Source organism: Salvelinus alpinus, chromosome 23, assembly GCF_045679555.1.
Source record: "Salvelinus alpinus chromosome 23, SLU_Salpinus.1, whole genome shotgun sequence".
Classification (NCBI taxonomy): Eukaryota; Metazoa; Chordata; class Actinopteri; order Salmoniformes; family Salmonidae; genus Salvelinus; species Salvelinus alpinus.
Window position 1 is genome coordinate 30,855,133 of NC_092108.1, and position 144,179 is coordinate 30,999,311.

General features: G+C 43.4%; 3 protein-coding genes across 4 annotated transcripts; 1 reads left to right on the forward strand and 2 right to left on the reverse strand.

The window, feature by feature from the left end:
- Positions 1 to 10,166: 10,166 nt before the first annotated feature.
- LOC139550788 (kinesin-like protein KIF2C) lies at positions 10,167 to 29,975 on the forward strand. 2 transcript variants are annotated; one of them, XM_071361942.1, is made up of 22 exons: positions 10,167 to 10,376; positions 13,513 to 13,607; positions 15,543 to 15,626; positions 15,736 to 15,784; positions 15,877 to 15,909; positions 17,774 to 17,905; positions 18,146 to 18,259; positions 18,468 to 18,568; positions 19,301 to 19,396; positions 19,482 to 19,536; positions 19,637 to 19,799; positions 20,010 to 20,100; positions 20,216 to 20,279; positions 21,891 to 21,982; positions 22,140 to 22,282; positions 24,703 to 24,907; positions 26,133 to 26,243; positions 26,533 to 26,600; positions 26,673 to 26,769; positions 27,658 to 27,741; positions 29,374 to 29,467; positions 29,618 to 29,975. In XM_071361942.1, exons 1-22 carry the CDS (start codon positions 10,316 to 10,318, stop codon positions 29,692 to 29,694), a joined length of 2,109 nt encoding a protein of 702 aa, XP_071218043.1. In that variant the 5' UTR covers positions 10,167 to 10,315; the 3' UTR covers positions 29,695 to 29,975. The 2 variants fall into 2 exon arrangements, with proteins under 2 accessions (XP_071218043.1, XP_071218044.1); XM_071361943.1 differs by lacking the exon at positions 15,877 to 15,909 and having other exon boundaries at positions 10,175 to 10,376.
- Positions 29,976 to 39,935: 9,960 nt separating this feature from the next.
- Positions 39,936 to 70,742, reverse strand: LOC139550789 (protein patched homolog 1). Its single transcript, XM_071361944.1, has 20 exons — positions 70,207 to 70,742; positions 68,119 to 68,311; positions 58,791 to 58,980; positions 58,622 to 58,691; positions 58,394 to 58,485; positions 55,155 to 55,350; positions 54,913 to 55,034; positions 53,576 to 53,723; positions 52,479 to 52,610; positions 52,099 to 52,347; positions 51,695 to 51,820; positions 50,062 to 50,944; positions 48,980 to 49,122; positions 48,597 to 48,777; positions 48,204 to 48,484; positions 46,831 to 46,968; positions 46,423 to 46,565; positions 42,769 to 43,138; positions 42,110 to 42,635; positions 39,936 to 41,906 (listed from the first exon to the last, which is right to left on the reverse strand). Exons 1-20 carry the CDS (start codon positions 70,351 to 70,353, stop codon positions 41,872 to 41,874), a joined length of 4,365 nt encoding a protein of 1,454 aa, XP_071218045.1. The 5' UTR covers positions 70,354 to 70,742; the 3' UTR covers positions 39,936 to 41,871.
- A 7,224-nt stretch (positions 70,743 to 77,966) lies between these two features.
- On the reverse strand, positions 77,967 to 132,870 carry LOC139550790 (translation initiation factor eIF2B subunit gamma-like). The gene is made up of 12 exons (XM_071361946.1): positions 132,532 to 132,870; positions 132,117 to 132,267; positions 125,819 to 125,976; positions 120,817 to 120,976; positions 120,350 to 120,461; positions 104,556 to 104,645; positions 102,321 to 102,454; positions 102,010 to 102,200; positions 101,681 to 101,743; positions 98,695 to 98,843; positions 95,532 to 95,635; positions 77,967 to 78,158 (listed from the first exon to the last, which is right to left on the reverse strand). The coding sequence occupies exons 2-12, from the start codon at positions 132,262 to 132,264 to the stop codon at positions 78,106 to 78,108; spliced, it is 1,362 nt and encodes a 453-aa protein (XP_071218047.1). The 5' UTR covers positions 132,265 to 132,267; positions 132,532 to 132,870; the 3' UTR covers positions 77,967 to 78,105.
- Between the last annotated feature and the right edge of the window lie 11,309 nt (positions 132,871 to 144,179).

The following is a 144,179-nucleotide window of genomic DNA, read 5'->3' on the forward strand; positions in this document are numbered from 1 at the left end:
TTGCGTGTGATTGGATCATCGTTTCCTAATCTTCTTCTCACGCTCTGAGAAAAACCAGGGACAGTTGCCTCTTTGTTGTCATGATATGCAAGATGGGGGCTAGTTTTTATGTCTTAAAGTAGAGTGTTAAAAAGCAACCAAGTACTGTACACATACAGTATGCACTGTATGACTGCTTTGAGATAACAGTTAATATAGCTTACTGTGACAAGACTGTGAACCATGTTAAATTCAAAGCTATTACCTCATGTCCGATACATGATGGATTTCTCACCAAGTAGTACAGTAGTGTAGGAGACCGGCCATGATGAACAGCTAATATACACTGAGGGTAGCTGGGGTGGTTCTTTGAAACTCATCTGAAGATTGAGGGCAGTTTAATTTTATCTCTTGATCTCAGTGACAACACCAGCCATTTCTGTATAATAATAATATAGCTAGCGTAACGTTACTGTATTTTAGATAGCAATGATAACATACATCTATCAAGTTTCCTTGAAGGTTCCTCGGATGATCTGATGAGAATTTGAGGAAGATATGTAACTTGTTGTAACTTGTCCCTTTGATCTTAAAAGTGCATCTCGGCAGACATTTAAAAAATATATATTATATATATATATATATATATATATATATATATATATATATATACAGTTGAAGTCGGAAGTTTACATACACTTAGTTTGGAGTCATTAAAACTCGTTTTTCAACCATTCCACAAATGTCATGTTATAAAACTATAGTTTTGACAAGTCGGTTAGAACATCTACTTTGTGCATGACACAAGTAATTTTTCCAACAATTGTTTACAGACAGATTATTTCACTTATAATTCACTGTATCAGTGGGTCAGAAGTTTACATACACTAAGTTGACAGTGCCTTTAAACAGCTTGGAAAATTCCAGAAAATTATGTCATGGCTTTAGAAGCTTCTGATAGGCTAATTGACATCATTTGAGTCAATTGGAGGTGTACCTGTGGAAGTGTACCTGTGGAAGTATGCTTAAAACTCAGTGCCTCTTTACTTGAAATCAAAAGAAATCAGCCAAGACCTCAGAAAGAAAATTATAGACCTCCACAAGTCTCGTTCATCCTTGGGAGCAATTTCCAAACGCATGAAGGTACCACATTCATCTGTACAAACAATAGTACGCAAGTATAAACACCATGGGACCACACAGCCGTTATACCGCTCAGGGAGGAGATGCGTTCTGTCTCCTAGAGATGAATGTACTTTGGTGCGAAAAGTGCAAATCAATCCCAGAACAACAGCAAAGGACGTTGTGAAGATGCTGGAGGAAACAGGTACAAAAGTATCGATATCCACAGTAAAACGAATCCTATATCGAAATAACCGGGAAGGCCCCTCAGCAAGGAAGAAGCCACTGCTCCAAAACCACCATATAAATGCCAGACTACAGTTTGCAACTGCACATGGGGACAAAGATCATAATTTGGAGAGAAATGTCCTCTGGTCTGATGAAACAAAAATAGAAATGTTTGGCCATAAGGACCATTGTTATGTTTGGAGGAAAAAGGGGAAGCTTGCATACCAAAGAACACCATCCCAACCGTGAAGCACGGGGGTGGCCGCATCATGTTGTGGGGGTGCTTTGCTGCAGGAAGGACTGGTGCACTTCACAAAATAGATGGCATCATGAGGTAGGAAAATTATGTGGATATATTGAAGCAACATCTCATGACATCAGTCAGGAAGTTAAAGCTTGGTCGCAAATGGGTCTTCCAAATGGACAATGACCCCAAGCATACTTCCAAAGTTGTGGCAAAATGGCTGAAGGACAAGAAAGTTAAGGTATTGGAGTGGCCATCACAAAGCCCTGACCCTATAGAGAATTTGTGGGCAGAACTGAAAAAGCGTGTGTGAGCAAGGAGACCTTCAAACCTGACTCAGTTACACCAGCTCTGTCAGGAGGAATGGGCCAAAATTCACCCAACTTATTGTGGGAAGCTTGTGGAAGGCTACCCGAAATGTTTGACCCAAGTTAAACAATTTAAAGGCAATGCTACCAAATACTAATTGAGTGTATGTAAACTTCTGACCCACTGGGAATGTGATGAAAGAAATAAAGCTGAAATAAATCATTCTCTCTACTATTGTTCTGACATTTCACATTCTTAAAATAAAGTGGTGATCCTAACTGACCTAAGACAGGGAATTTTTACTCTGATTAAATGTCAGGAATTGTGAAAAACTGAGTTCAAATGTTTTAGCGGCTGTACGCCACTGCTAAATTAATATTGGAGAAACACTGTGTCCGAGGCTACCATAGACCATATGTTTTACAGTGTATCTTGTGTAACAGTATTTTGCACATTTACATCAAAATAAAGTAAATATGAATGGCAACATAATGTATGTAGCAACAACTCAATGTACTGTGTCTCTATTTCTAATAGTTATCCTCACTCACTAGGCAACCACATCTAGTCAGATTTTAAAGTGCCTTTAAAACCTCTTATGGCTGCAGTCCCGATATCGGGACCAATATGACAACAGCCAGTCCAAGTGCAGGGCGCCAAATTCAATAACCAGAAATCTCATAATTAAAATTCCTCAAACATACATGTGTCTTATATCATTTTAAAGGTAATCTTGTTGTTAAGTGTCCGATTTCAAATAGTGCTTTCGCTGAAAAGCCTACAAACGATTATGTTAGGTCACCACAAAACCAAAAATAATCACAGCCATTTTTCCCAGCTAAATACAGCTTCACAAAAAACAGAATAGAGATAAAATGAATCACTAACCTTCGATTATTTTCATCAGATGACACTCATAGGACTTCATGTTACACAATACATGCATGTTTTGTTTGATTAAATTCATATTTATATAAAAAAATCTGAGTTTACATTGAGGCTACAAGATTCACTAAATGCAAAAACATCAAGTGACTTTGCATAGCCCATCGTTTCAACATGAATACTCATCATAAATATAGATGATAATACAAGTTATACACATTGAATTATAGATATACCTCTCCTTAATGCAACCGCTGTCAGATTTCAAAAAAACTTTAAGGAAAAATAATTGCACGCTATAATCTGAGACGGCCCTCAAAGTAGCATACCACAGCTGCAAAGATAGCGTCACTATAAACAATAAAATACATGATAAATATTCCATTACCTTTGTTGATTAGGATCAGAAAGCACACCAGGAATCCCAGGTCCACAATAAATGTTTGTTTTGTTCGAAAAAATCTGTTATTTATGTCCAAATACCTTATTTTGTTAGCGCGTCTGGTTTACATATCCAAACGCTAATTCTGGTCAGCGTTATATCGAACAAAAACTTCAAAATGTGATATTACCGGTCGAAGAAACATTTCAAACTAAGTACTGAATCAATCATTAGGATGTTTTTAACATATAGCTTCAATAAAGTTCCAACCGGAGTATTCCTTCTTGTCTGCGTGAGCAATGGAACTTCAGTGCCTTGCATGAGGAAAAGGCATGATCAGCTCATGGCTGCTTGATGGACACCTGACTGATTCTGCTCTAATTCTCTCCCACAACATCATAGAAGTCTCATTGGAATTTCTATTGATTGCTGACATCTAGTGGAACCCCTAGGCAGTGCAACATCAGTCATAACTCAATTGGATTTCTTAAAGGACTCTGGTGAATACAGACAAGCTCAGATTTCTGACTTCCTGTTTTGATTTCAACTCAGGATTTTGCCTGCCAATATGAGTTCTGTTAATCTCACAGACATAATTCAAACAGTTTTAGAAACTTTGGAGTGTTTTCTATCCAATACTAATAATAATATGCAAATATTAGGAACTATAACTGAGGAGCAGGCCGTTTGAAATGGGCACCTTTCATCCAAGCTACTCAATACTGCCCCTGCAGCCATAAAAAGTTAAAGAGGCAGTTGATAATCTTTAAAAGCCATACATTTAATGTAGGACATGCACACACACACTTGCATTGAAAAATCTTCCTTTCAGATTCACTCCCAAAAAATGTTGTTCTCCGTTTTCTTCCTTTTCGTCTGTGAAATAGCCTAGTGTCCAACTGCTGCTCATAAACCTCAGCCAGTCAGTCATTATGGCAGTCCATAAAAATATAACATATATTCTCATACTATGTCTATGAGTCATCTGAGATAAAGCACCAGAGTTGGATCTGGGCCTGTATCCACAAAGCATCTCAGTGTAGGAGAGCTGATCTACGATCAGGACCCCACCTGTCCAGATAATCTTATCAATTATGATCTGAAAGGCCAAACTGATCCTAGATCAGCACTCCTATTCTGAGACGCTTTATGGATACGGACCCTGGCCTCGCTCTTGCCTTTGTCAGTCATCAACCACCAGCACATGGGTTAGTCAGCATTAAAGAAGCAATCTGTCTTTGTCTTTAGGGGTTGGAAGGAATCAATCGAACTGTGGAGAAATCCAATAAAAAGGAAACAGGAAAGAAAAACTCATATTTTCTGTTAAATGATCAAGTTTGTCTTCAGTCTCATCTTCCGATGGAGTCAGAGAAAAATGTGTACAAGGGATGTGTACAAGAGAGGGTGGTTGGAGGAACTTTCTCTTTTAAAACGTTTCTTTACATAAACATGATCTTGGTACTTGACAGATGCGATTCTCATCTCTAATGCTCTCTTTTTTTGTGTTGATATGTTTGTCACAAGCTTCAAGGCATAGTCCAATGTTTCGTTTATGGATTTCTTGAGCCTAAGTCTTCTTAAAATATTTGATACGATTGAGGTTTGATAGAATTGACAGCAAAAACTTATAGGGATAGAATTTCTCTTGCTTTTTAACTGTAGTACTTCCCCTTTCACTGACTTGAATCTTGTCATTCTCCTCAAGGATATTGTGTTTTACTGATTTTCTCAACCATGTGTGCAACTTTGGTTTTAAAAGTGGGGAGGACAGAATTATTATTATTATATATCATTTTTTCTATCCAGTCGGATAAGCACTCTAAACAGCCTACCCGACCACTCGTGAGGCGTCCGTATGGTCCTAAAGAACACCGTTGCCTAATTTTGTAAATGCAATTTCAGAATGTGTGTCTGTGGGGGGGGGGGGGGGGGCATGTCCCCCCTGTCCCCAGTGAAAGTTGTGCTCCTGTTCTCAACCATCGACTGAAAAATCAGCGAACAATAAGTAAATAAAGAATTGCCACTTTGCCAGTACATGGTGTGTTTTAGTGAGTTGGCCCAACTAATCACTGAAGCCACCATTACTTTATGCTTCGTTGTCTGGCTGCTATATAGGCCTCATGCACATTTAGTAAACACAGGACCTCTTTTGATCTATCAGCCCAGCTCCCTCCTCAGTCCTCACACAAGACAGTATTGTAATAAAAGAACAACTGTCGTCTTTCATGGTCACAAAATCCACTAAAAAGATGAGATTAAGATTCATGACATCACAGGCTCTGCTAAAGGCTCTGCTTCGGCAATCATAAGAATCTACCTCTTGTGTGTATTTATGTCAGTGAAAGAACCCTGAGTAGAATCCCTTGAGTTTTTACTGTATTGTGTGCAGAATATTTTATTTGGCTTAATTTTGTCATAGGAAGCTGGTTTAGCATTCTGGGCCTAAACCAGTTATAAGACACAGAAGTAAGTACTCAGGTCACACTGGCTGGTTTTGTTCACAGGGTTTTGTAAGGTTCATTCACACCACTTCAGGCATCAGGGTGTCCGATATGGCACCATGTTCCCTATGAAGTGCACTACTTTTGACCAGGGCATGAGCCATAGTCAAAAGTAGTGCACTACATAGGGAATAGAGTGCCATTTGGGACATATCCTTTCTCTCCTCATAGGCTCTTCCCAAGAAAACCTATTCCTACCTCAGCATGAGTGGTGAATCATAAACCCCTGGTCAATATCTTTGCACAACACTTTTTACACTTATAGCCATTCAATGCTACCTCACAGAATAGGCCTACATCACTTGAAGTGGGATAAGGAACTTCCTCACACACTCTTCACCCCAAACAACAATATTTATTTTCTAGCAGTCATTCGAGTATCTGTCATTCTTCTAAGACTGGAATTTAATGTATTTTTTTATTTACTTGAAGTACTATTAGAGGAAGTGAAGGGGTCATACAGTATAACTACTGTAGCTTGAAGATTTGAAGGTGACATTTCAATGGGTGTGGTCATTTCTACGGATATCATCCATCTCTGGACTATAAGCTTGACTCAACGGGAGAGTGACTCACACAAACAACACCCCGCCAAGGCCAACGTAGACGCCTACTTCCCATGGCATGATGGGAACAACAGATCCTGCATGTGGCCACACATCACTGCTGTTACTGAGGCTTTCTTTCCGTACTTCACTGAAGTCCTGGCACATCCTGTCAGACTCCATGTGCTTTAAACACAGAAGCAGTGTAAATATTTGCCTGTGACTGAGTAACAGATCACACACGTCTACAGCTCAGACGTAATCTATACACTAATCTACTGTAACGTAAATGCAACCTACCTTATTTAGAGTCATATTCATTAGTTTTATGAACGTCGAGGAGTAAAACAGGGCTTCTTTTGTTGATTATTAGATCCATCCTCGTCATGTTATTTCTTTGTGTATTCATTACATTTGGTTTGCAGGAGAGAGCATGTGCTTCAATGATCAGAGCAGTTGAGCATCATGCTGAGCTATACTATCCATAAATACATTGCATAAAGTTAATGTTATATGAGCATCATAGGCTGTCTGGGTGCAGCTGCAGACATGGCATTCTGTGGTTTCTGACAATAAAAGTAATGCATTAATAAGTTGGGAGGTTGAATGCAATGTTTTTATTAGACACATTTGCAATCACCTTTGCAATCTCCAGATTCATTCAAAAAAGTATTGTTCTCCGTTTTTGTCCTTTTAGTCTGTGAAATAGCCTAGTGTCCCACTGCTACTAATAAACCTCAGCGAATCAGTCATTATGGCAGTCCATAAAAATATGACATATATTATCATACTACATCTATGAGTCATCTGGGATGAAGCACCAGAGTTGGATCTGGGCCTGTATCCACAAAGCATCTCAGAGTAGGAGAGCTGATCAAGGATCAGGACCCACCTGTCCAGATAATCTTATCAATTATGATCTGAAAGGCCAAACTGATCCTAGATCAGCACTCCTATTCTGAGACGCTTTATGGATACGGACCCTGGCCTCGCTCTTGCCTTTGTCAGTCATCAACCACCAGCACATGGGTTAGTCAGCAATAAAGAAGCAATCTGTCTTTGTCTTTAGGGGTTGGAAGGAATCAATCGAACTGTGGAGAAATCCAATAAAACGGAAACAGGAAAGAAAAACTAATATTTTCTGTTGAGTGATCAGGTTTGTCTTCAATGTCTCATCTTCCGATGGTGTCAGAGAAAAATGTGTACAAGAGAGGGTGGTTGGGGGAACTTTGTCTTATAGGCCTCATGTAGATTTAGTAGAAACATAACCTATTTTGGTCTATCAATACATCTCCCTTCTCAGTTCTCACGCAAGACCGAACTGTAATGAAAGAACAACTGTCGTCTTTCATGGTCACAAAATCCACTAAAAAGACGAGTTTAAGATTCATGACATCACAGGCTCTGCTACTGGCTCTGCTTCGGCAATCATAAGAATCTACCTCTTGTGTGTATTTATGTCAGTGAAAGAACCCTGAGTAGAATCCCTTGAGTTTTTACTGTATTGTGTGCAGAATATTTTATATGGCTTAATTTTGTCATAGAAAGCTGGTTTAGCATTCTGGGCCTAAACCAGTTATAAGACACAGAAGTAAGTACTCAGGTCACACTGGCTGGTTTTGTTCACAGGGTTTTGTAAGGTTCATTCACACCACTTCAGGCATCAGGGTGTCCCAAATGTTACCCTGTTCCCTATAAAGTACACTACTTTTGACCAGGGCATGAGCTATAGTCAAAAGTAGTGCACTACATAGGGATTAGGGTGCCATTTGGGACATAACCTTTCTCCTCATAGACTCTTCCCAAAACAAACCTATTCCCACCTCAGCAGGAGTGGTGAATCATAAACCCCTGGTCAATATCGTTGCACAACACTTTTTACACTTACAGCCATTCAATGCTACCTCACAGAATAGGCCTACAGCACTTGAAGTGGGAAAAGGAACTTCCTCACACACTCTTCACCCCAAACAACAATATTTATTTTCTAGCAGTCATTCGAGTATCTGTCATTCTTCTAAGACTGGAATTTAATATATTTTTTGATCAACTTGAAGTACTATTAGAGGAAGTGAAGGGGTCATACCGTATAACTACTGTAGCTTGAAGATTTGAAGGTGACATTTCAATGGGTGTGGTAATTTCTACGGATATCATCCATCATACAAGGGCTCCTGAGTGGTGCAGCGGTCTAAGGCACTGCATCTCAGTGCTTGAGGTGTCACTACAGACACCCTGGTTCAATTACAGGTTGTATCACAACCGGCCATGATTGGGAGTCCCATAGGGTGGTGCACAATTGGCCCAGCATTGTCCAGGTTTGGCTGGTGTAGGCCGCCATTGTAAATAAGAATTTGTTCTTAACTGACTTGCCTAGCTAAATAAAGGTTAAATACATTTAAAAAACAAATCAAGAGAGTGACTCACACACACAACACCCCACCAAGGCCAATGTAGATGGCTACTTCCCATGGCATGATGGGAATAACAGATCATGCATGTGGCCACACATCACTGCTGTTACTGTACTTCACTGAAGTCCTTGCACATCCTGTCAGACTCCCTGTGCACTCACACACAGAAGCAGTGTAAATATTTGTCTGTGACTGAGTTATAGATCACACACGTCTACAGCTCAGACTTAATTTATTGACTAATCAATCCACTAACTAACTGTAATATAATGCAACCTATTTCATTTAGAGTCATAATCATTAGTTTTATGAACGTCGAGGAGTAAAACAGGGCTTCTTTTGTTGATTATTAGATCCATCCTCGTCATGTTATTTCTTTGTGTATTCATTACATTTGGTTTGCAGGAGAGAGCATGTGCTTCAATGATCAGAGCAGTTGAGCATCATGCTGAGCTATACTATCCATAAATACATTGCATAAAGTTAATGCTATATGAGCATCATAGGCTGTCTGGGTGCAGCTGCAGACATGGAATTCTGTGGTTTCTGACAATAAAAGCAATGCATTAATAAGTTGGGAGGTTGAATGCAATTAGACACTTATTAGACACATTTGCAATCACTAACTCTGTTTACAATATCATCACAGCTCATTGAGCTCAATGAAGTAAACACCCCCCCCCCCCCCCCCCCCCCCCAATACTGTAACTCATGTCAGTGAGGGTTTGACAGGGAAAACGCAGTCCATCTGTTCCCAATCTTAGCTACAATATGTCTACTCTGGCCAGGTTCGGTTTTGATAGAGTCTAATCTACCTCTAATCTAGACTCATAAGGTTATCATCCACAGTTAGTTGATCTCAGGGGAAATATGTTTTCATGGTTTGTAACCTGGCCATTCTGTATTGGTAAATCGTTTTTTATAACCACTTTTAAGTATGGATTAGGCTAGTTATTTTTTCAAACCCACCCACAAATAAAGGAGAGAACAAACTGTAGCACTTTAGTTTGCCCATATTGCCCAACAAAATGACTGTATTATCCCAAACAACTGGATAAAATGGCAGATAAAGTAACTACCCTCAATTCACACTGAAAAAGGTAATGATGTCCTCATAAGGCAAATCCCAAAAACATTTGGGGGGTCAGGCAGGGCTGGGAGTATCAAGCTCAAGACTGTAGGCCGATGCACTTATTACACTAACATAATAAGCAAATAATGAGTGTCTTTGCAATGAGTCAAAGTAACAAATTGTTGATTATTGAGGTTCCAAACAAACATGCCAATTGGTAGCTACAGAGGTTCCAAATTGTATAGTAGCTAGCTACTGCCACACTGTGGTTATGTATGACATTGCATCATATACCTGTATTTAAAATAGGAAATGCAAACAATGTTTCACAATGTCCAAACTATATTCGTTCAAATGTATCGTTATTGGTTATACTCACTGAGCTTAATAAAAAAAAATGCAATAATACCACATAGCTATATGGCTACCGAGCTACTTTTTCCTGATAGACAATCTTTGAGAACGCCCTTGCTTCAATCAGCATCGCCCTTTTCTACTTTATCCGCTGACGAGACACGGATTTCAAACATTTGGCGGTTGATTGGGATTTGTTTGGTGCTTGACTGTAGCCAGCTAACGTTAGGTTGTATGTAAATAACTTTGACAAACTCGGCAAGTGAGCTTACGCATTAACATGGATTCAGCTATGGCGAACCATCTTGTTGGGGTTTCAGTCAACATCCAAAGAAGCGATGGTAAGCTAATTTGGCTAGGTTAAGGAATTGTGAGCTAGGTTTGTTTATTTCGCTTGTTAGTGTTGCAGTTAGCCAGATTTACCTCCCAAATGATAACGTTACCTAGCTAATATGAACAACATTATTTGTTGTAATACACTTTAACGCATGTCAGTAAATTATACGTGAATAATTTACAAAACTCGACGAATTGAATTAGGTACTTGAATGCCACTCAAGTTAATCGAAAAACGTATTGGTGCATGTGCGGTTAACGTTACTTGTGTGGTTAAGTTAGCTGCTAGTAGACACAGCTAGCTATAGGATAATAAAGCAATTATTTAAAAAGTTTTTACTAGTTATGGCCGGTGTAGTGATAAAGTTAGGTGACCTAACGTTACACTGAACAACATGTAAAGTGTTGGTTTCATGAACTGAAATAAAATATCAGATATTTTCCATATGCACAAAAAGCGTTTTTCTCTTTACATCCCTGTTGGTGGGCATTTCTCCATAGCCAAGATAATCCATCCACCTGGCAGGTGTGGCATATCAAGAAGCTGATTAAAAAGCATGATCATTACACAGGTGAACCTTGTGCTGGGGACAAAAGGTTCAGCGTCATAACTGACTTCAGTGGGCAAATGCTCACCTTTGATGGCCACTGGCACGCTGGAGAAGTGTGCTCTACAGGATGAATCCAGGTTTCAACTGTACCGGGCAGACTGTGTATGGCGTTGTGTGGGCGAGCGGTTTACTGATGTTGACATCAAATCAAATTTTATTTGTCACATACACATGGTTAGCAGATGTTAATGCGAGTGTAGCGAAATGCTTGTGCTTCTAGTTCCGACAACGCTGTCTGTGTGGGTGGACCAATTCAGTTTGTCCGTGATGTGTACGCCAAGGAACTTAACTTTCTACCCTCTCCACTACTGTCCCGTCGATGTGGATAGGGGGCTGCTCTCTCTGCTGTTTCCTGAAGTCCACGATCATCTCCTTTGTTGAGTGTGAGGTTATTTTCCTGACACCACACTCCGAGGGCCCTCACCACCTCCCTGTAGGCCGTCTCGTCGTTGTTGGTAATCAAGCCTACCACTGTAGTGTCGTCTGCAAACTTGATGATTGAGTTGGAGGCGTGCATGGCCACGCAGTCGTGGGTGAACAGGGAGTACAGGAGAGGGCTCAGAACGCACCCTTGTCGGGCCCCAGTGTTGAGGATCAGCGGGGTGGGGATGTTGTTACCTACCCTCACCACCTGGGGGCGGCCCGTCAGGAAGTCCAGTAGCCAGTTGCACAGGGCGGGGTCGATCCAGGGTCTCGAGCTTGATGACGAGTTTGGAGGGTACTATGGTGTTAAATGCTGAGCTGTAGTCGATAAACAGCATTCTCGCATAGGTATTCCTCTTGTCCAGATGGGTTAGGGTAGTGTGGTTGCGATTGCGTCGTCTGTGGACCTATTGGGGCGGTAAGCAAATTGGAGTGGGTCTAGGGTGTCAGGTAGGGTGGAGGTGATATGGTCCTTGACTAGTCTCTCAAAGCACTTCATGATGACGGAAGTGAGTGCTACGGGGCGGTAGTCGTTTAGCTCAGTTACCTTAGCTTTCTTGGGAACAGGAACAATGGTGGCCCTCTTGAAGCATGTGGGAACAGCAGACTGGGATACGGATTGATTGAATGTGTCCGTAAACACACCAGCCAGCTGGTCTGCGCATGCTCTGAGGACGCGGCTGGGGATGCCGTCTGGGCCTGCAGTCTTGCGAGGGTTAACACGTTTAAATGTTTTACTCACGTCGGCTGCAGTGAAGGAGAGCCCACAGGTTTTGATAGCGGGCCTTGTCAGTGGCACTGTATTGTCCTCAAAGCGAGCAAAGAAGTTGTTTAGTCTGTCTGAGAGCAAGACATCCTGGTCTGCGACGGGGAGTGGCTCATGGTGGGGTTATGGTTTGGGAAGGCATAAGCTCGGGACAACAAACACAATAGCATTTTATTCGTTGGTAATTTGATTGCACATGGATACCGTGACAAGATCCTGAGGCCCATTGTCATGCCATTCATCCGCCGCCATCACCTCATGTTTCAGCATGATAATGCACTGCTCCATGTCGCAAGGATCTATACACAATTCCTGGAAGGTGAAAATGTCCCATATCTTCCATGGCCTGCATTCTCTACAGATGTCACTCATTGAGCATGTTTGGGATGCTCTGGATCGATGTGTACTACAGCGTGTTCCAGTTCCCACCAATATCCAGCAACTTTACACAGCCATTGAAGAGGAGTGGGACGATATTCCACAGGCCACAATCAACAGCCTGATCAACTCTATAACGGAGATGTGTCATGCTGCATGAGGCAAATGGTGGTCACATCAGATACGGACTCATCCCAAACAATCTCGATTGTGGAGGCCAGGTCATCTGATGCAGCACCATCACTCTCCTTGGTCAAATGGCCCTAAAATATACACAAGTATAAATAATTTCAAATTCCTTATTAATCAAATCAGACGGCACTATTTTATTTTTTTAATTTACGGATAGCCAGGGGCACGCTCCAACACTCAGACATAATTTACAAAGCATGCGTTTAGTGAGTCCGCCAGATCAGAGCAGTAGGGATGACCAGGGATGTTCTCTTGATAAGTGTGTGAATTAAACCATTTTCCTGTCCTGCTAAGCATTCAAAATGTAACGAGTACTTTTGGGTGTCAGGGAAAATGTATGGAGTAAAAAGTATATCATTTTCTTTAGGAATGTAGTGAAGTAAAAGTTGTCAAATGTAAATGCCACAAACTACTTAAGTAAAAATACTTGAAACTACTACTTAAATACTTTACACCTTTGTTAAACACTACACACAGTGAGTCCATGCAACTTATGTGACTTGTTAAGCACTTATTTACTTATTGACTTGAAGTTTAAGCTTTATTTTTGTATTAATTTGTAAAACATAATTACACTTTGACATTATGGGGTATTTTGTGTAGGCCAGTGACAACATATCAATTTAAAATTATTTCTGTAACACATGTAGAAAACGGCAATGGGTGTGAATACTTTCTGAAAGAACTGTAGCTCTGGTCTAGGGTGTTGGTGTGGCCTAGCAAACGGGGTGTAATTTACATGATATTACTACTTCTAAATGTGTTTTACAGGGCGAGTGCATCCTGCAAATGTCAAATCTGTGGATTCCACAAAGCGTACTGTAATGGTTGAATGGTTTGAGAAATCTGTATGCAGGGGAAAAGAGGTAAGTGGCTCGAGAGCGTGACAAGTGCCTTATCTATGTTACAGATTCAGGGATGCAAACTAGTCACCTTTTGGCGAAATTCACCGTTTTGAATCGGAAATAGGTGACCTACGTCATTTGCTAGCCAGAAAAATGTTGAGCGAGAGCCAACTTTACTGATCAAATAATTGAGTTCATGGTGTGAAAATTAGCTGGTTAATGAAGTCAGACAGCTAACGTTAGTAACCTAAACAATTCGCTATTATATTAACTGGTAACGTTATACGACTCCTTGCGGTTGTGCCGAAACCCCCCGTTTGCAGAATGCGCACACTCAATTCTTCATTTGATTAATTTGATGATTTCGTCAGGCAAGAAAATGACCTTGCCGAAACCCCCCCCTTCTAATTTCCTTATTTTTGTCATGACAAACTTCATGTCAGGATAGGCAACCAAAATGAATAATTGTGTGTTGTATTAAACATAGAGGGAGTAAAATGTAGGCAGGCAATAAACATTTCAATTTGGCAAAGAGATTTATTTATAGACTAATAGCCAAACCGAAAACTGCAGACCTTACTAGTGCCTCCCCCGCGATCAAACCGGCATATAAAATGAAACGCAGCCTAACGTGATCATTGACGGCTGCATTGAAGGACACAAAAAAAAGGTTTCTGCTACTAAGATAAGTGAAATGTTGGCTAAACTGACAACAGAGTGAAGGGCAGAAATCTCAACTAGCAAGCAAGTCGCAACAAGGAATTGAGTGTGCGCTTTCACGTGAAAGTGGGGAGAATTCTGGCAGAGGGGAGATTTTCGGCACAACGCCGTTCCTCAAATTATAACGTGTTAGTTGCTTACTGGACCCTGGCAATCTGTGACGTGTTCATTAGCTAACAAAGTAATGTTTTCCCTTTACAGAATGTGGTTACTTTTCAGAATGAGAGAATTAGGTGAAAATATGATGTTGCTTTTTAAACAAGTGGAGCTGGGCCTGGCTTAAACTGGATGCCACTAGATGAAAGGAACTCCACACACTTTCCCTCTTTCTCACGTTTTCAATACAGTGGATTAAAATAGTTGTGCCAGGTGTACTCTCTGCCTGAAAGAGATCAATTATGCCAACAAAGGGTATCATGCTCTGCTTGCACATTGTAGAACAGATCTCCACAGGCAGAAAGTGTGCAATGCAGTGTAGCCCAAAGATATTGCTTTTGTTGGGTTGAACTTGACAGTAACACACGTGTGAGGGGGGATTATTAAATGTTTTTACTCTGTGAATGATATTTTTGCACACATGTAGCCTTGTGCACTTGATCAATTTCTACTTCAGATGTTTTTTCCCCAAGTGCCACAAGCGTTCTATTATAAAGGCTGTCATGGCTAACAGCAATTTTAGTGTATTGTTTTTTTCTCACGGCTTGAGTGTCATTTGCAATGAAGGCTAGGCAACAAATAACATTGGATTGCTTTCTCTACATTTGTTTAGTTGTGAGTTAGGTTCACATTAACCACTTATTTTACACACATACTGATCATGTATATCATTTTCTTTGTTTAATTAGTTAACCTGTATTTACCCCTAGCAGGGATTTCTTTTACATGTTTCAGTGCAAAAAAAAGTGTCACCTTTTTGGGCCCTCACCAGTTTGCATCCCTGTACAGATATTGGACTAAACTCCACTCTGTGGTGAACTTCCTTCACTGTGGAGATTAGCCCGTTATGTTAGAGTACAATTAAGCAAGTGTCATGATTATGCATTTTGCATCGTCACACTTCTTGCTTTGTACTGAAAATGTTCCATCTTGAAAACTTTACTGCTGACATATCAACAGTGCAATAATTATCAAAATACTAACAGACGTTAGCATATCTAGATCAATGAAAGATACTATGTGCTGTAAGTCTTGTCAACTGAAACTGATTGTTGACATACTACTATTCCTGCTCTTTAGCTTGAAATGAATGAATTATGGTCCCTGAACGAAGAGCTTTTTGAGCACATGAAACCAACTAGTATACCTGCGCCTCCAGAGAAGGTAAGCGTACTCTAGGGATGGACCTAGGAACTTAAGGTTCAAAGTGCATTCATTTGAAAGTTTGTGGTCCTAACGTCAGGAGCAATGTTTGCCTGTGATTTTTCTCCAGAAATTTGAACGCCGTCTTCGTTCATCCGGGGTCCCTGCTCCTTCCAGTCGTAAGTGATTATTGCCTAGTTCTAGTATGTCTTAAGTGTGGATTTCATCGTTGTGTGTATGATGGTTTAATTATGGATATTTCCTTCATAAGCTTCTACTCCAGCGGGTCCTCCTGAGGAGACAGGTTTGCATGCAATGCATGTTCTTCTCTAAGCAAATCATATGCTAAATCACTTTATATGAGATGGAATCACATCATATCGGCCTATTTCCACACACACTTAGGCTGTTTACACAGGCAACCAAATTCTGATCTTCTGACACTAATTGGTCTTTTGACCAATCAGATTTTTGGCTAATAATTGGGCAAAATATCGGAATGGGGCTCCCTGTGGGCAGCCTGATACCTTGATTTGAAGATACAGGCCATTATGTGGTTCTATCTTCAGGTGCACAATTTTACTCTTGTCTTTACTTACTAGTGGGGTTGAGTGGACATGCCCTTGTTTCAAAAGTATGTATGTTTTCTGTACATAACTTATTAACTAATGTAGAGTATAATCATGTGGCGTGTACCGTTTCCAACTAGAATGCAAAACACTAAATTATGGTATTTCTCGTGGAAGAATTGTGTTGCATTTATCCAATATAGTTCCAGACACTTATAGAACCTATGCCAAGGGGCATTGAAGCTGTTCTGGCTCGTGGTGGCCCAACGTCTCTAAGACACTATGTTGGTGTTTCATTTATTTTGGCAGTTACCTGTAAACTATACTGAACAAAAATATAAATGCAACGATTTTACTGAGTTACAGTTCATATAAGGAAATCAGTCAATTGACATTCATTAGGCCCTAATCTATGGATTTCACATGTCTGGGCAGGGGCACAGCCATGGCCCACCCATTGGGGAGCCAGGCCCAGCCAATCGGAATGTTTTCCCCCACAAAAGGGCTTTATTACAGACAGAAATACTCAGTTTCATGAGCTGTCCGGGTGGCTGGTCTCAGACAATCCCCGCAGGCGAAGAAGCCGAATGTGGAGGTCCTAGGCTGGCATGGTTACACGTGGTCTACAGTTGTGACGCCGGTTGGACGTACTACCAAATTCTCTAAAATGCTGTTGGAGGCAGTTTATGGTAGATAAGTTAACATTACAATTCTCTGGCAACCACTCTGGTAGACATTCCTGCAGTCAGCATGCCTAATGCATGCTCCCTCAACTTGAGACATTGGTGGTATTGTGTTGTGTGACATAACTGCAAATTTTAGTGGCCTTTTATTGCCCCCAGCACAAGGTGCACCTGTGTAATGATCAAATGCTGTTTAATTTGCTTCTTGATATGCCACACCTGTCAAGTAGATGGATTATCTTGGCAAATGATAAATGCTCACTAACAGGTATGTAAACACATTTCTGCACAAAATTGTGCATGTGACAAATGTATGGGATATTTTATTTCAGCTCATGAAACATGGGACCAACACTTGTGTTTTTATTTTTGTTCAGTATAGAATGCCATTTTGTGACAAAGGTTCCTTATGTGATGGGTTCCAAAAGACCGTGTAAATATGTCTATAATTCGAATAGTGACCCTAAGCAGTTTGCGTAAGTGTACTATCACTCTTCCTAGTGAAATGCAGACTCAGTGATTTGGATCTTATTTCTTAGCATACTATTGTTCTTTGTTTCCACAAACTCGCCACAATTTTTTCTAATAAGCACTGAAGTCGTTCCCAAAGCTACTGTCTGCTTTTCTCTTTTTAACACGGCACTGTTTCTGCTTCATCTCTGTTTTACAGCTTATATTGAAATCAAAAGTAATGCATTTGCTGCAATTCTCATTTGATTATGGCATGCCAGATTCACCCAACTAAAATTGAACCCACTTATTAGTGGTGGTATGAAGGTGGCCATCTGTTTAGTAGGACTACATATAAATCATAATTTTGATGGTTTGGTGTCTAGTGTTGGGATCAGTAGGATGATGAACAGGAGTTATTAATCTACTTCATTTAACTGTAGTTAAATTACTAATTTCCTCTCAGTTCCACTTCCAAGAAAGTCTACACGGCAGACATGCTTGTTCCGGACCCTTGCTCCTGTCTCTGAGCTTGCTGCTAAGACTAAGCATGACTCCCTGTCTTCAGAGTATCCACCCTCTGTCCTCAAAGCTTCAGGTGGGGGGTGCCTCAATGATTTCTGACTTATTGCCTTTCCCCTATAGCCTGGTCCCAGATCTGTTTGTGCTCTTGCCAACTCCATTGCAGTCATTATCAAACCTTTGTTTGGTTTGACAAGGAGTTGGCATGAAGGCACAAACATACTGGCATAATTTATCCCATTACCCTCTGAATGCTTCACTCAGTGACTTGGAGACCTCTTGATATTCACCTTTGTCATCATGCTTCATTTTCCAGGTGTGCCCAACCGAGAGAGGAAAAGGAACAGTCAGAGACCGACTGCTGTCCTGCCCCCAGTCAACGAGGCCCTGAAGGAGAATGAGGCCAAGAGTGTTTCCTCAGTCACCTCAAGTGAGCTTTGAGTCACACACATCACTGTTTATTTCCCTGGGCCTGTATTTTTATATTGCATCAGAAGAGGAGTGATGATCTAGGATCAGTTTTGCCTTGTAGATCACAATGAATAAGATTAAATAGACCGGGGGACCTGATCCTAGTATGAGACGCCCTGCTATCTTTTGTGAGCATCTTCATCACATTAGATACTTCACTCTTTCAGGCAGACGGAGATCAGTGCTACCCCAAGACATGAGCAAACCAGTGAACAAAAGATTGTCCCATGCAGTCAAGAGCTTGGACATGGTGCCCAAGAAAGGAAAAGTAAGAGAATTGGTCACATGAGACAGTGGCCATGTCCGAATACCCATATTAGTAAAATCAAATTTTATTTTTCACATGCGCCGAATACAACAGTGTAGACCTTACCGTGAAATGTTACTTAAAAGCCCTTAACCAACAATGCAGGTCAAGAAATAGAGTTTAAAAAATATTTGCAAAATAGAAAGTAACACAATAAAAGTACATAACAATAACGAGGCTATATACAGGGGCTACCGGTACCAAGTCAATGTTCGGGTACAGGTTAGTCGAGGTCATGACTAAATGGTATGCGAGAAAAGAAAATGTTATACTATGTGAAATTTTGAAAATGGTACTCCTAATGTGCACTTGCTATGACTTCGTAAATTGACACGCCGTACCAAATTAACAAATTATCTGATTATCAGCTGTTGCCAAACACATGAGTTGGAAAAGACAAGTCGGTTCTACTAGATCAAACACCGAAATGAGTTTGCAGTTTGAGTATGTAGTACTCTAATATGGGTATTCAGACACGGCCACTGTTTGTCTGTTTACCTGGTACTATTGGCCCATGTCCTGTGTTCATTATTTTTGTAGATGCATACCAGTAGGTAGATCGGACTTACTGTCAATTTCCTCTTATTTTCATTTGACGTTGTGGACACATTAAAAGCCTTTACTAATGTATTGGCAATATTAAATACTACTACCCATCACTTTCTCCGTTACATGTATTTCTGCTCGCTGTAGTTTGAAGACACAAACCGACCGAACAAGCAGTTTTACCAGATGATTGAAGAGTTCAGAGAGACCTTGGAAGTACTTCCTTTATCTCTGTCTGATTTGGTAAGATGTAGGAGAAGAGTTAAAATGTGGGAGGCCTTTCTTAACTAGTGTTTATCAGCTATGTAATTTTCTTCTTGATTCACAGGTTGAAGCTCATAGAATTTGTGTGTGTGTTCGCAAGCGTCCTCTCAACAATAAAGGTTACTTACTTTTAATTGACCAAACTAAAACTTTTATCTGACTGACCCTTTATCCACCAAGCTGCTTCTCATGTTGACTTTCTATGTGTGGTTGTCTTAGAGGTGACTAAGAACGATATTGATGTGGTTTCTATCCCTGGTAATGGAACGCTGCTCCTTCATGAGCCCAAGCAGAAAGTGGACCTGACAAAGTACCTTGACAACCAGGTCTTCCATTTTGACTACTCCTTTGACGAGTCATCCACCAATGACTTAGTGTACAGGTATTCACATTTATTGGTTTCTAAACAATGGTGTTCTGTTTTTCTCTATCAGGATTATTTTACAATTTGCTGATTTAAAAAAAAAAATATATATATATACAATTTATTTTTTTTCAAATACCCTTTGCAAGCATGTTCTCTTGTATGAAGTTTGTATCATCATTACTTGTTTTCGCAAGATGGTTATATACCAATATTTTTCACTGGTAGGTTCACTGCCAAGCCTCTTGTCCAGACCATCTTCGACGGTGGGATGGCAACTTGTTTTGCTTACGGACAAACTGGAAGTGGTAAAACTCATGTAAGTCTTACCGTTTACCTGATAGGCTGACACTAGAGCAGTTTTGTCTCAAAGTCCACCAGATTTTTTTTTAACATGTCATGTAAAATTTGTACCTATCTTTTACCCTATCCAGACAATGGGAGGAGATTTTTCAGGGAAAAGCCAGAACAGCGCGAAAGGGATCTATGCCATGGCAGGTAATTCATTATGTCTCCCTGCTATTGGCTTCAACGTTACATTTTTGGCTTAGTTATTAGGGATGTAACAATTCACCGTTACGCATCGGTCCCTGGTTCAAATGTTTAAGACATGAGAGCAGTGATCCGGCTGGGACTCCTAACCAATCCAAATGTAGCATGCAACGGTTAGAAAATAGATTCAAATTTTACGAACCACGGGTTCGCATAATTGTTTTGCTTAAATTTCTTTCTTACTACTTTCTGTGACAACTAAGCATGTAATTATGTTGACAGTCATTGATCTTCAAGCATAGCTGTGGGATGTAGGGGTGTTGAGGGTGCTGCATCACACCATTAAAAAAATATATGTATATTGTTCACAAAAGTAGCGCACTGGGACTTTAATAGTACTATATGAGCAGACCTATATAGCCATCTGCCGCAGGATACTTTTGCCACCCGTACTGCATGGTCCAACCGAGAGAACAAGATGAGCTCTCTCCGAATCTGTCAACTTCCAAAAGGTTTAAACCATTCGATTTTGAGACTGTGAAATCCAAAGTTGTGCTATACACTGAGTGTACAAAACATTAGGAACACCTGCTCTTTACATGACTGACCAGGTGAAAGCTATGATCCGTTATTGATGTCACCTGTTAAATCCACTTCAATCAGTGTAGATTAAGGTGAAGAGACAGGTTAAAGAAGGATTTGAGACAATTAATACATGGATTGTGTACAAAACATTAAGAACACCTTCCTAATAAACCCAGCAGCATTTCCGTTCTTGACACAAACCGGTGCGCCTTGCACCGACTACCGTACCCTGTTCAAAGGGACTTAAATCTTTTGTCTTTCCCATTCACTCTTGATGGTACACACACACAATCCATGTCTCAATTGTCTCGAGGCTTAAAAATCCCTTTAATCTACGCTGATTTCAAGTGGATTTAACAAGTGACATCAATAAGAGATCATGGCATTCAGCTGGTCAGTCTCTTGGAAAGAGTGAACGGGCAAGACAGAGGTTTGAGTGTTAAGAACTGCAACGCTGCTGGCTAGATACCCAGTTTCCCTTATGGCTCAGCTCCGGTGCCTACATGCACCATAGACGTATAAATAATTTCCAGACACGGTCAGTTCAGAGGCCTAGCTCATGGGCTCCATCAGGAGCAGATTTGAATGTAGAATGGAAAATGGAAGTTTATGCAACATGTTATTGTATCGAACCGAGTCTTTTTTAAAAAACTGAAACGTCTTTAAAGGGCAAGATGCACATCCCTATGAGGTATCCTTTGATTCTTTCTTTTTTTAATGTAGATTTTGGTACTTGTCTTACATTTTTACTGCACTGTTAGGAGCTAGAACCACAAGCGTTTTGCTGCACCCGCTATAACATCTGCTAACCTGTTTACGTGAGCAATTAACTTATTTGATTAGGAAATATTTTGATAGTCCTAGATATTTCTGAGATCAGTACTAAGGAATAGATCTGTCCACCTCACATTTTAGATACAAAGAAAAAGGTTTTGTACATGAAGGTTATATGTGAGTAGCCTTTACTTAGGACATACTTCAATGTGTCTTTCAGTGTCCTGTAACTCCTTGTTCCTCTTATTTGTTCTTCAGCTCAGGATGTGTTCTCCCTCCTGAAGCAGAGGAGATATTCCAGTCTGGACCTGTGTCCCTACGTGACCTTCTTTGAGATCTACAACAGCAAGGTGAGAAGGAAAAGCTCAGTGCTCCTCAAGCAGCTTGGTGGTTTGGATGGTTGACATTATTATAATATTTTTGGGTGGTGGAGGTTCCATGATAATAGGACAAAAGTGTAGAGAAGACTCATTTGACATTTTGCTAACACACTTGCTTACTCCTCAGGTATTTGATCTGCTGAACAAGAAGGCCAAGCTGAGAGTGCTAGAGGATGAGAAACAACAGGTCCAGGTGGTCGGCCTGCAGGAGATGTACATTTCGTGTGCTGAAGACGTCATCAAGATGATTGAGATGGGCAGTGCATGCAGGTACACACTAGTTTTTTTTTACTCCACCCAGGGTGTATTCAGTGAGGTGAAACACTCAGAACTTTACATATAGAAGCGTAATGAATGTTTTTTTTAACTAGGCAAGTCAGTTAAGAACATTCTTATGGTTGACATGATTACCTATTCTGATAGACGATTATATCTGTTCTACATTATACTTTTCTATCTTAACGTTCTGTTACATTGCGCCCTCCTGAACAGGCCCCTTTATCTTTCTCTCTTGACTTTGTCACCCGTGTGTGTTGTGTTTTTGGTTGTTTTTTGACATATGGCACCAATATCTTTCTCAGAAGAGGAAAGAATTGCATCGGAGCACTGCTTATCTTTTCTCTAAGTGTTCTACTCCGTCTACACAGGTGTGCATGTTCCTGTCTCCATTCATTTCTTCTCAGTACGGAACCTCCTGTGTGTGCACTGTTAAAAAATTAAAATAATAATAAATCTGCGGCATTACGGCCCTGTATGCTCTGCCGCCCTAGAAGAGACAAAATTGCCCACCTCCTATCCCTGCTAAATTAGAGTAGTGTAGGATACAGCAGGGGCTGGCAGTAGGTTTGGTCTTGGGCCAATTGTTTTCTCACCTAATAGGCAGCAGAGCAACATAACAGCAACCCAATTCATATGCCTGTGCTACAAATTTAAACTACTTTTGACACATCTGGTTAGTAGGCTATTTAAATCACTTCAATATCCATAACATATCCTAATATTTTCATTCTGATTTACATTGATGATTTTCTCAATTATTAAGCATCTTCTCTTTTTAGAAAGTGAAGATCAATTAATGGGGACAAAAGAGCCAAGTACATTTAGTCTCCTAAAATATTGAAGGCTGCTTCATAAAGTCATAGAAACTAATCAATATATCCCCATATCCATCAGTCACATATCTTGTGGCCATTTTAAAGCTTGTTTCTATCATAAGGCATCATGGAGTTAAGCATTGTTATAAAACACTTTTTTATTATCTGGATATTTTATTTCAAAATATAAAGTCCCTTTTGCCCTTTTAAGAAAGGGTATGGCATATCCTCACTCAATTTAGAGTCCTGGTATTAACCAAACACCAAGTCCTCAGTCTATACTGAGTGCATGGTGATAGTATTGGAGGATTTGGCTATACTGACAAATCTATGTATAGCTAAATTGAGTCTGTCAAACAGATAGACCAACTTTATTTTTATTTTTTTTATAGGAAGAAATAAGCTCCAACAAAGCCCTCTTGTTAGTGGAGTCGAAATTAAAGTGAAGACTATTGTTTAAATTATTATTTTCTGCACTGTTTGCTGTCCACTTCTGATTATGCCACATCCTCTCCAAAGCTGATGTTTGCCTTTTTAGTTGACCTTCTCCTGCACACTCTCCTCATAAGTTAATGATTAAAAAAATGTCTCTAGTGACATGGTAATATATTTGGTCTCCAGTCTATGGGCTACAGAAAAACCACATACGGTAATACTATTTCTACTGTAGGCTACATAATTTAGCCTATGTTAAATGAATTTGCTGGAGTACCGCAGGGCTGCGTCTCTCCAACAACCCATTGGAGAGGCGTACTGGGCATGGACAAGCTAAATATTTGCACCCTGCCTTTGGCAAAGTGGGCACTGCATATCATGGGGCGGCATCAGCGCTCATCTATATAGCCCTAATGCCACTGGGTGAGAAGTTGTCATTGTTTTTGGGCAGAATAATGTGATGTGTTGGTCAGTTTTTAGGTCGGAAAATGCCTCCCACATCAAACTGCCACCCTAATGGGTGGGCCTGATGTGGGACCTAATCATAGGTCCTATTTAAAATCCATATTCATTCAATAGCAGCTCTGTGGGCCTGGTCATCAAGATTTGACTTTTAAAAATGTATTACCAGTCACATTGTTTTAATCTCAGTCACTTCAAAGGGCTCCTTTTACTAGACTACCCGCGCATGTTCCTTCACTCGCAACATATTTCAAGCCTCCAAACAATAGGTGAATGGAAAGAGACATGTTACACAAGTGTAAAGACATTTGGCGATTGTCATTAGGACAGAATTAATGCCTCCACTGCTGTCCCCTTTCGGTTTCGGCCACTCATCTCTGCCTTGGCAAAATGTCAATGTTCTCGTCAAACCACATCGCATGTTGGAGCGTAAACTATACCACCCGTTCAAGTCTATTCACACATTTTTAATGCCTCTGACATGTGGTAATGATAAATAATGGTTTATTAACCTACAGTTTTCTTGACATTTTGTGTTCATTATTGTGACAGGCTTATGTTTTACAGGTACGGTGTACCCCCACTATTTATTTTTGCCGGATTGACGGACCGCACCACTTTACTTTCACCCCTGCCAGTATATTAACTTTAGCGTAGTGAATAACTTGGGAATAATGATCTGACACACCTCTTTCTCAGGACGTCCGGCCAGACGTCAGCCAATGCCAACTCGTCTCGCTCCCACGCTGTCCTGCAGGTGATCCTGCGAAGGAGGAACCAGGTGCACGGGAAGTTCTCCCTGGTGGACCTGGCAGGGAACGAGAGGGGCATTGACGTTCGCAGTAGCGACAGACAGACCCTCGTAGAGACGGCCGAGATCAACCGCAGCCTGCTGGCTCTCAAGGTGAATACAACTACTAGCCTACTGTCCTTTCATTCTCACTCTTTAGACATCCCTTTTACCTGAGTCCTATTCATTAGTGCACACGCGGTAGCAAAACGTTCTGCAACGGAAAATGGAAACTGACCATTTTTGGGGGGGGACATGTTCAGGTAGTCCCTCTACCGTTTTGTTCCTAGTGAATATGATCATATAGCAGGCATGCACTACCTGTATGTACAGCAAAACCCTTCAGAAATGTGTTGGCAATGTCACCAGTGGTATCAATGTGTTTATAAAAATAAAATAAAAAATCTTAACCCAAAATGAGAGTTTAGATGTGTATGATTTGAGAATATTCAGTGAGGAGCTAATTCGGTGGAGGGTTTCTTTCTAAATGTTACCATGCTGTGAGCTGCAGCTCCTTACTCTAAACCAGGGGTGGCAAACTCATTTAGCCTTGCAGGCTGCATTCGATCTTCCCCGAGGTCCGGAGTAGAGCCTGACCAATATTTTTGGTGTCCGGATTTTGGGGGTTAAAACTTACCAATATGATACGTCTGCCGATATACTGTTTTATGCCGAGAAAACTAAAAGTTAATTACACTGAATTGTCATAAATTGCCATCCAAAAGAGCAAATGTTGATTTCTTACTTTGTGAAATTAATGACATGCATCGTGATAATGGCCACAAGTATTCAGATAAGCATGAGATTCCTTTTTCTGTCATTTATTGAATATCGATTGAATTATAGATTCAAACGTTACAAGTCTTCTATTCAAATGTTTTGGTGGTAATGGGCTCGGATTAGGTGCCTACATAGAGTAGTATACGCCATAGACATGCATCATTTATGCGCGCAGAGAAGTCAGCTTGGACAGATCCAGCTCAGGAGGGCCAGCAGCAGATTTGGAATGGAAAATGAATTAGATGTTAGTGCATCGAACCAAATCGCATCGATTCATTCTCTAATCAAACCAAATCGCACTGAATCGTTTCAAACCAAAACGTTCATCGTATTGGAGCCTATGTACCTAGATGCGTATCGAGTTGTCTTGAATGGGAAAGATGCTCACCCCTAGGTTTTAGTCATTTCGGTGTCAATTGAGATCGTTTATTTTTTTTTATAAAAAGAGAAAAACAATTACTTTTTTTTGTGCACAAAGCACCCACGTGCTGGATTTAATATGATCTTTATGTTTGACACCCCTAGTCTAAACCCTGCTTGCTCCTTCCTCTCCTTGTAGGAATGCATTCGCTCCTTGGGGATGGACAGCCACCACATCCCCTTCAGGATGAGCAAGCTGACACAGGTACTCCGAGACTCCTTCATCGGCGAGAACTCCAGGACATGCATGGTAAGGCTTGTCTCCTTTCTTTGGGCTTTAGCTCTAGATGCACATGTGCTTGATAATGACAGCAATGGAGTTGTCACGAGAACCAACAGATCTGGGACCAGGCTAAGCTGTGATGGTCCCCCCTCTTTTCCTTCTTGAAAAGGAAAATGTGCTCACCATTTTTTTTTTAAAGACATTGTTTTATTTAAGCAAAGTTAAGATTGGCCTTCCCTCTCCCTACATTACTAGACGGAATACCTAATATTGGCCATGATGTTATTGTTTGTTTATTGGATTTCTTATTTTCCAGATTGCAATGGTGTCTCCTGGAATGTCCTCATGCGATTCCACTGTGAACACACTACGCTATGCAGACAGGTACTGTCAAAACAATTGATCGATCGATATTTCCAGTTGTAGGTCTAAATGTAACTTTTAATTAATTGTTAGAGTGAAGGAACTGAATGGGACGTTAAAGATGAATGATGCGGATCTTCCCAAGAAGATTGATGAGATGGAAGTGGAGGACAGCTCCTCATCAGAAGAGGTGAGCTCAAAAGACCCTGGGCCGCTCATGGTCCCTGGTTGAAATTAGAGCGCTATATAGGGAATAAGATGCAACCCATGTTTAGTTGCTTACCCCTGATTGCTCCTCAGGGGACAGACTGTGCTAATGAGGTTTTTAAAAAGAGATCATACCAGATACTTCCTGTTCTTCAGTGTGTTATAGCAGGGGTTCCCAAACTTTTTCACTGTAGGGGGGGCTCTTCCAGTGTTGGGGAACATCCCGCGCCCACCCCCTGCACATGCCATGTCTATTTCTAAAAGCACAAGCACTGTTCATGACACAAACTGTTCACGCCCTGAGTGGCGCAGTGGTCTAAGTCACTGCATCTCAGTGCTAGAGGCTTCACTACAGACCCTGGTTCGATTCCAGGCTGTATCACAACCAGCCATGATTGGGAGTCCCATAGGGCAGCGCACAATTGGCCCAGCGTCGTTAGGGTTTGGCCGGGGTAGGTAGTCGTTGTAAATAAGAATTTGTTCTTAACTGACTTGTGTAGTAAAATTTAAAAACACCCCTCTTGTTGTTGGAGAGAACTTTGCAGGTTTAAAGCTAACTTTTTATTGCAAGTTATATACATTTTGCTATGTCTAATGTGTATTCATGTGATATTTTGGTGACAAAAACATTACAACACTAAATAAAAAAAACGTTAGCTGACATGGCTACTTGATCTGGACATTTCTGACCGGTTATAAATAACGGCTGACATGACAAGAGGAGCTGATGCACTACCCAATTTCGAAATTGCACCTTGTGCGTTCTACTATTACTACTTTCAAGAGTAAGTTTAAAGCCGGTCTGAGTTCCTTTAAAAAATATATATATTAGTACTAAACTGAGCATGTTATTAACTTATGGTCTTTGCAGGACTCCATTGTACCCATGACCGACGTGTATGAAGCCATATCCCAGGTTTCTGAGCTGGAGGAGAGGGTGCACGAGGAGTTGACGGTATACCTATATCCCTGTCCAAAAGACTCCTTGTTTGACACATCCTGGACCTAGAATTGCAATATAATTTGATGCAACTGCAGGGCTTGACATTAATGCTTGTCCGGGGCAAGTAAAACAAATTGTTGGACAAGCAGATTATAGATTTAAGTTGTCTGAGCGAACATGTAAAAAAACATTTAGGCTACTCCGATCATATTTAGATCAGTGTCCTGCAGATGTGATGTTTTACTCACTGTCCTCCCAATCTCTGCAGAATGCATCGGAGTATATTTATTGTAGGCCTGCATTGACAGGCACAAGCTGTCTTTCAATCATGCAGTTGCCAGATGTGTTTGAGGTCAAAATGAGCCTAGCTGCATTTGCACATTTGTTGATAATTGCTAGTGAGTTATTTGCCCAGTTATAGCAAAGTTTTGGTTAGCAATGAAACTCCTGGAAAAGTCATAGTGTGTGCATCACCTGCGTTTGAGTCGGTGCGCAGTTGCCAGAGGAGAGCGAGCAAGACATTTGTGCAGCAGGTAAAATAATGACATACAACAGACTAACTAAATGATAACCAGCCAACCTACACTATGTTTTGAATTGGTTATCTCACTAATTAACTATTTAGCTGTTAGCATGCATTAATGTCATTGTCATGTCCCATGTCATAAAAAAACTTTTCACTGGCACTATTGTTTAACTGCAACTGGCCAAAACACAGTTGATGAAACCAATGCTGCATACTCCGGTTCTAAAACCGTCTCTCAAGCACTCAAAATTGGCTAGGATTCTCAACTATTCAATACTAGCCATGTAATTCTGACAAAATATTATTAGAATAGCCTAATTGACAAGTAACTCCTATGCTGTCAAGATCTCCCATGAACACCGAAAAATGTAACCTAACCAATAGATAAACGTTTTTTGTTAGCTACCTCGTCCACCTTAGCCATTTGATCTCTAGTTCGTTGAATGAGGGAATTATTTTATAAAGACTAAAAGTACTTGATTGTAAAATAATGTTGCAGTGTGACCAACCCTCCTGGAGAATCCACGAGAGATACTGGGGGTGCAGGCTTTTGCTCCAGGTCTGATTGAACAATCAGCTGCTCAACAGATAAGCTGAGTCTGGTGTGTTTAAGCAGGGTTGGATCAAAAGCCTGCACCCCCAGTAGCTCTCCAGATAAAGGGTTGATGGACTCAATGTGTTTTATACAGTAGCCTGTCAGTGCTGTTTTTTAGTTTGTGGGGGGTTAAGTGCCTTGCTCAAGGCCTCAACGGCAGGAGATATATAATACTTCGGATCAGAGACCAGCAGCCTACCATTGTCAATACCAGTGATCATAATGAAGGTTATTCTGTGTAGTGGTTCTTGCATCATACAACATCATTTTCAATCACCTTTTTGGTCCATGGTGTTAGACCTTTTTTTGGGTGAGGGAGCAAGTGACTTGAGCTTTTGGACAAGTAAAAAATCTGTCCTACTTGTCCAAAGGACAAGTGGCTGAAAAGTTCATGTCAATCACTATAACTGGACTTGAAATAACAAATAACTGTAGTGTTAAAAAATGTGAATGATACTGTGTAATGACTTTATTTTATTTTAAGAAATGTATCACTCAGTTCACTGTCTTATCTGTTGTACAGGGAGCAAGTAACATTATCAAGCTAATGGAGATGCCATCATATGACATTGAGGCTGGGGCGACCGATATTGTGGACTACGCAAGAAAATTACTGGGTGTGTGGATGTGTTAATAAACCAGCTACATTTGTAATTCCATCAACACATTCTCAGCCTAACCTGAGGTCTGAAGCCAAGGTTGATCCCAAGTATCATCTAGCTTTTATAAAACTGGCCTTGGCTGATTTTTATTTATTTATTTCACAGACACAGTCCTGGCATTGCAGTCTGCCATTGATGGAGAGCGACTGGCAAGGATGTCGCCCAAATCAGGTTATTGCTGAGAGGGACATCCCTCAACTTGTTCACTTGGGAATAATGTTCTAATAAGTTTTATCATGCAGTAACTATTCATTGTTCAATTGGGCATAAATTCCCTTCCACTAACTTTCATTTAATTGTACATGAAAGAACCTTACCTCTAACTTGTAAAGCATCTCACTACATACCATAGGTTTCTGTGAAAGTATGTTAACAGTTCATGTTTTAAATGGATTTGTATTCAAACTGGAGATTTGTCCAGCATTTATATGATTTGTGAATATAATAAAGGTCTTTACCAATATGTTATTTTGTAGCATTTATCAACCAACCAGCCATTTGGCTAATGCTCTTTAATTTCCTTCAAGAAGTTTAAATGTGTTTCCCTGTGTTTGTATACATGCCATACCACGGAGCTGCGTTCTAGCCCCATGACATCAACCGAGACCGCTGGTGGATGACCCATGCACATCTGCCTAGCACTCTGTGTGGGGGCTTTGTTTCTACCTCCCTTTTTTTCCTCCTTCCTTTCTGCTTCTCGACCCCAACCTCCACTATACACAAGTCCAGCTTGTGTATACACATACCCTGCAAGCAAAAGCTGACACATGACATATCAAAGCTCTAATAAACATCTCACACTGAACAATTTTCCCCAAAGAATAAAAATAAACAAATTCTGCTGGCGACTGGGTGGCCCCACAGCATGGTGTGAGGCCTTGCATGCAGCACAACTGTTTCCTATGAGCACAACCCCCACCCCCATCTCACTGGGTGGTACTCCCCTCCCTTCTCCCGAACCAACCCTCCCCCAACCAGCAGTCTTGTCTGCCCGTTCTCACAGGCAAGTGCTAAGCGAAACACTTTGTAATGGCCTAGTATAACACATTAACTTTATTTTATTTTTAACTCGATGTCTCAATAATGGTTAACGAGCAGTGTTTTTATTATTTGGGGTGATATGTAGCTCTGCTTTAAAAAAATAAATAAAATTAATTGATCGCCTAGAAAACAATTTCAAAACGAACCGCATGTAGCCACATCAAGTTGAAAGTTCTATAGCTTCTTGATGTCCATGTTGTGTTGACAAAATTATTTAGGGTTTCAGAATTTATTTGAAATGTTTCGCTCCCCCTCAGCTGTGTGCTTCAGTTGTCTGGTAGCATACTGTTCACTTATGTAAAATACAGCGATATCAGGAACCGCTCTGATCTCTATAGTGATGTTGAGTATAATTGGTTTTATAAAGGCACATTTATTCAGTTGTATAGTGGATTAACAGAACCTTAACCTACTGCATTTTCTTCACAATCAGTTATGAGACTAGCAGTTGCAGTACATCGTTTAATATTTCATTTGTTAAAGGTGGTCATAGGCTCATGATTCAGACCTTAATTCACCCTTATCTACTATTTCACAACACTGATAATTTCTGGTTTGAATTGTTTATTACTTTGCCAAATCCCCTTATGTCTCCTTTCAAATTCCTGATTTTTTTGGGAGGGTGTAAAAAAAAAAGCCTCAGATGCTGAGATTTGAATGGAGAGCTGTGTTTCATGTGAGCTGGGGCCTGTATCTCTTGGCTCTGAGACTCTTTGGATGCATCCCAAATAGAACTCCATTCCCTTTATAGTGCACTACCTTTTGACCAGTGCCCCATTTTTGACTGCTCCCTGGATTCCAGCTGTCCACATGAATATTTTCTCTGTGCAAAGAAAATTGGCAGTGGCTGCTGCTCGGTTCCCATCACCTCTACAGACTAAATAAACAGACAAACCACCCAGTGAGTTAGTCCATCAGAGGAGAGCGGAGCGCCGGCCAGCCCTTGTTTTTCTTTTCTTCCTGCCTCCTTCCCTTGTTCCCTCTGATTATCTCTTCTTGTAATCCTCTCAGGACTGCTGTCTGTCTCTATGGTGTTTGTTATCTGAACAAGAGCGTGTATGTGTCTGTCAACATTAGTCCTGTCTGTCTGCAACACCAAGCTGATCCTTTTAATGGACCCAGTTATGGATACATAAGCCAAACATGGGACTGAAAGCATAATTTTAATTCCTATATATGTATTGTCTACCTATGATGCAATTAAATAATGTTTTATTTGGTTGATTAACACAAGATTGTTTACCTTAGTCACATTCTCTTGACACTTTTAGTAAAACAAATCTGTAGAACTTTTTGTTCTGTTATTGCAATTGCCTGGCTGGAAATATTGTCTCTGTTTTTGATAAATGAGTGCTGAGTTTCATAATGCATTCTGCAGTTTAACCAGCAGAGGTCAGTCACTGCAACCAGGGGAGACATACAGGGGCTGCTATGAAGTAGGCCACTCATACAATCTTTCAGTGGGATTAAATAAAGAGAACTGCATGCTAGAAAATCTGTATATACTTCTAAATTGTGGCCTATCCAGAAATGTCCTCTGTTTCTTTACACAATGTCCAACCTGTCGCCTTTGTAGAATTTTGCCCGAAACTCTTTGAATACATAGATGTTCTTTTCGTTTGATTTATATGTCAGTTATCAAGAATGATGCACTGTATGCACATATTACTGAATTTACTGCCTCCATCCATCCACATTTGCTCAACCACACCCCATTTTAGTGTAGTTTGCGCAGCTGGCTGCTAAAAAAAAAATTGTCAGCTTGGTACACATAGGTGCAACCACATACTATTTGTTTGACCAGTAGTTACAAGCATTGCCAAAGATTTCACATTTCAAACACACATTGAATTAGGCCTACACTACTTAATTCAGGAGATATATTTTCCCTACGTACAACAAATTGAAAGGGATTTCCCTCCATGAATCTTAAATATGGTTAATAGCAAATACATAAACTCAGCAAAAAAAGAAACGTCCTCACTGTCAACTGCATTTGTTTTCAGCAAACTTAACACGTGTAAATATTTGTATGAACATAAGATCCAAACAACTGAGACATAACTGAACAAGTTCCACAGACATGTGACTAAGAGAAATGGAATAATGTGTCCCTGAACAAAGGGGGGGTCAAAATCAAAAGTAACAGTCAGTATCTGGTGTAGCCACCAGCTGCATTAAGTACTGCAGTGCATCTCCTCCTCATGGACTGCACCATATTTGCTAGTTCTTGCTGTGAGATGTTAGCCCACTCTTCCACCAAGGCACCTGCAAGTTCCCGGACATTTCTGTGGGGAATGGCCCTAGCCCTCACCCTCCGATCCAACAGGTCCCAGACATGCTCAATGGGATTGAGATCCGGGATCTTCGCTGGCCATGGCAGAACACTGACATTCCTGTCTTGCAGGAAATCACACAGAACGAGCAGTATGGCTGGTGACATTGTCATGCTCGTGGGTCATGTCAGGATGAGCTTGCAGGAAGGATATCACATGAGGGAGGAGGATGTCTTCCCTGTAACACACAGCTTTGAGATTCCCTGCAATGACAACAAGCTCAGTCCAATGATGCTGTGACACACCGCCCCAGACCATGACGGACCCTCCACCTCCAAATCGATCCTGCTCCAGATTACAGGCCTCGGTGTAACGCTCATTGCTTCGACGATAAACGCGAATCCGACCATCACCCCTGGTTTGACAAAACCCTGACTCATCAGTGAAGAGCACTTTTTGCCAGTCCTGTTTGGTCCAGTGACGGTGGGTTTGTGCCCATAGGCGACATTGTTGCCTGTGATGTCTGGTGAGGACCTGCCTTACAACAGACCTACAAGCCCTCAGTCCAGCCTACTCTCAGCCTATTGCGGACAGTCTGAGCACAGATGGAGGGATTGTGTGTTCCTGCTGTAACTCGGACAGTTGTTGTTGCCATCCTATACCTGTCCCGCAGATGTGATTTTCGGATGTACCGATCCTGTGCAGGTGTTGATACACGTGGTCTGCCACTGCGAGGATGATCAGCTGTCCGTCCTGTCTCCTTGTAGCGCTTTCTTAGGCTTCTCACAGTACGGACATGGCCACATCTGCAGTCCTCATGCCTCCTTGCAGCATGCCTAAGGCACGTTCACGCAGATGAGCAGGGACCCTGGGCATCTTTCTTTTGGTGTTTTTCAGAGTCAGTAGAAAGGCCTTTTAGTGTCCTAAGTTTTCATAACTGTGACCTTAATTGCCTATCAAGGACCTCAGCCACCTGTTAGTGTCTTAACGACCGTTCCACAGGTGCATTAATTGTTTATGGTTCATTGAACAAGCATGGGAAACAGTGTTTAAACCCTTTACAATGAAGATCTGTGAAGTTATTTGGATTTTTACAAATTATCTTTGAAAGATAGGGTCCTGAAAAAGGGACATTTCTTTTTTTGCTGAGTTTATGTGTCTTTGTGAACAGGCCATTGGCCTAGACCCCATGTTTCATGGATTTAGGTGATGAAAGTCATTTGGTTAAGGATTTGTAGCCTCCTCTAGCATGACATACTCATCAACCTAAGACCTAAAACAATGTCAGCCTTTAGAAATTATGTTTACAGCTTCCAACATGATTTCCTATGCACTGTAGTGTAGAGTTAAGTATAACAGTCATATAACGTGACCTAATCTAATAACTACAGTTGTAAGACGTAGCTTTGATGACCTTCAGTGCTCCACTCAGTATTAGAGTTAGAAGTGTAGGTCCCCACTTGAACAGTCTTTCTCCAGAGGTCTTTCCTGGAGCTGCTGTTATGCTTGAGAAGAGTTTCTCTCCTTTCTACATGTGGTAAGTAGTCCGTAGGGCCACTCTGTCTTTCTCAATTTCCCTATTGGTCCTCAGTCTTATTGAAGAGGGTGGTACGGTCAGCTCAACACATCATCAGGCACACTGCCTGTCCTCCAGGACATCTACAGCACCTGGTATCACAGGAAGGCCAAGAAGATCATCACGGACCTCAGCCACCTGAGCCACTGTCTGTTCACCCCACTGCCATCTAGAAGTAGGAGACTGTACAGGTGCATCAAAGATGGGACCGAGAGACCTGATAAACAAATTCTGTCTCCAGGCCATCAGACGGTTAAATAGTCACCACTAGCCACCCAGTACCCTGCCCTGAACCATAATCACTGTTCCAGCCAGCTACCACCCGGTACTCTAACCTGCACATTAGAGACTGCTGCCCTATGTACATAGTCATTGAACACTTCATTTTAATAATGTTTACATACTGTTTTCTAGTCAAAGCTCATCCTATATACTGTAACTACTGCTGTACACACCTTTTCTATTCATATACTGACCATACTATCTATACACACCATTTTATACATTATAGAGTACATATATACTCCGGACGCTGACATTGCTCGTTCTGATATTTATAAATGTCTTTCTTTTTGGTTTGTGTGCTATTGTTTTTTATTGCTAGGTATTATTACTGCACTATTGCAGCTAGAAACACAAGCATTTCACTCCACGTGCGATAACATCTGCAAATCTGTGTACGCGACCAATAAACTTTGATTTGATACTCCACCCTGTGTAGGACTTCAGTGTAGAGCTGAGAGCAGACGGGCTTCTGGTTTGGAATAGAACAGAACAGCAGGCCAAAGCTCTGGCCTGAAAGCCAAATGGCACCCGATTCCCTATTTAGTGCACTACTTTCGACCAGTGCCCATAGGAGTCTGGTCAAAAGTAGTGCACTATATAGGGAATAGGGTGGCATTTGAGACGTATTCCTCAAAATGATTAGTCAAGGTAGTTTTTAGACTATAGAAATCATGGTTAGGATAAAGATATAACATATGCTGTTTTGGCTAATAACATATCCTATTCTATTCACTTGGGATTCAGAACAGAGAAAGAGAGGTATGTTAGCCTAGGGAGAACATAAAAAGGAACATAAATAGCTAGTGCAGAAACATATCAGTGTGCTGTTAGCATTGGTTTCAAGCATCTTTTTTTATGGACAGAACTGAGATGTTTGCGCAGAGCGAGGGACATATGGTGCAGCTCCCACAGCTATACGCCATGTTGAGCTGGCCACATTAAATGCCTGCCAGTCTGCACTATTCATTAGCTTTTACTGCCACTTGCATGTGTTTAATTATAATCCTCTGCTTCTCTCCCTCTCCAGATCACTGTACAATGCTATGCCACCTTATGATTATTCATTCCAATTTAGAATTTAGAACCCAGTCTTATGTTATTTCACAGTCACACTGAGATGTGGTGTGTAATTTGTAAAAGAGTAGCCAGCAGGGATTCGCTAGTCTGTCATCCCAAAATGGAGGCCCAGCCATGGAAACACAATGCAATCAACCCCGATGTGGCTGGCATTCAAATTGTTATTGTTTTAACCAAACAAACCACTTCTAAACACTAGGTTTGCATTACCAGCTCATATTTAGGCCCTTCTGTAAACATGGCGGGCCAGAATGAATCAATTAAAAGGGCATTACGTTGGTTCCTGTTTATTTAAAACATGTTTACACTGCAGGGGCCGGCCTGGAAATTCATATTGTTCATCCAGTCAGAGAGAATGTATAAATTGCAAACACATTTGTTAGCTTGTCGTACATTTTGTAAATATTGATCTCTGCGTGATGGAGTGTAGTCAGACGACTGATTAGAAGAAACGAAATGGAGGAACATTCTATAGGAGCAACATTCCATAGGTGCCTGCCTGCACAAACACAATGCAAATTGCATCAAGTTTTATATTGTGCTAATTTGCCACTACTATTAAGTTAGTAATAAAATATGTAACATACTCTATTTAACATAGTGATTGCCAGTGAAAACTATAGCATTAGTAATTTGTGTTGTACCTCTTTAGAGCGATGTTATTCACTCGGTTAAAAATGTTTCACAATGCTTTAGGGGTATTACTCCAATTGAAGACTTCCTAGAAGGAATGAGATTTGGGAGATATGTTTCAACTAGTACATTTTTTCCTTTCTTCATTGGTCATTCTATTCATCCTACTTTTTTCCACTGTTGCTGCAAATTTGTAAACACAGAACCCCCTCACACACTCAAACAAGTATTCCAGTGCATGTAGACACACACACACACACACACGCACACACATACACTTCTTACTAATCAGCCCTATTGAATTCTAACAACAATGGCCGCTCATCCTCAGGCCACCCAAGATGCACAAGCAGATCATGTTAGCTCTTTTGTTCCCCATATGTTTTTTCTCCTCAGCCAATTCTTTACAGAGACTGGTTGGTCCTAATTTTTGCCTTCAAGATCTAGTTATCTGTTGTTAAAGATGTCAGCTGTTATCTCACCCACATATTGCTGGCTATTTAAGGGGGATAAGTTCTTTCAGCTAGTGCCAGCTGCTGTCCCCTGCCTCCACACATCCCCACCTAATGGACACACATACGCACAGCTTCACTCCCCCTCTCCCCACACACACACACATGCTTCTCCCCCACGCTATCCTTCCCTTCCACCCCCTTTTCAAACTTCAACACTAATCTGTCTTGATAAAGTTCATAGAAGCGGGAGGGATAAAGAGAGAGAACTGTTCACAGAATAGAGCTCCCCCATGATTCTGCTGCTGCCCAAAGTGCCACTCAGTCTGATTCTTGGCTTCAGTGCCCATGCAGTCAGAGCTGTGCCAGGCAGGGAGCAGGCATGAATGAGCAGTGCCATATCAACCCCCACCATCAGCCTGATGCTTACTGTTGAAACCATACATTACGTCACGGAGGTCCACAGGAAGAAGCAGTTAAAACTATGTCAGGACCAAACTCTGTGGGCTTCCCAACGGAAGCTGTGAAACGTGTCCCTTAGACCTCCAGTGCCATCACCCCCCCCCCCCCCCCCCCCCAAAACGTGGCTTTCTAGTTGTTTGGTTAAACGTATCTAAATTAACTTGACTGAACCAATGCCATCGAAAACTGGAAAAATCTAAACGCTTTGCTTTTATCCCCTAGTATGGAGTGGTACTGCTTCATTCTAAGTGCATCCAGCCATGCATATTGTAAGCATTGTCTCAATTAACTTCTCATGCTTTATTTACCCGTAAGGAAAAACATAATTTTCAACTACCGTGTTTAAAACTGTCGTCACAAACACAGTTACAATATAATCATTCCTGTGGAAAACTCCAGGTTCCCCCATCAACCATTTAGGTGTAAACTACATTTGTGAGGGTGAGAGAGAGTGAATCCTGGGTTGGAGACAGAAGAGCCCTGTAGGTTACAGACTGTCTGGACACTGTTTGGAGGAGAATTGTAAACCACAATTTGAGGTTAACCAGATGGTGCGGTGCAGTCGCACAGTCCTAAGCACTCCATGGAGTTCAGCAAACACAACGCTGACCAATAGAGGTCAGCAAGCAACATCTTCTCCCACTTCATGGTCGACAGCACCTCTGTGCAGCTGTAAATAGTGACTGCTACTTTTTCAACTACTTTTTTAAATAGAAAGTATTATGGGAAATAGAAAGTAGACAATACACGTTCTTTGAATAACCACTTTCACATTGATTCGTCTATTTGAAATGATGACTATAACGTATTGGTAATACATATGCTTTTACGTAGACGTTGTAAGAATTTTGGACTTTCCTCTGGAAAAGATTGTGCTTATTATATCCTTCATTTTGACTAAATCCTAGCATTTTGAAGCTCCTTTCACAGTATAATATGTTGAGGAAGTTAATGCACGGTGTGCTAATACTGAAGGAGCCTTCCTCTCACCCACCTTCCCTCTCCCAAGGCTCTAGGGGCACGACAGTAACTTCAGAAGTCCCAGACATATCAGATTCAGACAGGCCCAAGGTAGCTGACAACTGAGATGTTGTTGTGGGAAGTACAGGAATTTACAGCATAGAGCTTTCATCTACACAGGTGGGCCTGTGGGAGACAGTGGTGTTGGAGTCGTAACAATGAAGCAGGAAGTCAGAGAGGCCTCTAGTCTTCTCTACTCACTAACATGGTTATTGTTTTCCTCCAAACAATAGCTAGCTAGCTTTATTTATTATTTTTCCTTTATTTAACTAGGCAAGTCAGTTAAGAACAAATTCTTATTTTCAATGACGGCCTAGGAACAGTGGGTTAACTGCCTTGTTCAGGGGCAGAACGACAGATTCTGGGATTCAATCTTGCAACCTTTCGTTACTAGTCCAACGCTCTAACCACTTGGCTACCTGCCGCCCCAAGCTTGCAGCAAAGATGGCTCGTTGTAGTTTCAACATTTGTTAGTACTACAGAAGGGGGAAATAGTGTTACTACATGACCAAATCATTATTTGTATGTAAGATGTGTTATATTGGCTTCTATTGAGAGAGTCCTTAAGTGGACTGTTAAGGAGTTCTGGAAAGAGAATGATTGTCTAAAGATAAGACAGCAGGTCAGGATTGTGTCTACTGCTTCACAATAAGGTTGATGGAATGAGTTTCCTAGACACAATCTTAAATAATCTCTAAATATCCCAAGTCATGTTGTTAAGTTCAAAAGAATACAATATAAAAATTGCTGACACCATTCAAACCAATGAGGGTTCCAACCTTTAGGCCCTGGAGAACTTGACGTGGTCAGCAGGGCTATTAAAATGGGCTATTAAAATGTATTTACCCAACAAACAGATCTGTCACTAACAAATTGTAAGATGATCTAGGGAGGTATTAAGTTGTTGACTGTGCTAATAGAAGCTAACAGAAAAACCATAACAGACTAAGTTGATTGAGAAAAGACACATTGAAACAGACAGGATTTTTTTTTCATTTGAATTTATTTTGTTAGTTAAATTCCTATAGAAGGTGAGGGAAAATAATGGTCACACAAGGGTTTTCTTGAGCATAGTTTTCGGAAGTCACAGTGTTTTAGACATCGACAAAAAGAGTACAACTTCAAATCATTAAATGAAGAAGGAAAGGTAAGGAAACTTAACATGGTGGACAGTGTCTGCCACACCTCTCCTTCATTTTCCAAGTGTACCCTTCTCTCCAAAAAACAAAAACAAAACAGGGTCTGTCTGAAACCCCCTCTACTCATTGTGGACAACTCCCTCCCACTCCCCCCCGCTCTCCCACCCCTCACAAAAATAATAGCAACCAAACAAACAAAAACAACAAAAAACAAATCTGTAACAATAGATATAATTATATATAATATATATTTACTCTTTAAAAATAGAACTTCAGTCTAGTGACTAACATCTGTACAAACTACAAAAATAAATTTTATATAAATAATTTATATGGCATGACACACATTTGAACGAACCCCCACCCTACCACTCATATAACTTACACACTCAGGTATTTCTGTATTGAAGCAGTGAATGAATGTAGGTTGTTCTCTTATTATTTTGTTGTTTACTTCCAGAATGCACAGTAGCTACTTTATTTTTCTTTCATAACTCTATGTACAAAAGAAACCCAAGCTGCCACTTAAATCTATTACATTTCCCTGCATTTAAATTGGCAGTGATGTGACCAATACTGAACGACTGAACTTTGTCCATAATACAAACGTACAAATTAAACAAAAACAAAATCACAGAAATGTTGGCTTGCATGTGAGCTACAACGACGAGAGAGAGAGAAAGAGAGAGAGAAACAGAAAGAGAGAGAAAGAGAGAAACAGAGAGAGAGAGAGAGAGAGAGAGAGAGAGAGAGAGAGAGAGAGAGAGAGAGAGAGAGAGAGACAGAAAGAGAGAGAGAGAGAGAGAGAGAGAGAGAGAGAGAGAGAGAGAGAGAGAGACAGAAAGAGAGAGAGAGAGAGAGAGAGAGAGAGAGAGAGAGAGAGAGAGAGAGAGAGAGAGAGAGAGACTGCACTAAAGCACAGATTTCCTCCATGACACAGTAAGTGGTTCATTGAGTAGTTCTCTGCTCAAAATGCACTACCTAGTCAACAATTGCACAGGGTTGAAATAATGTCTACCACAAACCTAAAGCAGCCAAAACATTTAAAAGAAAACAAAAACCTCCCTTTGCATTTGATATAAATTCCCTTTCAGAATAAAATTGGGTAAACAACCAGCATTAGTCAGATATTACCCCTTAGACCCCAGTTGAGTTGGAGGACAAGGGGGATGACAAAGTTAGCCTTACCCAATGTACAGCTTAGATAACCCCAGGAAAGAAATAAAACTCTTCTCATAGCTCATTCAAGTAATAAAACATGTAGACTGCAAAATAACAACGAGACAACGATCATAATGCAACATGCCAGTGAGCTGGGACACAATGAACGTAATGCAACATGCCAGTGAGCTGGGACACAATGAACGACACTCAAGAAACTTCAACCCAAAGTGACACCAAGTCAAGTTGCTGACTGCATACAGACATACAGAGCATTACAGAGCTACAGGTGATTGAAATGGACCAATACATGGTAATATATTAATTTACTGTCTGAACACGGGCTTTATTCTGGATGAGCAGCCTGTGTATTATGGAAGAAACCAAAGGAGAATATGCTATTGTTTTGCTAATAGTATTTGCATCATATCACACCAGTAAATGAAGACACGTCTTGTACATATCAGGGGATTCTAAACGTGGGGGGAAAAAGGTATGAAATGATGCTCTCAAACAAACAGGACAGATATCATATTTACATCCAACTTTGAATATATATACTGTGCTTATGAATTCCAAGAGGGAAGGTGTTGTGAAGGCACAATGGTTGTTATTGGTGGAAGAGGAAGAAAAGATTTACTGAGCTTGTTTGTATTTGTACAGTGCAATCAATGACCAACAATGGATCATCTGAATAGATCATAGTGTGTGTGTGTGTGTGCGTGTGTTACGGAGCTTAATCAATAAGGCACCCTCCACTCTCAGTGTAAGAACATCGAGAATATCTCAAGTTAATTCTCAGCTTAGATCGGGGGAGGGGGGTACTGCAAATCATTTCCATTTTTTGAAGTGTAGCAGCAAAAAAACAAACACTGACCTTGTATTTTCAATAACCTAATATCTTAATAACCCCTCACTCTGAACTGTTTTACATATAGTATCTTCTAGATCTATACAAAGGGAGGAACCCCCCAATCATCTTATATATCTGACTCTACACAAGAGAATAGCCAAGTTATACAGTACTCTTTTAAATAGTTGTTTCCCTCTTTTTAGTATTAAAATATATACTCATATATTTATATATTCTTAAAACAAGACCTTTTTTTTAATATCTTTACAAATAAATCCTCTTGTCTGTGTGAGGTCTATGTACAGATCAAAGAGAACGGGCTGGGTATCGGAGGCAGCCAGAGAAGGATTCCAGACATAGGGGCAGGGTGGGGTAGCAGGGTGTCTAGCAATCTTTGGCTGCCTGGATCCATGGGCCACCTGGAACACAAGAGCAAGGAAGAAAGAGAACTGTGAGAACCATTGTTGAACACCAGTCATAGCTGCACACACAGACATATTCACAGACAGCCTACGTACAGAATGTTAATGTGAAAATATTCTAATATAGCCTAATGTTGATCTACCATAAAATGAAAGTCCAAGTATGTAAAAGTGTGTTTAAGTTTCAGTGTTAGACTCACCTTGTGCCTGGTTTGCCTGAAAGTGGTTCTGTACAGATTCCAGGTCTTGAAGCTCCAAGGATTCACGCTTGGAAGATTGGGGAGCTTTCCCACAAGATTGTGAAGTCCTCTTAGTGTGCTCAAAACAGTCTGATTCACTGTCCTCGTAGCCCTCATGCATGTAACCCTGGTAGGCCCCCGGCAAGCTGGGGTGCACCGCCACAGTCACCGAGGCCGTGGCCGTAACCATGGTAGTAACAGCACTACCGGACACGGTACCGCCATTATAGCCCGGCATCTTAGTCCTGTTCTGATGAGGCCCTTTGTGTGTCTGAGACCTGGGACCACAGAGATTAGTCCTCCCAGGACCTTGGGTCCTGTCAATGGGTAAATGTTGCCTCCTGGGTCCCTGGTCAGAATTGTAATCATGTTTGTTATCCCACTGCTTGAGTTGAGAGCTGACCGAGTTAACCGCATTCGGAGAAGATTCATTTAAGAGTTCTTTCTGAGGAGTTACAGATTGGTTCCCTTGGAACGGTTTCACCACCTGGAAGAGCAGAACAATAACAGACATGATTAGAATCATGATATTCATTGTTAATAACAATGTATTGCACATCATACTGTATTTGGGATGTATTATGTATGAAGTAGCAACTAATACTGGGGTGCTTTCATACCGTGAGCTTGGGGAAGCTGGGGTTCTTGCTGGCCTCCAGCAGTATGTGGGAGGTAGGAGGGGTGATGTAAGGACTGCGGTCACAGTACTTGTACTCCTCCCCTATCCCTGATGTGGTAGTCGTCTCAGAGTAGCACTCTGACTCGGAGGACTCTGAGAAGGCCTGTTGTCGCGGGCTGAGTGGGCCATGTCCCGCGTAATAGCCGTGGTGGGTCATGGGAGGGGAGAGGGGCTCCGGCGACAGACAGCTGCCGTTGTCGGACGGGGTGACCTCCGGGGGTGGGCCCATGAGGGAGAGCAGCACGGGCAGCAGCACCAGTCCATTCAGGATCCCCAGCACGGTCAGGATAGCCAGCACCGCAAAGAAGTACCTGGAACACAACCAACACAGAGAGAACATTTAGTCACCAAGGCTCCTTCTGAATGGGAATAAGCTGGGCCACCAGCACTCAGCCACATTAGTAAACAGGCGACACGAGGACACACTGGAAGGGAGGACACTGCAGAGCTGGGGGGGTAGAATCAGACCACCCTCTCTCAAGCCCTATGTTTGGCCCCATTTCCTTCTCTTTCCCTCCCTTCCCCTGCATTTCCTCTCTCCCTCTGTCCGTCCCTCTCTACTACTGGCAACTTGACAAGTTGGAAGAAAATTCCTGGGCTCCATCTTCTCCGTCTGGGAGCCCTCATCTATCACCACAGCACTGCCACTTCCTGAAAATATGTGTTTACATTAGCCAGCAGATCCTACACGTCAGAAACGCCAGGGCCCTCCCTCCCCTCCCTGTCTCACTGCAGGCTAGGGGAGAAGAAGTGTCCCCCTTCTGGCCTCTGAGCCGCTGCTGCCGCTAATGTAATTTTCCCTTCAACAACTTAATATCTGAAGTCAATGAGCTCCAATTTCACCGTGGCGAGGGCAAGGCACCTCTGTGTTTATACTGGGCTGGCCAGTGGAGCCTGCCTGCTCTTCCTGCCTGCCTATGTCAGCCACATCACATCACACCTCACAGACACTACATGAGAGAGATAAACAAAGGACTGTTGGGTGGATGAGTCTCACTCAGCGCTACTACTACTACTACTACTACTACTATCTTGTTTTGTATTGAACATTACTACTGTTGGTCAGTGTGTGGAGTGGGCCACAATTGGTAGTAGAGATACATGTAGTGTATATACACTCAGTGTCCCTTTGTGATGAGAACAGAGAGGAAACTGTATACTCTGTCTAGTATCTGAAGGGAACCAGAGTGGATGGGAAGCTGCTCTGGAAAAAAATGTGTGTTTGTGTGTTAAGGGCAGGGGGTAAATCAGACTCTCAACATGCTCCAAGTAAAACATCCTTTGATGCTCGTAGTACTGTTAAGCGCCTTCTCTTTGTCTCTCTTGGAGTTGTATGGAGCTGTTGTGGTTCCTAGCTCTGCTCTAAATGATTGCGTGGTGAAGGGTGCTCTGTAATGGGCCACAGAGCTGTGAGGTTGCCTGGGTCTCTGTGAGCCTCTCTGTGCTCTGAGGAAGGGCTGAGGTTGCCACAAGAAAGAGTGTATGAGAAAATTAGAGAGGACTCCACTTAAACGCTAACAGAAAACAGAGGGCTCAGCTCTTTTAACTGCGGTCCAGACTTAAGTAAGAAAAATAGAGTGGATTATGAAAAACAAGAACAAGGATAATAGCATTCTGGAACTTTCATTCATCCCCGCCTGAATCTACCACTCCGGCTTTGTTGGTGTCACACCTCAGAAGGGAAGGTCACTTTTAAGTTTGGTATCGAGCGTATCTTTATTTTCTCTGCACCTCATGCTCCCCTTGTGCCTTCCCATTTACTCTTCCACTCTCCCTGTGTCTGTCTCTTTAACAAAGCCAATGGAGTTCGCTCTGTTTTACTCTGGGAAGTCAACTTAACTTGCTATGACAAAATACTTCACCAAACATTTCAGTTCAGTCTTCTCAGCCATGACCATGCCTCACTTCAAAAAGACACACAAATGTGACTGGTCACTTCTTATGCCCTTGAAAGTAGTTTCAAATGAAAACACACATGCCCTAAGGAAGAGTAGAAAACCAGATGAAGCAGAAACCACCATCAGTATTCACCTCTAGTTACCGTTCAACTCGTTAGATACAGCCACTCACTATGACTATCCTGCGTCTGTGAAAAGTCAAGAAAAAAAGTACCGTGTTTATTTTACTACGTCAACATTCCGAAAGTGGCGCTTGATTTATTTAAGGGTTAAAAAAGAGACCCTTAACTATCCACGTTCCCTCCAAAGAAGACAGTGTTAGGAATTCTGTTGTTTATAGAAACTGTAATCTTTTCCATTTGGAGTCGGGGGTTGGAAGGGGTGGCTTCTTTGGAGAGGGGCAGCTGAGCTTGCTGGGCTATTTATTCAGCGTACCACCGCCAGGAGATGTTTACAACAACGTATTTATGCTACTCCCCAGTGAGAGGGACGGCTCTGCTCTGCTACATCTAAACAGGACCTCCTAGTGTGAATGCTCTCCTCGTGCTGTCTGCTAGCCCACCGCCACAACGCACACAGTTAGCTCTCCAACCAACCTCCCAAGCTCCACCACTCTCCTAGAACCACCTACCCTCCTCCTCCTAACAACTCTCTATTCCCAACCCCTCTTTCTTTCCCACCCTGTTGTTCTTGTCCTTCCTCCTCTCCTCTTTTTTTTCCTTCTCTCCCTTTTTGGTGGAAAAACGATCCTTTCCAGTTCCTCCATGTCGCTTGACAAAAACAGAATGAGAATGCTTGGAGCGTTTCTGCCAAAAAGCCACCCTGAACGTATTAATATTTTCAATGTGCTGCCCTGCTTTCTCAGTAAGCATTTTTTATGTCATGGGCCTGTTTGAGGCTGCTCTCAAGGCTGTGGTTTGGTTCCAGCTGAGGCCAGATTCAGCTGAAAAACATTGCTATTTGCTTTTTTCCACTGAAGCATTTTAGCAGTGAAAAAAGAACCCTCCAACAGAAGCCAGAAGCCTTGGTTGGGGGTGAGGGTGGTGATGGAGGGTGGTTGGAGGTGGTGGTGGTGACTACTGGTAGGGGTACCACTGACCAGCTCAAACCCAGGCTTTTTTTATTGTGGTGCCTTATTTGGGCAGAAATGTTTTCAGCCGGATGATTGGAAAGTTTACAGATTCCTTATGAGAATGGTATGTGTGTGTATGTTTGCGCTCATGTTTGCATGCATGTGTATGTGTGTGTGTGTGTGTGTGTGTGTCTGTGCTCATATGTGTGGTGTGTGCGAGTCACCACCACTCAGTGAGTAGTAGAACATGTCCATGTTTATGAGCAGCTGTTCCACACCCTTGATGTTTTCTCCATTTGTTGTGCTGGGGCCAGTAGGCCGCTGGGCGCTGGGCGGTGGGCGCTGGGCGGTGGGCGCTGGCCGCTGGGCGGTGAGCGAGGCCTGCAGGCAGCAGCACGAAGGACTGACAGACAGTGCCAGGTGGGGGGGAGCGCATTCCCACCTGCATGCACCGCTGTGGCCCCCCACCCACCCTGGCTCCCTCCCCCAGAGGAAAACAGACAACTGTCTCCATGCATCCGCCCCCTCAGCAGCATAAACACAACACTAGCACTTCCTCCATAAGGCGACATATGGAATACTGGAGGGAATCTGCCCAGGAGGAATTGGAGTCTCTCACACTCACCTCAGGATGAAGTCAAACTCGGAGCCAGCCAGCATTAGGACCCCCAGCAAAGTAGAGATGGCCCCGTCAATCACAGGGGCAAACATGTGCTCCAGGGCCACCGCAGAACGCCTGTTCCTATTCCCTACGGCCGTCAGAAAGGCCTGGGGACAAGAGAGAGGACAGAGGCAGAGGGTTAGGGTCAAGCTGTCCAGAACAGACTCATGGGGGAAAAGTAGTGGCTCGTGGCGACATTATCATTCCATCCATGGTAGTAGTGTATCTCTACTTCTTATCTTCATTGACTTTCTCCTAGTTTGTCCATAGAGTGAGGGAGGAAAAATCCTTACCAAAATCAAATCAAATCCATGTTTATTGGTCACATACACACATTTGCAGATGTTATCACAGGTGCAGCGAAATGCTTACCAGTGCAATGTGGACGGTGAATTCGACGCCGATGCCTACAGAGGCGATGAGGATGACCACTGGGATCGCACTGAGTTTGATGCCGATCAGGCCCATGATACCGAAGAGCTCCACCGTCATCATAGCCAGGATGAAGACCTGAGTAGAGGAACACGGGTTGGTTAGACACTGCCTAAATCTCTGGAGTCACAATGAAACACATCCATTAAAGAGTAGGTAAAAATGTTAGAGAGACAGAGAGAAAGTTATCATTTTCACAGCATGTCTTGCACCCACAACCTCCAGTGCCTATTTCCACGATTCTATTAGGTAAGAGTTAAGTCTTACCCAACAGAATATTTGACCCTACATTTTCGAGGATCTCACTGTCATCTGCATGACATCGAATTACACTCAGGCCCTAGTCTCACTCTCCCTAGCCCTCTTCCTCACCCTCCCGGGCTGCTCCCTCTCTCGGGGTTATATTCCCCTATTTTTTAACAAGATAGAGAGAGAGGACTTTGAAAATCCTTAGCCTCGTGAACCTTTGATGTTGGCAGGGGTCCCAATTTGGTCACGGTTAAATTGGAAATGATAAAACTCTGTTTTATTGCACGGCCACATATAGGCAGTGAAACTATAGAGGCTCCAGCTTAAAGAGAGACAATGTGACTGTGCACATGTAGGCCTGAAAGGACCTCTCTCTCTCTCTCTCTCTCTCTCTCTCTCTCTCTCTCTCTCTCTCTCTCTCTCTCTCTCTCTCTCTCTCTCTCTCTCTCTCTCTCTCTCTCTCTCTCTCTCTCTCTATGTCTGTCTGTCTGTCTGTCTTTCAGTAGGACTGACTACTTAAATAGAGAAGTTAAATACATTCCAATTCCAACTGAAACTTGTGCCACACTGACTGAATTGTGCCACTACAGCCCCAATGGTCGGTCACGAGAGTCACCCTTCAGTGCGGTCTGACCAGGCGGGCGGCCCAGGGACCCTCCCCTCACCACCAGGCTTTGTGAAATGTTTCCCAGCCGCTGAGTTGACAGGCCGTCTCCCTCCCAGGCCTGATGGATGGGTTTAGCAGGCCAAGGTCGCGACTGGGCAGATCCGTCCTGTCCCCAATTTTTGACAAAGGGAGCTGGAGGTAAAGTCTTCAGGAGAGCTCCTTTGCATTTCCTTTTCTAAACCCAGCCAGAACAGATTAGAATGACAAAGGCCTGGGGGGTGTGAGCAGCACCCTCTGGCCAACACGCCAAGGGCCCTCCCCAGAGATGGGGCCTCCGCTCCCTCTGTGGCAGGGTTATTGAGCTGTGCTGAGGGAGGGAGGCCTGGGAGGAGGAGGAGGAGTAGGAGGAGGAAGAGGAGAAAGAGAAGGAGAGGGGGGCTGAGCTGATGGGACTTACAATGATGCCAGCGGTCCAGGGGTTGAGCAGGAGGATGGCACAGACCAGGAAGGTGCAGGCTAGCACCACGCTGACCGCCAGGAGGAACCAGTGTCGCAGGCCGATGTACTGCTCCCAGAACAGGAAGGGGTACCCGTTGGGGTAGTTGAGCACGCCTTTACGGGTGAACTCCTCGCAGATGGTGCGCACGCTCTCAATACCCTCGACGAAGTCGGATGCCTGCCTCAGGCCGTTTAGGTAGAAGGGGAACTGGGCAAACTCCAGGGGCTCTGCGGCAGGGACTGCAATACACCACGAGAGGTTAGACCATATGACCTTGGCTCATGGTAGAAACTTCATTAAAAAATGTGCATTTTCATGTGAATTTAAAGAGAGGCCTAGTGGGAGACTTACTGCGCAGGTTCTCTCCGGTGGTATCGTACTTGTCGTGGATCCACTCACGGGGGTGAGGGTAGAAGTTACCCTGAGAGGCGGCATAGCCCAGAGGGTCGTTGCTCACCCACACAGTCAGGTAGATATAGAAGACATCTGGGTGAATTAGACCGTCGTCATCCATCAGACGACGCGAAGTCAGCTTTTAGACATATAGAGAGGGACTGGGGTTAGCATTCTCAGTAGCCGGACTGGGACTATACCATCAAATATATTCAAGCTACATTTAAACTTTACTTAAACAGGAAGTCCCATTGAGGTCAGAAGACCTTTTTCCCAAGGGAGACCTGGGGAACAGAGTTCTATCGAAGGCAGTAGGAGCATGGTACTGTGACTATACACACCTGGTTGTAGTTGAAGGGGTCCTTCTTGGACCCGGTCTGGATGAGCAGCTTGTAGGCCAGAACACCATCCTCGGTGCCGTTACGGTAGTTATCCCAGGTGATCCTGCCTGCCTCCCAGTCTGCATCGAAGGCAGCCTGCAGTCCTAGAGGAGAGAGAACACAGGAGAGCACAGAGTTAGACCGATCTGATCCACCACCACATTCTCATGTTTATTATATTATACAGCTGACAGGGCCACAACATAAGCTGAGATGTTTGGAGCACTATGCCAGGAGTTATACTTTAGAGTAGTGAAAACATGATGGTACGTTTAGAATGAGTCATCTAAGTAAAATAAGACGTTTTACAGAGTGTTCTGAACATTAACCTCCTACAAAACCACACACAAACACATCCAAAAACACGCATCTCTGTTCCTAATATGTCTGTGGGCTGAATAAACTAACCAGCAAAGCATTTCGTGTTTTCTAAATGACAAAGTCTGGCGGCAGTTAAAAACCAGTTTCGACAGCCTTTCTCTAATTACAGGGAGAACCTGACTAGAAAGGAAATAGCATGGAGGGAGGGGTGGAGAGAGAGAGAGTCTTTTATGTCACTCCAGTTCTCAATCGATTGAAGAGTTCTGTTTCTCATGTTTTGGATTGTCGAGCCTGGTTACCCGCGGCCCACCCTCGATTCGCCTCATAGCTTAATACTTCCTCATGACTAGTCTAGGACCTCCAATATATTTTAGCCAGAGGGAAGAGGCCAAAAGGTGAGGGAGATAACCTCTGGCCTTTCTTCTACATCATCTAGCCTCCAGCCCTGCTGGATGGTGGTGAACTTTCACCGCCCCAGGCTTTCGCTCACCTCCTATTCACCTCCCATCCTCCACCCTCATCCTTACACTGAAGGTAAACATCAAAAACCAACCTCTCCCTCTAAAGACCCTGACATCACTAAAACGCTATACCGCCAGGTCAAGAATCCACAAACAGAGCTCCTTTTCAAACACACTGACTGACTAGGCCTAATAACAGAATCACTATGGGGCTTCTGGAATGAAATAAAACAAGGTCTCCTTTAGGCAACCTGTATTTACCTCTTAGCCAGTCCTGAAAATAGTGCAGCCACATCCGGGGTAGCTGCTGGTCGCTGTCCCTCACCACGTACTTGACCGAGGTGAAGGAGTTGTGCAGCTGGATGAGGAGACGCTGGGAGCGGGCGTAGTCAAAGCCGTCCATGGTCACCAGGTACATGTTGTAGAAAGAGAAGTACTTGAACTGGGCGTTGATGAAGTCGTACTCCTTGGTGTCGCGGGGCACAATGTCGGTCAGGTAGAGTCCGTCATGAACCATGGTGGTTCCGTACAAGCTGAGCCCCAGCAGAGTCACGAAGAGGACCACGACCACCACCTTGCTCTCTGGCTTTAGGAGGAGAGGAGCGTACTTGTCCCGGGCGAAGCTTGACAGGTTCCAGCGGAAGAAGGGGAGAGGAACACACTCCCTGGCCTCCTTGGACTCATCCATCTGGGCCAGGAGGTCCCGGGTGGAGCTGGAGGGGGTGAAGAGCTGGGAGCCGTAGGGGTCGGTGGGGGTAGGGGGAGCGGGGGAGGTGGCCACCACCACAGATGGAGGGCTGGTGGAGATCTGGGAGGTGGGGGGCAGGATGGTGACTATGTGCTGGCCCGCAGCGTCACACTGGGTGAAGGCCTGGACGGTGGTGGTGATCTGGGTGCTGGTGGTGATGGTGGAGCCTGTGTAGGTCGTTGTAGTCTGGGCGCCAGGCGCGTGGCTATGGGTGGTGTTGTCGTTGGCATCGGAGAACTCCTGGGGTTGGATCTGGATGACCCGGGAAGAGCAGGGGCTGTAGAAACAACACAGGATGTCCAGACGTTTGACCTCCCGACGGTGCAGGTCCAAACTCAGGATGGCCGGGAAGATAAGAAGCACCATGGCGAAGTTGAACACCACAATAATGGCCGCCTAGGGAGAGAGATAGAAAGAGAGGGGGAAGGAGGGGGAGAAAGAAAGGAGAGAGAGAAATAATGTTTAGGAGAGGGGCCAACCCTGTTCATGACATCGCTCCACGCCGCCACCCGACTCCACAGCTGCCGCTTGAGCTCCACAAAAAAGGGCTCTACATTCAAGCTCCCTTGCTGTTTTAGTGCCTCGGATTCAGTCCCAGAAAGAAAAAAAAAGCGATCCCTAAATCACCAGCGAAAATAGTCAACAAGCCAGGGAACTGAGGTAAAGGAAAGGGGACTCGCAGGGCTGCTGCTGCTGCTCTCTCTGCGAGTCTGTGCAGGACCCCTCCTACCTCCCTACTCTACCGCCCTGGGGCTGACATTATAGTCGGTATGGTTTCAAGGAACCACGGACCACCCAGAGGGTGGCGGGAAGATCACAGAGCTAGAGGCTGACGGCCCAGTGATATACTGATCCACTCCTCCTCTGATTATTTCCCTGCCCTCCCCACTTGAGAGGTAGAAGGGGGGGGGCTGTCCTGGCACTGTAGGTGCAGTGAGCAATAAAAAGAGGAAGAGAAAAGAACAAAGATCCCCCTCTGAATAAATGTCTCTTCTGAAAAGTTTTTCTTTCTCTTTGTGGCAGAGGCCTGCGGCCCACTTTTCTTGGTGTGTGTGTGTTTCCCTTGGTGTGTGTGCCTGGCACTACTGGTTCCATGGCAGAGCTAGGCAGTGTAAACACAGTGGGGCATACAGCACAGTCTAGTACCTGCAGAGAGAAGGCGCGCAGTGCTGGGATGGGGACCAGGGCTGCCATGAAGAAGGCGATCATGTTGTTGATGGAGGTGAGCGCCACGCTGGTGCCAGTCCTCCTTAGGCAGTCCCCCGTTCTCTCCTGCAGGGACAAAACACAGCCAACAGTTAATACCAGACAAGCCAGAGAATATAAGTAACTGTTGTTGTTCTAACTAACATAACTAAGCATGCATCACAGATGGCACCCTATTCCCTATATACCGCACTACATTTGACCAGAGCCCTGGCTGGTCAAAAGTAGTACACTATATAGGGAATAGGGTGTCTCTCTTTTGGGACAGAGACTAAGTACAAGGTTACAGTGGGTCAACAGGTGATTGAACTAGGGGGCTTGGGGAGGGGAGGTAGCTAGCTTACCTTAAAGGGGATGTTGATGCCAGTCTCAGTGAAGGAGTGGGCCAGAAGGAACATGTCATCCACACCGATCCCCAGAGCCAGGAAGGGAAGAACCTGTGTGGTGGCAGCGTTAAAGGACAGGCCCAGCAGAGAGCACAACCCCAGGCCAGCTGCCACAGACAGAGCCACCAGGAGCACGCCAGCCAGCCCCACGGCCCCCTGGGACTTGGCACAGTCCCAACGGAGCATGGTCGCACAGGCGTAGGCCAGCTAGATTGAGACAAGAGAGAAGAGAGAGGGTGAGAGTTTGAACTTTGAACTCAGCACAGGCAAAAAGGAATCAGTAAAGAACCACTGACATCTATGATGAACAGTAGCGAGAATAGGTTACTACTACTTACCATGAGCAGGTAGCCTCCAGCCACACGAATGACACTGACATCAGAGAAGGACTTCATGATGTCGTTGAGGGTGGTGGTGGAGAAGGCGTGGATCTCTGAAGTGGAGTTCTGGGGGATACTGCCATGAGCCACCTGGAGGGTAAATAAAATAACTTTATTTAAATACAGGTTAGGGGTCAAAAAGAGAATGTACAGTTGATTTTTTATTTTAGTTACGTACGCCAGTAGTAGTGACCTAGTTTGGGTTGTGGCTCGTGAGGTCATGTCAGTTAGCACTTAAATTCCTCTTGACATTCTTCTCCGATACAAACAATGTATTCTTCAAAGATGACTTCATATTTTAAATCAACAACACACAAACAAGATATGGCTGAGCCCCTGTGAAGCTTGACAACTGAGGAATAATGACCACAGATGCCAGAGAGCAAGGGTCAAGGGGATCAAATGAGATCACATGGTCTCTCAAGCTACTCCATCAGCAACATGAATGGCCGACAACCTTAGGGGAACCCAACACCCTGCACTTTGTTTTTACAGTGACCATCCCCCTCTCCTCATCTCCCAATCTCTCTCTCCTTTCTCTCTCTCTCTCCTCTCCCTCTTTCTTCCTCTCCTGCGAGCTGGTATTGCTGGAGGCATGACCCCCCAGCCATTCAGTCAGCATGTTGGGTGTCAGCTATCACAAAAACAGCTTGTTCCTATAACTGGGAGTCTGTCAGTGGCCTCCTCGGAGGACTCCGTTTACTAGGCAGCTGAGGATTGATGGAATTCAGGCAGACGTTGCAGTCCCTGGGCCAAAGCCCCTCCTCTATGCATGTGGCAGGTAAACTGGATGACTCATACTTAACAGGGTAGGGGAAAAACAAGCCAACCCGAGGCCAACTTTAAGGACGCACTATGATTTGCTCTCTGATTTCATATTTGCCGGTATATTACTCAAATGGGTCGAGACAGGTTGGTGAAAGGTGCAGGTGGCAGAGGAGCTAGGGGCCAGAAACATAGGCTCCGTACCAAATGGAACCCTATGCCCTTGATGTCCACTACTATTGAACAGGTATAGTGCGCTACTTAGTGCACTACTTTTGACCCATACATACCTCCACGAACTTCCTCTGCCAGGACTCCAGGATGGCGGTGGCCTTGTCCTCGTTCCAGTTGATGTCATGGATCTCATAGTCGTCCTTAAAGTGTTCGTAGAGCTGCTTGGGGCTCATCAGGAGAAACATGGTCTGGAGGGCCTCCGCACTGCAGGAGACAGAGAGAGAGACACAGTCAGACGCCTGCGGCCAAGTGAGCTCAAGCCACACACAGGAGTCATGTTCCCCCCATTCAAGACCCCCCCAAATACTACAGAGGAACCTTAGGAGTCCTCTTGTCAAGAGACTCCTGTCGTGGCTGTCATAGATATTACATACTCTGATCTGTGGCATATAAACCAAAAGGTGGTTGTATACAGTGTAAGTGGGGAGAAGTCAGCTGTTGGCTAGTGTTCTCAGGCTCTAACGCCTGAACGGGGGAAAGCAGGTGTCCTGCTGCCTTTCCACAGCGAGCACAGATGGCCCTGAAGGCGACTTGGCACCGATGTGGGAGTTCTGGGGTAAAAATGTGATTGAGATTACCGTAAATCAAATCATGGAATAAAGTCTGTGGCTTTAAAGGACTGTATCCCTTCCCTCCAGATTTGCCAGGGTCGTGATCCGGGCAGTGGCCCAACACTGTCACTCCATTCATACTTGTGCTGTGGTTTTAAATTCAATTGAAATGAAAGAAAGTATTCAGAATACTCAAAAGAGCCCAGGAATCATGTCTCACACATACGGCAGTATATCAAGATGTTTTACAAATCCTTAGCACTGGAAATGTGTACTAGTACACCCCTGTAAATTATTGTTGGTGTCCCCTTTTCCTTTCTCTGACTTAAAAGGACAGGCTACCTTTCTTCCACTTTCCTCCACAACAAATCTGTCCTTAGTTTATGTGGCTGTCCATCATGTTTAATTGGTCTGTCCTATGCAGGGGTCAGAGGAGGAAACTGATCCTGCTTCATGTGAGGCATTCCTCAGATGTGTGAGGTTATTAGGAGTCAGAGGCATTCCTCAGATGTGTGAGGTTATTAGGAGTCAGAGGCATTCCTCAGATGTGTGAGGTTATTAGGAGTCAGAGGCATTCCTCAGATGTGTGAGGTTATTAGGAGTCAGAGGCATTCCTCAGATGTGTGAGGTTATTAGGAGTCAGAGACATTCCTCAGATGTGTGAGGTTATTAGGAGTCAGAGGCATTCCTCAGATGTGTGAGGTTATTAGGAGTCAGAGGCATTCCTCAGATGTGTGAGGTTATTAGGAGTCAGAGGCATTCCTCAGTGCTAGCTAGACCCTCACTACCCTCGCCCTCAATCTCCCCCTGTCCCCGGTGTACACCCCCCCCCCCGCTCTCACCTCTGCAAAGCATTCTGGGTGTCCTTGACCCGACCGCCCAGGATCAGCTCCTCCTGCCAGTGCATGAACTTTTTGGAGAAGCCGTGGCAACCGCCTTGGAGCTGCCCAGCAATGTCAGGACTCTGTGGAGGGAGGGAGACAGACAGGCAGAGCTAACAGTTAGCTTATTTAACAACCAGGCACATCAGGCTCACAAAAATACCCTCCTCTTTAAAAGGAGGGGAGGGGTGGAACTAGCCTACCTCTCTCAGGTCCTTGTTGGGTGCGCTGGGGGGGCAGTCGGAGTCATTGGGGTCCAGGCAGGGGCGGTTCATGTAGGCGTGGCCCACCTGGGCCTTGTCCAGCATCTCCCTGAAGCCCTCCAGACTGGTGAACTGGCTGAGCTCCTCCATCAGCTTCAAAGGGTCCAGGTTCATCCACTGGATGTCCGGCATCCCCCTGTAGAGGAACACAACAACATACAGGCTCAGTGGGAGTCGCAGGGCACAGCAGAGCGATGCCATGGCTATAGCAATCTACGTCACTTTATATACAGTCCTGTTAAGTCCAGTTCAGCTGTGCTCTTTCTGCAGCACGTTCTGCCCCTCCCTTTTTCTTTCCTTTCCTCCTCCAGCTGCACCCATGCCACCGTACCTACACCTCCCCATCTCCCTTCCTGTATGCTTCTGGCTGGTTCTGATCTTGCCCTGCCTCTGCTGGGCTCTCCCTGGTGACGAGGAGCTGCAGATACTGCGTTTATAAAGTAGCGTTTATTATCCTGTTACACGGGGCCACAATGCAGAGGGAAAAACACGGCGGCAGGCTGCTCGCGCCTATTTCTTAACTTTGTGCATCGAGTCATAACAATTACCTCTGCCTCTAAACATCTTGATAAGGCTGCAGTGGAGCAGTGAGAGGGCTGGCTGGTGGGAGAGCTGAGCAGGGAGTCTGTCTGTGTGCTCTCTCTGTTGGGTTGATTGCCTGCCTGCCTCTCACGCTGTTTAGTGGTGTGATGTTCACAGAGCCTTTCAAAATGCCTAATCCTAAGGCTTTTCGCTGCTGCTGCCTCTGGGTCCTCCTCCATGCTACATTTATAATTTTCTCCAAAGAGCAGGCAATTATGTGGCCTGAGGGATAACGCTTTGGTGTCAGTTGACAGCTTTTGCTGTACCAAGTAAACTTAGTACAGTGCGCTAACTCAGTGGCTCCCACCAGTACAAAGAGAGTACTTGTCAAGAGGAAGCATCCTCTGCTTTACAGGATTGCCCTTGCAACATCTGTATTCTACCACATTACCCATAATACACCACACAACCAGAAATGGCCTCAGCTCCGTAAGGTCGTAATGTCTCCCGGCTCTCCCGGCTCGTAATGTTTTTTTACTTTTCCCTCCTTCCTGTGTTAAAATTGTACCATTTATTTTTATACATATAACCCACTTGGTCGATTGAATTATTTTATTTTTAATTTACATTCTCACATCTCCAAAAAATCCAATAATCAAACTATCAACAACAAAAAATGTACAAGAAACAAGAACTCAGACCATTACAAGTCATAATTTAATGCTGTACCAATCATATAAAAAGTAAATGCTGTAAAGAAATAAATAAAAGAATCTAAAAACTTTGATGCCATTTACTTTAGTTGGTATAGAGAGAAAAAAGAATCCCCAAAGTGTCCTAACTCTGGGCCCAACCTCACTCCAATGATTCATGAAGAGAGTGGCTTCAAATAAAGCTGCTACTCTCCCATTCCCACATACCAAGCGCCTTTGCTCCTGCTTGCAAAGAGAGGCTCCTTTATCTGCTATTTTTTGCTTGAGTGAACCGGCCTAGGCCCTTTTGTTTTTCCATAGATTGCTGCTCTTTGTTCTCTCAAGTTTTTTTCTCTCTCCCTCTCCCTCTCTCCCTCTTTTTGCATTAAAAAACTCGGCTGAACTGAAGCGGAAGCTAGAGGGGACATTAGCCTCAGTGGCCAGGCCACCCCCAGCTCTCTTCAGCACAGCAAAAAGAAATGGCAAATAAATAACAACACAGACATTTTTTAAGAAAATATTTCAACACTGTGATTTAGGGGAATACTTGTGGATCTGTGATCATCAAAGGCCCTTCCCCTCTCTCTCCTCTCACACTACATGAGGAGAAGTAAATACAACCCATATTTATGTTTATTTAATTTCCCTTTTGTACTTCAACTATGTGCACATTTTGACAATACCGTACATAGCCATAATGTACTGTATGTCTCTATTCTTGTGAGTGTAATGTTCACTGTTCATTTCTATTTAACATCTATTTCACTTGCTTGGCAATGTAAACATATGCCAATAAAGCCCTTAGAATTGAATTGAGAGAGAGAGAGTCAGAGAGAGAGCTCCCTGCCAGGTGAATGGAGAAAACACTGTTTGTTGTTCAATGTGCACGCCTGTGGCTGCAAAAAACTATTTTCAAAACCCTCAAACTGAACTATTGGTTTTACCTGAATTTATAATCAATATATTTGATATGCGGAAAGTGAAAACAATTGGAGTTATTGAAATATCAATTTAGAGTGTGATACTTATCTTTTAGGATTTTTTTCCCTGCAAGGAATATGGTAAAAAGCATCTTAAAATAACCAAACTCCACTGTTCATTTCTTGTACGCTCTTTGGGGACCAAGACTTGCATAATGCCCATTTTATTTGTTGGACAACTTACAGCTCGGAGCCCGGGCGATTACCATGAGAATGCACAGTGTTACCCATTGCTGACAAAGCTGAGCCCCCCTCCAGGGCCCCCTCACTGATGGACACTCACTCGTAAACTGAAAGAATGCTTACCATTGTCTGACCCAAAGGTTCCCCTCCCCCCCTTTACCAACCCACCCAGTAGCAGCCATCTCCTCCCTCCATCTCTCCCTCCCTCCCTCTCCCTGTCCCCTTTCCATGAGGGCCTTCCCCTGCTCGGCTGGGGGACTGTGTGTGTGTGTGTGTGTGTGTGTGTGTGTGTGTGTGTGTGTGTGTGTGTGTGTGTGTGTGTGTGTGTGTGTGTGTGTGTGTGTGTGTGTGTGTGTGTGTGTGTGTGTGTGTGTGTTAGCCCACTCAGAGCTACGACGACAGGAAAAGCATAGGTGACAACTGAAGTAGGCCTCTTCCTAACAACAGGGCTAACCGGCTCTTTAGTCACAGCTTGATGTTAGGTTATTACTGCCACCATTGTAGGTTATTACTGCTGCCACTGTATTGGATCCAAACTAAAGCCTCTTGTTAAGAAGAGTGTGTGAGAACCAGGAGGTCAATTGAGATTTTGTAGCCAAGCCACATTCCCTGGCCTCTGCCAAACCCAACGTATAAATAAGGTGAAAGGGGCCAAGCTAGCTGGACATGGGCCCTAACGTAACTCTAATACTGGGATTCAAGATAGCTGATTTGTGAAAACACTAAAAAACATTCTGTATTTCCAAGTAATATGGAAGAAAATAATTTGCACCATTTGAAGGACAAATATTATGGAACTTACGGTAAGTATGCTGACCCCCCCTGGAGCTTTGCACCTTCCCAGAAACAGTCCAGTGGGGTAACAATCATACATGGGAACAGCTTGTCAATCATCTGCAAAACATGGATACAGTCATCAGTTATTATCCATTATCAAAAGTACATAAAACAGATCCATAACCAAAACCATGCATGGTGATAGCAATGGACAAAAAATAACAGGGTAGGATATTTCATTTTTTCAACTTACCCTTTCAATCATGACATTTTCTATGATAGGGACTCCAGATTTGTAGCATATTTTATTAAGATCCCATGATCTGAGGAGAGAAGACATACAGAACGTCAGATACGTGACCACAGACAACCCCCTTTCTTTAGTTGTAGGGTAATCCCCAGTGACCCATGGGTCTACTTACTTTCCAAACAGAGACACTTGGACTTTGCTGGCCGAGAGCGCTGCCTCCAGGTGAAGCAGCAAAGAATCCTGGGTCAGAATGTTAGTTCCTTCCTGTTTGGGGGTTTGTATGAGCATCTGCGATGTGAACACAGACTCCTCTCCCTGCTTCTCCTTGGTGTAGCGCAGCTCCCGACTCACTCGGCTACCGGCTAGAAGAGAGAAGAAGAAGAAGAGAGATGGAGAGGGGGGATTGGGTTAAAGACTAATCTCATCTCCCACATATATAAGAGCTATTGGGTTATTTCTCTTCGTTGTGCTGCGATTATACAAGACAACTGACCCTCATTACCACTGCAGAGGAAGCATGATGCAAGCTAAAACGTCAATCAACAGAGTGAATGAAGCACAGAAAGGTCCACAGAGTGTACAGTTCTGGGGGCTTTGGGATTCACAGTTTAATTTAATTGCAGCCAGGGTAGTGGGAAAAAAGCCACTAATTAGGCTGCTTTTCTAATTTTCACATTTCTGTCCAACCCTCCTCCTCCTCCGACTCCCCAAGACTTGGATTCTAAATAGCTGTGTAGTTGAAACCAGAGTCCTTGGCACAGGTCCAAAGGATACAGAGACCCACAGCAGAGAGGGGGGGGGGGGGCGAGATATACAGGGAGAGAAATCTGCTGGATATGACTATGCACAGCTCATATTATAATCACACTAGTGCAACAAGCATTGCAGACACGCAAACACACACACACACACAAGTTCCGAGTTGGATCGCTGTATTGAAACGACTGTGGCGTGAGTATAGTGAGTGTAGTATACATATGCACTGCACATACACATGAACACAGATCGGCCAACGCCCTTGCCAGTGTTGGTTTTGAAGGCACTTCAGACACAAAACGTCTAGCCAAGAGAAATTGGTCAAAGCTTCTCATTGGCTCCCTCTGTGAAACAGATGTGTCCTGTTAGGGAATTCCTCCTCACTGTGCCCTGGTGCCCAAAACCCAAACCCCATCACTAACAACACGGCACGCAATGGCAGCCCCACCATCCCTAGTTTCACAGTCTATTTCACCTGGGACCTGATCATGTAAGACACTGACAACAGTCAAAAACACAGCCTCTAGCCTAGTCAGACTGTTTCAGTACAAAACAAAGGCACAACATACCATCGATTTTTTACAGCAGACTTTCACCATGCCAGAACTAACCCATCAGAGAAGGAGAGGGAGATTCTAGTAGAGAGAGAGAGAGAGATAAAGGTGGTAGCAGGGTTGGATGGGAGAGAACAACGAGGCAGAAATGCTGTTGATCTGGTATGCAGAGCCGGGATGAAAGCATCAAAGCCCTGAGAGGAAACTCTGGAGTCCAGCCCCGTAATTACCAGAGGCTGCCCTGAAAAGAGTGAGCAGGGTATCTGCGGCAATGCCAAGGGCACATGAAACGCACCGCTCTGGATCAGAGTGGGCCCGTCTGCCCCTCCGTGTTCCACTACATGACAATCCTGCAGAGGCTGGCTCTCACTGTAGCCACCTCGCCTCTCAGCTTCTCTCCCTGGCTTTCTCTCTTCCACTCTTTCCCTCTGTCTCCCCTCTCCCTCTCTTCCTGGCACCACCTTACCCAATCCAGACGCAGCTCCTCTAATTGAGGGAGAAGAAAAAAATGATCCTCTCCCGGCTCTCGAAGTGTAAGATTAGATTATAACCGGGTTGGAAAATCTTTCTGGGCTTTCTTCTAGCCTTCATAGCCTACGTTGACTTTGTGAATTCACAGAATCAAACCACGCTTAAGAACAGACACTTTTGTTTCCCTTGAGACATTCTGCTCATATTTAATACATTGGGGGTATCTACAGGAACTGATTTTCAATCTTTGGGCCTGTAATTACAGGGCTCCTGAAGTAAATTATAGCTATTTGTGTCTTGTTCCGCCCATCTGGACCACCCAACTAGAGCCACGGCTGGGCCCCGGCCTCGCCACTCAGTCACTGTTCTGCTCCGAGAGAGAGAGCTCCGCCACTCACCAGATGGAGGCTGCTCCGCTCTGCTCCTATCCGCTCGGCCTGCAACCAACAGCCCTTAAAGAGACAGTCGCCCAAATACTTCTCACCAAGCAGTCAGAAAAGTTTGAGGAAAGTGTATGGATTTTGGGGCCTGTGATTCTCTGATGTATTGACATTAAAAGTGGAGCGAAATCACATGTGAAGGGTCATGTGAAGCATTAGGCCCAAATCATTGTTCATGAAGAGACAAAACGTAACACGTAGTTATCCTTCAACAATCCCATATTGGACGGGGAAATAAGATAACTGTAAATAATATCAACATAACATGGTAGAAGAGATCAGGAAGCTCATACTTCTTCACAAAGCCACTCAGGATGCTGCGCTCCAAACAAAGCACCTCCATTTGTTCTCCCTCTCTTCCATTTTTCACATCAACCCCCGGAGGTGACATCCCCATACAGCCCAATTATCCACAATTATGGTCCATCTCATCTTCTAAGCATATGCAGGGACACGATCCATCAATCAACCCATTTTATAGCGTAGGCATTTTGGAGTGAGGACTGCCTGCAATAGCCATTCCTATGCTAAAGCTAATCTCCATCCAGATGGGGTTCTCACTGCTTTTCAGTGGGACTAGGCTGGGGCTGGCCAGAGAGACAGACAGGCAATGGTAGCAGGCATGAGGGAGAAGGCCTCCCGCCCAAAGCCCGGACACAGGGCCAGACAGGCCTATCAGGCTGGTGTGGATGTGTGTGTATGTGCGAGTGCTAGTTCCCCTCTCCGTGGGCAGTATAGAAAGTGGCATGTAATTAACCAAGGAGATGGAGCCCCCTGCTCCTTGGTGTCAGACCACTGTTGGACCCTGTCAGCTCTAATCTCCCTCATGTCCAGCCCACCACCACCCAGCCTAGCCCAGCCCCACAGACCTCAGGAGACCACAGGAGACACCAGTACGTTGGGCCAGAAACCGAAAGGTTGCTGGATCAAATCCCCAAGCTGACAAGGTAAAAATCTGACGTTCTGCCCCTGAGCAAGGCAGTTAACCCACTGTTCCCCAGGTGCCAAAGACGTCAATGTCGATTAAAGAAGCCCCCAGCACCTCTCTGATTCAGAGGGGTTGGGTTAAATGTGGAAGACACATTTCAGTTGAATGCATTCAGTTGTACAACTGACTAGGTATCCCCTTTTCCCACCCTTACCATACTGCAGTGATTCCCAACCTGTCATCGAAAATTAATAACAGGTGGAGGTATTAATGGTATTATAAGCAATTTAACATTACTTTTCATAACGCTAAATGTTTAGACTAATAATAGGCCTTTAATTTGTTACATTCACTGCTAAAATTGACAAAATTTTACCACAAAGATATTTTATGTTAAAAGAAAATCTCAAACTCTGTGAATGGTGGTCCTCAAGAGCTTTTGTCTGTGTATGGGATCCGTTGCCATACTGTACTGTATCAATGTATTTTCTCTCCATGTCTGCCTGTATGCTATGTTGTCTGCCTATACTAGTGCACAGGTTTAGTGATTGTAAACATTTGCCATCAAACTCAAACAGTATCTTCCAAAAGTGTTGGTCACAGACAGCACAATGTATCCAATCAAATGTGGAAGAAGTCCCACACAAGTAGCCTAGCTATTTCTCCAGCTTGGCTCAGAGGCTGTTAGGCGCCGTCACTAAAATACAACTGTTGAAACAATTAACAAATAGGATTGAACCAGCAGCAACACCATTCACATGTTAGCTCTAGGTACAAATCCACTCTCCATTAGCAGAGACCACCTTCAAAGTGTTGTGGGCCAGATTAGCTGGATTATGTAGCCACTGAAAGGATCCATGCTGCTTTGGAGGAAGTCCCACAAGGAAGAAACATGCTGAAAGAGACATGCTTTACCATGCTTTAACTGTAATGTAGCACAGATTATAGTACACAAAATCACAAATGTATAAACTCAAATGCACACATAGCCTCGCCACTCACCCACTCCCTCACGTATACATTCACATAGAAAATAGACTTTGCTGGACTGGTTCTGCTTAGGAACTGTCAGTCCCTCATCTTGCCCATTCCCTGCACTTTGTTATCCATTTAACATGGTTTTAAAAAGCATGCAGTATAAAAGCAGAGGGATAGATTTGGTCCTGACTGGCATAGTGAAACAAGTCTTTATTGAAATCAAGCTTCAGTTCTACTGCCATGTCCTTCAATAGGCCATCCTTTACCAAGTGCTGCAGCACCTCCCCATCCCAGTCCAATGTGTTACTTAGCAGATGGAGAAGCTCCTTACACAGAGAAAATCCAGGCAGGGCAGAAGAGATTGAATACAGGCTTTTGTCACTTCCCTCCTGAATTTCTTTCAGATGTTTCCCAACAAACAGGAAAAAATAAAGAGGGAAATTTCACAACAAAAGCAAATGGACCAAGACTTTTTCCCAGCAAATAAAACAATGCGGGAGTGGGGGGCTTGGCTTTCTACCTTACCTATAGAAATACAGTGTGTCTGTGCGTCCGTGTTTGAGGGGGAGAGTGTGTGAATTGGACAGGGTGGGAAAAGGACATTTTGAGGTATTCCTTCAAAAAAAAGTGAGAGGATGACAAATTAAGTTCAATTTGAGAGGGAAAACTGTAAAAATGCCATCAAAAGTAAAAGGCAAAAGAAATCAGCTTCAGTTACAATCTATTCAGATCTTGATACTTCTGTCAGCATTGACATACATTTCCACTGGTGTTGGCAGTTAGGCACTTGCTATTTCCATATGTATAGCCTTGCCTGTACTAATTATGCTAATCATCCCTAGTGTTGGCTGCTGTGAAAAATGGTCACATTAGGCACTCCACTGGCTGCTAATGCAGCTTAATGTGTGGTTGAAACATACATTCATCCAATGGTGAAAGGCAAAAATTTTCCACATTGCTGGTCTCATTCAGCCTAGAAATGAATTTATTGAGCCCAAGCACCATTTATTTCCCCCCAAATACCAAGAAAATGTTTTTCTCCCTTCTTCTTTTTCCAGAGGGGGCAAATGGTGTGAGAGGAAAATAGGCAAACTCTACCCAAAATGGTGACTGGTGTAACTTTATTTACAGTGGACCAAGGAGAACAATCTCCTTTGGCATGATATAAAAACTGTCAAAGTGCAAGAAACACAGAGAGTGTAAAGGAGATGTGTGAGACAGTGCTTCCTATAACAGAGATAGTCCTTCAGCACTCCCAAAAAATGGACCCAGTGTCTACAGTGACTTTCAAGCAACATCAAATACAGGACGCTGAACAGGTATACGGTTACGTATAGTGCTGAAATGTAATGCACTACTGTAAATGTAAAAAAGCCAAGTACCATAAAATCTTGTCTCTATTATATACCTTGGAATACTAAACACCACATAACATGGGAAAACGTACACCGCTATATGAGTCACTGCTTTAATACTGTAAATATCCAAAAAGGATATTAGCACTGTGTATTAATTCAGTACACAGTGGACGGTTAATGGCGACTTCAGTAATGGAGGGATCTGGTGAAGTTTAGTATTCAGCTCATGTGTTTGCTCCTTGAGGAGAGGACTGAGGCTGGAGGACTGCAGATTGGTGGGAGGTGGTGGGGGGGATGAATGGAGGGATGGAGAGGGTGGGGAGGGGGGTTGAAATAAACATTTTCAACTGACCCAGGTTGACTCTGGCCTTGTTTGTTCTTTCTACTGGTGAGGTCTGAGGCTCAGCAGTTGGAGTTTATTTATCTAGCTGGGGCACTGTGGCGTTCCATTCACCTCCAATAATGCCTCATAGAGCTTTCTTTCTCTTTTAGCAGGCCCTGAACTAGAAGACTGTATTTTCTGATGAATTATAGCATTTACCTTGCATTTTTGTTTAGATAACTGTTCCAAACATTGAAATGTCCACATGTTCCCCTCCGAAAGGCCTGGCTTGTGCTGCTAGGGCTCTGGAAGGTACCTACTGCTCGCCATGTGGAGTAGCTCATTCATGCTGTGTATATGTTCTTTTCCCCCATTCTACACAGTCTCTTTTTAAAACATATGGCGGCCTGGCACTTTGCAATATTTGCACAGCTTGTCTGTGTGTACATGTCTGTCAAGATCACCAAAACTGTGTCAAGAAGGATGGGTTTAGTTAATGTGGGCTAGCCTACAAGTACATATTGTAAACCTTTATTTCCCACTCTAAATGCACTATTCAAAACCGTGTGGTGCTCTTTGGTGGTATTAATTCTACCCACTACCAAATATCAAACCTTTTGGGAAATCTACATGACTGTTGCAATAGTAATAACGCTAGCTAAGCTTATATTACTTCCAGAAAAAACAACTCCCTACCCAGCAAATATACATTTTCTTCTACGTCCTGCTTGAACTGGTGAAAGAAATGTGTCCTGAGAAAGAGGCCACACTGTTGTTTTTAGGGAATGGGAAAATGTTAAAGTGTATACCCCTAAAACCTTCGCCCCTAATGCTCCCCCACCCCCATCCTCATCTGCCTGCACTTCACCTCTTTATTACCCCCCTTTCTTCCTCGAGACAATACACTCTAGGTCACATTCTCCCCCTGGTCCCACCCATGAATGCCAGGACATTTTCCTGTGTTATTTCTTGCTCTGCATTGCTTCTGCATTAGAAAACTTAGTGTGAATTTAGTGTGTTTTATCACTCTGCACTCTGTCTGTATTAGCCAACCAGTCTAATGAGTCTACCTACCTAGAGACGGAACAGTTGAACTAGTATCGGTTATAACTACATACAGTATGAACTCCTTTCACAACAGGTACCTTGTTTTTAACTACTACACCTTCTCCCATATGTTTCTGACTGGCACCAACTACTGGTTTAACTACCACCAATATCCTATCAACATTCAGAACAGACAAGCTAGTCCCAGCTAAGGCTGTAGTGACACAGAGTACAGGAGGGTTTGCATCAGGTTGAGAAAACAAATACTCTCCAAAACATTATTTTCCACAGTCCTATGGCCCAAGTGTTAGCACATTATCCTTGGCTAGGGTAGGGCAAACTAGGCTAGGGTGGGATGGGGTAAGCTAGGTAGAGTAGGGTATAGGGTAGGCTAGGTTAGGCGAGAGGAAACAATTAAAAAGAGCCTGGTGGTCTGACATCACACACAGCAGGTCATCTACCCTAGCTAGGTGGCAAACATGACATTTGGGTGGGGGTGGGAGACAGATATGGCCTGTGGATATATGATGGGAAGCATATGCTCCCAGGCACTCCCAGCTGGCCAAGTGTGAGCCCAGGAGGCCTCATATCAGCACTCTCATCCTTCATATGTGGTCAGAATACACCTCCGCATGTGTTGACAAGAAGACCACATAGACTTACGTTCTCTATTGAGAAAATACTAAGCCTGCAACACCTGTTATTTTGAAAGTTTGAGTCCCAACTGTAAGCTGTTGATTTATAAAGTAGCTTTAAACATGCCTGTCTTCAAAATACAAATATACTGCTCTGACTGCCACTAATAAAAAATTATGCTGTCTGGACACTCATCTCATCTTTTCTTAGAGAGCAATAAACTTCTCTGTCCTATTAGGAAATATATCACCTCTGTGTTGTGAAAGAGTTTATGTGTGCATGTGTATGTGTTTGAGTGCGAGTGTGTGTGAGAGGGAGAGAGAGCGATGTGTGCATGTGTTTCTCTGTGTGTGTGTGTGTGTGTGTGTGTGTGTGTGTGTGTGTGTGTGTGTGTGTGTGTGTGTGTGTGTGTGTGTGTGTGTGTGTGTGTGTGTGTGTGTGTGTGTGTGTGTGTGAGAACCAACCTCTCCTTGTTACCAAACCACTTACTCTCCATTGAGCTCTGAGCAGCTTTGTCAATGGGCTATTGGGGAAACAACGCAGGCAGAAACTTTAGAAACATGGCCACTGCCTCTTAAAGGAACAGCATTCCTTTTCAGCATTTGGGTATTTCACTCTCAGAATGACTCCATGATTAGGCACAACAAACCCTATCTAGCAACCTCCTTTCAGAAGACCAACGGTTAGCTTCTTTAATGTGTATGAAATACACACCAGTACATGAACAAAATACTATGATTATGACAAATTACACTGCGATAATTTCATATCTTGTTTGTGAGTCAGACTCCACTCATCTACAATCTGACAAGTGAATGAGTCAAATCTGAAAATCTTTGGCTTCACCAATTTTACCAAAACTCAAACACAGTGTGTCAGACCACAAGCATTTAATTGACAACATCTAAGCCCTTCCCAGCAAAAGTCTTGGGAAGGAATAAAGGGAGTGGTTATACACTCTTAGAGAAAAGGGTGCTATCTAGAACCCAAAAGGGTTCTTCTGCTGTCTCCATAGGAGAACCCTTTGAAGAACCCCTTTTGGTTCCAGGTTGAACCCGTTAGGTTCTAGGTAGAAACCTTTTGGGTTCCATGTAGAACCCTATCCACAAAGAGTTCTACCTGGAACCAAAAAGGGTTATCCTATGTGGACAGCCGCAGAACCCTTTTTTTCTAAGAGTGTACTACAACCGTTGTGACTCTTTTTAGAGTGTGCAAAACAGGTGGGTAAACTTCAGCTGTATTCACTTATTTTTTGTAGGAAAGGGGGTGCCTTTATTGTTGAATGGAATCCAAGAATAGTTAAGGACCACACAGGGAGCTAGGGGGGAGGGTCAGCGCCTCAAAGATGGCTAACGATTCACACAGCCCATCTGCTCTTGGGATCAGGAGTGCGGCAAAAGCCTAGAGGGCTTAAAAGGAATTTGGCAGTGTGAAAACCAAATAAAGCTCCCCAAATATGCACAGATAACCCAGCCTACACACTTTAGAAAGGACGTCAAATAAAAAATGGAACATGGAACCACCATGGCAAACAATACAAGGCTGATGAGAAGAACAAGAGAAGGCTTGCATGTGTAAGGAACAACAACACTAGCTTCTTGTATGCAATAAAGTTGGAATTTCTTGAACTACTCTCCATTCCCATTGCAAAGCAACTTCGCCATCATCAAACAGCACACACAAAGGTGCAGAGTTTAGAATACATTAAAATAACTTTCAATACAAAAATTACTAAGTTATGGTCAAATTCAAGAAAAACAACAAATTCTTTGTATCCACCACCCAATCATGAATAACAACTAAAGAGCAGCACCCCCAAAAAACTAGAGTAAAGATACTGACGCAACAAGTCAGTCAGACAGCACCCATACAGTTTATTGTGCCCCCCTCCAGTAGCCTGGATGGCAAAATGTCTACAACAAGTTAATTTGGGCAAAAGAATACCCCTCTCTCTCTCCCCTTCCCAGACAACACCTCAAACCATACCGCGAAACTGAACGCCTGACTTACCTTCCACCCATAGTTGCTCAATGTCCGTCTCAATGGCAGCAACCCGCAAACCCACAGACAAGGCACCGAACACAAGCAGTCCAATGAAAAGGACTTTTCCACAATGTCGCTGGATGTGACAGCCCAAAGAAAAGAGAAGAGCCTGGAACCGCGCCCGAATCCACAACGGGGCTTTCTGACCCACAGCCTTCCCCTAAAGAGACAGGAGGACATGGAGAGAGAAAACATTTTTATTACATTGTTATTACACATTAATAACAACATATTGCTATACATGGACTGCATGGATATGGCATAGACAAGTACAACTATTCACTAATGGAAGACGACAGTGTATCTAACTGCTCGCAGCGGCGCAGCGGTCTAAGGCACTGCATCTCAGTGCTTGAGGCGTCACTACAGACACCCTGGTTCGAATCCAGGTTGTATCACAACCGGACGTGATTGGGCGGAGCACAATTGGCCCAGTGTCGTCCGGGTTTGGCCGGTGTAGGCCGTCACTGTAAATAAGAATTTGTTCTCAACTGACTTGCCTTGTTAAATAAAGGTTACATAAAAATTCTATAAAAGTAATATAAACTATCAATACAGTGGTCTTTCAAGTATTACTAAGAATGACCTACTAGGGCAGAGAATGCTAATAAAATAGATAACCTGAGTATGATTGTGATAGCGTGGCATACTTAAGGGCATGTTCAACATTACCGTATCTACTGTATTAGATTGATACGTGAGTGATATGTCTTCATGCCAGATGTCCTGTAAGCAAATCATATATATGTGAATTGGATCACCTGATGTCATATATAGATACCACGAGAATATCAGAATACAACCAGTCAGAAGATACCCTAATTGATGGTAGGTAATTGAGGGCCCAACACCAAAGAGAGTAAAGCAATGACCAACCAGTCTTTGGATTGGGCCCTCACAGTTGGCACAAGCCAGGTGAGTCTAACCACTCATCACCAGAGGCATGGGGGTTTGCTATGGAGTCAAAACACAAGACTTCACAGTTATGGTTACATGGGTTCAGATAAAAAAATAAAAAAATAAAAACTGCATTCTTGTCAAATGGGATATAAAGTAATCTATGCTGTTCTGGTGTAGCCTATTACACACATATATAATACACTAATAACAACTAGGATTAAATCAGTATCTATGGTCTACTAGGGACTATATATTTGAAAACACTTTTGTGCATTTGGACTAGGACTAACATTTATCCTATATTTAATGTTTAATGCTCAGCCAGCTGCCCTAACAACCTCGTGGTAAAAACTATGAAACTTAATGCTGTTGGGCACTAATGCATCTCCTAGTTTTAAGTGGAAGTTGAAAGATTACAAGATTGCACACATTTGAGTCAGGAGTTATGTAGCCTCCCATACTTTCTTTAATAAGCTACATAGCTTCTAAAAGGCTATGCAGGGATTTGACAATAAGCAGTTCCTATATCAAAAAGCCCTACTCCTACAATTAAAAATTCAAACACTGGCTGAAGACCGTCTACTATACCCATTCAAACTTTACAAACAATGTCACCGGTCTAGTACAGACACACTGGACAGATGTTTTGGTTTCACTTAGGAGTTTTGACACATATCCAACCGTTCATGCGGTCCAGTGATGCTTTGTCAGATCAAACTTAATCAGTGAATTCCTCTAAAACCCACCGCATTTTCAAACAAACTAGCCTTAAACAAACGAACCTAGAACGGGGACCCTGAGTCTAACTTCTTACTAATAGAGTTGAACAGATCCCACACACGTAGAAATACTATTATGAGTTGTGTTGCTTCTAAAATTAATGGAGAAAGTTATTTTCATTCATAGTGGGATCGGATCGAAGGTTAAAATCTGTGCGTGCCAGTGATTCGTAAATGTTACAATGTAACATCGAAATATTATGTCAAAACGGCAGCATATCACATTGTACCACATTTGGACATAAAACTCCCTAAAATATTCCTCGTTTCGAGTGGTAGTAACACCCGTTTCTTCAGAAGTACCAAAACATAGCACTTATTCACAGAGACGATGAATGAAACAGCAAAGTATATTCCATAGAAAGCATTTTGTCACCTTAGAAATCTGTTTTAATGCGAAAGCAGCGTGGCAGTAACTGGGTCTCCGGAGAAGATCTGAGTTTACTTGCGGCGGAGAACGCGTATAACTTGGGGGTAAATCTCCAAAAACACCGGCCCCTGGGACTCTGGGATCCGAGGCCATAGTCCAAACAAGAAAAACAAAGCACAGAGCGAAGCAAGAGAGAAACAGTGCGAGTTCAGCAAACGCGACAATAATCCAAGATAGAATACTAGCGCATCCACCGGGTAAAAATTAGGAGAATATATACTAGTCTTTCCTTGAGCCAAAGTCTTGCAACTCCATCCCAACATTATGTGCCCAAATCCGTATAGATCCTTGAGTCTTCATCCGTCCTGATAGCTTATAAAACAACGTTTCGAAGTAAAGTCTCGAGCAGATATTTAAGTCTGCCTCTGATCCCGTAGCAGTGACATTTGGAGAAACTAGCCCCTCTGCAAATCGTGAAAAGGGTGGTTTGGTGGAAAAGTGATCTGGTTCTCATTGGCCAAGGAAGAGGCAAATTACTTAGCAAACATCTCCTATTATTAGCTGCTAAGCAACAGCTCACCAAAGTGGAGAGAGAGGGAGACCACCCAGGCAGCCCTTCAAATCGTTGGGAGGGGGGAGAACGAAGGGGCGTCAGAGAGAGGAACTCTTTCAATAAACTCAGCACACTGTTGCCGGCTCTGCTCTGCACATTCCCAATTGCCTTAGCTCGGTTATAAGAAGCAATCACACATGCCATATATTGATACAACAGACAGAGTTTTATATTCAATCCAGTCTGACATAAACAAAATTATAAATGAATCCAGAATGGTTTCTCACACAAATAAAAGGGGGGGGGGAAAAGACTGAATAGTCTAAATTGTATACTAAACTAGCTTTATTCATTGGCAAGAACTTCACAAACAAACGCAGTATTATTAACTGTACTACAATCAAGGTTAATTTTAAAGTAGCTAATCATTCACACTTTCAACGTTAATTAATTTGCTTGACTTTGCTCATTGATTGGACTAATTTATACCAATCTCACTATTTCATTAAACAATGTAATCCCTTTGTTACTGTATTATCTGTGTAGTTGTCTTGTCTATTTATACTTAATTGCTAAGGACTTACTGACACATGTTTAATTCCACTGTGCAGTTTGCCAAACAGCTGTGATGAGTGTGTGTGGCGTGGGTCTTTAACATTGACAGCTGTAGGTCTACTAGCCCTGGTGTAAGGCATTAAACCAGGTAGTTATTTGTTTCCTCTCTGTCACAGCCTATTGTCAAGTACTTTATTTTGTTTACCTGAGTCTCAAGGCAATATCGTTTATTAAAGAGTGAACAACAGACATCTATACACCAGCTTGGTGCAGGCCTACACAAAAAACAATAAACAGTATAGCTTTGTGCATCAAATACATATTTGTGCTCTACTGTATTTAGATTCACCTTTTTCAAATGTTTGATATTTGAGAAGCATATATGTGCAATAGCAACAATATCATTTACCTACGTGCCTAGTCTAGAATACTGTGTGAGCGTGGACAAAGATGAGTGGGAAAGGACACACTCAGCCCAATATTCATTTCATATCATGGTGGCAGGCAGGGGTGGTACTAATGATCAGCTAGTTTCTCAATTTGTTGAATTGGATGAGGGGAAAAGGCAGCTGGAAATTGGAGCTAATGTGGAATGTGAGGAATTGCCCTGTGTGGCCCCTTGAAGCCTAACAAACTGAGGGAGGTCTGCTCCAAGGTCTAGAGGCCTTGGATAAATAAACCCCAGAGATGACCATGCGCTGTCCAGATATCTGCCATCACAAGGCCTCCCAACATAAACCGCTTTCTCTCTGGCCCTGGCCATGCCTGCATAGCCCTGGTTCTGTATGTGCAATTGCAAAGTCCAGAACCACTCTCACACTTACGCATCACATGACAGCTGAGCTGTGCTGCAGTCGACCATGTGTTTATTTATCGTAAACCTAGGCGTGCTTGCATTTCTTTTTCATATGGCCCAGTGGAGACGGGCACACATTTTACTAGGTTAGAGTTCACATGAACTAACAGGGTTAAATCATTTGCAGTTGAAGTTAACGCATACAAAGTGGGAAACAATTTTGAGAAATAGTATATGCAGAGAAGTTCAAGTTTTAAACCCTAAGAAGAGCTGATTTTCTGGACACAGATTAAGCCTAGTCCTGGACTAAAAAGCATGCTCAATGGAAATTCTCCCTGAAAATAGGTTTTTATTCCAGGATTAGGATTAAAGACATGCTCCGAAACTTTGGCGACTACATTCTTTTTAAACCTACCACTTTGGGCTGGATATGATAATGTGTAGTTCATACATGCATAATCTATGAGCAGAATTACTATTTTACCTTAATTAGACATGATCCCTAGTTTGAAAATTACGGTTTTTCTGGAAGCTGTGCTGTGCCATTTTCTCTACATTTCCCCCCAAGTGGGCAGCCCCCTAGCAATACGAGTTCTAGACAATGAGTTTCAGCCCCTCGCCATTTGAGTGACAGCTAGCAAGATGCACCAACAACAGTGAGAGAGCGAGAGCAATGACGTGGTGCACATATCTGCACATATGTGACGTACTATGCAATTTTCGGGGACCACTTTTGGCTCATGAGCACTACTTATAGAACTGCTGGCTAAAAATATTCCGGAGAAGTACCGGAGAATCTCTTTAATCTGTGTATGGGAAACTGGCCCTCAACGAAGATTCTCCATTGAGTTATCTTTTTAGTCCAGGACTAGGCTTAATCTGTGTCCGTGAAACCACCCCATAAGAGTATTTATTGACATGTTGTGCCTTTTTGGTACATCATTTGAAAGTCAACAAAATAAGTAACTTTAAAGCTCTATAGATACATTATTTTACATTTTCTTAACAATAGTGCAACTAATTGTAACTTCCGTTGGCTGATGGGCTATGTGTAAATCTATTGCTGTTACCGTATGTGTGAATACAGGACTTTGGTAGCCAAAGTAATTACAATGTTGCTCGTGGTATAAGGATAACTTATTTTCCTTTACGCATCAGATACATTACACAAATTGTCCACTTTAAAACAATATTTGTCTAAACAGAACCCATAATCTATTACAATCACTATTAACTAAATGGATTTCTGGCTTGATTAAATCAAAAACAAAAAACATATGGCAATCATGTATTTGAATCAACAAGTGATAAGAGTATAACAGTACTCTTACAGTAAATATACAGTAGTATATTTACACACAGTAATAAGCACACAACACAAATATACATGTGTTTAATCCATGGAGGGACCTATTTACTCTTAAATCACCTTATTTTAAGTGATGTTTACTTCTACCATTTACTCTTAAGTCATGGTTCTACTGTTGGCCTACTGTTTGAAACAACAAAAATACAAACTAAACCAATATTCCGTGAGTGCAGGTTTAATGAATGTTTACAAAAGGCTTTCATAAATATTCGTAAGCCAAACAGTGCATTGTAACAGAATGACGTGTACAGATCAGTATTGTAAGGGTTCTGTCAGTCTATAAAAGAAGAGACCTGCCACACAGCCAGAGATAAGATTCATTATGATAATGTATTTCTTTCCCCCTTTGTCATTGTAGTGAATGGTTTCCTTAAAGAAAAAAGAAACACTTTTCTTTTCATCTTTATTTGTTTCTCTAACAAAAAGGTATTGTCAGACTAGCATGTGGCAACTAAGGCAGAATCAGACTTTGCTTGCTTATGGGGCTCTCATCAACTTATCACTTATGAATCTGAGAACCATTATGTGACTATATTGTGAGGTGGGTTGAACTGAGAGAAAGCAAGGAGAACAGACTATAGATCAAATGCTTTGACATGTGTTGTCAGTGCACTGTGACATATCTTTGTATCATGATCCATTGAAACATAAATCAAATAAAGTTTTATTGGCCGCGTACATATTTTGCAGATGTTATCGCAGAGAAAATGCTTGTGTTTCTAGCTCCAACAGTGCAGTAATACCTAACAATACACACAAATCCCCAACATTTTAAGAAAATAATTAAGAAATATCAGAACAAGCAATGTCAAGAGTCTGGAATATAAATATATATGTATATGAGGGTGTGTATAGACATTATGGACAGTATAGGAATAGAAAAGGTGTGTACAGCAGTAGTTATATAGTATGAGCCTTGGTATTTGATGAGGATCCTCATTAGCTGTTGCAAAAGCAGCTACTCTTTCTGGGGTCCACACAAAACATGAAACATAATACAGAATGACATTATACAGAACATCAATAGATAAGAACAGCTCAAGGACAGAACTACATACATTTAGTACAATAGAATACAGTATACACCGAGTGTATAAAATATTAAGAACAGCTAATATTTTACATGACAGACTGACTAGGTGAATCCAGGTGAAAGCTATGATCCCATAGATGTCACTTGTTAAATCCACTTCAATCAATGTGGCTGAAGGTGAGGAGACCGGTTAAAGAAGGATTTTTAAGCCTTGAGACATGGATTGTGTATGTGTGCTATTCAGAGGGTGAATGGGCAAGACAAAAGATTTGAGTACCTTTGAACGGGGTATGGTAGTAGGTGCCAGGCGCACCGGTTTGTGATAAGAACTGCAACGCTGCTGGGTTTTTCATGCTCAAAAGTTTCCTGTGTGTATCTATAATGGTCCACCACCCAAAGGACATCCAACCAACTTGACACAACTGTGGGAAGCATTGGAGTCAACATGGGCAAGTATCCCATTGGAACGCTTTCGACACCTTGTAGAGTCCATGCCCATGCAGCGACGAATTGAGGCTGTTCTGAGGGCAACTCAATATTAGGAAAGTGTTCTTAATGTTTTGTACACTCAGTGTATGAAGTGGGTAAAACAGTATGTTAACATTAAAGTGACCAGTGTTGAATGACTGTACATAGGGCAGCAGTCTCTAAGGGTTGAGTACCGGGTGGTAGCTGGCTAGTAACACTGACTAAAGTTCAGGGCTGGTACATTTAAGCAAAGAGCATATATCATCTATCACCAGACAGTAACAGTTAAGTAACTCAGAAGACCTTTGCATCCATAAAATAAAACAACATATCACACTGGGGAATGCATTTGATCTGGTAGCACTAAATAAAAATAGTAATTTACAAAAACAGAGAATGATCCAGACTAGCTGTCTGTCTGACTCAATTGAAGACATTAGCTGGTGACAAAAGCTGTGCACTGTGGTGTTGATAATGATCAAACCTACTGCCTTGTTTAGTAGCTAGTTGAAAGCCACGGTGGTGTACTACTGAGATATCTGAGTAGGTGTGCCTCACATGTTCCTATAGTTTATTATCCCCTACATGAATCTCTTACTTCCTCCACACACAGCCTTTGTAAAAGTAGCATATGCAAGTGTACTTTCTGTTGAGTTGCTTAAAGATACTGTGTGTGTGTGTGTGTGTGTGTCTGTGCGTTGGCGGTGGGCGTGGGGCTGGAGGGAGGCATGGGGGACGCAGCAGTGTCTTAAATGATAGTGCAGCAAAAAGGGAGGAAATTGGTTTGTGCCTCAAGAACACAGAAGACAAACGGAGGAAGTGTTCTGTTAATGTGTAGGGGTCAGCAACAAACACGCAGGTTTTTGCCACTTGGGTGGCCTAACCGGTCTCTCACCCTCCAACACGCTCAGCCCTCCAGCCCCAAAACCACCCACCAACCTTGAACCCACCCTCAAAGTCCCAAACTCCACCCCACCACACACTCCTCCCTTTGAGCAGAGCGGGTGACGGCCTCTTTTGCTCCAAGCTCTGAAACTTCTCTCCCCAAGCTGTCATTTGGTTTTATTGTATTTTATTAGGATCCTCATTAGCCGATGCCAATGGCGACAGCTACTCATATCAAAAAATACATTACAGACAACAGACTTTACAATTTACATACAGCACATTTAAAAACATTAACATGTAGTGTGCGTGTGTGAGTATGCAGCTTTCAGTTACACATGTCAATACATACACACAAAAAGTAGGTCACATGGGGGAGAGGCATTTTTTTATATACCAGGTTTGCTGTTAATTTGCACTTTATGAGATGGAAGGCAGTTCCATGCAATCAGTGATCACTGTGACCACCACCCAGTAAGCCAGGGCAGGGTACTGCTCCACCAGAGCTGGTGGTATGTGTGTCCCCAATGCACTACTAAATAGGGAATAGGGTTCCATTTGGGATACAGACTCTTGGACCAGCTCCTGGGCAGTATTTATATCACTGTCTATATCATGTATTCATGATTTATGCCACCATGGGCTTCACAAGTACCACTGCACTTACACTACTTACAGTAACTGCCAAAGGCACATTGAACCACTGCCTGTCTGTTAACATTAGCATCTTCATTTGGATGAGAGAGCCTGCCAACGTTCACACTATGCAGCTGAGCTGACACAGAGGTGCGGAGAGGTGTGGAGAGAGGGAATCAACAAACAAACAATTACAGTGGTAGATCTAGTAAACATATAACATGGACATTTGATTTCATCACTTCAAAAAAGTCCCCCAATTCTGTTGAACGACCACTCTGATCAATTTCACCCTTTATAGTCTGTCCATGGTGGTAGGGCCTGTTATATCATAGTAACAAATAGCCCTATGGAGACTAACCCAGATCTACCCAGAGACAGCTGATATATGATATGTTGGATGACATCTGATCCCGAACCCTGGAAAACACAAGCATCTGTCACATTTGGCCCAGAGGGGTGGGGACTGACGCTGAACACAGCGCTGGATAGCCCCTAACCAAACCAGCACAGCCACAGGGACTCAGAGTAGGCTGCTGTATAAATATACAAACCTGGCTTTCCAAAACAACCCATGCCAGATCTCATAAACTTGACTTGATGCTCAGGTCAGAGGCTGCTCAAAGGGTTAAAGTTTAAAGCAGGAAGAAAAATAATCAAAAAATGTTTTGTGATAATTATATTGTTTGTATGGCACTTTTGATCTTTATTTTATGAATAACCATTTATTTATTTATGTCTTCAAATGGCCACAAAACAGGGGTCTTTAAGATTGTGGTTGGCAGTTTCGATTAGAACAGAAATAAAGTTTACAATAACTTTTATTTCGGGACTTGAATCCATTTTCTGGATGACAAAATGAAAACGCAACAATGAGTTAAAAGTTAAGTAATTATTCTAGCTTCACCAATGACAAAACCAAAAGAGGAAAGATGAGAAAAGACAAGAGACTTAACTACTCTCCCAATGACACTAAATGACTTCTATTGGTCACAGACACACAATAAAGAAGGCCACTAAACCACACGATGTAGACAGAGCATCTTCCTGGAGATCTGTCGTTCGTCAATAAGGAACTTCAGACCTGTAATTTAAGAAATGAGCTGGCAAAGGAATGCAATAAATCTTTGACAGCAAAGAGTAAGAAGAAAAATTAAAAACAAAGAGAGCAACTCTTATGTTTCTATCAGTTTGTGAAAGTGGGAGGGATTGTGTGTTACTTGATGAGATCTCACTGGGTGGTCCGGCCCACCATTTTTGTGTACAAATAAACTTCACCCCCATTGTGCTTCTCTGGTCCTCTGCTGCACCACACAGCACGAACACACAGACTCCTAGGCTGAATAGTTGTGTGGAGGAATGTATGTATAGATGAGAACACACTGACTGAACAAACACCTAACAAAACTTCATAGAATCACTCAGAAACAACAGACAAGATTCACACAAAGAACACCACTGAAACTGAGCCTAGGGATAAACAAAGTTGCTTTTATTTAGACAATGGACCATCACTGCCTGTTGGTCAGTTAGTTTGCCTCACTGCTGTGGTTTCTGTTGGATCTGTCAGCAATGTGTAGGACTGGTCGTTCGGTCAGTCTCCCCCTGGTCTAGATCTCCATCAGTTGGTCAGTTCCAACAATCACCTCGTTAGTCCTTTCCGCTACAGAGTGAGAAGAAAGCACTCACAATTAGACATTTGAGATAGAAGATTATGACCCCTTGTCCTTCTGTAGAACCTGGTATTTAGCAGTTGTAGCAATAGACTAGTTAATTGGTTTCGGGTTGTTCCATGTCATTTACTCAAGCCAGGACACCCACCATCTCAGATTGTTCTGAAATTGTTTCTGTAGTAAGAAATATAAGCCGGGTTAAGAGAAGGTTTGGCTGTGGGGGGGATTTACTTGGCTCATCGTGCTCTAGAGACTCCTTGTGGCGGGCCGGGCGCCTGCAGGCTGACTTCGGTCATTAGTTGAACAGTGTTTCCACACATTGGTGCAGCTGGCTTCCGGGTTAAGCAGGCGGGTGTTAAGGAGCGCGGATTGGCGGGTTATGTTTCGAAGAACGCATGACTCGACCTTCGCCTCTCCTGAGCCCGTTGGGGAGTTTCAGCGAGGAGACAAGAAGTTGGGAGAAAAAGGCGGTACCAAAAAATAAATAATAATAGAAATATAAGAATAGCCTTCCTGCAACATCATTTTGTTGAAATATCATTTAACTGATGGCACCCAAATTGGCAATTGTAATTTATAGGATTTATATAATATTCAATAAATATAGTACCTAACATCCGATTTGGACAAAACTTTTTTATTTTAACAACGAGTAAGTCATGAGGAATCCAAAGAATGTCAAAAGCCACCCACGGACTCTCACACTAATCAAATCCCAACAGTTCTCTCGGTCTGAAAAGTAGTATGGAGCTGAGGCTCAGAGTAATGTTTCTTCATCCTATTTAATTTGTTCTCAGTGAATTTGGTGATATTTTTTCCCCCTGGTAATAAATACCAATACTGTCTTTGTTGTTAGGTTTATTACATCCTGGCATTACCAGGGTCTGACCACTAGATAATTCTGTTCCTGCTATACATTGAAAAAACATTGAATACCCCCCCATGTAAAGGGGATAGTTAACCCAAATTACATTATGGTTTCCTTACCGTGTATGCAGTCGGCCACTGTTTCAAATGATAACTTTATAGCATTTGTAAAACAATTCCCAATGCAAGTCAATGGTATCTACAGTGCATTCGGAAAGTATTCAGACCCCTTTACTTTTTCCACATTTTGTTACATTACAGCCTTATTTTAAAATTGATTAAATTGTTTCCCCCCCTTATCAATCTACACACAATACCCCATAATGACAAAGCAAAAACAGGTTTTTAGACATTTTTGCAAATGTATCACAAAAAAACCTGAAATATCTCATTTACATAAGTATTCAGACCCTTTATGTAGTACTTTGTTGAAGCACCTTTGGCAGTGATTACAGCCTCAAGTCTTCTTGGGTATGACGCTACAAGCTTGGCACACCTGTATTTGGTGAGTTTTTCCCAATCTTCTCTGCAGATCCTCTCAAGCTCTGTCAGGTTGGATGGGGAGTGTCGCGGCACAGATATTTTCAGGTCTCTCCAGAGATGTTCGATCGGGTTCAAGTCCGGGCTCGGGCTGGGCCACTCAAGGACATTCAGCGACTTGTCCCGAAGCCACTTCTGCGTTGTCTTGGCTGTGTGCTTAGGGTCTTTGCCCTGATGGAAGGTGAACCCACATCCCAGTCTGAGTTCCTGTGTGCTCTGGAGCAGGTTTTTATAAAAGATTTCTCTGTACTTTGTTCTGTTTATTTCCCTTGATCCTGACTAGTCTCTCAGTCGCTGCCGCTGAAAAACATCCCCACAGCATAATGCTGCCACCACCATGCTTCACCGTAGGGATGGTGCCAGATTTCCGCCAGATGTGACACTTGGCATTCAGGCAAAAGATTTCAATCTTGGTTTCATCAGACCAGAGAATCCTATATCCTAAATATAGGATCAAATGGGCCATTTGGGTGCAATCAATTAGCTTAATTTCTCAGAAAACTAATTATATTTCAACAAAATAATGTTGCAAGAATGTTAATCTTATCCGTTTCTAACAGAAACGATTTAAAAACAATCTGAGATGATGGGTGTCAAAATCCTATTTCTTGTGCTTTTTAAGGTGGAATGACCTGGTCTTTGAAGTGCTTTTTCAAGCAGAAATTAAATGTCATAAGGTAGTTAACATGCTCAACTCAGACAAAAAGTATATATCTTCACGATGTGCCAAATCTACACTTCAATATGGCAGATGGACTAGGATTTTAGGACAAAAACAAGATAATTCCTTGCTTCACATAAGGACGAAGCATAACAGCCTTTTGAAACACAAACACGAGGCGAGCCTGCTATCCATCCAGACAAAGACAACTAATCCAAACTAAACTGTGGGGAAAGTGATTCATGATCCATATAAAGACATATTTTAGTGTGAAGGAATCCGAAAGGCTCTGTTTTTGCATTCAGAGTTTGAAGGAAAGAGAAATAAAGCACGGAACACTAGGAGAGCAGTGTATTTCCAAGAGACAGTGAGGGAGAGGGCTAGGTGGAGGAGAGAAGAGCGTGTCTGTGTCCCAGAAGCCTGGAGAACAGTCTGGTTTCTTTATGAAGCAGCAGCAACACCTGCAGTCCCACCACCACCAGACTGCCTGCCTGTCTGCGCAGCCAGCAGACGTAAGTCTGTCTGTGGCTGCCTGACAGGGTGGTCTCTCTCTACAGAAGACAGACACTTCCATCTAACTGCTTCGTGAGTGGAGGCATAATGCATTTACCAGCCACGCTCTTCATTTATCCTCTGATGAGAGAGGCGAACCACCTGATACGGATGGTGCTCAGAGGCATACTGAGCCCCTTGAGGAGCAATTGCTTCAGGTGATTTATACACTGCTCAAAAAAATAAAGGGAACACTTAAACAACACAATGTAACTCCAAGTCAATCACATTCTGTGAAATCAAACTGTCCACTTAGGAAGCAACACTGATTGACAATAAATTTCACATGCTGTTGTGCAAATGGAATAGACAACAGGTGGAAATTATAGGCAATTAGCAAGACACCCCCAATAAAGGAGTGGTTCTGCAGGTGGTGACCACAGACCACTTCTCAGTTCCTATGCTTCCTGGCTGATGTGTTGGTCACTTTTGAATGCTGGCGGTGCTTTCACTCTAGTGGTAGCATGAGACGGAGTCTACAACCCACACAAGTGGCTCAGGTAGTGCAGCTCATCCAGGATGGCACATCAATGCGAGCTGTGGCAAGAAGGTTTGCTGTGTCTGTCAGCGTAGTGTCCAGAGCATGGAGGCGCTACCAGGAGACAGGCCAGTACATCAGGAGACGTGGAGGAGGCCGTAGGAGGGCAACAACCCAGCAGCAGGACCGCTACCTCCGCCTTTGAGCAGGAGGAGCACTGCCAGAGCCCTGCAAAATGACCTCCAGCAGGCCACAAATGTGCATGTGTCTGCTCAAATGGTCAGAAACAGACTCCATGAGGGTGGTATGAGGGCCCGACGTCCACAGGTGGGGGTTGTGCTTACAGCCCAACACCGTGCAGGACGTTTGGCATTTGCCAGAGAACACCAAGATTGGCAAATTCGCCACTGGCGCCCTGTGCTCTTCACAGATGAAAGCAGGTTCACACTGAGCACGTGACAGACGTGACAGAGTCTGGAGACGCCGTGGAGAACGTTCTGCTGCCTGCAACATCCTCCAGCATGACCGGTTTGGCGGTGGGTCAGCCATGGTGTGGGGTGGCATTTCTTTGGGGGGCCGCACAGCCCTCCATGTGCTCGCCAGAGGTAGCCTGACTGCCATTAGGTACCGAGATGAGATCCTCAGACCCCTTGTGAGACCATAATGCTGGTGCGGTTGGCCCTGGGTTCCTCCTAATGCAAGACAATGCTCGACCTTATGTGGCTGGAGTGTGTCAGCAGTTCCTGCAAGAGGAAGGCATTGATGCTATGGACTGGCCCGCCCGTTCCCCAGACCTGAATCCAATTGAGCACATCTGGGACATCATGTCTCGCTCCATCCACCAACGCCACGTTGCACCACAGACTGTCCAGGAGTTGGCGGATGCTTTAGTCCAGGTCTGGGAGGAGATGCCTCAGGAGACCATCCGCCACCTCATCAGGAGCATGCCCAGGCGTTGTAGGGAGGTCATACAGGCACGTGGAGGCCACACACACTACTGAGCCTCATTTTGACTTGTTTTAAGGACATTACATCAAAGTTGGATCAGCCTGTAGTGTGGTTTTCCACTTTAATTTTGAGTGTGACTCCAAATCCAGACCTCCATGGGTTGATAAATTTGATTTCCATTGATAATTTTTGTGTGATTTTGTTGTCAGCACATTCAACTATGTAAAGAAAAAAGTATTTAATAAGAATATTTCATTCATTCAGATCTAGGATGTGTTATTTTAGTGTTCCCTTTATTTTTTTGAGCAGTGTATATAAAGCAACTGCTCTTTGCTTCATATGGATAGCATTTCTGTATAAAATCACTGTTCTCAGGTTGTATGTAATATGTACAGTACCAGTCAAACATTTGGACACACCTACTCATTCAAAGATTTGTCTTTATTTTTACTATTTTCTACATTGTAGAATAATAGTGAAGACATCAAAACTATGAAATAACACATGGAATTATGTAGTAAGCAAAAAAGTGTTAAACAAATCTAAATATATTTTAGATTCTTCAAAGTAGCCACCCTTTGCCTTGATGACAGCTTTGCGCACTCTTGGCATTCTCTCAACCAGCTTTACCTGAAATGCTTTTCCAACAGTCTTGAAGGAGTTCCCACATATGCTGAGCACTTGTTGGCTGCTTTTCCTTCACTCCGCGGTCCAATGCATCCCAAACCATCTCAATTGGGTTGAGGTCAGGTGATTGCGGAGGCTAGGTGATCTGATGCAGCACTCCATCACTCTCATTCTTGGTCAAATAGCCCTTGCACAGCCTGGAGGTGTGTTGGGTCATTGTCCTTTTGAAAAACAAATGATAGTGGGACTAAGAGCAAACCAGATGGGATGGCGTATTGCTGCAGAATGCTGTGGTAACAATGCTGGTTAAGTGTGCCTTGAATTATAAATAATTCACTGACAGTGTCAACAGCAAAGCACCCCCACACCATCACGCCTCCTCCTCCATGCGTCACGGTGGGAACCACACATGCGGAGATCATCCGTTCACCTACTCTGCGTCTCACTAAGACACGGCGGTTGGAACCAAACATCTCAAATTTGGACTCATCAGACCAAAGGACAGATTTCCACAGTCTAATATCATGTATCTTGGCCCAAGCAAATCTCTTCTTCTTATTGGTGTCCTTTAGTAGTGGTTTCTTTGCAGCAATTTGACCATGAAGGCCTGATTCACGCAGTCTACTCTCAGTTGATGTTGAGATGTGTCTGTTACTTGAACTCTGATGCAATTATTTGGGCTGCAATTTCTGAGGCTGATAACTCTAATGAACTTATCCTCTGCAGCAGAGGTAACTCTGGTTCTTCCTTCCCTGTGGCGGTCCTCATGAGAGCCAGTTTCATCATAGCGCTTGGTTTTTGCGACTACACTTGAAGAAACTTTCAAAGCTCTTAAATTTTCCATATTGACCTTCATGTCTTAAAGTAATGATAGACTGTCGTTTCTCTTTGCTTATTTGACCTGTTCTTGCCATAATATGGAGTTGGTCTTTTACCCGATAGGGCGATCTTCTGTATACCAACCCTACCTTGTCACAAGACAACTGATTGGCTCAAACGCATTAAGAAGGAAAGAAATTCCACAAATTAACTTTTAACAAGGCACACCTATTAATTGAAATGCATTCCAGGTGACTACTTTAACATATAAAAATATATTTGAGATTCTTCAAACACTTTTTTGGTTACTACATGATTCCATATGTGTTATTTCATAGTTTTGATGTCTTCACAATTATCCAAAAATGTAGAAAACAGTCAAAATTAAGAAAAACCCTGGAAATGAGTAGGTGTGTCCAACATTTTCACGGGTACTGTAGGTGTCATAACCAGCCATAAAATAATGCAATAGATGTCACAACAGGTCTAAATATGTGTCATGACAGTGTTATGACCATATTATAAACAGGTTATAAGGTATGTCAGCTGTTATGACATGACGCAGGGTGTCAAGTAAAGTGTTACCAGAAAAAGTAGATAGCCAGGATCATTTTTTGCATTAGCTCTATTTTAGTGGCCTCTGGTACATTCTAACGCCATGATTCTATCCAAAATACAGTGAAATTATTGAATACTTTATCGACTTCACCACCCAGATTGGCAAAATGTGTTGTTATATTGTGTAGAAAGTCATGACTTTACAATTTATACTGAACAAAAATATAAATGTAAAATGTTGGTCACGTGTTTAATTAGCTGAAATAAAAGATCCCAGACATTTTCCTTACGCAGAAAAAGCTTATTTCTCTCAAATTTTGGGCACAAATTTGTTTACATCCCTTTTAGTGAGCATTTCTCCTTTGCCAAGAAAATCCATACACCTGACAGGTGTGGCATATCAAGAAGCTGATTAAACAGCATGATCATTACACAGGTTCACCTTGTGCTGGGGACAATAAAAGGTGCAGTTTTGTCAAACAACACAATACCACAGATGTCTCATGTTTGAAGGGAGCGTGCAATTGGCATGCTGACTGCAGAAATGCCCACTAAAGCTGTTGAATTTTTATTTCTCTACCAACGTCGTTCTAGAGAATTTGGCAGTACGTCCAACCGGCCTCACAACCGCAGACCACGTGTAACCACGCCAGCCCAGGACCTCCACATCTGGCTTCTTCACCTGCGGGATCGTCTGTGACCAGCCACGCGGACAGCTGATGTAACTGAGGAGTATTTCTGTCTGTAATAAAGCCCTTTTGTGGGGGAAAACTCATTCTGATTGGTTGGGCCTGGCTCCCTATGCCCTCCCAGGCCCACCTATGGGTGCACCCCTGCCCAGTCATGTGAAATCCATAGATTAGGGCCTAGTTTATTTATTTAAATTGACTGATGTATTTGATTAAAACATAAAATGTTTTATTTATTTTATTAAAACAGAAAAATTAAGTAAATAGCCCACATTTTCCCAGGTTTCTGTTTTTCCCAGTTATTTCAGGTTTCCACTCTCAAAATTACACAAAAACCACACTAGATGTTCTAAGTGCAAAACAATGTTTAGACCACATCAGGTCACCACTTTTGAGGTCTGGGAAAAAGCTGAGAATTTAGATTTTTTTTTACACTTTAATTCAATTGAGCACGAAACAAGAGGCTGTGTTTAGCAGTGTTATTGTAGCACACATGAGTTTACAAACCAAATACCACTGGATTGATAATAATAATCATGATATCATTCTGCCAGTTAAGCATAGGATACGTTATAGCTAACATTTAAGTCAAATAAAATTTAAGGTTTTTGGGAAAGCCTTTCTATCTACCAGAGACTGTTTTCATTAGCTAACGGCTACACAAATTGGTAGACACCGCACACAGACAGACAAGGGGCATTCTCGTTGCCTCTTCAGAAAGTTGTAGGAAACACAAATCACTGATGCTTTCTGTTCATGTCTTATGGTAAACCTTGGAAAATTAATACATTTTCAATACGTTTAGTTGATTTAGTTGGACATGATTTGGAAATGCACACACCTGTCTATATAAGGTCCCAACCATGAGGTCGAAGGAATTGTCCGTAGAACTCCGAGACAGCAGTGTGACGAGGCACAGATCTGGGGAAGGGTACCAAAATATTTCTGCAGCATTGAAGGTCCCCAAGAACACAGTGGCTTCCATCATTTTAAAATGGAAGAAGTTTGGAACCACCAAGACGCTATCTACAGCTGGCCGCCCGGCCAAACTGAGCAATCGGGGGAATGGGGCCTTGGTCAGGGAGGTGACCAAGAACCCGATGGTCACTCTGACAGAGCTCCAGAGTTCCTCTGTGGAGATCGGAGAATCTTTCAGAAGGACAACCATCTCTGCAGCACTCCACCATTCAGGCCTTTATGGTAGATTGGCCACCCGGAAGCCACTCCTCAGTAAAAGGCATATGACAGCCTGCTTGGAGTTTGCGAAAAGGCACCTAAAGACTCTTAGACCATGAGAAACAAGATTATCTGGTCTAATGAAACCAAGACCGAACTCTTTGGCCTGAATGCAAAACGTCACGTCTGAAGGAAACCTGGCACCATCCCTACAATGAAGCATGGTGGTGGCAGCATCATGCTGTGGGGATGTTTCAGAGCGGCAAGGACAGAGATCCTTGATGAAAACCTGCACCAGAGCGCTCAGGACCTCAGACTGGGGCGAAGGTTCACCTTCCAACAGGACAAGAACCCTAAGCACACAGCCAAGACAATGCAGGAATGGCTTCGGGACAAGTCGCTGAATGTCCATGAGTGGCCCAGCCCGAGCCCGGACTTGAACCTGATCAAAAATCTCTGGAGAGACCTGAAAATAACTGTGCAGCAACGGTCCCCATCCAACCTGACAGAGCTTGAAAGGATTTGCAGAGAAGAAATGGGAGAAACTACCCAAATACAGGTGTGCCAGGCTTGTAGCTTCATACCCAAGAAGGCTCAAGGCTGTAATCACTGCCAAAGGTGCTTCAACAAAGTACTGAATAAAGAGTCTGAAAATTCATGGAAATGTGATACTCAGTTTTTATTTTTTATAACTGTCATTATGGGGTACTGTGTGTAAACTGATGAGGGGAAAAAAATATTTACAACATTTTGAACACGGCTGTCACGTAACAAAATGTGAAAAAAGTAAAGGGGTCTGCATACTTTCCGAGTGCACTGTATGCATGAATACTGATATATAAACAAACCAAATACGTCCCTTTTTCAGGACCCTGTCTTTCAAAGATAATTCATAAAAACCCAAATATAATAACTTCACAGATCTTCTTTGTGAAGGGTTTAAACACTGTTTCCCATGCTTGTTCAATGAACCATAAACAATTAATGAACATGCACCTGTGGAACGGTCGTTAAGACACTAATCTCACACACACACATCTTACAGACGGTAGGCAATTAAGGTCACAGTTATGAAAACCTAGGACACTAAAGAGGCCTTTCTACTGACTCTGAAAAACACCAAAAGAAAGATGCCCAGGGTCCCTGCTCATCTGCGTGAACGCGCCTTAGGCATGCTGCAAGGAGGCATGAGGATTGCAGATTTGGCCAGGGCAATAAATTGCAATGTCCGTACTGTGAGAAGCCTAAGACAGCGCTACAGGGAAACAGGACGGACAGCTGATCGTCCTCGCAGTGGCAGATCATGTGTAACAACACCTGCACAGGATCGGTACATCCGAACATCACACCTGCGGGACAGGTACAGGATGGCAACAACAACTGCCCGAATTACACCAGCAACGCACAATGCCTCCATCAGTGCTCAGACTGTCCGCAATAGGCTGAGAGAGGCTGGACTGAGGGCTTGTAGGCCTGTTGTAAGGCAGGTCCTCACCAGACATCACCGGCAACAACGTCGCCTATGGGCACAAACCCACCGTCGCTGGACCAGACAGGACTGGCAAAAAGTGCTCTTCACTGACGAGTTGCGGTTTTGTCTCACCAGGGGTGATAGTCAGATTTGCGTTTATCGTCAAAGCAATGAGCGTTACACCAAGGCCTGTACTCTGGAGCGGGATTGATTTGGAGGTGGAGGGTCCGTCATGGTCTGGGGCGGTGTGTCACAGCATCATCAGACTGAGCTTGTTGTTGCAGGCAATCTCAATGCTGTGCGTTACAGGGAAGACATCCTCCTCCCTCATGTGGCACCCTTCCTGCAGGCTCATCCTGACATGTCCCTCCAGCATGACAATGCCTCCAGCCATACTGCTCATTCTTTGCGTGATTTCCTGCAAGACAGGAATGTCAGTGTTCTGCCATGGCCAGCGAAGAGCCCGGATCTCAATCCCATTGAGCACGTCTGGGACCTGTTGGATCAGAGGGTGAGTGCTAGGGCCATTCCCCCCAGAAATGTTCGGGAACTTGCAGGTGCCTTGGTGGAAGAGTGGGCTAACATCTCACAGCAAGAACTGGCAAATCTGGTGCAGTCCATGAGGAGGAGATGCACTGCAGTACTTAATGCAGCTGGTCGCCACACCACATACTGACTGTAACTTTTGATTTTGACCCCCCTTTGTTCAGGGACACATTATTCAATTTCTGTTAGTCACATGTCTGTGGAACTTGTTCAGTTTATGTCTCAGTCGTTGAATCTTGTTATGTTCACACAAATATTTACACTTTAAGTTTGCTGAAAATAAACGCATTTGACAGTGAGTGTCACGAATCCCGCCGAGGATGGTGCCTCTTCCTGTTCGGGCGGCGCTCGGCGGTCGTCGTCACCGGCCTACTAGCTGCCATCGATTCGTTTCTTTTGTTTCTGTTAGTTTGGGCTGATTGGGTGCACCTGTTTTGAGTTTAGTTTGGTGGGTAGGCTATTTAAGGGTAGGTAGCCCGCTGGCTGTTGTGCGGGCTTGTTTTTCTGTTATGTTGGTGTTGGATTGTGAAGTGGATTTTGTTATTTTCTCGGAACAGTTTAGTCCGGTGTTTTTGGACTCATCGTTTCATGCGCCCGTGTGTTTTAAGGCATGATCGTTTTCCCTGTGCATTGGGAAATAAATCCACGTTCCTTAAACCTGCTCTCTGCGCTTGACTCCATCCACCCAGTACTCCTAGTAGCTCTGACAGAAGCCCGCACCACTTATGGAGTCAGCAGGAGCAGCGACCACCCCTCTCCCAACTATGGAGGAGCGTGTCCATCATCATACAGCTGTACTTCATCGTATCGGGTCAGCGATGGACCAGATGATGGAGAGGATGGAACGATGGGAGAGGAGTGGTCTCCCGACGCCCCCTACGGCTCCCCTGCAGACGACACAACCCACTCCCACAGGGTCATCGGCTGGGACCAGCTCATTGCGTCTCACCCCTCCGAGGGTGTACGATGGAGCAGCGGCTGGTTGCCAGGGATTTCTGCTCCAGCTTGAGCTTTACCTGGCTACCGTGCGTCCGACTCCCTCGGGGGAGGAGAGTGTAAGCCTCCTTGTCTCCTGTTTGTCGGGGAGGGCCCTGGACTGGGCCAACGCAGTCTGGAACAGCCCAGACTCGGCTCGGGACCATTACGCAGAGTTCACCCGCCGGTTTCGGGCTGTGTTCGACCACCCACCAGAGGGCCGAGCGGCGGGTGAGCGTCTGTTCCACCTTAGACAGGAGACGAGGAGCGCCCAGGAGTTCGCTTTAGAGTTCCGGACCTTGGCTGCTGGTGCGGGGTGGAATGACAGGGCCTTAATAGACCATTACCGTTGTAGCCTCCGGGAGGACGTCCGTCGGGAGCTAGCTTGTCGGGACACCACACTCTCTCTCGATGAACTGATCGACATGTCGATCCGATTAGATAACTTGCTAGCTGCCCGCGGGCGTTCAGAGGGGGTCCTGTCCATTCCACCTCCCAGCCCTCCCGCTCCAACTCCGATGGAGTTGGGAGGAGCTGCATCTAGGGGGACCGGAGGAGGTGGCTCTTCTTGCACCTATTGTGGCCGGAGAGGACACACTTCGGACCGGTGCTGGAGGAGTCCATCTGGGAGTCGGGATGGCAGGCGGAATACTCCTCGGCCACCCCAGGTGAGTAGGCACAAGACTCACCCAGAGCTCCCTGTTGGTCACATGTTTTTGGTTATTTTTTTCCCTGCGTTTTTCCCCTCTCTTCAGCATAAGGCGCTAGTCGACTCAGGCGCAGCTGGGAGTTTTATGGATCGCGGACTCGCCCGTAGGTTGGGTATTCCGCTGGTGCAGATAGACCCACCTTTTCCCGTGCACTCCCTAGATAGCCGACCGTTAGGGTCAGGGCTGGTCAGGGAGGCCACGATTCCGCTGGACATGGTAACCCAGGGGGATCATAGGGAGCAGATCAGTTTTTTCCTTATTGATTCACCTGGGTTTCCAGTGGTGTTGGGGGTTCCCTGGCTAGCCATTCACAATCCCCTCATTTCCTGGCGACAGGGAGCTCTTCAGGGGTGGTCAGATGAGTGTTCAGGTAGGTGTGTGGGAGTTTCCATCGGTGCCACATCGGTGGAGAGTCCAGACCAGGTTTCCACTGTGCGCATTCCCCCAGAATATGCCGATTTGGCTATCGCTTTTAGTAAGAAAGAAGCGACTAAATTACCACCTCATCGACGGTGGGATTGCGTGATAAACCTCCAGGAGAACGCTGCACTTCCCAGGAGTCACGTGTACCCATTGTCACAGGAGGAGACGTTGGCTATGGAGACATATGTCACGGAAGCTCTGGGACAAGGGTTCATTCGGCCCTCCATGTCACCCGCCTCTTCGAGTTTCTTTTTTTGTGAGAAAAAAGGAGGGAGGACTGCGTCCGTGCATTGATTATCGAGGTCTAAATTCAATCACAGTGGGATTTAGTTATCCACTACCTCTCATCGCTACGGCGATGGAATCATTCCACGGAGCGCGTTTTTTCACAAAACTGGACCTCAGGAGCGCGTATAATCTGGTGCGTATTCGGGGAGGAGACGAGTGGAAAACAGCGTTTAGTACCACATCAGGCCACTATGAGTACCTCGTCATGCCGTATGGGTTGAAGAATGCTCCAGCCGTCTTCCAATCCTTTGTAGATGAGATTCTCAGGGACTTGCAGGGGCAGGGTGTGGTAGTATATATTGATGACATCTTGATCTATTCTGCCACACGCGCCGCGCATGTCTCCCTGGTGCGCAGGGTGCTTAGGCGACTGCTGGAGCATGACCTGTACGTCAAGGCTGAGAAATGTGTGTTCTCCAAACCAGCCGTTTCCTTCCTGGGTTATCGCATTTCCACCTCGGGGGTGATGATGGAGTGTGACCGCGTTAACGCCGTGCGTAATTGGCCGACTCCAACCACGGTAAAGGAGGTGCAGCGGTTTTTAGGGTTTGCCAATTACTACCGGAGGTTTATCCGGGGTTTTGGCCAAGTGGCGGCACCCATTACCTCACTGCTGAAGGGGGGGCCAGTGCGTCTACGGTGGTCGGCCGAGGCAAATGGAGCCTTCAACCAGTTGAAGGCAAGGTTTACTGAGGCTCCCGTGTTGGCGCATCCGGACCCTTCGTTAGCGTTCATAGTGGAGGTGGATGCGTCCGAGGCTGGTGTTGGAGCCGTGCTATCACAGCGCTCGGGCACGCCACCGAAGCTCCGTCCCTGTGCTTTCTTTTCTAAGAAGCTGGAGCCGGCGGAGCGGAACTATGATGTGGGGGACCGGGAGTTACTAGCTATGGTAAAAGCCCTGAAGGTGTGGAGACACTGGCTTGAGGGGGCAAAATACCCTTTTCTCATCTGGACTGACCACCGCAATCTGGAGTATATCCGAGAGGCGAAGAGACTGAATCCGCGTCAAGCTAGGTGGGCCATGTTCTTTACTCGTTTTAGATTTACGATCTCTTACCGACCAGGTTCCCTCAACACTAAGGCCGACGCGCTGTCTCGTCTCTATGACACGGATGACCGGCCCATCGATCCGACTCCCATCCTTCCAGCCTCGTGTCTGGTGGCCCCGGTGGTATGGGAGGTGGACGCGGACATCGAGCGGGCGTTAAGGGTAGAACCTGTGCCATCCCAGTGTCCAACTGGCCTTAGGTACGTACCGCTTGGTGTTCGTGATCGTTTGATTCGGTGGGCTCATACACTACCTTCTTCGGGTCATCCGGGGATTGAGAGGACAGTGCGGGGTCTTAGGAGGAAATACTGGTGGCCCACCTTGGCTAAGGACGTGAGACTCTATGTCTCTTCCTGCTCGGTATGCGCACAGAGTAAGGCTCCTAGGCACCTGCCGAGAGGGAAGTTACAACCCCTCCCGGTTCCACAACGGCCATGGTCTCATTTATCGGTAGATTTCCTGACTGATCTTCCCCCGTCTCAGGGGAACACTACCGTTTTGGTCGTTGTGGATCGGTTTTCTAAGTCCTGTCGTCTCATTCCATTGCCTGGTCTCCCTACGGCCCTACAGACTGCGGAGGCTCTATTTACCCACGTCTTCCGGCATTACGGGGTGCCGGAGGACATCGTATCTGATCGAGGTCCCCAGTTCACGTCCCGGGTATGGAGGGCGTTTATGGAGCGTCTGGGGGTCTCGGTCAGCCTTACCTCTGGGTATCACCCCGAAAGTAATGGGCAGGTGGAAAGAGTGAACCAGGAAGTGGGTAGGTTTCTGAGGTCGTATTGCCAGGACCGGCCGGGAGAATGGGCAAGGTACGTCCCGTGGGCAGAGTTGGCCCAGAACTCACTCCGCCACTCCTCAACTAACATGTCGCCATTTGAATGCGTATTGGGGTACCAGCCGGTCCTGGCTCCGTGGCATCAGAGCCAGACCGAAGCTCCTGCGGTGGAGGAGTGGGTACAGCGCTCTAGAGAGACCTGGCGGGCAGTTCAGGCCTCTCTCAGGCAGGCCAGTGAGCGGCAGAAGAGGAGCGCTGACCGCCACCGCAGTGAGGCCCCTGTGTTCGCACCAGGGGACAGGGTCTGGCTCTCGACCCGAAACCTGCCCCTCCGCCTGCCCTGCCGGAAGCTGGGGCCGCAGTGTGTGGGGCCATTTAAAGTCCTGAGGAGGATAAACGAGGTGTGTTATAGATTACAACTCCCTTCTTACTATCGTATTAACCCCTCGTTTCATGTGTCTCTCCTCAGGCCGGTGGTAGCTGGTCCCCTTCAGGAAGGTGAGGTACCGGAGGTCCCTCCGCCCCCTCTGGAGATCGAGGGGTCCCCGGCGTACGCTGTACGAGCTATTCTGGACTCGAGACGCCGGGTGAGGGGCCTGCAGTACCTCGTTGACTGGGAGGGGTACGGTCCGGAGGAGAGGTGCTGGGTACCGGGGAGAGACATTTTAGATCCTTCCCTCTTGGCTGATTTCCACCGTTGCCACCCGGATTGTCCTGCGCCTCGCCCTCCGGGTCGTCCTCGAGGCCGGGGTCGGCGCGCTGCGGGAGCCGCGCGTCAGAGGGGGGGTACTGTCACGAATCCCGCCGAGGATGGTGCCTCTTCCTGTTCGGGCGGCGCTCGGCGGTCGTCGTCACCGGCCTACTAGCTGCCATCGATTCGTTTCTTTTGTTTCTGTTAGTTTGGGCTGATTGGGTGCACCTGTTTTGAGTTTAGTTTGGTGGGTAGGCTATTTAAGGGTAGGTAGCCCGCTGGCTGTTGTGCGGGCTTGTTTTTCTGTTATGTTGGTGTTGGATTGTGAAGTGGATTTTGTTATTTTCTCGGAACAGTTTAGTCCGGTGTTTTTGGACTCATCGTTTCATGCGCCCGTGTGTTTTAAGGCATGATCGTTTTCCCTGTGCATTGGGAAATAAATCCACGTTCCTTAAACCTGCTCTCTGCGCTTGACTCCATCCACCCAGTACTCCTAGTAGCTCTGACAGTGAGAGGACGTTTCTTTTTTTGCTGAGTTTATATGTATGCACACAGTACCAGTCAAAAGGTTGGACACACCTACTCATTCAAGGGTTTTTCTATATCTTTACTATTTTCTACATTGTAGAATAATAGTGAAGACATCAAAACTAAACTAACACATATGGAACATCGTAGTAACCAAAAAAGTGTTAAACAAATCAAAATATATTCTATATTTGAGATTCTTCAAAGTATCCACCCTTTGCCTTGATGACAGCTTGGCACACTCTTGGCATTCTCTCAACAAGCTTCATGAGGTAGTCACCTTTTGACTGGTACTGTATATGAAGGCTGTTGTTACAGATATTGCCATAGCACAAGCAAGACGCAGCCTACACATTGCATTGGGGCAAAACTCCGCCTTCTGTGTGATGTAATCTTTATAGTTATGCTGGCATATAGTCAGAGTTGCTGAAAAAATAACTACAATAGCTAATGTTTGCACTTTAAATCACTATTGACTGCCTGTCTGCGTCTTGCTTGTTGATATGCTGTGTACATATAACTTGCCTAAATAGCTGCATGAAGGCTAACTCCCCTCCTGAAAAAAGAACATGAAATCGCTAGACTGCCTGTTGTGTCGTGCTTATGTCTGCTTTGATTACTGCTACAACAGACAAAGAACTAAGTTTGTTTGTGGAAGCAGCAACGGAGTCACAGAGAAAATGAGCACTGAGCAGTAGCTGAAAGGACTCTGATGGGGAAGCGCGCAGCGGATCCCAAACATGCGCAGAAAACTTCCAGGTTTCAAAAAATCCGGAATCGCAGCCAGTCCGTAGAAAAATATTTAATTCATTAAGATTAATAACATTCAAATTGAACGGGAAATTGGAGCTTTGATATGATGAAATCAAAGGGCTTTTGATTGTAGAACTTAAAGACAGCGGTTGTTGTTATCCTCCAGGCTATTTCGAGACATTTATTGCAGTTATTATAAGTAATGCTTTTATAATGATAGGTTACATTAACCTCTGCTCTGTTACAGACTCGGTTAGCCTTTTTTCGGGGATATCTTTGAATTGTGCTCTTTCTGTGCTTTAAACTTAAAAGGAGTTGTGTGGGGGATTTGTGCTGGGCTGTGTTGAGCTGGGCTGTGGGACTGAATGTGTGGGAAGTACAAGGGTCTAGCTTGTAATTTGGGATTTCTGGGAGCCGCTCCATAAGCCAGTGCTTTCCAGGTTACGGCAGGCTAATCAGGTCCAGTCGCACTCTGATAACTGGGCCGGGCTGAGAACTTGGAACATGGATGGGGAGGGACGGAAGGGGGTTGGTTGGGAGGGGGGTAAATGTTGCAGTATTTGGTGCAGGGGGCCGTGGTGTAGCAACACCCTGTTGTTCAGTCAATTAGGCTGAGCAGGCCCTGGACATTTTAGGGGCGCCTCTGGCAGTGTCATTGATGGAGAGGTTAGAGAACAGGCCAGGACCACCCGGAATTCAACAGCCCCCAGACCCCTCCTCCCCCACACCACCCCCCAATCCCAAAAACACACACTGACTAAAAACACAGGAACACACACACACACAACCCCCCCCCCCCCTCCCCCAGCTCCATCTAGGGAGTATGGACAAGGGGATTAGGAATATAAAAAAAGTAAAAGCTCAATTATACACAGAGGGTTCAGTTTTAATGCGATCTAAGAAAGTGTAGAATAAAACGTATCACAGTCACATAAACACTGTCACAAGTTCACACATGCTACTTTGGCTAGTAATGTGTTATTTCCTGCTTCTTAGGGTGGCAAAACTCAGGTACCTTTCCCCAAATTCCCAGATCTTTCAGAAATCCCAGTTGGGAAGTTTCCCAGATTTCCTACGTATTCTCTACGTCCTTATTCCAGGAATCTTACAAACAGTATTTCTGGAAAACCTAGGAATTTTGGGTTACTGGAATTTTGCAACCCTACTGTTGCTGGATAAAGTGGAGGTGAGTGGGACTTGAGTGTGTGATGGCAAGGTGAGGCAGTAGTATGCTCACCCTCTGGCTCTATGCGCTGGGCACTCCCTACCAGGCAATATTTGATGTCTGCACCTCGGCCGATCACAGCATTACTGCAGATCACACTGCCCTGGATGTTACACCTGTAGAACAAACACACAGCACCATCAACCAGACTTCCCCTTGAGAACTAGTACACTATCACTCTGTGCAGATTGTGGGTACCTGCGAAGACATCGCAGAGGAGTTGATTTCTGGCCATTGGACACTTGCTCTCTGACCTAATGCAAAGTTAAAATCCTGCTCTTGTGTATTATATTTGAACATCTACTCGACCAGGCTTCATTTTCAAGGACGACATTTTCTGGATGCAATATTTGAGAAGATGCTTTCAACTGCACAGGCTTTCATTCATGCACGCGCACACACACTCTTTCATGGGATCACTTTGGCACCATAAAACTTTGTAACTTCATGTGCACAGTTTGATGTTTACTTAACATGCCTGGGCCAGGCCAGCTTTTTTTTCTTGGTGCATGAAGAACATATTTACAATGAAATTTCTCTTTCATGTATTCAGCTAATTGCACAGCAGAGGGAGGGCCTTGTCCTTTCCTGCCTCTAACCCCTCCCTTAAAGGAAACATGACCCCTCAGAGTTTTCAGCTGTCTTGTTTTATTTTCCTCAAGAAACTAGATTAGCATACATATTAAAGAAAAACACCAGCCTCTACCTTGTGTGTGCAAATGATACACTATCATCAACATTTAGAATATTAGGTATTCGATATCGTCAGGTTTATTTTTTATTTTGTTGAGGGCAGGGGGTGACGAAACATTATAGACAGGTGTTCATCAAGGCTGAGACCAAGCACACGCCCCATGTCGAACTAAAAACCCCATTCTGGACCCTATGTTATAATTACTATGGGTACTGAGCTCAGTCTAAATAGTGGGTTTCAGACATTAGGCTTATGTGATGTCTAGGTAGGCAGTATACTCATTAATTTGAGTGGGGTAAAAATTCTCTATGGTAAGTAGACCGTGATCTTTCAAATTCCTCATTAACTGTTAATATCATGTTTTAAACATCTTAATTGTTCCTTCATTACCTTGATTGTGTCTATTCTACATTTAAACTGAGATGTTAAATGTTTAACTAAAGTTTGGTATGATTTTATTTGATCAATAATAGAGAAAACCCCGAATTAATCAATTAATCTCAATTCAGGATTTAATCTCATTTTACCCCGTGTAACTGTCATAGTGAAACTCCATACCCTGGGTGGCAGGCGAAGGCATGCTAACAATCAGAATATCAACAGATGGAAAGTCTGTGAGGTGGTTAGTTTAGGATAGCTGGGGAACCGACAACCCTGCCCGGAGATAGTTGATGTTCTGCACCACCTGGGTTGGCAGTCCGGACTAAGGCCACCATAAAGTCTCCTCTGGAGGATAGAAACAGAGTGAGCTCTGTGGGGCGGGCTGGGGAGCAACATGTATGTCTCTCCCTCCTAGAGAGACTGACGAGCTTGGCCCTGCAGCCACTAACACAGGCAGGTTTGTATTGGCTGCTGCTGCACTGGGGCTATTCAGGTGGTGGTGGTGGTGGGGTGGGGTGGGGTGGGGTTGGAGGGAGAGGAAGGGGGGTGAGCAGGGAGGGAGGGAACCGGCTGGGGGGTTGATGGCAATGGGAGATTACAAGGATTGGAGTTTTAAACAGAGAGACCACCAAAGAAGCCCAACTGAAACACCACTAATTACTGACACTGTGCTCCTCCTCGCTGTGACCCCCCCACCCCCACACCTCAACCACCCACATCCTCCGCCTGCCTCCCCGCGACCTCGACCGCAGCCCCCCCAAATAGCCTCTGCTTTGTAAACAAGCACTCCTACATGCAAACAAAGGGGCCAAAAAATGCAAGTGCCTTCTTTAACATGCCAGGGATTTGCTAATCCCCTCTTACATTTTTTTATGTTGCGAAAGAATTGCCATTTCTTTATTTTCCTATTTTCTCTCTCTCTTTCTTTCTCTTTATGCGTGCACTAACTTGGACATGAGGGTACCCCCGCTGGCTCAGGCCTCCCTGTCTTTAAGAGGGACAGTGCTAAAGCCCAACTCTGCCAGATAAAGCTCTTCCCCAGGATTTGAGGATGTCTGAATTTAAAATAACAGGGCCCTTTTCTACTTCTCAGTGGCCTCTCTCCTGCGATTCATGTCATGCTTGCAGTTTTCAATCACCAGCCAGGACATCCTTTCAACCAGCCAGCACGAGTGAAAATACTTTAATTAAAAATGTCTCCCAATGCTAGACTGAAGAAGAAAAAAAACTATTCATAGTAGGTTTACATAGTCAGCAATCCACCCACAATAAATAGTTGAATATGACACTTTAAAAAAAGGTAGAAAACTAAGGTAAACGTAAAAAAATTAAATTAAAATAAATTCCACTTGTGAGTTATATGAAGGAAGTGAAATACGTTGTTGCTGAGAATCTAGCTACAGCAGAGTTTAACCATGTATATTAATCACCTATGTGTTTATGTATGCCATTGTAAGCGTGCTCTGGTTCACTGCACACCAATGAACATTGTCAACATAGTGTTCTCTGTTTCCCCCACATATCACATAAAACAAGCCTCAGGCAGTCAGTCCCCTCCTCGCACTGCAGCCCACCCAAACACAAACACGGTTGTTTTACTATCCTTGTGGGAACCAAACAACTGATTCCCATTCCAAATCCTATTTTCCCTAACCCTAACATTTAACCTAACCTAACCCCAAACCCTAACTCCTAATTCTAATCCTAAACCTAAAAAAAGCATTTTGCTTGTGGGGACTGGTGAAATGTTCCCACTTGTGCAAATTTTCCTTGTTTTACTATCCTTGTGAGGACTTCTGGTCCCCACAAAGATAGTAAAACCAAAACACACACATACTCCGGAGTCATCCATACACTCTGGCCTCTAAAACCTAATGGTTCCCCTTTGTGGTTTAAAACTATACTGGGCATAATTGGAGAAGGGAGTTTACTACCCGGTCTTTTCCAAATGGAAATAACAGTGTTGCTTACACTGCTTTCTCTCTACCATAAAGTGTCATCTGTGACTACCTGGTAAAATGTCCTGGGATCACAGCTTCTAAAGTCTAAGGACACAGTGGTAGAAATGGTCCAAATCTGTATACAGTAGGCTCTACTCACCCCTCCTCGATGGTGACTCCGTGCATGATGATGGAGTTGGTTACTTTGACCTTCTCTCTGACGGTGGTGGACGCGCCGATCATTGATCTCTTGATGGATGCCTTGTCTGAGATTTGACAGGATGCTCCTATTATGCTGTCAGCACCAATCTGGCAGACAATAACCAGATGTGGTAGAACGATGTCAGGAAAAGGAGATCATAAGCCGAAAAGACCACACAAGAATGTACACTTCCCTCTGTTCCCTTCCCACACTTTACTATATTAGTCAAATTTCCAGTGTAAAAATCTAATTCTTTATATGTATATACACATATACAGTGGGGAGAACAAGTATTTGATACACTGCCGATTTTGCAGGTTTTCCTACTTACAAAGCATGTAGAGGTCTGTCATTTTTTATCATAGGTACACTTCAACTGTGAGAGACGGAATCTAAAACAAAAATCCAGAAAATCACATTGTATGATTTTTAAGTAATTAATTAGCATTTTATTGTATAAAATAAAGTATACACAATTTTGTTTCTGGTGTCCTTTGACAGCTCTTTGGTCTTGGCCATAGTGGAGTTTGGAGTGTGACTGTTTGAGGTTGTGGACAGGTGTCTTTTATACTGATAACAAGTTCAAACAGGTGCCATTAAAACAGGTAACGAGTGGAGGACAGAGGAGCCTCTTAAAGAAGAAGTTACAGGTCTGTGAGAGCCAGAAATCTTGCTTGTTTGTAGGTGACCAAATACTTATTTTCCACCATAATTTGCAAATAAATTCATAAAAAATCCTACAATGTGTTTTTCTGGATTTTTTCCCCTCATTTTGTCTGTCATAGTTGAAGTGTACCTATGATGAAAATTACAGGCCTCTCTCATCTTTTTAAGTGGGAGAACTTGCACAATTGGTGGCTGACTAAATACTTTTTTGCCCCACTGTACATACATACATACATACATACACACACACACACACTTTTTCAGGACCCTGTCTTTCAAAGATAATTCGTAAATATCCAAATAACTTCACAGATCTTCTTTGTGAACATGCACCTGTGGAACGGTCGTTAAGACACTAACATCTTACAGACGGTAGGCAATTAAGGTCATAATTATGAAAACTTAGGACACTAAATAGGCCTTTCTACTGACTCTGAAAAACACCAAAAGAAAGATGCCCAGGGTCCCTGCTCATCTGTGTGAACATGCCTAAGTCATGCTGCAATGAGGACTGCAGATGTGGCCAGGGCAATAAATTGCAATGTCCGTACAGTGAGAAGCCTAAGACAGCGCTACAGGGAGACAGGACGGACAGCTGATTGTCCTCGCAGTGGCAGACCACGTGTAACAACACCTGCACAGGATTGGTACATCCAAACATCACACCTGCGGGACAGGTACAGGATGGCAACAGTAACTGCCCGAGTTACACAAGGAACGCACAATCTCTCCATCAGTGCTCAGACTGTCCGCAATAGGCTGAGAGAGGCTGGACTGAGGGCTTGTAGGCCTGTTGTAAGGCAGGTCCTCACCAGACATCACCGGCAACAACGTCGCCTATGGGCACAAACCCACCGTCGCTGGACCAGACAGGACTGGCAAAAAGTGCTCTTCACTGACGAGTTGCGGTTTTGTCTCACCAGGGGTGATGGTCGGATTTGCGTTTATCGTCGAAGCAATGAGCGTTACACCGACGTCTGTACTCTGGAGCGGGATTGATTTGGAGGTGGAGGGTCCGTCATGGTCTGGGGCAGTGTGTCACAGCATCATCAGACTGAGCTTGTTGTTGCAGGCAATCTCAAAGCTGTGTGTTACAGGGAAGACATCCTCCTCCCTCATGTGATATCCTTCCTGCAAGCTCATCCTGACATGACCCTCCAGCATGACAATGCCTCCAGCCATACTGCTCATTCTTTGCGTGATTTCCTGCAAGACAGGAATGTCAGTGTTCTGCCATGGCCAGCGAAAAGCCCGGATCTCAATCCCATTGAGCCCGTCTGGGACCTATTGGATCGGATGGTGAGGGCTAGGGCCATTCCCCCTAGAAATGTCCGGGAACTTGCAGGTGCTTTGGTGGAAGAGTGGGCTAACATCTCACAGCAAGAACTGGCAAATCTGGTGCAGTCCATGAGGAGGAGATAATCTGCAGTACTTAATACAGCTGGTCGCCACACCAGATATGGACTTGATTTTGACCCCCCTTTGTTCAGGGACACATTATTCAATTTCTGTTAGTCACATGTCTGTGGAACTTGTTCAGTTTATGTCTCAGTTGTTGAATCTTGTTATGTTCACACAAATATTACAAATGTTAAGTTTGCTGAATATAAACGCAGTTGACAGTGAGATGACGTTTCTTTTTTTGAACAACAGTAGGATTATACTTTAGATTATACTTTTAGAACTCAAAAGTTTGACAGTTTGAAGAGCAGTTTGATTATAAAGATAGTGGAGAGGCAACCTACAGTTGTAAGATCTTCATTTGATCATCCTGTTGCAGAACTTTCCAGAAATGCAGGAACTTTTAGTGTATTTGAGGTTTAAAAAGGCTTCTAAAGTTTGTAATTTACACTTTGAAATGGTAATTATAATCCACATAATAAATTCACATTTCCTTTTGCTGCAGGATTATTTTCCTGCTGTAGCAAACTGTCTCAAATTAAGGTCCTACATCTGTAAGAGGTGTAGTGGCCAAAAGTCCCCAACTGTTGAACAGGGCAAGAGGAGCTGAGGGCCTCCGCTAGTGGCCTCCCCTGCCTCTTATGCTCCTTAATCCCCTATGACACACATCTAGAGCATCTACCCTCATAGACAACTAACAAGAATAGCATGTGACTCACCAAAGCACACTCACTCTAATGGCATCCTCACTCACAACGCTCATTCTACTACAACCTGCTAATGACTCAGACACAGACTCATGGATGCAGTCCGAAAATACACATCGTACCAGATATCTAAGAGAACCACCCATCCAGCTACTAGGCTAGCCACTCACCAGACAGCGCACAGATATCGCTGCTGATGGATGGACTGCAGGCTCATCAAACAGCTTAGGGGCCTGGAACACAAGACAATAAGGCATACATGTTCATAGAAGAGGATAAAACAATAATGCCAGTAATGTACAGGGAGCATGTTCCTCACCAGACAAAAGGTCATATTAATCACATCTAAAAGTTGTAAGTTAGGGTTACTAACAGAGCCGGCTATTAGTTTGATGTGGCAGGTAAAGAAAGCAGTGTACGAGAAGAGCATGCTAGCCATGAAGCAGTCAGAAACAGATTAATGCATGTTTAGTACATATAGTTTCACTCTCTCACTTACCAGGCGATTGGCTTCGATGTAGGCCGCTAGCGTGTTGACGCGGTAACACATGCCCTCGTCCATGATGTGCACGTAACAGCGCAGGCGTCCTCCGTGGTAGGCCTCACTCATGTCCCCACGATGGTCATTCCAACAGGACCTCTCCCGGGTTAGCTGCAGCAGCACCTCATCCCTGGACAAGATCTGAATCTCTACACACACAGACAGCAGATAGACACAGTTGAGTGTGTATGTGTGTGTGTGTGTGCATGAAGTGAGTTACAACCTAGCTATGAAAACTCTCTTAAAATGTTCAAGTATAGTTTCATTACCTAAGTTTGCATTGCCATCCTTTTTCTTAAGGTTCTGATCAGCTTCATCATTGACATTCGGAGAGGTCATGGATTTAGAGAACTGTTTGCGGACGAGATACGGGACTAACTCTCCCCGAATCGAAGAGACAGATCTTTGAGAGAAAAATACAATACTTACTCAGTTGTTGAAATAGGTACATTCACTGAAAGTAAAAAATAAATTTTACTCTCATGAAGTCTAACATTTGCCCCCAACTCTTTTGAAAAGTAATAGCATAGAATAAGAACGAGGACAACATTTGACCGTGGTAATTGACCTGCATACGGACCCCCGTTCTACTCATAATATTTCTATTTTGATTCAGGTATTTCCTCATGGCCAATCAAAACGATAGAAGTAGGAAGTAGGGAGAGGGGGGTGAGAAGGGGGGAAATGCCTTTGAGTGTACATGGCTAATGTACTGAACGCTTTCACAAGTTCTAGGCCATCTCTGCTCATGAGGGTTACCGCTAACCAGAGAAGAAAGAAACAACCACGATCATTTCACAGTGTACACGTTCATGGGTTTCCTAACAGGTTAAAAAAGATTAGGCTGAATCATGGTTTCAAACTACCATGTAAGCCCAGTAGGCAATTTAACTTTCTCCTCCTTCTCCGCTCTCCTGCACTGCACTCAATGTCCCTCTCCATCTCTCACTCTCTTTTTAGTTTCTTTTAAGGGAGATTAGAATTTCCATCTGAATGCAGAGAGAGAAACAACAGTTACTCTGTCCATTTTTCTCCTTGAGCGCTCCACAGCAGAGCAGCTTCAAGAGGGAGAGATAGAGAAAGAGATGGAGAGAGAGAGAGGAGGGGAGGGAGAAAAAGGGGAGAACATGAAAAAAAGGGGGACAAAAAAAAAGTCCACCTACTTTGATGCGGGGGAGAAAGAAAGAAGTGGTTAGTGCTTTTGAGGTCTCCCGAGTCTGGGTGGCAGATAACATTAAATGATATTTATATCAGGATGACTGGTGAATTCAAATGTTAAAGCAATGGGAAGCAGCAGGAACAAGCGTCTGCAATGCAGGGTATTTATGTAAACCCCCAGTAGAAAATTCCTATTTGGAGGGAAAGTGGGCCGGGCGAGTGAGTGAGTCAATGCATTCCCCAATTAATGCCACCTGCACTTATTTTCAACACCACCTAAAGGAGCTGTTGGGTTTCCTCACAATGCCAGTTTAACAAGCACAAAAGGGACGGGGGGACTAACTGGGGTACTGGACTGGGGGGTGGGTGGAGGAAGAGGTTGTAGCAGCAGCAGCACTCTTCCTTTGGTCTTGCTGGTGGTGGCGGGAGGGGGGGTAAGAACAGGAGGGCGGGGGCTAGCAATTACTAGACCCATTTCTCATTCAAGCCCTGTTCTGTCCCCCTCCCAGTTCTGAAGTATCCCCTGCCTAGGATGTATGGGCAGGAGAATGTGAGTAGATGAATGCAACACCACTAGAAATATAGGCTACATCAATAGGATGTACATTTATCAAAGTGGGACGCACTTCAACTAAGTGGTCTAAGCATCTAACATTGCCTTCAATTGCTTGGCCTTGATTTTAATGATCCAGTACATCTTTTAAATTGTGGACCATTTGATCTGGTGGTGGTGGTGACCACAGAGATCCATTAAATGACTTCAATATGTTGGAAGATACATGTCAGTCTATGGTGGTGGTCCTATTATATACGGTAACCCAAAAAAGTACAATGGACAATAAACAAGACTTTCTGATTGGTCCAAAGTGATTGCAGTTTAAAAGAAAACCAGAAGTATGAGGAAGTGAGATGATCAACACAGTTGTGATTGAGGTGTACCTCTGATACTAACGCACAAGGGGGCTAAAAGCCTAATAAACTGCTCAAGTGGCACATTGTAAAACAAATTAACACCTGACAAGAATACCTACCAGCCTCAAAGCCTCCATAGTCACAGCCTGTTCTCATATTAACTCAAATTCAACACGCATGAACCTTGGCAAGAAAGGTGCTGTTCAATATTTCACCTGTGTATAGCAATACACTGTATTCACATTTATGTGGATGGTTATCGGTACCTTTTAAAAACTAATTTGATATACATTAAACATAAAACACGAGCACATTTGTGAGAAAATGACATGCACAAAGGCTACATCCCAATGGAACCCTATTCCCTACACAGTGCACTACTTTACAGGGAATAGGGTGCCATTTAGGAAGCAAACAAAGTAAAATGACCTCACTTGTTATCAGCCAGGAAGTCGACCACAGACTTCTTCAGGCAGTACAGGTGGGCGTCCACAAGGCCAGTTTTGATGTGCATCCTTGGATGTCTGAATGAAAGAGAGAGACAGAGACGGAGGGGGTAAATCAAATCACATGTTAACTAAAAAGCCAGCGGAGACGGGATGTTTTAGATTGCATTACCTCTATCACTGTGTCGTAACATGGTAGTTGTTATAGAAACATTGTACTAACATGTCTTATCACATACTCTAGCAATTGCTTTGGAGTCGAGAGGAATTCTTGCTATCACCCGAGAGGGCTAAGGGTTATTCCCTATTTCACTTCTGTAGGTCAACTGTTAGAGTAATAACAGTGTTACTACACAGGTTTAAGGGGAACCGTAACTGGCTACTGAGAACACAGGTGGTGCCAGTACCACAGTTAATGTCACTGTTCATGGCACAACACACTATAAAGTATCCTGTAGCAGACACTGAGGCACCAAGCCTCTTTCTTTACATGAGCAAAACCACTTTTTGTTTTTCTTCTCCAGATGTTTTTTTTAATTAGATGACAAAGAGTAAAAATAACTACAGTCTTTAATTTAGCTTTTCATTCTACCTCCTTAATTACTCTGTTGAAAGCAGTATGTGACAGAACAGAACATCTGTTATGATAAAAAAAAAGAGGTGATATAAAAGTCCTGCATCTGTGTATTGTCCCCTGCCAGCCTCTGTCCACAGGCCCTGCCCCAGAAACATGGCTGTCATGGCAACCGTGTCCAGTCTGAACTGCAGTGAGTGCTGCGTTAACTGGTCAGATGCCAACACCAGCGGACCCCCCAATTGTTTTACAGCATGCAATTGACATGACAATGCTCTGGGTATAGATCCTCTGTGTTCAGGCAGGGTAGGCTGCTATAGAGCCCAGGGCTAAAATGGCAACCTATTTCCTTTATAGCGCACTACAAGTAGTGCACTACAATAGGCAATAGGGTGCCATTTGGGACACAGACCAGAGGCGGCTGCCTGCCTGCCCTGGAGGCCAGTCTAATTCATCTGAGAGCTGCAGCAGCCAGGCTGTCTGAGTGATGTGGGAAGTCTCTGAGTTGCAGCTGAAGGCAAACCAAAGGTTGTTGCACCAGGCAGGAAGAAAGAGATGGGAAAAACTCACAGGATCAGAGATTGTGGTGGTATCGTGTAGAAACGCTTTAATTGAGAATAATTGCTGTTTGGGTTTTATTTTTGAAGTCCTCGGGTAAAATGATCATGATAATATAACGTTCTATACTTGCCGAATGGTGGTTAGTTACAGAATTAAATCTAAGCCTACAGTCGAAAATGTCTACAGAAGCCAACATCAATTCTCTAAGACAGTGATGTCAGTTAGCAAAGCTAGCACTGTATTCACAGTAGATATGACCATGGTGAAAGCAGACCTCATCCTGTGAGAAGGCCTCTGTAAGCACTGCTCACATAAAGTGGCCAGGAGACCCGACTCCATAAACAGTTCCTTGGACAGAACCAAGGCAATGGATCATAAAAGGCCATATCCATACACTCACTAGTCTATATTCTATAAGACCTCTGGATCAGAGCACCAGGTGAAACAAATGAAACCTCCACCTAACACCCACCATGATCAGAGTGGTGAAGCACCACCATAACAAACTGGCTGTCCAGCCTGCCTGGTGGTGTCACATTCAACTGAGCCCCCCATACCCCCCGTCTCCCCTTAATGTGACATTTATGAAGCGAAACCATAAGAAAACCATCTCATCTCCGGAGCTTTATGTGAGAGCCTCCCCTCTCCGCCTTTTCTTGGGTGAAGAATGCGATTTAAAACATTGAGAATAAGTCAGGAGGTCTGTTTGGCGATGCAGATTTCAGAACCAGATGCTGGGCCGTATAAATCACATTGTGAGGGGGAGGAGGGTAAACAGGCAAGAGGTAAATTATGACAACTTTGAGCCATTCCATTAACCAGCTCACAGAGGGGCCATGTGTTGAATCCACCAACAAGAGGCTGAAAACAGAGACAGGAATATTCTAGCACATCACACCACCCACATGTGGTCCCAATGTGGTCCTCCGGTCCACACACAGACCAGAGCAAACAGGTTGTCATATCCTGTTTGTGTGTGAACTGTACGCCAAATGCAGATAGAAGGAAACGAGATTTATTGGAACACCCAGCTTCTGACATCCTTGTTTGGCACCTGTGGGGCTGGGCAGGCAGGCAGGGAGGGAGGCCAAGCAGGAGAGATACCCAGGGATCAGTGTACGGTGGCTGGGGGTCAGGTGTGGTGTGGCGAGGATGCGAGCGGTTGGGGGGAGGGTCGACAAGTGCCCCCCCAACCAAGTGCAGGACACCATGGTTAAACACAAGCAGTAGCGGCTACAGGCCTAGTCTGTCCGTCCAATGGGACGGCCTACATGCTGATGGAAGGATCCCCATTTGGGTGATAATTTTAGTAGAAATAGAATACACATCGTTTGGCCATAAGCCACTGCATTTCCCAAACAAGTCTAATGTGTGATTCCTGGTAGTCTAGGGGGCCTGGCTGACGAGTGAAACAGAACATTGTTGCAAAACTCCTCAGGCTATGGTGATTCACTCCCAAGCGTTATGACTGACTACTAAAAACCTCAGCATGTAGTACCTCTTAAATGAGCACATTCCACATGGAAGCAGTGCTGTGAGGTAATAGTCCTTGTGCTTCTCTCTGAGGGGACAGTGCTAACTGCTGTTCTGGACCTAGTCTGTGTCAACACTAGAGGTCGACCGATTAATCGGAATGGCCGATTAATTAGGGCCGATTTCAAGTTTTCATAACAATCGGAAATCGGTATTTTTGGACACCGATTTTGCCTTTTTTCTTGTGTGTGATTTTTTTTTTTACACCTTTATTTAACTAGGCAAGTCAGTTAAGAAAACATTCTTATTTTCAATGATGGCCTAGGAACGGTGGGTTACCTGCCTTGTTCAGGGGCAGAATGACAGATTTTTACCTTGTCAGCTCCAGGATTCAATCTTAAAACCTTAAAGTTAACTAGTCCAACGCTCTAACCACCTGCCTCTCACTGCACTCCACGAGGAGCCTGCCTGTTACGCGAATGCAGTAAGAAGCCAAGGTAAGTTGCTAGCTAGCATTAAACTTATCTTATGAAAAACAATCAATCAATCAATCATAAATCACTAGTTAACTACACATGGTTGATGATATTACTAGTTTATCTAGCGTGTCCTGCGTTGCATATAATCGATGCAACGCAGGGGGATGATTTAACAAAAGCGCATTTGCGGAAAAAAGCACAATCGTTGCACGACTGTACCTAACCATAAACATCAATGTCTTTCTTAAAATCAATACACAGAAGTATATATTTTTAAACCTGCATATTTAGCTAAAAGAAATCCAGGTTAGCAGGCAATATTAACCAGGTGAAATTGTGTCACTTCTCTTGCGTTCATTGCAAGCAGAGTCGGGGTATATGCAACAGTTTGGGCAGCCTGGCTCGTTGCGAACTAATTTGCCAGAATTTTACGTACTTATGACATAACATTGAAGGTTGTGCAATGTAACAGGAATATTTAGACTTATGAATGCTACCCGTTAGATAAAATACGGAACGGTTCCGTATTTCACTGAAATAATAAACGTTTTGTTTTCGAAATGATAGTTTCCGAATTCGACCATATTAATGACCAAAGGCTCGTATTTCTGTGTGTTATTATGTTATAATTAAGTCTATGATTTGATATTTGATAGAGCAGTCTGACTGAGCGGTGGTAGGCAGCAGCAGGCTCGTAAGCATTCATTCAAACAGCACTTTCGTGCGTTTTGCCAGCACCTCTTCCCTGTGCTTCAAGCATTGCGCTGTTTATGACTTCAAGCCTATCAACTCCCGAGATTAGGCTGGTGTAACCGATGTGAAATGGCTAGCTAGTTAGCGGGGTGCGCGCTAATAGCGTTTCAAACGTCACTCGCTCTGAGACTTGGAGTAGTTGTTCCCCTTGCTCTGCATGGGTAATGCTGCTTCGAGGGTGGCTGTTGTCGATGTGTTCCTGGTTCGAGCCCAGGTAGAGGTGAGGAGAGGGACGGAATCTATACTGTTACACTGGCAATAAGAACATCCAATAGTCAAAGGTATAAGAAATACAAATGGTACAGAGAGAAATAGTCCTATAAATACTATATTAACTACAACCTAAAACCTCTTACCTTGGAATATTGAAGTCTCATGTTAAAAGGAACCACCAACTTTCATATGTTCTCATGTTCTGAGCAAGGAACTTAAACGTTAGCTTTCTTACATGGCACATATTGCACTTTTACTTTCTTCTCCAACACTTTGTTTTTGCATTATTTAAACCAAATTGAACATGTTTCATTATTTATTTGAGGCTAAATAGATTTTTATTGATGTATTATATTAAGTTCCACTGGCTTCCAGTTGAAGCTCGCATCCGCTACAAGACCATGGTGCTTGCCTACGGAGCTGTGAGGGGAACGGCACCTCCGTACCTTCAGGCTCTGATCAGGCCCTACACCCAAACAAGGGCACTGCGTTCATCCACCTCTGGCCTGCTCGCCTCCCTACCTCTGAGGAAGTACAGTTCCCGCTCAGCCCAGTCAAAACTGTTCGCTGCTCTGGCACCCCAATGGTGGAACAAACTCCCTCACGACGCCAGGTCAGCGGAGTCAATCACCACCTTCCGGAGACACCTGAAACCCCACCTCTTTAAGGAATACCTAGGATAGGATAAAGTAATCCTTCTAACCCCCCCCCCTTAAAAGAGTTAGATGCACTATTGTAAAGTGGTTGTTCCACTGGATATCATAAGGTGAATGCACCAATTTGTAAGTCGCTCTGGATAAGAGCGTCTGCTAAATGACTTAAATGTAAATGTAAATGTAAGTTAAAATAAGTGTTCATTCAGTATTGTTGTAATTGTCATTATTACACTTTTTATTTTTATTTTTTATTTATTTTTAAAATCGGCCAATTAATCGGTATCGGCTTTTTTTGGCCCTCCAATAATCGGTATCGGTATTGAAAAATCATAATTGGTCGACCTCTAGTCAACACCACTGCAAGGCCCAGACAAATTTGCTCACGCATCCAGCTACATTTCGCTTTACTATAAAGACCTTGGCTCTTTGTCCTCTCTCGTGTCTGAGCAGAGAAGGTAAATACAAACGGCCCCAAAATGTTCAGACTTGGGTAGTTAGCTGGGGAAATGTGCAGTTAAATGTATAGATTCCTTGCCATCGGACAATACATTGACGCTATTTAAAAAGAGAGGAATGTTTGAGGAGTGTGCTTCATGGCACACAGGGGACAAGACACATACTGTATTACTAGTTTCGCAATGGTACTACATTCTTCAAATATATTTAGTGTTGCGGGAACCAGGTACTGTAGACCTCAAGTGATTGACTAAATCCATGGTTTCATCCGGAAAGAGAATTAAACTATGGTAGCAGTAGCGTAGCTTAATCATGACGGGCCCAGGTGCCCCCAAAAAATTAAGGGACCCTATCACCATCCATATTTCCCTTAAAATGTAAATAATTTTGTTGGTAATGCTGTGTGTTAATATTGTTAAGCATTGTAACAGCAGAGCAGAACCTAATCTATGGGCACAATTAAAGCTGTTACCAAAGAAGCCGCAATATAGCCAATACATTCAACGCCATGGACGGCGGTCAGAAATTAACCCGTATAAGTCGATCAGCACCAAGGAAAGCACAAAGCGGTCAAAAAACACCCTATTTTATCTGCAAATAATAGGCAATAGCCTATATTATAAAACCTAAACATATAGATCAATCTCTTGACAGAAACACCGAAAAACAGCTAATGACCCAGTACATCTGGTCTTCTGGTCAGGCTCCGTAGACGGGCACATCGCGCACTGCTCCCGAGCATACTACTCGCCAATGTCCAGTCTCTTGACAACAAGGTAGACGAAATCCGAGCAAGGGTAGAATTCCAGAGAGACATCCGAGACTGTAACGTTCTTTGTTTCACGGAAACATGGCTCACTCGAGACACGCTATCTGAGTCGGTACAGCCACCTGGTTTCTTCACGCATCGCGCCGACAGAAACAAGCATCTCTCTGGTAAGAAGGGCGGGGGTGTATGCCTTATGATCAACGAGGCGTCCTTTTGTTCACCTGATAAGGGAGGAATTATATGCTTAAAAGGTAATGATTAGAATATTCCACCCTGAAACCATATAATTGTATGACATCTATTAGAATCATAAAACTATAATCTGATGATGTGTGTAGTTTTAGTCAGAATTAGAACAAGGACCTTTTGTTCCTTTTTAGTACGTAAGCAGGGTGCAAGTGTGAAACAAATGATAAGAGGAGCTATCAACAGACAAGCTGGACTACTGTGTTCCTTACAGGACATTCTGTCTCCACTCTGCGAAGTCGTTGACAATGGCATTCAAATCCATGGTTCTGGCCCTGGTGTTTTCAATGGACAGAATGGCCAACTCACTCAGTCTCTCCTGTCACATGCTGCTCCTCAGGTATGATTTAATTATTTTCAGTTTGGAAAAGGAGTACTTGGCACTGGCTACCGTTTTACAGGCAGAGTCATAAAAAGGAGCGTCGCTGTAACTACTTCCCCAAATGTAGCAGTGACTGAATTGTAATCCACAATGAGCATCTTGGCCTGGTCTCTCATTGTAGTGTGCTTTGCAATTTCCTTCTTAAAACAGGCCATCAAAGAGATGAATTAGCCATGTAAGCTTGCTGATACACCTTTGCTGTAATGTTCAGCCAACCGCCTGGCGGTCTTGTAGAGCGCATCATCATCATCTGCGTTGGCCAGGGTAGTGGGATGAATGGAGTCAAACAGACTCGATGTTGCCCGCAGACTTTTAAATCTGTTTGACAGCTGGTGGATAACGATGTCAAGGTTTGCATTAAAGACGTTGACTCTAAAACTACTCTCCCCATCACACAGTCACTCATCCTCGCATAGCTCATCAAAATGACGCCTCACCTTCCTTCTCTGAGTGTCTTCAAATGCGTTCTGATCTCCCCATTTATCGGCAAGGGTCTTTGCAGTGACTTTGGCCTTCTCAAAATCCTGTCGGAATCCGGACAGGACCTCTATCATGTCCTTGAGTAGGCTAACCGCTCTGTGCAGGTCTGCGTCTTTGGCCTGTAGCATTTTGAAGACGACGTTCACATTTTCTAAAACCTTAGTCTGCAGAACGACGAAATGCTGCATCATCCCTCTCATCCTTCTTGTCACGTCTTATGGCTTGGGGGCAGTATTTTGACATCTGGATGAGAAGCGTGCCCAAAGTAAACTGCCTGTTACTCAGGCCCAGAAGCTAGGATATGCATATAATTGGCCGATTTGGATAGAAAACACTCTAAAAGTTTCCAAAACTGTTAAAATAATGCCTGTGAGTATAACAGAACTGATATGGCAGGCAAAAACCTGAGGAAAATCCATCCAGGAAGTGGATTCTTTTTGATGTGGGTATTTTCAATTGCCTATAGAGTATCTAATGGGTTTGGACCCAGATTGCAGTTCCTATGGCTTCCACTAGATGTCAACAGTCTTTAGACATTGCTTCAGGCTTGTTTTCTGAAAAATGAAGAAGAATGAGACCTTTCTGTCAGTGGACTGAGGAAGAATGCAGAGCTGGTTTGCGCGTGTGACCGAGTGTGCGCCCTTCATTGTTTTTCCTTTTTATTGAATACGCTATTGTCCGGTTGAAATATTATCGATTATTTAGACAATTGACAACCTGAGGATTAATTCTAAACATCGTTTGACATGTTTCGACGAACTTTACCGGTACTATTAGGATGTATTCGTCTGCATGTTGAGACTGCCTTTGAGCCAGTGGATTACTGAACAAAACGCGCCAACAAAACAGAGGTTTTGGGATATAAAGAGGGACTTTATCAAACAAAACAAACATTTATTGTGTAGCTGGGACTCTTGTGACTGCAACCATATGAAGATCTTCAAAGGTAAGTGATCAATTTTATCGCTATTTCTGACTTTTATAATTCCTTTACTTGGTTGTAAAATGTTTGTATGCTTTTGTAAGCGGGGCGCTGTCCTCAGATAATCACATGGTATGCTTTCACCGCAAAGCCTTTTTGAAATCTGACAAAGCGGCTGGATTAACAAGAAGTTCATCTTTAAGATGTATAACACTTGTATTTTTTATGAATGTTTATTATGACTATTTCTGTATTTTGAATTTGGCGCTCTGCAATTTCACCGGATGTTGTCGAGGTGGGTCGCTCGCGGAACGCCTGCGCCAGAAAGGTTAAAAGCACAATCTTGGTGAGGACCTTCATTACGTCCACATATCTGTGTCTCAGGGCGGCAAGGGACTCATATCTAGATGACCAGCAGGTGGGACACAGTCGTTTTAGAATTACATTTTCTTTTTCTAGTTCAAAATCAAATATACCACTCAACATTGACCATCTCTTTATGCTATGCCCGAAGGCATATAACAGTATCATAAAACTGTTTAATCTCTGGCACATTTTTGAGTCGTTGAAGCCAGGTTAAGATTGTGCGCTGCGCAATGCACATAAACAGCAAGCGGCTCTTTTTAGGATATTCTGGCCTGCACACCCGAATAGCAGCTCATGTTAGTAGCTCCATCATACTCCTGCCCACAACATTTTTAAATATCCAGCCCATTATCCTCTATGCTGCCCAGGATTTTATGTTGAAGCTCAGCTGCTGATGTGTCAGCAGTGTCCAGAAATCCCAAAAACGACTCTGTGATGGTCAGCTCTGTGGCAACATTATTTGCATCCCTTATCACTTTCACATAGCGATAAACTTGGCTTAACTGGTCTACTTTGGATACATCCGGTGTTGTGTCCATAATAATAGAAAGAAGAAAACAAGTGGGGCTTCCTGCATCTCTCTCTGAATGTCACACTTCACTCGCTCGGTTAAGGACTGAGATAGTTAACAGATCTTGCGGGGCGTTCTAAAAGTTCTTTCAGAACTGGGTCGTAAAATGACAGCAGTTCAATTATACTGAGAACATTCCCACTGTTGGCTTGCCCCAGCTTTTCACGGTGCCCTCTGAACGCCAAATTACATGATGCATGTGTGAGTTACATTAACTATGCACTCCAACACCTGTCGGCAGAAATGTGCTGCGTTACGCACGCCTCTCTCCATTTCTGCGTCAATAGTGCCATTGAGCTTCCATTGCTCATATACCAAACAGGCACCCATGTGAATCTGGGATGTCTCATGACATGCCATTTTGGATGTTAGATGGCGCCAATCTCTCACCCCATTCACCCACGCGTCAGAGAAGGGGCACTCCGATCTCTGAACAGACAGCAAGGCTCACAATATGCACAATCTAGCTTGGCCGAATAACATAGCCATGTACGTGGTAATTTGATTCCAGCCTTGGTTGTAGTGGTGTAATACGACACGGAAAAAGACTGCCTTTTGTCATCTCTTGGGAATGGGCCAGTAGGCTTACATGAGCCGAATGCAATAACGTGCCGTTTAATTTTGCATCCACATTTGTTGCATAATGCCCCGTCAGTTGAATAGGTAAAAAGGTTGTCTGTCCCACTTCCACCTGTTTCCTCAGCCACCACGATTCTAGCCTCGCCCTGCTCCTCTTCCTCCCCGCCCGGGGATAACTTGTCCGGCCTGGCTTGTGCTCAGGGTCGTATCCGCCGATACCTGACAGCCTGTATCCTCTGTCAAAGTTGCTTCTCTGGCATGATGGAACAGCTTGGCCTTGGCTCACTTGACCCGCTAAAAGCTGCTGTGGCGATGATAAACCTACATCCTCTTCTGGTCCTGCTACATTGCTTGTGCTAGCAATGGCTGCACATGAACTGCACTTGAAAAAGGAATCTAATTAAACAAATTGTGATACTGTACCTCCTTTGCGTTCTCATTTTTGGCCTTCCTCTTTTGGACTCCACTTTTGTGTTGATACATTACGGATTTAAAAATCAGCAATCTTCTATTCTCGACTTTCTTTCTTTCTTTCTTTTGTCCGTTATCTCTTGATAGCTAGCGCTCAACTGTTGCTTAAAACGATGACAGAAACAACAACGCTTTGGAGAGTATTTGCATAATGAATCCCAGAATGCATTTCATTATCTTAAGATGGTATTGAAACTATCGAATAATATGATTTATTTCGCAATTTTTTATTTTATTGTCATCAATACACTAAAATATCATGCTGACTTATGTTGTGGCAAAAAACATTTTGTTGGTGAAACCATTAGAGGGTTCATTTATCATACTCTAGGTTAAAGACAGATCTTCTCGTCAAATTCTAGACGTGATGGACCGGCGTCAACAATTAATACATGGGCATGGTGGGGCGCTATTCAAATTACATAGGGGGACCGCAGATCCGGGTCCATGTACGTCGCGGGTCCTGGTGCAACCGCACCGGCTGAAGCTACGCCACTGTATGGTAGTACATACTGTATAAAGACTATGACTTCACCTCTGCAGAGTTTACAGTGGAGCAACATTGTATGAGAGGAATCTGCAGGAGCCTTCACACTGTCGAATCAATTCAGGGGCCTACTCATATCACATGTGTAGAAGGTTTTCAGCTTCCATTTCAGTTCACATGTGGAAATGGGTAGTGATAGGTGTCACCACTCAGACAACTAGCATGGGGAAAATGTGGTGGTAATCTAGGACAGGGGTCAAGAACATGCAGTTTGAGGACTGCAAAAAAACAAATACCGGTAAGATAACTGAAGAGATCGTTATATTTAAGGGCTGGATACTAACTTAAGATCCTAACACAAGATCAGCGTTTGTAACTTGCCCATTCACATAACTCATGCATTGATATCAAAGGTCCCAGGTTAGCAGTACCACAGGACAGGACAGCAGCATGTGTGACAGCAGCCTAGCGTTCCCATTCCATACGTCACGCGGCCCATGTCTGTATAAATACAACGGCAGACAAGTAAAGACTCTGGAGACAGCTTAGACAAACAGCCAGGGAACGACTGGAGACTTTCAGACGTCTAACACCGTGTTCAAACTTCCTACTCTCAGGAAAAAGAGGGTTAATGGGGGAAACGGAGTCAAAACAGAGACTTTTGACATCTTAGGCTGAAATAAGCGACAAAGCGTCGATACTTAGGTTAGCTTAAGAGTTAGGCTAGCCGACAGCTTTGAGATATCATAAAACTCACTACACCTCAGTCTCTCAATAAGTGGTCTAGCGCTCATTGACAACTTCTCTTTTAAAGCTCAACTTGGGTAGGTTTCAAATGTAAAAAAAAAAAATGCTAATAAAATTGCAGTCCTATAAAAGATTTTTGAAGTTGTGCATGTTTGTGCCTGTTTATGTGTGGATACAATTTACGTCTTGGGTAGGCCTTGATGTTCAAATGTTTCCTATATACACAAGTATTTCAGCATGTAACGTCCTGGTGTGTGTCAATACATGTGTGTTTATTTACTAGAGCTGGGCGATATGGACAAAAAACATATTTCGATAAAATAGCCAACAACATGCACAACAGTTTTTATTTCATTATCCTTTAAACTACTAATTTGATGGTTGTAGCCATCAATGGTCCCAATAAAGGTCCAATGTGCCGTTTTTAACTCAATATCAAATAATTGTTGGGTAACAATTAAGTACCTTACTGTCTAGGAGTGGTCTGAGTGGGGAAGGGAAAACTAAAAAATAACTTATTAGCAGAGAGGTTTGGAACTCTTTCTTACTGGTCTATTAACTAATTTACCGCCTGGTGATGCAGACCAAAAAACTCCATCCCACCAAAACAGGCTGAAATTTCAGGTGGTCTTTTCAAACAGCTCTTACACTAAAAAGGGCATGAAAATCATGTTCACAATTTCACAGTATTATTCCAACTAGTGTGGAAATACAGTGCATTTGGAAAGTATTCAGACCCATTTACTTTTTTCCACATTTTGTTACGTTATAGCCTCATTCTAAAATGGATACTCTTTTTTTTTTTTTTACTCATTAAATCGACACACAATACCAGATAATGACAAAGCGAAAACAGGTTTTTATGAATTGACAAATGTATTACAAATTTAAAACAGAAATACCTTAAGTATTCAGATCATTTGCTATGAGACTCGAAATTGAGCTCAGGTGCATCCTGTTTCCATTAATCATCTTGAGATGTTTCTACAACATGATTGGAGTCCACCTGTGGTAAATTCAATTGATTGGACATCATTTGGAAAGGCACACACCTATCTATATGAAGGTCACAGAGTTGACAAGCCGTGAGGTGGAAGGAATTGTCCGTAGAGCGCCGAGACAGGATGGTGTCGAGGCACAAAAATTTCTGCAGCATTGAAGTTCCCCAAGAACACTGTGGCCTCCATCATTCTTAAATGAAAGACGTATGGAACCACCAAGACGCAGTCTAAAGCTGGCCGCCCGGCCAAACTGAGCAATCTGGGGAGAAGGGCCTTGGTCAGGGAGGTGACCAAGAACCCGATGGTCACTCTGACAGAGCTCCAGAGTTCCTCTGTGGAGATCGGAGAACCATCCAGAAGGACAACCATCTCTGCAGCACTCCACCAATCAGGACTTTATGGTAGAGTGGCCAGACGGAAGCCACTCCTCAGTAAAAGGCACATGACAGCACGCTTGGAGTTTGCCAAAAGGCACCTAAAGGACTCTGACCATGAGAAACAAGATTCTCTGGTCTGATGAAACCAACATTGAACTCTTTGTTCAGAATGCCAAGCATCACATCCGGAAGAAACTTGGCACCACCCATACAATGAAGCATGGTGGTGGCAGCATCATGCTGTAGGGATGTGTTTCAGTGGCAGGGACTGGGAGATTAGTCAGGATCGAGGGAAAGATGAACGGAGCAAAGTACGAGAGATCCTTGATGAAAACCTGCTCCAGAGTGCTCAGGACCCCAGACTGGGGCGAAGGTTCACGTTCCAACAGGAAAACAACCCTATGCTTCGGGACAAGTCTCTGAATGTCCTTGAGTGGCCCAGCCAGAGCCCAGACTTGAACCCAATTGAACATCTCTGGAAAGACCTGAAAATAGCTGTGCAGCGACGCTCCCCATTCAACCTGACAGAGCTTGAGAGGATCTGCAGAGAAGAATTGGAAAAACTCCCCGAATACAGGTGGTGTACAACGTTTGTAGTGTCATACCCAAGAAGACTCGAGGCTGTAATCGCTGCCAAAGTGGTTCAACAAAGTACTGAGTAAATGGTCTGAATACTTATTTAAATGTGATATTTCTGGGGGGGTTGTACATTTGCAAACATTCCTAAAAAACTGTTTTTGATTTGTCATTATGGGGTATTTTGAAAAGATTGATGAGGGGGGAAAAAACTATTTAATCAATTTTATAATAAGGCTGTAACGTAACAAAATGTGGAAATAGACAAGGGGTCTGAATACTTCCGAAGGCATTGTATATATAAAACACAGGAAAATCACCTTTTTGACTGCACTGCACAATCACCCATATTAGCAAAATATTAACTTCAAACTTGACATTTCTCTAGTATAGGCTACTTATCGTAATGAACAATATCAGAAAAGTGCTTGATATGGTCGGTGTCGATAATTTTTGGTTTATTGTCCCAGCTCTAGTATGTACATACATGCTTGCATGTGTGTGTGTGTGTGTGTGTGTATCTCCACATTAGCGTGTGTGTGTGTGCATGTGTGTGTGTGTGTGTGTATCTCCACATTAGCGTGTGTGTGTGTGTGTGGCTGATTTCCTTTTGCAGGGAAGCGTGCTTGCAGCTGCTGCGGCCCCTCTCTTATTGGGCAGGATTTACAGTGGCTCTGGCTCCCTGAAGTATTTACGAGCTCCCAACAGACCAGCTCCCACAGCCCAGCCAAGAGCCCAGGACCTGAGTCCACAGCCCAATACCAGCACCCCAAGACCAAAGCACAGACCATAACCCAGAGCCAAAGCCTAAGACCAGAGCCCATATTTACAGTGTCTCAGAGTAGGAGTGCTGATCTAGGACCAGGGGCCGTATCTATAGTGTCAGAGTAGGAGTACTGATCTAGGATCAGGGGCTGCATCTATAGTATCAGAGTAGAAGTTCCCATCTAGGATCTGGGGCCGTATCTATAGTATAGTGTCAGAGTAAGAGTGCTAATCTAGGATTAGGGGCCGCATCTATAGTATAGTGTCAGAGTAAGAGCTCTGTTCTAGGATCAAGTCCCCACCTGTCCACGTAAACTTATTACGATCTAGAAGGTAAAAGCGATCCTATATCACTACTCTGAGATGCTGTGTGAATCCGGGCCCAGGGCTGCAGTCCAGGACCAGGTAGGGTGCTGACAGCTTTCACAGCCTCTTCCTATTGCAGCCCAGACATCATACACACATGCCACACTGAGGACGCAACATAATGCTAAAAAGGGGTTCATGATACGTTTTGCGCACACTAGTTCGCACCAGTATTTGATGATTATTGAGATAAGCTATTTATTAAAAAAAATAATGACTATGGTGTTCTATCAGCTCTAAACAGCCTATTCCCAAGATGTATTTCATGGTGGGCAGCACATCTACAAGTATTTTACATCAATATGTCATTTTATCCATCTGGCCAGGTATACATGTAGGATTTAGGCTACACCTTTGGCAATTGAACAAACATTAATTCTGCTTGAAATCTTTTAAGACTTAGGGTGGTGATGGAATAAGACCTTAACTAGAAGGCTTAGGAACAGCCAAATGCAAGAAAGCACACACCTCAACGCTAAAGCCTCTTGAAAAAACACATCTAAATGGATGTTGGAAAAAGAGAGAGAACAAGTGAAAGAAAAGAAAAAGGGCCACAGCATGCGCTCAGCTGGAACAGGGGGTCTGCCGTGGAAAAACAGCTGAACACAGCCAAAGCAGAAGCAAATCCCTGTATAGCTGGAGTAATTGGCAAGTCTCATGACAGTCAAGACTGGGGAGTGCTGTGTTTTTATTAGCAATCCCACACAAATGAAGGGTCAGAGCTGAGCAAGTTTGCATTGTTCCTTCCAACACTCCTCCACTCCCACGTCTTACCTTACTCACACACACACACACACACACACACACACACACACACACACAACCTGGTGGCTTGATACGGATTGGGAGACACACACACACACACAACCTGGTGGCTTGATACGGATTGGGAGACACACACACACACACACACACACACACACACACACACACACACACACACACACACACACACACAACCTGGTGGCTTGATACGGATTGGGAGACACACACACACACACACACACACACACACACACACACACACACACACACACACACACACACACACACACACACACACACACACACACACACACACACACACACACACACACACACACACACACACACACACACACAACCTGGTGGCTTGATACGGATTGGGAGAAAAATAGCAAGCTAGCAGTCAGAAGAGGAGTAGCTATAAAATATGTATCCCTGAATTGCTAAACCGGAGAGGTGTTAGTTGTTGTGCTTCCCAGTTCCAGGTCGCATTATTTAAAAATGATCTGAAACGCCATTCATCGTGTGAAAAGTACTTGATTCAACACAGCAACGACAAGATTTGAATGAAAATCCTACAAGGCATCCAATAACATCTCATTAGAGTAAATATATCACCTGGTAGATAATGAGCAGTATCAGAGCCATACGCAATATAGCCTATGGAGTCTACATTATGGCTCTGAGCAATGCATTTGAGTAATAACCAATGTTAACCATTGGTTGTGCTGCTCAAGTAATACTCACTTTCTCATGATGGACTTCCTGATGACTAGACCTTCGTCCAGGTCGGCCTCGTTGGCCATAAAGAGGAGCCTCTTCCCTGTTCCGTCCACCCCAACAAAGTCCCTCTGCTCCCCTGGGAGAAGGAAGACACCAGATGAACAATCACACAGCAATGGCTAAGATCTCACCACACGGCTAACAAGCTTGGTATCTGCCCGGCTTGTAAACTAACATCTAGGCCTATGGATGTTCACTGGGTTTAATACGACAGATTTACTAAAAAACGTTAAAGAGTTTGATTGTAGAATATTACAAGCAAATGAACAGTTAACCGAGGAATAGCCTTATTTGGAAATGCAACTTCAAAAGTTAAGATGTCATCCATAAAACTACTGCCAGATCATATGACGAGGTAGTGCAGTGTGTCACTTTTTTGTGCAGACCTGGTGTAATACTGGCAGTTGTGTAATTTTGTGAATCTTGTGTACCCGTTTTTTTTTTGCCCTTCTGTCCGGGGACAGTCTCCGTGAACTCGTGGGCTTTGCTCATCAGCATTGAGAGGGTGGCATTGTGAGCCCGGAACAGGTCAACCACCTCGTGGAGAGCAGCGTCCGTTATCAGGTCACAGCTCACCACCAAGATGTCCGTCTGGAGGGAGACATGGAGGAGGACCACAGAGATTCATAAGCATCATGTCTTTACCTTTATTTTTTTATTTTTTTTACGCACAAAACAATTTAGGCAACAGGGATCTTGATACAGGAGGAGATTAAATGTCTCTGCTGTAACCAAGAAGCATGGTTGGCTAGCAAGTTAGCAAATCAAATGCATAGCTGGAGCGCTGAGCTGGATATCATTTATTTATAATATATTTTTACAAAATTACGGTATTGAAAATCATACCGCCGGTATTTTGAAATATACCGTTTATACTGTATACTGGGATAGCGCCCAAGCCTAAACAACACTAATGTTAAGACAGTTAGTGGCTTGAGAAGAGGAGGATGGGTTTTCACTCAAGACAGTCAGGCCCCACTAAACAGTTGTATTGGATCACAGATACAACAGAGAACTCAGAACACATAGCAGTTCATGTCTTGGATAGGAGAATATCACAGCTGGCACTAGTCAAAAGGGCATACAAGTTACAATTAATTTATCTCTAAAAGGAAACAAAGAAAGACAGTGATGACCTAGGACAATATCCTCTTAAACTTTTTCTACAGCATGCCCAGGACCCTTTCACATCAGAGTCTGTGACATTATTCTGCCTAATAGGAGGAACACCCTTCAAATGAAATTGAAAATACATTTAGCTGTCCCTAGCCAATGCTCAACAAGTTATCACGCACTCCAGCCTTGAAATACACTTTATTCCGCCCAGCTTTACGTTTATGCTCAAAACACCCGAGCTTCTTCGCTGCTGTGACATTAATCTCAAACGACGTGCATATATGCATGAACATATGAGCCAACGATGCTCAAAAAGTCCTTAGTGCATGAAAAGTTTGGCCATGTTTTTCTTAACGACAGTCACAATAAAAATGGGTTCATAAGAGGGGTGGGCAAAGTGGAGAGAGAGCGGTGGAGGGAGAGAGAGAGGAGAGTGGAGAGAGATGGAGGGAGGGAGGGTGGAGAGAGAGAGAAAGAGAGGGAGGTGGAGAGAGAGGAGAGTGGAGAGAGATGGAGGGAGGGAGGGTGGAGAGAGAGAGAAGGAGCGTTAAAGGAGGGTGAACCTCCTTGATAAACATTGTGCTCTCCTAACTCCCAGGCAGCCTAGCCTAGTGTAGTAAGGGGCACAGGGGAATCCAGCGATAAATCTTGCGCTGCATTTGCCATTGTTTCTGTTTGAGATGTCTGGTTCCCATCTGCACTGGCCATCTTGGGCCTGTGGATAAATAAACAGGGAAGGCAAGTGAGGAGTGAGGCCTGTTAAAGCATGCCTGGCTCTATAAAGGCTGCATGCCTCATTGGGGAGGCCTGGGGAGAGGCCCTGCCGTGACGTTCTGCACAAGGGGCACGCAGCTCAGCAGTCAGGCTCTGTGAGGCTCTGCTCTGCTCCACAGTCCACAGCACACATGGTCAACAGATAACAACCAGGCCAGAGCCAGGGGCCCCAATCCCACTGTCTGTCTCTGTGCTACTGGAGAAAGACTACCGGAGCATCTTCTCCTATTGTTAATCCCAACACTAAGGTTTTCAGACCGGTTTTAATTGTTAGAACAGACATGTGTGGGGGTGAGGGTTTGGTTTCAACATATATTTTCAAGAAAGACTTTGAAGCACTGTAAAACTTTTCACAGTAAATTGTGACAAAATAACGTTTGCTTGAAATATATCCTGTTGAGTGTCTCTTTGAGGCATAAGTTACATTTCCACGATGAAAATAGAAATAGGCTACACTTACTATATTCAGGTCAGGTCACATAACTACATATGCATCTAATACATCTGGCTGTACAATGTTGTATACTGTCAACAGCGGGGATAAACCCCATTAGGTGAAGTCACAATATCAGAGTAAACTGATTTGCTAGACAGGTCCTAATGGTTAAACACACAGCACTCATTTCTATTTCTGAGTCCCAAGTTAACCAACCACCAAAAGTGGCAAAAAGCCCTTTGTTACTGCCGGTCAATAGGGAGCGGTCTGTCTGTCGCCCCACACGCTGTCCGGTCGGGCGGTCGGATGGTGGGTTGGAGGCGGACTGAGGGCTGAGGGTTGTCAGACAGTCAGTAGGCAACTGTGGCTGTCCCAAATGGCACCCTATTCCCTATATAGTGCACTACTTTTGACCTGAGCCCTATGGGCCCTAGTCAACAGTAGTGCGCTAGATAGTGAGTAGTGTGCCCTTTGGGACGTAAAATGTGACACTGGAATGGTGTCAGCTGGAGGATTATCTGACAGGGTTTGTGGCCTTTCAGCAGGCCTGATCTCTGGTGGTTAGGTCAGGGCCACCCACACTGCCTGCCTCCCCTGCCTGGTTCTGCCTGGCTGCCCCAAGGCCCTGTTCCCCCTCCCAGGCTCCCTCCACTCTCAGCCAGGTGAGACCACCCTGCACGCAGCACTTTAGAGAGGAGAGAGGGTGTGCTCTCTCTATCCATCTATCTGTCAGGAGTGCCTGCCCGCTCGATTCCTGCTGTCTCTACAGTCCATAGACGGACACACACGGCACGCACAAACACACACATTGAGCACATACACGGAGCACGCACACACAACACGCACGCATGCTCATTGAGCGGACTAATCAATCAGCCAGACACCTCTGGTTTCATAAGGCTAAGTCTCTGCTGAGCACTCTTAACTTGGCATTTACAGTTGAGACATTCCAGTGACAACTGATCTCGATTTAACAGTTATGTGTGCATGAATAATAACGTGGAGGGATGCCTTTTTCAATATGCATTTTGTCCCGTAGTTAAGGCTAATGATATCCCACAATAGTTACAATACAATTACTTTCTAATCATTCTTATTCATACCTCATCACCAACACTTGCCCAAAAATGAAATATCAGAAAAATATAGACTGGTTCAAACTTGTTTTAGTCTTATTCAAGAGTAGTCTATTTTATTGTATGCACTTATGACAGAGGGGGGAGCTCTACCAAAAGCTCTGTGTGTGTGTGTGTGTGTGTATGTATGGGAGGGACTAGCAAGAACTCCTGACCTCTCATTCCACCATGTCTCCTGTGTCCCCACTCACATACACTCACCTACTGCCCAAATCACAGACATCAATGTGGCTTAATGCTTAATCACTGCACTGAACACAAAGTCCTTGTACACTAATCTTTTTCTCAATATGTGACTTTAGGCAAATGGAATTTACAGTATTTAGTCAGATACACCCATCATTCCCCAGGTGCAGTGTGTTCGTGTTGATGGGATGGTCTGGGAGTGGAGAGACAACAGAGTGATTCCTATGCGGGGATTTGGAGCACCATTGCCGGGTTTCCTCTCTCATCACCTCAGGGTCGGTTTGTGTGCTGGGGGACTGTGCAATTCAATGCTTTTAATCTACGTGACTGTGCTGGATTAGGTATAAAAGCATGTGGAGGCACTGAGGGAGGGAGCATGCTGGAGCCAGCCCCCTTCTCTCCCTGGAGGCCAGCTGAGCCCGCTTGGTCCTGTTTGCACCCAGACAGTCAATGGATATGTCTGTGTTTTTGTAATGTGGCTTTACTGTAAGTTTAATGCAAACAGAGTCTGAATAGGGGCTCATGAGTCTGAACTTGTCTTAATACTTTATACAGTTACAATACAACATCTCTGGTTTACTTACTCCTTACTAGAATAAATCAATGTGTATAAAACCATAACGAAAATCATTGAATATGATCTAATTTGGACAACAAAAAAATTACAAAATATAGAAAGATAGGCCATCCAGTCAACAGTCCATATCCCTCCCCTCTGTACCCCAGCGATCCCAAACCCCTCAACATGTCTCCTTGTCCTGGCTCCAGAATGCTACAGACCAGGGTGGGTTTCAGTGATCCACTCCGTGCGTTGGACAGCACCGGGCTGCTTCTGACATCATCTGTTTGAAGAGCAGCAAGGGGAGGGGGAGAGAGGGGAACGGCTGTAGGGAGAGAGTGGGGGAGGCAGGTTTGCAGCAGGTGAAATGAGGCCCTTCGCTTAGCCGGGGCCAGGAACGCACGGGTCAGTGGTCACCCAGAGGCACACAGGATCTCCTGCTTTAATAGCCTCGCTGACCTCAGTCTTTCCATACCGTGTCCAGGTGAAACATGGGGCGCCTGTCTTCTATAGGCTCATTCTAGTAGTACCCTCGCTCCCTCACTGGATGAACCACCTTCACCAGCTACAGCCCTACCCACACTGACACACTCTGAGAACATTTGTCCAGGCATTTTCTCCCATTTTCTCATTCTTTCAAATGATCAGCCATTATCAGCTGACTCTGTGCCCCCCAAATACCAAAGCAATTAATCATTGATTCCACCTTATCAACAAGGTGCTCTACTATGAGACCATGTTGTCTTGGACATACAGTACACTCATGTGGTCTGCATTGATAGGCCTGTACAGTATATTGATAGATATATCACATTCAAAATGACATTAAACAAATTAAAATCTCCAGTTTACAATAGGGATGATACATTAAACAGTATTTACTGCTGAAAGTCGAATCTCAACCTGAAATCAGTTTATTCAACTCCACATTATTTTTTGGGCAAATCTCCCATTGACTTCATTGGATGATTTACGTCAACTTCCTAGTAAAACACCCATAAATCAAGGTTAGGATTTAACCCCCAGGAGCTCCCACATTAGATCCAGCCAATGCATCGGCAGAGAGAGCAGCCAATCTGGCTATGAGGTCAACTGTCTGTGTATGTGTCAAAAATGGCATCTAATCTTCCTTATGGGCCCTTGTCAAAAGGAGTGCACTACATAGGAAATAGGGTGCCATTTGAGATGCAATTTATGAGATCAACTGTCTTGAGTCTGTGACCCACCTTGATTTTCTGTTGAATGTGTCTGAGGGCGTCTGCGGTGCCCATGTCAGCATCCTCCTGGATACACACTATGTCTAACTTCATCTTCACATCCAGCTTCGTCTTGGGGTCTGTGCTAATCATCTTCTGCACCTCTTTGGTTGTGATCACAATTACCTCTATAGAGGACCAACAAAGACGTTTAGGAATACTAAACCCAGTCACTCATATGGGACAGATGGCAGAATATATTACTTACTTGCAGAATATATGTATTAAAAAAATCATTCAAAACACTTAAAACGTAATACTTGCTTCTTTACACATCAAAAACATTGTAAGGGTTGTCTTGACTGCAGAAATTTTCCCTCCAAAGTAGTTTGCTTACTGTTGCTGTATTTAGCCTTGTAAAAGCTAATTGCAGGGCTTTGCTAGTTGGCTGCTCACAGTAAATACTGCCACACATGAAGTTACTATAGGGACGGGGAGCGCTCTGACTAGACTACGTCTTTCAGGTGGGATAGTATGCATTTGTGTGCTACATACCCAAATCAACTACAGTGCCTTCAGAAAGTATTCACACCTCTTGACTTTTTCCACATTTTGTTGTGTTACAGCCTGAATTTAAAATGTATTAAAATAAAGAATGCTTGTCACTGACTTACACACAATACCCCATCTCTAAGAAAAATAATATATTAAAAAAGAAAAGCTGAAATGTCTTGAGTCAATTAGTATTCAACCCGTTTGTTATGGCAAGCCTAAATAAGTTCAGGAGCAAAAATGTGCTTAACAAGTCACAAACAGTTAGAGTTTAATGGCTGTGATAGAAGACTGATGGATCAACAACATTGTAGTTACTCCAGAATACTAACCTAATTGACAGAGTGAAAAGAAGGAAGCCTGTACAGAATAAAAATTTACCCAAACATGCATTGTGTTTGCAGCAAGGCACTAAAGTAAGACAGCAAAAATTGTTGCAAAGCAATTCATTTTATGTCCTGAATATAAAAAAGTGTTATGTTTCGGGCTAATCCAATACAACACATTACGGAGTACCCCGCTCCATATTTTCAAGCATAGTGGTGGCTGCTTCATGTTATGGTTATGCTTGTAATTGTTAAGGACTGGGGAGTTTTTCAGGACAAAAAGAAGAAGAAAAGGAATAGAGCTAAGCACAGGCAATATCCTAGAGGAAAACCTGGATCAATCTGCTTTCCGCCAGACACTGGAAGACAAATTCACCTTTCAGCATGCCAATAACCTAAAATGCCAAATCTACACTTGAGGTGCTTACCAAGACAGTGAATGTTCCTGAGTGGCCGAGTTACAGTTTTTACTTAAATCTACTTGAAAATCTATGGAAAGACATGAAAATGATTGTCTAGCAAAGATCAAAAACTAATTTGACAGAGCTCGAAGAATATCTTAAAGAATAGAGGGTAAATGTTGCACAATCCAGGTGTGGAACGCTCTTAGAGACTTAACGAGAAAGACTCTGTAATCGCTGCTAAACGTGCTTCTACAAAGTATTGACTCAGGGGTGTGAATACGTACAGTTGAAGTCGGAAGTTTACATACACCTTAGCCAAATATATTTAAATTCAGTTTTTCACAATTCCTGACATTTTATCCTAGTAAGAATTCCATGTCTTAGGTCAGTTAGGATCACCACTTTATTTTAAGAATGTGAAATCAGAATAATAAGAGAGAATGATTTATTTCATCTTTTATTTATTTCCTCACATTCCCAGTGGGTCAGAAGTTTACATACACTCAATTAGTATTTGGTAGCATTGCCTTTAAATAGTTTAGCTTGGGTCAAACATATCATGTAGCCTTCCACAATAAGTTGGGTGAATTTTGGACCATTCCTCCTGACAGAGCTGGTGTAACTGAGTCAGGTTTGTAGGCCTCCTTGCTCGCACACGATTTTTCAGTTCTGCCCACAAATTTTCGATGGGATTGAGGTCAGGGCGTTGTGATGGCCACTCCAATACCTTGACTTTGTTGTCCTTAAGCCATTTTGCCACAACTTTGGAAGTACGCTTCGGGTCATTGTCCATTTTGAAGACCCATTTGCAACCAAGCTTTAACTTCTCGACTGATGTCTTGGATGTTGTTTCAATATAGGCACATCATTTTCCTGCCTCATGATGCCATCTATTTTGTGAAGTGCACCAGTCCCTCCTGCAGCAAAGCACCCCCACAACATGATGCTGCCACCCCCATGCTTCACGGTTGGGATGGTGTTCTTTGGCTTGCAAGACTCCCCCTTTTTCCTCCAAACATAACGATGTTCAATATTGCCAAACAGTTCTATTTTTGTTTCTTCAGACCAGAGTACATTTCTCCAAAAAGTACGATCTTTGTCCCCATGTGCAGTTGTAAACCGTAGTCTGGCTTTTTTATGGCAGTTTTAGAGCAGTGGCTTCTTCCTTGCTAAGCGGCCTTTCAGGTTATGTCGATATAATACTCGTTTTACTGTGGATATAGATACTTTTGTACCCGTTTCCTCCAGCATCTTCACAAGGTCCTTTGCTGTTGTTCTGGGATTGATTTGCACTTTTCGCACCAAAGTACATTCTCTAGGAGACAGAATGCGTCTCTTTCCTGAGCGGTATGACGACTGCGGGGTCCCATGGTGTTTATACTTGCGTACTGTTGTTTGTACAGATGAACGTGGTACCTTCAGGTGTTTGGAAATTGCTCCCAAGGATGAACCAGACTTGTGACGATCTACATTTTTTTTTTCTGAGTTCTTGGCTGATTTCTTTGGATTTTCCCATGACGTCAAGCAGAGGCACTGAGTTTGAAAGTAGGCCTTGAAATAGATCCACAGGACACACCTCCAATTTACTCAAATTATGTCAATTAGCCTTTCAGAAGCTTCTACAGACATGACATCATTTTCTGGAATTTTCCAAGCCGTTTAAAAGGCACAGTCAACTTAGTGTATGTAAACTTCCGACTTCAACTGTATGTAAATTAGATATTTCTGTATTTCATTTTCAATAAATGAAAATGTTTTTACAGTCATTATGGTGTATTGTGTGTAGATTGGTGAAAAAAAAAAGGCTGTAACACAACAAAATGTGGAATAAGTCAATGGGTATGAATACTTTTTGAAGGCACTGTAAACCCAATCACCAACCCTTTTTTAATGTGTCCCATCGCCAACTGTAAATATAATATAAACTGTTGTATAACCTGCAACACTACCCATGTAGTTTATTTGCTAATGTTTCCCTGCAAAAACAAATGTTACATTGGCGCTGTGATGTCGCCTGTCCTGTTTCTAGACATGTTATGGAAGCGGGCCATATAACTGATTACTTGCAGTGTATTGGTATAGAAAAGATTTGGGCTAAACATAGAGGTGACAATATTGAAAGAAATAGGTGTATTAGCAGCCCAAAGCCCGATGTTTTTGCAATGCGTTATTATAAAAAGAGTTGTTTTTTTAGATGCATTATTGTCATGTGTGTGCACTTGTCAGTCGTTACCCTTAACGAGCCCACAGTAAAGACGCACACCTTCAGAGGAGACGCTAATGACACTGACGAAGGTTTAGGCCGAAACGTTTGTATATCTACCTACCCCTGAATGAAATAAATACTAAAAATAAACTTTGAGTGTGGACCAGCTACACAATTTTGGAATAGTATGTTAACCTCAACTACAGTATCTCCATTTGAAAACTCTGTATCGCATACTTCTATGCACTAATTAGTGAAACTGGACTCTATTAACAATAATAGCAGTTAGCTTTTTTTATGTTGAAATTGCCATAATGTGTATGATAAAACCTTGCTTTAAGGGGCAATCCCGCTATAGGGGCAATTCCATGGTTAAGGAAGAATCAGATTTTTTACTTAAAAATGTATGCCAAACAAAGTTTAACAAACCATACAATTCTATGGACAAGGCCTACTTTGACAATTTACACAGAACATTTTACTACACACATTTACTGAAAGAACTGTGCAGATGCAGATCTCCCTCAGTTTTATGTGAACACATTTCCCAAAAACTCTTAAATATCTGCTCTGAATTAAGATTCAAGATGTCTGAGAAAGAATGGTGTCAGCTATGGCATGACACATTGAGTTTGAAAACAATTTTGGTTATTGAATTATATCAGGTAACAGAATTGTGGTAAAGGAATTTCATCATAGTTCCCTGATCTATACTACACAGAAATACATAATTATGGATATGAATGTCATTCTCTTCATGGTGATGTATCCTAAATAGGTACACAAAAGGTAAAAATATGCAATATTCTCCTTTGCATATTTGGGTATTATTTGCACAGGAGAGCTCAGTACAGTAGAGTACAACACAGAACAGTACAGTGTACTCAACTCTAGTGTGCTCTACTGTGTACTGTACTCTACTTGATATCAATAAAAACACTAACTGATAGGTCTACCTTTACTTGTTACTTCTGTGAAATGTCATTATCCTCCCTCCTCACGAGGAAGAGAACTTAGAAAATATCTGAAAGATGTGGGTTTTTGGTAATGGAATTTCAAAGCACAAGGCAATGTTTCTTAAACATACAGAAGGCAGAAAAAATGATCCTAAACTAAACATAAAAGTGTTGATATTAGTTGGCAGGGGTCTTTACTTCAACATTATTGTTTTCAAGTATTTCAAATAACGTCTAAGACTTTTTATGGTAGATGTTTTCTATCTATTTTCCATCTTTCGACAAGAAATCAAAGCCTTTGCTTATTCCAGATTTTTAGGATGGAAAATGGTTGAAAATGTACGTATAATTTCATTTCTCAAAAATATAGACTCTTAGCTTTCATCTGACACCCAATTTGACATGCTCCTGTGAACTTCACGTTGGTGCTCATGGCTCCTTTTACATGGAAATTACCTTAGGCTACTTCAACACTAAGGATAATGAGGAACTCAACAAGAAATAATTTTTAAAAATCCCCCAAAATCCACTCACTCCTAACCAGACACACCACACCTTCCAGAAGACTGACACTCCAGTGGAGGGCCCCCATGTGCACTTTACTGAAGCAAAGAGGTGGCCAAGAACAGCTTTCTCAGACCACAGTGGTGGCTATTACAACTAGGCCGAGAGGAGTCCTATATCAAGCCCTGGGCCACATGATTAGAGGAGAAAATTGTGCTCTCTATAACAATCTTAGTCATTTATCCCCCAATAATTACCTCTGACTTATCATTACCCAAATGCAGCCTGACTGTCTGAGCTACATAGAGGCCTGGCAGCAAACTGACTCCACTGCAGGGACCTATAAACACTGTAAATAGGTCTACCCATGCATTCACTTTGTCTTAACTGCAAGTTTCTTAGCTAGACTCATGTATTCCAAAAAACATGTTAGCTAGGCTATAAGCCAACTCATTATATTCTGAAACAAATACTAAGAAACATACATAGGAGTAGGAGGCCATGGTGTTGTAAAGGTGGTATACATCCTTTTAGAAATAATGGCTTTGCCACTGACAGCACTAGAGCAGTACTTTTTATTCACAGTCCCTAAGTGACCTTTATTGCGCCATTGGTTCATGCATCAACAAATATGTGACGGGTCATCAGCTAGATTTAGCAGCAGGACAATTTGTATTGAGCGGATGGTCAAGGGGGCCAGAACATAATTACAAATAATTTGTAGACTGCAAATTGATAGCAAGAATATAAGTTATAATATTGGACTAAAACAATAATTTCAAACCTTGCTCACATTTATATACAATCACGTGTCTCTATTATGCGTTGGAATACTTGGGAAGAGATTTCCAAAATTAAAATCTGTTTTTTTCTTGCTCAGAAAAGCCACCAGTTGGGGAACCCTGAAATATGGCATGAATGGGGATGTTATTGGGTCACACTGCATTCCCATGCTGGGCTGCTCTGTCATGTGGGATGAGGTGAGGTGGCACTGGCGGTGTTACCCATACAGTCTTAAATAACATGGAGAAGTGGTATCTGTTGCATTCAGGTCACACAGAAATGTGAATATCTTTTACATTGTTGAAGTATTTAGCTCCTTTGTGTTACCTTGAAAGTGTCTCTCACACACACACACACACACACACACACACACACACACACACACACACACACACACACACACACACACACACACACACACACACACACACACACACACACCTCTTATTCTGAAAACAGGAAGCATCTACCAGAGGGAGTCCACTTGGTAGTTGTAGTATCCAACACCATGATTCTGGGATTTTATTTGAACATGAAAAAAAGTAATACACCAAAGTGGGTTTGATTGGATCGAGCCATAAATGTAGAGAATATTACCTTCAAACCCCACTCTCTCCAGCAGGTTGAGGGGGTACCAGATGAGGGGCTTGTTCCCTACAGGTAGCAGAGGTTTGGGGGTGTTGTAGGTCAGGTCCATCATACGAGAACCACCACCAGCAGCCATCAATACCGCCTGCAGCTCCATCTTCTGTTATACATACACACAAAAGCTGTCCAATTTATATGACCACATCAATATGATTGTGCTTGCTCTCTTGCTGACGTCATACAGTAAGTAAGTTCCTACATTATCCCAAAAACGTGACGCACACAAACATGTTCAGTTAGCTAACGTTAGCTACCTTACTAGCCAACAATTCAATCGCTAACAAACGGATTAAGTACTTGCAAGCAGTAATACCAATTGTCAGGTTGACTCCCAGTAGTAGATAAAGCAAATCACGTGACCTACCTTTTGGAGAACGTCAACGGGTTTATTCAGAAGCAATATACTTGTCCCCAATATGACAGCGCTGTGCTGTCACTAGTGTTCGCTAACAAGCTAACCAATAGTTCGCTATCCTGAAATGTTCCACAGTCTCAACCGAGATCAAAAGTTTAATGAGCTTATTATAATATGTACAGACCTTCACCAATACGTGGTAACAACTTTTTGTGAAACAATAAAATAGTATTAGAGACAGTTCGATAAACTGACTAGTACCATGCTAACTTGTATGATGACACTTCCTACCGTTGATGAAATCGGTCCGGGAGAAAACTATATCTAAAAACGGATATTTTGGTTCCTACAGTCATTGGTCAGAATGAAACAATTCAAGGATTTACACAGTCAACAAAAACAACAAAATCCATATCATCATCATCAAAAAATCGGTCGGGGAGAAAACTAGATCTAAAATCAGATATTTTGTTCATACAGTCATTGGTCAGAATAAAAAATTTCAGGATTTAAACATTCAACAAAACCAACACTATCAGTATCATCATCAATATGTTTGTTGTTTATTTGTTGTGAGAATTAAATAACTTTTAGCTTTTTCATGTCTGCTGTTTTGCATTTTATTCTTATCACATATTTTTATTTAGGCTATCACCATGTTAATTTGCTGTTTGGTTGACATGCTCATTTGAAAACGTTGACGTTTAAAAATGCTTTCATGATGTTTATTATAATGATTTTATCATAAAAAAATTTAGGAAAGGAAAGCTGAAAATGAACTTTGTGTGTCTTTACAGGGAGATTCCTAAGGACTCACACCAGCAATTTCCAGGCTGGGCTGAGGCCCCCACCAGTGCAGATTACCAGCCACCCAGCTCCTCCAGACAGAGCCCAAACCCCAATTCTCAGACCTCCGATGTAACAGCAAATTTAACTCTGGGAATGTGGCGTGGCTTTGTTTTCTCTGGACTGGAGATGAGCTTCATTGGTAGCTGCCTGTAGTGGAAGCATTGAAATAACAAGACAAGCTGTCGCAGTTCACTCTGAAGAGAGGGAAGGGAAAGAGGAAAACTGTGTAAATGTTCACTGACACAACTATGAGAATGCATTTTAAAGTCCTTCTGGTCACCTTGACATAGTGCTGCTTAGTCACAAGAATGTTTACTGTGGTGAAAAACAGCAGTTAGACCACCAGGATAATCATGTGTTAATGATGGGAGCGAAGTTTGCCAACTGGCAGGGAGTGTAGTAGTTTACCTCCTCAATACAAAGGTAGATAACTGGTCCACTGACACTTTGCCAATGAAATCCCACTTAATGATCACAAATAAATATTAGTTGTACAGTACTAACATTTTTATAACCAACTAAACACACACATTTTATTTTTATTATATGGAAGGCAGAAATCATTAGTTCATCCTTTAAAAATGAATTTGAAATCACTGCATGGTAGCCTATCAGAAAGAAAAGGGAAAGGTTAAAGGGATAGTCACCCAAATTATAAAATTACATATTGGTTTCCTTTACGTGTAAAGAGTTTATGGAGAAGATATGACAAGAATACATTATTTGTTTTTGTTTACCTGGCCACTACTTAAAATGAATTTGTGGCACAAATCCAATGCAAGTCAATGGTACCTACATTATATTAGCATTTTCATGCTTAATGTCCAAATCATCTGACCTAAAGGATCGAAAAACTGATTGTGTAACTCAATGAAGTTATTTATAGATGATTTGGACATGAAGCGTGAAAATGCTTATATTGGTACCATTGACTTCCATTGGATTTGTGCCACAAATGCTAAGAAGTTAGCATTTGAAACAGTGGCCAGGTAAACAAAACCAAAGCATCTATTCCTGTCATACCTTGTCCATAGACTGCCTACAGGGTATGGAACCCAATTTGTAACTTTGTAATTTGGGTGAACTTTCACTTTAAACTTGTTTCAACCAAAACCTTCAAGTATGATTGAAAAAATAGAGAAGAGCCATGCATAACATCCAAGTACAACGTTTGTATTTGCCCTGATGATCCTGTCACTCACAATGGTTGATTGATGTAGAATATGGCAGCATGTATTAATCTGAGATGGAATAAAAGCCATGGACCAAAGATCTTCATTATTCAAATCTAGCTCACATGACATGCTTCTACTACAAATGGTTTCTTTATATTCTTCTGGTCCTCACCATCAACCCCTTTACAAGGTGTTTTCTACATGCAGATGGCATTACTCTTGTCATAAAAAGGGGTTCTGGCTAAAACTAAGGCTATCATAAAAGTCAACCCATAGCACTGACACTGTGAGATTATCCCCTTTCCTTTTTTACAACATTCGCATGACATTTCTGGCCCCCAAACATGAAGAGGCAACTGTGGGGTTCAATTGAAATCTCATAATAATATAAGTAGCAGAAAATGTGCTCTTAGTAGTGTGGCACAAAGTACAGACCAAGGCAGTGTCTTTAAAGGGTAAACAAACGTTTATTAGAGGTATTATGAGACCATACTATTTTCTGGCTTTGCTATACCTCCGAAATAAATGTTAGTGCTTTGAAAATATCAGATGTATTTTTTATATTATTAATATACTGTAGTAACCCTGGCAAGAGGGCAATGATTCCTAAACATTTAGGCTAATGATTTAATATCTAATTTCCAATTGTTAGATCTACTATGTTAGAATGTGCAACTTAAGAGGGAGTGTTAGAACTAAAGTTGTGGTTTTTACCGATCAAGTTCAAACTCTGCACAGACTCAACACATGTCATTGTATTTTCAGAAAGAAAGAAAAAACCTAGCCGCTAATAAGATTTGTCGTTCCTCTTTCTGTGGGTAATTTGATAGATACGAAACCATGGAAATGCAGGTGCAAAACTTCATAACTTCATAACCCATTGCAAATCCACTGAGCCCTAGATCATGACAATCAAAGCTTGACCATTTTGGCAATCAAAGGCATTGATGTAAATAACTATTTTAGGGCCATAATAAGAATAAAGAGATAGAGCAAAAGCCCTGCCTGATCCATAAGGCTGCCGTGATTTCCTCAGATTTCCTATTCCTGGCTTTAGCAGCTCTTGTAAATCATTCTCGATTCCCTTAAACGAGCCAGTTGGATTAGGTTGGTTTAGATCATAAACATTCACCGGACAGACCACCCAGGGAGTTTGTCTCGGGCAACCTCCGCCTCCCTCTGAGTTGCAGTGCGGTTGAAGCACAACATGTTCAGTGTGGTTTGTGTTTGCGCCACTTCCAGGGCCAGCGTTGGGGCCACAGCTGCCATGGAAACAAAAACAGGCCCATTCACGGTCATCCACCGATGACATAGATAAACATACTCTCTGAGCCTGTCTGTACGTCCACACTTTTCAAATGTTATTCTCCTACAGGCAGCAGCAAAAGGACATGTGTCGTTCACAGGATTCCCCGAAATGATAGCATAGCACAAAGCGTGAGATTCTTGTTTGGACAAGCTGAGCAGTATGAAAACACTCCTTTTATCTTCTGCCCGAAAGATTAAGGATTATGGGAGAAGTAGTGACAAGTGATATGTAGGTTAACTATATAACTATTTTACTCTTGAGAAAAGGAGGGTGTATTTCAGGGGTGCGCCAAATAAAAACGTGATTCACATAAAAAATATATATACTGTATATTTATTTTATTTTATAATTTTTTTTACAACGGGGCTATACATTTGGGTGAGGTTATTTTCTCGCCTCAGTAGCCTCGTTTCACTGCCAAAAATAAAATGAAACCATCTAGTGTTCAGGGAAATAACAACACAATTTCAAATACAGGTAGCCTAGTCAAATAATTAACATCCCAATCACATTAACCTTTACTCTCTCACGGGAAACCTTCACTTTTGCGCAGACATTTAGAAACTAAACATGCAAATTGAAAAATAAGCCACGGGAGTTTTTGAGCGAGAATAAAGATAACTTTCGAGTAGTAAGACATGTATAAAAGCAACAGATACCATTAATATACAAGGGGCTAGAAGCGTCTTATATGGTGAGCTACCGAGTGGCTAGGACAGGCAAGCCCCATACTATTGTGGAGGACTTAATTCTTCCTACTGCCGCGGATATGGCTTGGACAATGCTGGGGGAAAAGGCCCAAAAAACTATACAGACAAACAGCACTGTTTCACGACGCATCAGTGACATGGCAGGAGATGTTTTGAAACAATTACTACTTCGCATACAAGCCAGTGAATTCTATGCGTTACAGCTGGATGAGTCAACAGACGTGGCGGGCCTGGCACAGCTCCTGGTATATGTCCGTTACTCCACTTGAGTACACTTCAGCATCCACCGGGAGGCTCTTGCTGCCAAGGGAATGCCTGACAGATTGAAATATGTTTTGGACACTACAGTGAAAATTATTAACTTTGTTAAAGCAAGGCCCCTGAACTCGTGTATTTTCTGCATTATGCAATGATATGGGCAGCGACCATGTAACACTTTTACAACATACAGAAGTGCGCTGGTTATCAAGGGGGAAAGTATTGACACATTTTTTAAAATTGAGAGACGAGCTTAAAGCTTTCTTTACTGACCATCATTTTCACTTGTCTGACCGCTTGCATGATGACGAGTTTCTCACACAACTGGCCTGTCTGGGTGATGTTTTATTTCGCCTGAATGAAAGAATCTAGGATTACAGGGACTCTCCGCAACTATATTCAATGTGCGGTACAAAATTGAGGCTATGATTAAGAAGTTGGAGCTCTTTTCTGTCTGCATTAACAAAGACAACACACAGGTCTTTCCATCACTGTATGATTTTTTTGTGTGCAAATTAACTCAAGCTATATCAAATGTGATATAGCGAAGCACCTGAGTGAGCTAGGTGAGCAATTACGCAGGCAATTTCCCGAAACGAATGACAGAAACAACTAAATTCATTATCCCTTTCATGCCCTGCCTCCAGTCCACTTACCGATATCTGAACAAGAGAGCCTCATCGAAATTGCAACAAGCGGTTCTGTGAAAATTGAATTTTAACAGAAGTCACTGCCAGATTTCTGGATTGTGCTGCGCTCAGAGTTTCTTGCCTTGGCAAATCACTCTGTTAAGACACTGATGCCCTTTGCAACCACGTACCTATGTGAGAGTGGATTCTCGGCCCTCACTAGCATGAAAACTAAATACATGCACAGACCTGGGGTGTGTGGAAAATTATTTAAGACTGAGACTCTCTCCAATACAGCCCAACATTGCAGAGTTATGTGCATCCTTTCAAGCACACCCTTCTCATTAACCTGTGGTGACTTATTCACCATTTTTGATGAACAAATAAGGTTTCATATGCAAGATGGCTAAATGAAGAGCAAAATGATTGATTATTATCATGTTATTATTTGTGCTCTGGTCCTATAAGAGCACTTTGTTACTTCCCACAAGCTGGGTTGTGACAAAAACTCACACTAATTCTTATGTTTAGTAAATGTATCGTATAGTGTGTGTGGCAGGCTTACAATGATGGCAAAAAACAACATTTGAGAGTGCGCTGACCCTGGTGCTAGAGGGGGTACGCAGCTGGAGGTTGAATGTTTCAAGGTGTACGGGACTATAAAAAGTTTGGGAACCACAGCTTTAGCTGATCCTTTTAGCAGTTGATGTGTATCATATTTTCTAGAGTTTGGTAATTATAATTACTGTCATTTCAATGATCTGCTTCATAAAACATTCCTCTTGGATACATTCTTTTCACATTTGCGTTTGTAAAGCACCTTTTGCTCCAACACGAAAAGGTCCAAGACACGGGTTCCAGACACAGGAAATATCTAGACTGCATGGTTTTGATGAGCCAAAGCAATAAACAGTGGGCAACTCCCTGTCGGAAGGGCCTGGCATGTCTGTGCGCAGTGCTATGCCTGGTGAGTGCATGTGTCAAGTCTTTGACTTTTTTACACATGTCTGGCACTGTTCATATTTCTAGTGCTTAATGATTCCCATAACTCTGGGCAGTTTGTAGTTCGGCTAGCTTGATATAAAACAGAGCAGAGAGAAGAAGAGATAGGAGTTTACTTTACCTTATGTAGCGCCTGGATTTACAGTAAAAGTCCCACCCAAACATGGATGAGGGTGAGCCGGGAAAGGGGAGGTATGTTGTGGGTTTTATAATTGTTTAAAAACATGAAGGTTGTTCCTTGGTCGTTCCAACAGAAATTCCCCTCCTCTGGCACCAATTGTGGTTTATAAAGCAAAATCTAAAGTATGTAACTAAAACATAAGCACATCATCACGCTTTATAGTTTATCCTCTAGGGGTATGATTGTGTGTGCGTCTGTGCTCTATGTGTATGTGCGTGTGTGTTTATGAGTGCTAGCAAGTGGACATTCATCTGTGTGCGTGTCTGGTGCTGGCCGTGTGGGTGACTGCCCTAACTCTGCTGGGGCCTGTTTTAGGGGGGAGCCCAAAGACACAAGAGTGCAAACAGCACGCTGCCCTGCCTCTCTGATCTCTGTGTGTGTCTCCTCTCCTCTGTCTTTGTCCACCCAGCAGGCCTCTGTCTGTCTGTGAGGTCCTTTAACCACCATTCTCTCCCCTCAGCCTCCCAACACTGCAGGCAGCCACAACTCCACTGGGTGTCCCCACGCACACGCAGCCCCAGAGGCCAAGCCAGAGGCAACCTCCAAGGGGTAGAATCCACACGGACTCACTCATGACTGTTGCTGACTGTCCTCCTGTTACACAGCATATGTTCCATCTCTCTTTTGGATTGCGTCCCAAATGGCACCCTATTCCCTATTTAGTGCACTACTTTCGACCAGGACCCATCGGGCTCTGATCAAAATATAGGGAATAAGGTGCCACTTGGGAGGTATCCTTAGAACAGACCAAACTTCCCATGGTGGGATCCCAGGCTGTGTCTGTATTAAACCCTGTGATGACATGATGGATGTTTTGTTTATGTCAGGCCTGGCTGGAGCCTCTCCTCTCAATAATCACATGGCATGTCACTGTTTAGATTGTCACATCTGGCTGGGGACATTTAGTTTTTTTGTTTACGTGACACAATCTCCCATTCCCCAAGCACCGCTGGTGTGCTTACTGACAGACAAGGCATTGGGGAGTGGGGTCCATACTGGTGTCCCAATTGGCACCCTATTCTCTATATAGTGCAGTACTTGGGCTGTGGTGAAAAGTAGTGCGCTCTGAAAGTATTCAGACCCCTTCCCTTTTCCACATTTTGTTACGGTATAGACTTATTCTAAAATGTATTAAATTTATGTGTTTCCTCATCAATCTCATAAATTCAGACCCTTTGCAATGATACTCGAAATTGAGCTCAGATGCATCCTGTTTCCGTCGTAGACCTCTGGGGAAGGGTTGAAAGCATTGAAAGTCCCCAAGAACACAGTGGCCTCCATCATCCTTCAATGGTAGAAGTTTGGAACTACCAAGACTTCCTAAAGCTGGCCGACTGGCCAAACTGAGCAATCGGAGGAGAAGGGCCTTGGTCAGGTAAGTGACCAAGAACCCGAGGGCCACTCTGACAGAGCTACAGAATTCCTCTGTGGAGATGGGAGGACCTTCCAGAAGCACAAACATCTCTGCAGCACTCCACCAATCAGGCCTTGATGGTAGAGTGGCTAGACGGAAGCTACTCCTCAGAAAAAAGCACATGACAGCCCACTTGGAGTTTGCCAAAAGGCACCTAAAGGACTCTCAGACCATGAGAAACAAGATTCTCTGGTCTGATGAAACCAACATTGAACTCTTTGTTCAGAATGCCAAGCATCACATCTGGAAGAAACTTGGCACCATCCATACAATGAAGCATGGTGGTGACAGCATCATGCTGTAGGGATGTTTTTCAGTGGCTGCTGGACTCCTGGGAGACTAGTCAGGATTGAGGGAAAGATGAATGGAGCAAAGTACAGAGAGATCCTTGATGAAAATCTTTTTCAGAGTGCTCAGGACCTCAGACTGGGGCGAAGGTTCATCTTCCAACAAGATAACGACCCTAAGCACACAGCCAAAACCACGCAGAACCCGATCAAACATCTCTGGAGACACCAGAAAATAGCTGTGCAGCAACGCTCCATATCCAACCTGACAGAGCTTGAGAGGATCTGCAGAGAAGAGTGGGAGAAACTCCCCAAATACAGGTGTGCCAAGCTTGTAGCGTCATACCCAAGAAGACTCGAGGCTGTAATTGCTGCCAAAGGTGCTTGAACAAAGTGCTGAGTACAGGGTCTGAATACTTATGTAAATGTTATATTTTTAAATGTTATATTTTTATATTGGAATAAGGCTGTAACGTAACAAAATGTGGAAAATATCTAATTTGTCTGAATACTTTCACGAATGCACTGCTATGGAAGAGGGTGCCATTTGGGATGGGCCTTTCTTCTGCCTGCCTGGGTCTGGGTGCCTCTGCTCTGTGGTCTGGCATGGGGCCTTGATCTGTCCAGAAACAGTCACATCCTCTTACAGATGAAGGGAAGCAGTACATCTAGGCCTCGGGCTAAAGTGGAGGATATACAAGTCTGGAACCAGGTCCAGTAACATGCTGTGATTTATCCCTGGATGACATAGAGGAGAGGGATTTGTGATTTCTCTTGACTGATGTTGAAATGTTTTCTTGGACAAACAAAAAGTGTATAGTCGTGGAGATGTACAACACCATAACGTTTAAGTGTTAATCTAAAGTTGTGTTCATGCCTTGATATTTTTATCGAAAAAGGATCAGTGGAGAGCATTACTAAGATCAACATCATGTTATGTTCAAAACCATGCTGATTATGATATCCATCTCAATTTTGAGAGAAGCACTACTAGATTGAGTGATAGTATATTACAGTGAGCCCTGTGATTTGAGTGAATAAAAAATTACACCCAAAGACTTAAATTAGACTGAGTTAGACAATACTACCTGAATAATTCCCAGGCTAAGAGAGAGATATTCTGCCCCTCCCCCTCCCCTGAAGACTCAGATATCCAGCTGTCTTAATCACAGATTTAGTGAGAACATTACTCAACGGGTTTTGGGCTAATTTGGCCAGGCATTGTAATTCGGCAAAAAATTCAGCTGTTTCCCTAAAGTGTCTGCCAGGATTGCAGTGGAGTCGGAAGCAGCACTATGGCTTTGGCTTAGCTCTGTGTGAGGTCCTCCTCCACCTTCACAGGGTGAGCAGTCTGCTGGCAGAACAAACATGGGTGGGACTACACCATATACAACCACGCTTAAATCACACACTCTAATTCTATTAAACAGAGGAAGGAGGCCAACAGAGCATGGGCTGAGTCATGGGCCATGCATCTCTCTCTATCTCTCTCTTGCTCTCTCAACCTGTCTCATTCATTCCTGTCTTCCATTTAGACAAAGACAATTATTCCTTAATGAAAAAAGACTTAGAGTAATGTCTTGACCATTGTTTTGGAGGATATCTAGTTTAAGAAAATATGTATTACGTTAAGCAGTGCAGTAACTCAAATCATCAGGATTTCTGGGTTACAAGACAAGAGACAAAAATGGCTGCAAATGGTGGAGGTGTCGTGTTCCCCAGAAATTCTTTACAGTTACAGTTTTTTTTATTGCTTTGGTACAAAACTCAAAACAGCTCATCAAAAAGGCAGTTGTTTTAAAACTCTAAGCACATTTTCAATTGACTAACAACACCCAAAATCATACAGTCACTTTTTTCACCAAACTTAATAATTGTTTTATACATGAAATACATGTTCCACATTGCAATACATGTTCATATAAAGTAATTTCCTTTCACAATGCAATGCATACATTACTTTTGATATGATTCTCTTCACTTTTGTTAAAATACCTTTTACTATTACGTAATACAACAGCTCCTAATTGATGATCACTTAACCTGTAGATTTGACATGAAAACTGGTTTGTCTACTACAGAGTGAGAACTACATAATGAAAATGTATGTCTGTAAAGTAGAAACATAAAAACTTTTATGCCGTTTCTTTTATCGCTTTGGTGCAGTTTTCACGTGGTCAATTTTCACAACTTTTAGTACAAAACTAAAAAAAGATAATCAAAAAGATCATCACACTGCTTTATAAAAATGTACTTAACTGACACTTTTACCTAAAGTGAGAGGAGTCCACACGTTTTGGCATGTGACATCAGGTGGAAACGAACCCACAACTCTGGTGTTGCGAGTGCAATGCTTCTATGAACTGAGCACATACAGGACCACTACAATACATACAGTTGAAGTCGGAAGTTTACATGCACTTAGGTTGGAGTCATTAAAACTCGTTTTTCAGCCACTCTACAAATTTCTTCGTTTTGGCAAGTCGGTTAGGACATCTACTTTGTGCATGACACAAGTAATTTTTCCAACAATTGTTTACAGACAGATTATTTCAGATATAATTCACTGTATCACAATTTCTGTGGGTCAGAAGTTAACATACACTAAGTTGACTGTGCCTTTATACAGCTTGGAAAATTCCAGAAAATGATGTTATGGCTTTAGAAGCTTCTGATAGGCTAATTGACATAATTTGAGTCAATTGGAGGTGTACCTGTGGATGTATTTCAAGGCCTACCTTCAAACTAGTGCCTCTTTGCTTGACATCTTGGGAAAATCCAAAGAAATCAGCCAAGACCTCAGAAAAAAAATGTAGACCTCCACAAGTCTGGTTCATCCTTGGGAGTAATTTCCAAATGCTTGAAGGTACCACGTTCATCTGTACAAACAATAGTATGCAAGTATAAACACCATGGGACCACGCAGTTGTCATGCCGCTCAGGAAGGAGACATGTTCTGTCTCCTAGAGATGAACGTACTTTGGTGCCAAAAGTGCAAATCAATCCCAGAACAACAGCAAAGAACCTTGTGAAGATGCTGGAGGAAACAGGTACAAAAGTATCTATATCCACAGTAAAACAAGTCCTATATCGACATAACCTGAAAGGCCGCTCAGCAAGGAAGAAGCCACTGCTCCAAAACCGCCATAAAAAAAGCCAGACTACGGTTTGCAACTGCACATGGTGACAAAGATCGTACTTTTTGGAGAAATGTCCTCTGGTCTGATGAAACAAAAATAGAACTGTTTGGCCATAATGACCATTGTTATCTTTGTAGGAAAAAGGGGGATGCTTGCAAGCCGAAGAACACCATCCCAACCGTGAAGCATGGGGGTGGCAGCATCATGTTGTGGGGGTGCTTTGCTGTAGGTGGGACTGGTGCACTTCATAAAATAGATGCCATCATGAGGCAGGAAAAGCAACATCTCAAGACATCAGTCAGGAAGTTAAAGCTTGGTTGCAAATGGGTCTTCCTAATGGACAATGACCCCAAGCATGCTTCCAAGGTTGTGGCAAAATGGCTTAAGGACAACAAAGTTAAGGTATTGGAGTGGCCATCACAAAGCCCTGACCTCAATCCTTTAGAAAATGTGTGGGCAGAACTGAAAAAGTGTGTGCGAGCAAGGAGGCCTACAAACCTGACTCAGTTACACCAGCTCTGTCAGGAGGAATGGGCCAAAATTCACCCAACGTATTGTGGGAAGCTTGTGGAAGGCTACCTGAAACGTTTGACCGAAGTGAAACAATTTAAAGGCAATGCTACCAAATGTTAATTGAGTGTATGTAAACTTCTGACCCACTGGGAATGTGATGAAAGAAATAAAAGCTGAAATAAATCATTCT

Excerpts from the sequence above, each read along its gene's own strand:
- LOC139550788 (XM_071361942.1), top strand. The coding sequence starts at position 10,316 with ATGGATTCAGCTATGGCGAACCATCTTGTTGGGGTTTCAGTCAACATC. Across the intron at positions 10,377-13,512 it reads CAACATCCAAAGAAGCGATG|GGCGAGTGCATCCTGCAAAT; the intron begins GTAAGCTAATTT and ends TGTGTTTTACAG. Across the intron at positions 20,101-20,215 it reads CTGGAAGTGGTAAAACTCAT|ACAATGGGAGGAGATTTTTC; the intron begins GTAAGTCTTACC and ends TACCCTATCCAG.
- LOC139550789 (XM_071361944.1), bottom strand. The coding sequence starts at position 70,353 with ATGGCCTCGGATCCCAGAGTCCCAGGGGCCGGTGTTTTTGGAGATTTA. Across the intron at positions 58,692-58,790 it reads CAAGTGTCTCTGTTTGGAAA|ATCATGGGATCTTAATAAAA; the intron begins GTAAGTAGACCC and ends TTCTCTCCTCAG. Across the intron at positions 55,351-58,393 it reads GGGGGGTCAGCATACTTACC|GGGGATGCCGGACATCCAGT; the intron begins GTAAGTTCCATA and ends GTTCCTCTACAG.
- LOC139550790 (XM_071361946.1), bottom strand. The coding sequence starts at position 132,264 with ATGGAGCTGCAGGCGGTATTGATGGCTGCTGGTGGTGGTTCTCGTATG. Across the intron at positions 120,977-125,818 it reads ACATTCAACAGAAAATCAAG|ACGGACATCTTGGTGGTGAG; the intron begins GTGGGTCACAGA and ends GTCTCCCTCCAG. Across the intron at positions 104,646-120,349 it reads AGGAAGTCCATCATGAGAAA|ACATCCAAGGATGCACATCA; the intron begins GTGAGTATTACT and ends TCTTTCATTCAG.